Raw genomic sequence first — 144,179 nt, 5'->3', positions numbered from 1 at the left:
AAAATTGAAAAGTACGGCTAAAGTAGCCTTGAAAGCGACGAAGCGGTTGGTGGGTGTAAGAACGACCGGAATTTTTTTGGTAAATGCGTGCTCGTATGTTGATGTTTAAAGAAAAATGAAAACATATTCGAATATTTTGAAACAAAAAATTGCCTAACTTTAATATTTATCATAAGCTCTTCGACATGTATTCGGATTGGGATAATCCGATGTATAAAAAAATAGCAATAGGCGCGCATTTTAATTTAGATTTTTTTTAAATCTTAGGATTATTACAAAATTATATAAAAATGATAGATCTGTATAGTATTTTAAATTCTTCCACTATAGCCGGATTTTTTTTAATTAGAAATATTTACTAATTGATTTCTTTAATTTTATCTTAGACGAATGATTTTATACAACGAAAGGAATATGAAATAAGTTGGGTTATCACTTCGAGTTTTCTTCATCCATGTTGAAAATGCCTTTTTGAATTGTTTTGAAGTGAAATATTGCTAATTTGATAAATTCATGACGTTATTAAAGAATTTTTTATTGGAAAAGTCTACTACCGAGCATGCTTAGAAAATAAAGCAATTGCTAGGAGATTTGTCGAGCAATTGCTTCAGATTTGAGCTTTATTCATAACAAACTAGCTTGTTCTAAAAGTAAAAGCTCCTGACTGAGAAAACAGCTGTCAAAAAAACTTTATTCATAACAACCGAAGCAATTGCTTTAAGCGACTGCTCGACTGCTCGATTTAGTTTAGCAAAAGCAATTACTAGGTTTTTTCATACCACCCAATGTTTACAAATTTTGTAAAAAAAACACACTTCGATAACCGAACACCTGCCATCCGAAGATTGTATGTGTTGTGCAGACTAATCTGGAGCACCGAAACTCGGAAGCATCATCGGAGAGCCCCCAGATCACGAGATGCTGGGGGAACGACAAACATCACTTGATACTGACTGACTGACTGACTGCGTGCACGCTTGTTTTGGAAGACCAAGGGTCGGTTTAATCCATACACACAATTTTAATTTTGCTTTATGGATTCAAACGTTAGTTATTGTTAGAAAAACTGAAAAGAATTTTTTTTTTCGATTGATCGGGTAAAAAATTCTCGTACGGATCGGCAAATTTCACCCATGAAGGCTAATACTGTTCCAGAGAATGTAAAATTCAAACTGACTACCAAGAATCCCCCCACCAGAATTATGGAATTTAGACCGGTTGTTCCGAATAGATTTAAGATGCCTCCTGTTTTCATAAAACCGGGAATTGAAGTTAAAACTGAAGTCTCCACGAATGTTTTTAAGAAAAAGGTGCTTTCGGAGATTCGGCCATACTTCGATGAATCCGAAAATGATAGAGAAGATGGAGCCCATTCCAGAAACCGAAACGAACCCAAACCTGGCTGAAGGAGAATATGAAATTTCTGCCGAAGGTTCTTTGGCTCTTTGGCTATACTCCCAATTCAGGTCTCGCCTGGAGAGAGTAGTTTAGAACGGAAGTGAACTCAAAAAAAGATTGTTTATTAATATGTTTAACTACATGCATGAATATATATGTATATATAATCATTTATAAATCATGTTTATCAAGAAAAGTGTTTCAAACCTTGATGACAGATTTTCGCAATTTTATGGATTAAACTGTACATTAGCTACATATGTATATAGAAGTTGATATAAGCTGAAATTTAACTGATTCCACTAAAAAATATTGATCTGCTTATCAAGATAAAAAATAAGAACTTGAAGATTCTCAAAGGCCTTGAAAAAAACGGAAAAAATCAGAAAAAAATCATGACCAACTCCGGCAACACTGTAATAAATGTAAACTAAAATTATGTTTAGATTTAAAGCCTAGAACCATTTTTTCACAAGACAAAAAGTAGTTTTGGACTAAGCGAAAAAAGTAAAAGTACTTATTGTTTATATTTGTTCATATATTTGGTTGTTGAATTTAATCAAAGTACTCGCCAAAAAACGTCTATAAATTCAACAATTTCGCGACAACTAATCATTATTCTTCCATATATTTTGTATGGAGTTATAAAAGATATCAAAAATAAAACAAAAGTACCATCAAACGGGACATCATGCGAGGTTGGATGCTACATCTGTATACCACAGCACTTATTCAATTAATATTATAATATAATGGTAAAGAGGATGTTTTTTATTTCTTTCAGAAAACGATTTTTTTGCTTGAATAAGAAAACTCCTGAAATGTACCATACCGATGACCATGACATAGTTTCTAACATCTTGAGCTAGTTTCTTGATGATTCTGCTTCTCATAGGATTTTTTTATACAATTCGGGCAATCCCAACCAACCAAGAGTCCCATATCTACTTAAACGCGTGCCTATTTAATTTGAATTTCGTTGAACAAAGTTTCCAAAGGGAATTGGTACCTTATTTTCGAATTCGAGTATGATAGTTACAAAATGTTCATCAAATAGCCTTTCTGTGATACGTCAATCGCATACATTCAGTATAAAAGTTACAAATTGAATCTGAAATAGCCTTCCACGGACTTGAAGTTCCAAAAAATTCCTCAAATAACCTTTTTTGTGACATGTCAATCCAAGGCCGGATTAAGGGTGGGGAGAGGGGTGCATAGGGGCAATTGCCCCGGGCCCCCCAGGTAAGGGGGACTCCTGAGGAAAAAAAAAAGTTTTAACATTTTTTTAATAACACTATGTCAATTTCTACAAATCTATGAAAAGAAATCAAAACTAGAAAATCGGAATGAAAACTTGAAATACAATAACTAATGGAACCCCCGTGAATTTATATCGAGAATAGTTTTTCTCTGAGAATATCAAAATCTTGTGTTTGAATTTCAAATTTTCAACCCAAAATCTTGACAAATAATGTAAATTGAATTCGAAAAAAAAATTCGACATAAATAAAAAGAATGTGAGGCAAACCATCTCAATTTTTTAATTTTTTTTTTCATCGAAACATGGCAGTCAGGATATTCTGTACAGAACAGGTAAAATGAATTTTTTGTTTCGATTATAGTCGTTTTACCAACTTTATGGCATTCGCGACTTTATCAACGTTGCAGTTGGCGGATCGTTATTGAAAAACTATCCGGTACAACTGTGTTCGATGTTTACTCTTGGGCTCGAACTCGCGGACATCGGCTCAGGAGACAACAGACTTGCCAACTGAGCTATATCACAAGCCCTGACAGGTAAAATAAAGAAAAACATTATTAACAAACAACTCTAACATAGCTTTCTTAATACTTGGATTCACAAAACCACACTTTTGTATTTGGGAACACTTTATTCTCACTTAGGACACAAACTTGCGGATGCACTTGTACTCACTGGAGGTTGGAACAATACTCACTCAAATGCAGAATAATACTAACTTACAAATTACTCGACTCTGTATTTATATGCTAATGGAATGTTCTGGAAACTACGGAATAATACCAATAAATTACGTATAGAATATTCTAGATTCTTCTAAGGAATAATAATGAAACTTTCTAGAAACATCGGAAATACAATGATACATAGGAATGGAACATTCTGGAACCTTCAATGGTAGAACATGCTAAATAGTAATGGAATATTCTGGAACTTTCTATAATGGAACATGCTAGTAACTAAACTTTCTGAACATAGAATCTTCTGGAGTATTCTTCAAGCGTATTGGTATACGCTGGACCAATTTCTATGATTTTAATCTTATCTTTTTCCAGAATCCATTAGATTATCAAGTCTTATGTTGTTTTACCGAAAAAAGACTGCCCCCCCTCCCTCTTCCGATGGCTTAATCTGGCTCAGGTGAAAATCTTATGTTTTTAAAAAATTAAAAATTGATTAACTGGTTTAATCGCCGCGATGAATTGTTTGTTGTTTTCATCGACTTTTTTCGGCGAGGAATGAAACAAAATTACTTGCCAGTTGATCCAAACGTTTCGAGCTACTTTTGGCTGTTCGCTCCTCTTCAGTGGATGTTAAATAGAATTTATTTTCAATACAATTTTCCATTTTACTAATTTCCACATTTTATGTAGTAAACCACATTTGTTGTTTTTTCTTTTGGTATTTTATCTTTGGTTTTCGTGAAAATTGTGTTCTTTACTTTGGTTAAGGATTTGAAAGCTACATTGATGTCGTACTGTTTAAAATATTTGGCTAACTTCTCACCTAAACCTGCACAATACGGAATTGTAATGAAACTTTTGGATTGTTCGGATTCCGGTACTCTACAAGAGGTACGTGGATGACTGCCTCTTGTGTGCAAAGGTGGAGGAACAGCAGCTCATTATGGATATGTTCAACAGTATGCATCAACGGTTGAAATTTACTATTGAACATGAAGTAGAAGGTCAAATCAAATTCCTGGATATGATCGTACGACGGGAGCAGCAAAGCTTAACAACGGATTGTTTCCCGATGGACGAGAAAGGCCGATATTTGGATTTTGCATCTGTTAGTCCATTTTCACACAAATTAAACACTATTGTGGCACTAGTTGACAGAGCTTTAAAATTATCGAATGCTAGCTATAGAGAAGGAACTTTGAAAACTGTAGGGGAGAGTGAGGATACTTGATCCCCTTTTCTTATTTTCACCATATCTTTTTGAAAAAAATTAGCAATTCGCTGTCTTTGATATTTTCTGACAGCTTGTAACTTCAAGTTTCTATGCTCCAAAAATAAGAACGATACTTGAAGCCGTTGATGAACCAGAAGCATTTTCGTGGGAGTAAAAAAATTGCGATTTTTCTGAAGTTAGGGGAGACTTGATCCCCTATTGAAGGAGACTTGATCTTTTATTCAGGAAGCCCTAATCCTTGTATAAAAGTCAAACAAAACCCCAAGATAGAATGTTAATTGACTATTTTGGTCATGTTTGTTCTCATTTTACAATTTATAGCAGACATAAGAAGAAAATTCTATAACTTTGTCTCAACGCTAATAACATTGCATACTTAAAGGCGCTATTTTTTATAATTAAGAGAAAATTAATTATTTTTGCTCTTTTCTTCAGACAATTGTTTGATAAATATTAGTTTTTGGATGAACATTAGTAATTTCGTAATTAGTAATCATATCGATCAATTCAGAAGAAGAATATGCCGTTTGGAAGGGGGATCAATTGTACCCAACTCTAGGGGATCAATTGTACCCATAATCAACATTTTAGGAAACTTTTTCTGAAAAAAGTTGAGAGTTCTCCATTACTTTGAAAATATAGCATTATGAAGTTCATTTTACGCACGATCGATTGATACATTGGAACAAATATTTTTTTCGCAATTTTCCCATGTAAGGAACATTTTAAACTGATGAAAAAAGATCTTCAAATTACATTTTGTGAAATTTTTCAAACAAAGTTCAATAACTCAAACAAGTATTATGTTGAAAAATTTTAAACTACAAGCATTGTTATTTTGCTCATTTTGGCACATTTTTCTAGAACATTTGATCTTTGTACGACATTCCAGTTTGGAGATATACAGTACCGTTCATAATTGTATAGAAATTGGAAGCACGCGCACTGTCACTTCGACTTTGAACTTCCATAACTTTTTACTCTGATGATATTTTTTGATCAAATTTTCTGCGTAAGATAGATCAACTATCACACAATCATGTCACAAAATTTGAGCTTTCTAGAGTTTGTGTGGCCTGAGATACATGAATTCTACGAAAATCGGACTTTTTGGACTTTTCTCATTCAAACTGCAATATCTCAGAAACTACGCTACATATTTTGTTCAAATTTTGCAGAGTGATTGTGGAAATGTAAAGCTATCATGTCTTAAGTTTTTGAAAAGTTCGATCGATGGGATCAAAAGTTACTGGAGGTACAATTTTTCAGGCATGAACCTAGAAATGCGATTTCTATAGAATTATGGACGATTGTTTTCATAGGAAAGTCCTATTTTATGTTTAACAACCAGTAGATCTATTTCAACCAAAAACCCAAAACAATATCGCGAGATTCTGATTTCAAAACATAAATAGATCATTTATTCCATTTTTTCTTTTCTTCATTTCTTTTACCAGACATTTTTTGACTGATTTGTGGATGGAAACGATTTTGTTCTCATGAATCGTCCAAAATTCTATAGAAATCGCATTTCTAGGTTCATGCCTGAAAAATTGTACCTCCAGTAACTTTTGATCCCATCGATCGAACTTTTCAAAAACTTCAGACATGATAGCATTACATTTCCACAATCACTCTGCAAAATTTGAACAAAATATGTAGCGTAGTTTCTGAGATATTGCAGTTTGAATGAGAAAAGTCCAAAAAGTCCGATTTTCGTAGAATTCATGTATCTCAGGCCACACAAACTCTAGAAAGCTCAAATTTTGTGACATGATTGTGTGATAGTTGATCTATCTTACGCAGAAAATTTGATCAAAAAATATCATCAGAGTAAAAAGTTATGGAAGTTCAAAGTCGAAGTGACAGTGCGCGTGCTTCCAATTTCTATACAATTATGAACGGTACTGTAGCTAAGGAATCAAGTATCCCCAGGGATCAAGTATCCTCATTCTCCCCTACAGAATATATTAAAGATAAACAACTACCCTCAACAACTAGTAACAAAAATTATTACAGAACGGACTCATAAAATGTACAACACTTTAAGTGATAGTAAAATCGAACAATCCAAAAGTTTCATTACAATTCCGTATTGTGCAGGTTTAGGTGAGAAGTTAGCCAAATATTTTAAACAGTGCGACATCAATGTAGCTTTCAAATCCTTAACCAAAGTAATGAACACAATTTTCACGAAAACCAAAGATAAAATACCAAAAGAAAAAACAACAAATGTGGTTTAAAACATAAAATGTGGAGGTTGTGAAAAATCTTACATTGGTCAAACTAGTCAATTCTTACACAAAAGATTAGAACAGCATAAGAGTGATGTAAAAAACAAAAAAGTTGGAGGCACAGGACTTGCTCAACATAGTATAGAGTACGGTCATGCTTTCGATTTTAAAAATACCACTATTTTAGAAAAAGTCTCAAAGTACAACACTAGAATTTGTGCAGAAATGTTTCACATCAAAATAAGAGGAGACAATGACGTTGTAAACAAACAGAAAGACTCAATCAATTTTATTCTATTCTTTTTTTTTCTTTTTCTTTTTTTATTCTATATTTTTAAAACCAGTACTGGACTCCTATGAACGTAAAAAATGGATGCAGAAAATTATTAGACCTCTTTTAATTTGATTAAAAAATCGTTTTCGTCTCTGTTCAGAATATGATGGTTTGGGGTGACATTGATCAGTCTCTACTCTGACGGTTTTAACGAGTTTTTTAGAACATCAAGGATACAAAACACCTTAATAATTTAGAAATGCTTATTCATCAATTTAACCTTGATTGTTAACGTATTATTTTAAAAATATTTTTAATCAAAAAAAGATCTGTGATGCTGACTACATTTAGGGGCAAAAATAATTATAATTGCTAAATAGTTTGAGTTTCAAAATACAAATGAAATTTTACCTTCACACATTCCCCTAGGCCCTCCCACTATTTCCATTTTCACTTTTTCTTCAAAGTTAACGATTTTAAAGGGTTCCTATCCATTTGTCCAATACGGGCTTACTCTTGGAAAATGTCCTTATTTTTTAAATATCAAAAATTGATCATTAAATTATCATAAAAATAGCACTCTAACTGTTCATAGTGTTCATATACAAAGAAGAACAGTTGTTCTTTCACTTTAAACAACCCGTTTGCTTCTAAATGCATTTTGGTATAGTAAGAAGAGCTCTTTGTTTGCGAGCCTTAGAAAAATAGATATTTTAAGATTTTGAAATAAGATTTTTTACTAACAGAAAAAAAATTTCAAAAACATACCAAATTATGCTTATTTGATACTCAATTCATAGACTTTCAAACGTAGAAAACAGATTTCAAAAATGCAAACTAACGACTGAGTTATTGATGATTATGTGGAAAAGGTTACTGTTGGTCAAATTTACCCCGGTGATCAATGTTACCCCGTTTTACGGTACATATTTTTTTTATTAGCCAATGAAGTTGAAAAGTGTGGCATGTTGCCCTAGTTGGCTGTTTTTGTAACTTATTTTGCTTAATTTAAATATTTTTTTTCGTCGAAAGCTTCCTCCTGAACTTCAAATCTTGAAAATGAAACATTTATTAAGTTTTGAAATTGTTCCCAATAATGTTAAACTGATTTTAGTATGAATTATAATTTAGTTTTTCTAAATTTTGAAAAACTTGCGTAGTTTAAGAATTAATATTCAATATATTCTATTTTAGGCTATTTTTCGGCCAAAAATATAATATTGCACATTAAAACAGTCGATAACATATACCTAACCTCACATTATGGCTTACATACGAAACGGATTCTTGAATTGACTAAGGCTTAATTACAACACAACACAGGCTTACCACAACACACATTTTTTATGATTCATACATAACAAAAAACAGTTTAAAAAAATCCAATTTTTTTTTTTTAATTGATAGCTTAGTTGTTAGGGAACTAAGCAGTTGATTTTGCTCTGAAATTTTTTTGCTATATATACATACATCTGCGCACTATTTTTCCTGAATATCTTTTGAAAAAAAAATTATTTTAATAATTTTTTTTTTAAAGTTCATTGACGCTTTCAACTCAGAAGTCTTTCCTATCCTTCCCTTCCTGAGATAGGTCAAATATTCCATAAAATTATGTAACGTCATAAATGATGTTAATTCGCTGCTCGTTGTCGATGATTCCTCTATAAAGGATTAAGGAAAAATGAGTTTATATTTTTTCAATAACTACTGGACAAAATAACAAAAAATAAAAATTTCACAGCTACTTAAAGTGTTCGGTTTGATTTTGAACTGTATAGCTTCAATTTTAAATTTATTAATTTGAAGTTATTATAATGGGTATAAGAACTAGGCGAATAACTAAAAATGTCAGATATATTGTAAGCCTCAAGTTTATCGTACCAATACCAATAAAAAAATCTTACGTTAACTTTAAGTCCTACCTAGATATGTAATTTTGTCTCACATTGTTGAACATTTTGTTTATCAATAAATACAATTGTGTCAACTAAAACATTGTTTGGTTGGCAAGTCTTGCCGAACTTATCATATCAACTATGATCCATTTCATAGGAGAAAATCTAGCATTTGGAATAACTACCTACTTCTAAAACGATGTATACCTGTAGTGAGGTCTTGTTAAGAGAAAATGGCCAATAAACTAACTTTCCGTTACAATATTCAACGCTATCAAAATTAGCACCCCTTTATATCTTGCCGAAACACGTCCTCAATTTCACGTATCCGACTTTGCGAAGCACATGATGGAACCTCCAGCGAGATCCCTACGTAATTGATATTTGATCTATTCAGTCGCGCCCTGGACATTCCCTCAAAGGGTATTAAACCGACCTCAACAACCGATAGGTTCCAACTCGTCCATCCAACTGATACTACACTGGACATAAATTAGATAATAAATTATGGGGTTCACTTGACAATGAATTAATGACGCTATCCGGTCGATGGAAAAGCATATACACACCCCTTACGAATTGTCAAGTTAACGTGTCTGTAGGTATAGGGGAGGTCCTCATTTCGATGTAATTCGCGTGACACAAAAACAAGCATGTGAACCCACGTCAGCTGGCTAAGGTGGTATGAAATTATGAAAAGTTTTATGGTTTATGAATTTTTCGTATTACAATTTTTAAATACAATGGTAGTTTAAATGGTATTCGAAAAAAATGAACTTATCTTGGAAATTTTTTGAAAAAAAAAATCAACGCAAAAATTATTTTTTTTTATTTTTAGTTTGAACATCCTATAACCAACTACAGAATCGTACGGAGATTCACTCTAGGGCATAGCTAAACATTTTACCATTATTGTTTATAGATGAGTTCATCAGCGAAAAGTCCTTTCCGTAAGTCTCATCTGGAAAACAAGCGGATAGGATGCAGGTATGAATGAGATTCGAATTACTCGGTACAGTATCCGGTCGGATGCTGGATGATTCTGCTGAACCGGAACCCAAACCGTGACGATACTAATTAAAATATACTTCAAATTGATAAATCGAGCCTCCGTCGCTCATCAGTTCGCGAAAGTGTGAAATCAACATTCCTGAATGAGACATTCGTTCGAGTGTCTGTCGCGATGGTCGTCTCAAATAATTATTCCTGCGCAAGCCAACTATAAATAAATTTGATTTATTGGCACAAACAACGACACGAGCCGTGTAATTTTGGGTCGTTTTGGATGAGTTCAGCCATCCAATTAAGGGTCGTTTGGCGGTAGACCGGAGTGACCTAGTTTATTTCATTATTTTAAAAAATGTGTGAGGGCTGTGATAATCAACTGTTTATCATTTTTTACATTGATCAAATAAATTCCCAAAATTCAAACACTTCAAACGAAATTTATTGGTTAACTAATGATTTGTCACGTTAATCTTACGCGTACGAACACAAAGCAAAGTATTCACCTTCGATTTGACTGAATTTAAGTTGAAAAGAATATTCACAAAATTACAGTGATAAATGCTACAATAATTTTTTCGACTATATTCGCCAAAAAAACCATAGATGATACAGATAAGTTTGTTGACAAACCAATTGCCAAACTGTCTTTTTTTGACTTAGTAATACCATTATCGAACATTCGTTGAAGTTTACAAAAATGCTGTTCTATCCAATGGAGATGTTTGTGGAGAGATTATTTGTACAAAGGTGTTCGAAATGGTACACACTCTACAATTTAAAGCCTTTTTAACCTTCAAAAGCTGTTCGCAAAATATCCTTTTCATTCATTTCAAAAATATCTGACATGTAGTTTGCGTGCGTTCGCGTGGCCGCGAATATTGACCAATTTCGATGATTTATAATTCATTGTATAAATAATATATTCAAGTTTCTCAATTAAATCAGTGTCAAAATGTTATACCAGATTACCAGTCGCTGATTCAGAATGAATCACCCCCCAAAGAGCTCTTTTTAAAATGCTTATCACTTTTACAGGCCCCTTTCTTTTTTGGTAACACGCTCGAGAAATTTGTGTTACCAAAATCGAACGGTTTTTTCATCGTAATTATCATTAAAAAGTGAAAAAACGTATTTTCTTGATGTACTCATCATTTAAAACTGTTAAAAATGATTTTTGAGGAAAAATAAAAAATCATGAAATGAAGGGTTAACTCAATTTTTCAATTTTGTTATTTTAAATTTTAAGGCAGTTTTGGTTATTTTTTATCATGTTTGAGGCACATTAAGAATTTTATTGATATGATCAACGTGTTTTTTTTATTTTCATCATATTTATTATTTTTGTCAATTTGCATCTTTTTGAAGATATTTTTTTACATTTCTATTCTTTTGTTTGTAGGTATTTGTTTTAATTTTTTTTATGAAATTTTTATGTTTTTCGACATTTTTGAGTGCTTTTTTGTTATTGTCGTTATATTTGTCTAAATAATATTGGTCCTGTTATAGCGAAAACATTATGGTCATATCGTTCCAAAAACCCGTTCGATTTTGGCACATGTTAGGGTTGCCATATTATGGAGGCAATTCATCCATATGAAAAATTTCATCAAATATGTTTTGAGATCTTCAATTCTCTCTAAAGGTGTTAATTAGAGCTTAATTTCGAAGTTTGAATGATAAAAATCATATATTTATTCTATTTAACCTGTTATTTTGGGAAAGCGGCATTTTACAAACATGATGGGGGCATAAAAAACACTCTCTTATTCCACTTTCTAATCATTATGAAACCATCATAAAAGCTTAAATTTGTTTTACTTTTAAGGTTCATTTGAATAAGAAACAAAAACTAACCAACTTTTTGTTTTGAGCTTCTTTACGTATAATTTTTAAAAGTCAAAATATTACATCAAAAGGTTTCAAAACCTTGTATGAATTTTTAAATTTTTTTGAGTTGGTTTATTCATGAAATTCTGTTTTGCCTTATGTTCAAAGCGTATTACCCTCAAAATGCATTGATTAGATATGTTGTTTTTTCAGCCACTTCGTCAAACGGCCGTTGGGTCATTTAACCCGATAGGTCCATTTCGGAAACCTTTCCCCTACAGTAAATAATCCCATTCAAATTTTTAGAAAGACTAACAATGCTTAAAAAGATTAGGTAAACTTCTGAAAAAGTCAAACCACTAAATTTAATTAATATTTTATATTCTTTTTTTATTCGATTATCGTTGTTATAACATCTTTATGTCATTCGCGACTTTTATTAACGACGCAGATTTGAAGAAATTAAGTCCGTATGATGAAATATTTGAGCCGCTGATCTCAAATGTGTAATCAGTTTTTTAATTGCAGCTCTTGTTTCCTAGTTACATTTGAAGAAAGGTTAAAATTAATTGAATAAGTTTTCGCACTATCCTAGAAAAACTAAACAATCAAAAAATAAATAAACAAGTATTTGAAAAAATTTGGAAATAAACGTTATAAATCAATGACTGACTATCCCAAAGATCGCGAGTTATTTCGATTTTTGAGAAAAAAGGTAAAGAGGATTTTTTGTAGATTTTTTCTTATTCATCAAATTACGAGAAGATAGGTTGAATCCTTGATATTTGGTTATTAAAAATTGATAAATGAGTTTAAAGTTTTAATATTAAATATTAAAAACTTTCTATAATGATATCAGAAATATTTTTTCAAGCGATGCGATCTTAACATCAGGTATCTAGACAAGATCAAAATCCTCAAATTAATAGAGTTAACTGAATCGTATCAAAATTTGTTGAAGTCTTTTTGTAAGTGTATTGCTTTGTACGTCATCAAAGTTCCATTTTGTTCATAACTGATCAATTTAAAAACTTCCATACGTCAAATCAATAAAACAAAAGGTGATATAAAAATACTGTTATACATTAAAATTATTCATCATAAAGCCAAAATTTTTTTTTAAAATTACACAAAAAATGTCCTAAATGTAACACTTAGGATGGGTTGAAAAAAATTTGAAAAGCTTTTCGTGTTTTTATTCATAGACTTTAATCAGCTTATTCAACTAGGATGAATCAGATTATAATAAATGATTAACTGCTCATTTTTTTTAAATCCTTCTTTTTAAAATAGTAGCGCAAAATAAAAAAAATCAATGGAAATAAGACAAAAAAATTGAAAATTTATTGAAATTTGAACCTTAGAGTTCAATCCCATAAAAGAAATAAAATCTGTAGTAATTAAATGTTTTCAAGTAAAGCAAAGCTTTGAGCAGGTATCAAAACTTTATTTTTCCAGCTCCGCACTTAAATATCAATTTTTCAAAATTAACTTTCGCTTAGTTTTTAACGGCTTTAACTTAAGTTTGCCAGATTACCCGGGATTTATCCAGGGTTTCCTGGATATTTGCTTGTACTTATGCTTATACTTCTGTTACATACATAGCCAGATCTTTTCAGCATCCCGGTTAGTAGTAAAATTACATTCATACTCATTTTAGCTCACTGTACAGTATTAGACGCAAAGACAACTGGAACACAGGGAGGAAGAAACGTGGACAACAGTAACATACGTTTCCAAGGTTATAAAATGTTTTAAATATTCACGTTGGAAGCACTTTTTTCAAAAAATCACATTGCTTCTTGATGGAGGCTCTAGAGAATTCGTCATACTGTGGATAGACCTGAGGTTTTCCTGCACAGAAATCTAAAACATTGCGATGTAAATTAAATTATTTGATAAATTTTAATTGTATCATATTTGTATTTAACATTTAATCAAACCACATGTTTTAGATTTTTTATGCACTATCATCTCTGGTCATTGACCTTGGATATAGCGCCTATACTCGCTCTTGAAAATAAATATTTAGAAAAAAAACGGAGAAAAAAACTAGTACCAACAAAAAATCTTTTAAAACTAACTCATCTAAAAGATTTTGCAGTACAAAATTCTGAACATCGACATATTCAATTAACATTTTGTGATTTTAACCACACATCCATGACTGACACAATAACCCGAACAATTCAAATGTGTCGTCAATAACTCGTCATAAATAGCAACGAATTATAACGAGAAAAAAATCCATATAAGTCAAAAACTTACCTCTGATTTACCTTTAGCAATTAATACTTTGGTAAATATTGCAAATTTTAATCCTGGAACATGATTCATAAAACGAACATATGAACAAACAGCCAGGTTCCAAGCGCAATATAGTTTTATTTTTACGACGGTTCCATGCAGATTCTTATGCGCTTCTTATTTCGCTTGCTGCCGCCATTTGTTTTTAAAACATAAAAGTAATTTCAACACATCATTATAAATTCAACCCGGAAAAAATCCCGAGATTTCACTTTTTTCGATGAACGGGTAGGTTGCAGTAGAGAATACTCCCCTGCATTCCCTGCAAAATACTGGAGAACACCTCACGTCTCCTTGTAATTAATTAACGGTATTTAACAATTTTACAATTTTGAGAATTCTCATGTAGATACTTCCAGAATGGAACATCAGTTCAGAATAAATTAATAAGAAGGATCATGGAACGAACAAACCAGTTGTTTAAGTAGAAAGTGAGTTTCTTCTTGCAGCGGGTCATTAAACGATGTCAACTGCAAGAGGTGGATGAAATCAACGGAATATTGGGTGGGCACATGCAATGAAACATTAGACTGAGTCGATTTGGGGTCATTTTGGAATTCCTTAAACCCTGGGGTCTAAAAAGCTTCGTCTTGGTCCAAAACTCATCCATGATTTTTTGCACAATTTTTAAGTAACGTTTACATGAGTAAATTTGAACTTTTAGGTTTGTAAGGGAAAATTTAATATTTTGTACTGAAAAATCAACATCAATTTTGTTTCGTCTGTGGAACCGAGCCAGCTGAAGGTTTTTGTGCCAATTTATAAAATTCCTTAAGGAAATTTTCCGCTGAACAACTTTGTCGAAGACCGTAGCTTCGTATCTTATTAGGAAAAAAAGTTATTAGCTGTTTAACAGGGGTATGTCTTTTCGCATTGATTAAGAATAAATTCAATTGACATCACTGCTTGAGCCTCGCGAAGTGTTGCATGGAAAGTAGTCGCGCAATACCTCGCTAGGCACCCTGCAGGGATGTCAACTGAATTTATTGTTTATCAGTGCGAAAAGACATACCTCTGTTAAACAGCTAATAACTTTTTTTCCTAATAAGATACGAAGTTACGGTCTTCGACAAAGTTGTTCAGCGGAAAATTTCCTTAAGGAATTTTATAAATTGTCACAAAAACCTTCAGCTGGCTCGGTTCCACAGACGAAACAAAAGTGATGTTGATTTTTCAGTACAAAATATTAAATTTTCCCTTACAAACCTAAAAGTTCAAATTTACTCATGTAAACGTTACTTAAAAATTGTGCAAAAAATCATGGATGAGTTTTGGACCAAGACAAAGCTTTTTAGACCACAGGGTTTGAGGAATTCCAAAATGACCCAAAATCGACTCAGTCTAATGAAACATGCAATTATTGATCACTATGCTTTATCCACTAATCCTAAGAAAAGTTAACAATTTCACAATGACAAAGTACTTAAACTTCAAAAAGAGCGCCGATGTGGTCTAGCTGATAGGCTGGCGTGAGTCTGGTTTTTGTATGCCAGGCGTACTTGGTTCGATTTCCGGTATCGACAAGAAAACTTTTGAGTTCGATTCTCATAAGTGGCCGACAGATAAGATGTGTTTCCTCTTATAACTGACTATATAATAAGATTGTTCAATCAGTTGTCAAAAATGTCGAACCTCAAACCGTGCGGGCTAAAAGCGCCTATTTATGTTTTAGGTAAAATTTCTGTTTTTTTGGCAATACTTCCGTATAATTTCATAGCATATGCTAGAAAACTTTATGGAATAAACAAAATTTAGGATTGCCATCATACGAAGGAATTTCATTCCTTAAAACAAATTTTATCAAACCTGTTTTGAGATCTTCGATTTGCTTTTAAGATGTTAATTAGAGCTTAGATTTGAAGTTTTAATGATGAAAATCATGTATATATTATATTTAACCTGTTGTTTTAGGGTAGCGGCATTTTACAAACATGATAGGGGCATACAAAAACACTCTCTAATTCCACTTTCCCATCATTATGAAACCATCATAAAAGCTTAAATTTGTTTTACTTCTAAGGTTCATTACAATAGAAAACAAAAACCACCCAATTTTTTGTTTTGAGCTTCTTTACGTATAATTTTTAAAATTCAAAATATTACTTCAAAAGGTATTAAAACCTTGTATGATTTTTTTTTTTTTGGGTTGGTTTATTCATAAAATTCTTCCTTGCCTTATGTTCAAACGTATCACCTTCAAAATGCATTGATTAGATATGTTGTCTTGTCAGCCATTTCGTCAAACGGACGTAGGCGCATTTAACACGATAGGCCCATTTAGGAAACCTTTACTCTATACGTTGATTTTCTTTTAACAATTATCCGACGAAGTGACGTTTCTTCATAAGAAGCGCAGCTATTTTATGACTTCAAGAGCTGAAATTTGACATAGATGCTCATTTTTACCAGAAATGTTAAAATACGTTTTCCATTTTGAAAGTAATACTTTTTAAAAAAAGATCATCCACATATCATGTACTGCTTTAGCATTATTGATGATATTATTCATAGGATTTTATAGAAATCTAGACACAAACGTTTTCCAGAATTGAAAATTGATTTTTAATTCTATATTTGAGGTCGGTGCAAAAGTGGTGACCATCCAAGACAATTACTATCTCGGCGATATTGTTAATTATCCACCGGCTTGAGATAAAAATCATGGGGTCTCGTGGAACAGTCAATTGATTTTTTTTATTGAAATTTTGGTCAAAGGCCAGCTTTAAGGGTGGTCTATAAAAATTATTTAATTCTTTAATAATTATAATAATAATAAATTCACTAAAAAACATCCGATCAACATTCAAATACACAGTTTTGAATGAAACATTGAACAAAGTTTGATGGAAGTCGACTTACTGGTTTTCGCTCGACAGAATGCGTCTGTAATCCGTTTTTCTGGTTTTTCAAGTAAAATTTTCATGTGAAAGTGAAAAGTTTATATTGTTATTCTTAAATAAGGTTGCTTCGGGAATCAAAATCAAATACATTGTCATAAATTATAGGTTGAAGTCCACATTTGGGAGTCGTCCATATGAAGTATTTTTTTATTCATTGATTTTTTAACTCAGCACTTAGAAAATTTTGGAAAAAATTTGCATAATTTTAAAATTTTAAATAAAAAACGCTCAATGTAACAGATTCTACCGTTATTTTGTATGTCAGTCCCTCCTCCCGATTGAGTTGAGATGGTAAACTTTTTTGTTATAAAAATCATGTCAAAATGAGCATATATTCCAATCTTAAAGAATATATGCAGAAATTGCTCCATAATGTATTTTTCAATAGAGACATCTTAAGATTATGAAAATTTGTCCCGAGGCGTTCAAAATTTTGGTATGATAATGCTTCTTAATAAATTCTACCCGCTCACCATCTTTCATTTCTTCTAACATCTATAAAATTTAATAACCTCACGATGTCTCTACTAGAAAGGACATCACTTTCCACCGATAAAGCCATTAATTTTTTTAAGAATATAACCAAAAAACTTTTTGAGTAACTAGACTCATTCTGTATTTCTTCCATAAATGATTGGATGTACCGTTAATTGGGGAAACATTGATCAATTTTTTAATTCATTTTCAAATATTTTGAAAGTGGTTGCTTTTTTGTAACACTGAAAAGTTTTACTTACTGAAGTAAGAAGTATAAAGTACGATCATAGAATAGCAGAATATACAAACGACGTTTATGGCTATAACTAAATGTTTGTTTTAAAACCATATTTCATATTTCGGAGAAACTTGGATCACTCTGGTTTTAACGTTTCTCAACATTTTTAAAATTTTTGTTTTCATGCCAATTAGCACAGAAGGCTTAAAATCAATAAGAGTATTTTTTTCTTAGGACTCAATTGAATTTTTCAACATTTTCTTTAAAAAAAATACTCAAAAGATGGACACTGTTGCTGCATACATCTAGTGAAAAAATTATAAACATTTCTCAAAAACAAATGAAATTTTACCTTCATGCAATTTCCTAGGTCCTTCCACTGTTCCTTTATTCTTTTATTGTTCAAATTTAACCATTTGATAAGGTTTTTAGCCATTTGTTCTATACAGGCTTTCTCATAGAAAATATACGTTTTTTTTTAAACATCTTAAAATTATCATAGAATGAACATAAAAATGACACTTCAACTATACCCATGCAAAGGAAAATAATTAAACGTTTTTATAAAAAAAAACCCATTTGCTTCAAAATGCTTTCATTTTTTCAGGAGAGTTGTTTGTTTGTGAGTCTTCGAAAAAAAAAAACAGATATTTGTAAACTTTAAAACTACTTTTTAAGTAAAACAAAACAATCTCCAACTACAAACCCAATTTAGCCTACTTGAATCTCAATTTATAGACTCTCAAACGTTGAAAACAGTTTTCAGATATTTTAACTTCAGCCTTAGTTAATGATGATTAACTGCAAAAATTTCAAGTTGATCAAAGTTACCCCGGTGATCAAAGTACTCCCAGTTTACGGTACAACACTTCGGCGTATAAGCAGTAGATTTGCGTTTCGTTTTTCTCAAAAATTTCAAAAACAGTTTGAGATTTTTGACTTATTTGCAAACCATGAAAAAGTTCGTCAAAAACGCATTAGACTAAATCAAAAAGACAAAATCGTCAAAATAAAACTACAATCTATTATTTCCTGTTTTGAAATTTGAATCAGAAGAGTATTGTTTGTTACTCGATGCAAAACTCGATTTATCATTCATTCGCCTTGATTATCCAACTCGACAAACCTCATTGCATAAATGTGCGACTCGTGCTGAAACAATCTACTTCTACTTGTTGCAGAAATAACTATTTCAAAAAATACCACAGGTGAATTTTTATTGATCAACTAAATTTAAAAATCTTTTGACCTTATTTTATTCAATTTAATCTTAAAACATTAATTAACAGATACGTAACATACAAACACATATGTCAAATAGAGAGAAAAATATAAACGATTTTTTCCCGTATCATAAAATAGTTCTTCATAGTGAAGTCAATTCTAATTCATGGTCATTCATAGTAAAGCTCTGTGTTAAAAATGTTTAACAATTGGAATTTGAAACTTATGGAATCTTATGGAATGAATTGCAATTAAAACATATGTTGAGCATAATTTAGATAGGAGCGAGTAAAAATATAAAAACAAAGTGATTAAAAAATTTGCCAAAACTTTCTGAGAGCAGCTATGCCGAAAATTGTCAGCAGGTCTGCCATCTGTGAAGTTGGGTTGGAAGAACTGGTTTGAAAAGCTCACAAAAATGAAAGGGTTTACTGCGCATGTCTGGCAATGACGAAATATCCTTTCTTGAGGATGAAAGTTTCTTTATCTCGATTGCCTATGTGATATGTTACGCCAATAGAGGTCTTCTCGGTTGAGTTTGGATGAAAGTTATAACTAGGATAGAAGCTTCATATCTTCACAAATTTACGCTGATACGAGCATGAACGCTTAAGTAATTTTTTTCCAATTTATGACTTCTAGCTCCCTAAAATCAAGAACTTTCAATAAAAAAAATAAAAAGACGGTTTATCTTTTCATTTACGCATTCGAAATATGTTTTCTACCTTCAGATGTCTTAGATAAAGTTGTTATGCATGCTCTTAGTTTAACGTTAACATCGTTATTTTTCTTAATGGTTTCGTTTATGGAGTTTCACCCTAATCGACAAACCAAATCGACGTTACAGAGAAGAGAAAAAACTTTGATAAACGTTGATCTCCTTTTCATTTTCACATTTTCTTCCAAGGATGTCGGAACATTAAAAGTTCAATTGCTTTCCAATAACTTAATGGAGGTGCTAATTAACCTACAAAAGTGAAGTGCAATCCTTAAGAAACCGTAAAACTGACCCAATGATAGGTGAAGCGCATTGGATGCACTTCCAAAGATCAACATCATCATCAGCACCACCGAAGACAACAAACAACATCAACAACGTGTTCAATTCATGGTTCTACTTAATTCAAAGGAGAGCACTTGAAACCCGATGATGAGCGAACGTGCTCAGGTTGAAAATCATCTACTTATCATATCGGTCGACCTGCTCCTTAGCCTTCCTTCTTCATCGTACTCGTAGCTTCTTGCAATCGAAATGATTAAAGACGCGGTGCCGCGACGACGTGGGAAAAGGAAAGAAAAATCCGGCCCCTGCCACGCGCCTGGAGGACTTTCGAGTGACTTTCGTTAGGTTTGTTTTCATTTTCCATTTCCTTTAGGTAAATTCGCCGGTCTTTGAGCGCGGTTTTTTCTGTTTCTGTTTGTTGGATTTTCCTGATCAATAAACGATTCATCTCTGGTTATTAAAAAAACACTTCAATAATGTCAAATAAAATCAAATTCAATCATATGAAGATTTTTTTTAATATTAATTAAATATAAGTTCAACATCCTCCAGCAAAACAACTCAGGCCAAAGAATTTCCACAAACAAGCTCACCTCAGCCCAGGACTTTAGACACCAACACTGATGCATTCGAACTAATCGAAACAACATCAAAACAACAACTTTTCTATCGCTCTATTCCATAGATCTCTCGTATAACAGAACAACTTGTTTAATTTTTGATTTCCGACTACCCACAAGTCACAATAGCCGGAAAACAAACAATTAAAGTTGGCCATCTACACAACAAGGTTAAAGATCCCAAATTGAAAGGAGAAAACTCGGGGGTCATCTACAAAATCAACTGCAATGATCCGTGTCCCTCGTCATACACAGTGATGTCAATCTTCCAGATTTTTTTTTGAATTTTCCAGACTTCTTGGACTTTGGCCAGACATTTTTTTAGGTTTCCAGACTTTCAGACTTTTGTCATTTCTTCCAGAAATTTCCAGACTTTTGAGTTTCGACATGAATTTTCTGACAAAATAGAAAAAATTAAAAATTTTCGTTGCAAAATGACATCACCAAAATAGTCTCAGGCATTGATAGTGTATAGAATGTATGTATGATAATGATGAAGTAATAAGTGTATGACATCACTGCACAGTGGTCCAGATCAAACATTTAGCGAGACAAAATTAATAACAAAAAATCGGTACGTTTTAGACAAATCATTTGTTCTACAAAGTTACTTTATATAACAAGCGCTTTCTTTTTAAAAGGTAAATTATTAGGACGTGTCAATACCGTGGAAATTCGAGATACTAATTTCTTTCGGTGAATAGATAGAGTATAGAAATGTTCTAGAAAGCTTTAGATTGTATCTTTTGAAGAAACTTTGCAGAACATACCAAAGTTGTTAAATGGAACGGTATCGCTCTATGATTTTTTCAAGATTAAAAAAGTAGGGCGTGTCTAAAAATACGGTTTTTTGCTTATAACTTTTTTTTATACAAGCTCTACAAGTTTGATGTGTTCTAATCACTTTCTCAACACAACAAAACACATATCTTTCTCGAAGACTGTGCATGGCTATCTTATTGTCCTTTGAAGCTAGGAGCATTATTGTGTAAAAAATAATCAATTTTTGAGCTGCTACATCTCGAATTGGGGCAAACAAAAATATCTGGTTTTTGCTGCATAGTAATACAAGTATTAGATACAGAAAAAACTGGAGATGCGTTTTTTGTTAAACTCGAGATTTTTAATTATCAACATTTTTTATTTTTATGCTTTTTCTATCATAATATAAAAATTTCGTGCTTTAATTGTTCATTGAAATTACATTCAGTCGGTCGAATGAGAGTATTTATGCTTTATTTCTTATCATTCTCGAATATTCCTTTTATTAAAATACTGAATCTAAAAATTCTTTTTAAATGAAAAAAATGCATTTACATACAACAATAATGTTAAAAATGTTGAATTCAAATATTTTTAAATATACTGTGCGCAGCTTCAAACAGTTGAATTCCTTTAACCCTGAATTTTAGCTTCTTTCCTGCTACAACTGTTTCTTCTAACGTAAGAAAAGATTATAACAAGAACAAATTTCATTTCCTAAGTCGAATTTTAACTTACGAACACACCTAGAAGGATTTTTCTTTCCTAATATGTAGGAAACTTTTAAAAACATCTCCGTGGATCGCACGTACGCATGTCACGGAGAAAAACCATAACAATATTTATTAGATTTTTTCTCGGCGATTGGTTGCGGTTTGTTCAGCGTTTTGAGAACATGTGTCGGTCAAATCGTTAATTACTTTTGTATCAGCCATGGTAAAGAGAAGTTCGCTTTTGATATTGACAAACAAATTCATGAACAAAAAACATGTTGGACGTAATAATTTCATCTCATCTTCCATTTTCAAACTTCTTTCTTCGTATTTATTTTAAGAAGTTTAATTGTAGTTGAAGAGGGACACTCATTGTTCCCTTTTAAAAAGTTCATTTGACGGTTTTCTATGTACTGAGCTTAGGTTAAGTCACTCCGACAAAGAAACGCCAAACCTTCCTCTGGCGTCTACTAGTCTACTGTAAGTTGTACAGACGCTTGCGAAGATGCGTTTGGCGATTTTGTCAGTGATTTGACTTTCGCCTTACATTTCAGGTAATTTTCTACTAGCAATTAACAGTTAAAAAAACACTGTATGGAACTTCCATTTCGCCAAATAGAATATATCTCTAAATTCAAACTTGTCAAACATAACATACTTAATAGCACACCTGTGCTTTCTGTGACCATTATCTGCACAAAAGCAGAAAATTTTTAATAACTTTGAAATCCGGGAAAATAAAGGATTTTAGAGGAGGATTTGATATTTTTTGTAAGAAAAAACATAAAAATAAAAAATGTTGAAAATTGAAAATCTCGAGTTTAACAAAAAATGCATCTCCTTTTTTTTCTGTATCTGATATTTGTATTACAACCTAGTTAATGCAGCAAAAAGCAGATATTTTCGTTTGCCCCAATTCGAGATATAGCAGCTCATAAATTGATAAATTTTTACACAATCATGCTCCTAGCTTCAAAGGACAATAAGATAGCCATGCACAGTCTTCGAGAAAGATATGTGTTTTGTTGTGTTGAGAAAGTGTTTAGAACACATCAAACTTGTAGAGCTTGTATAAAAAAAGTTATAAGCAAAAAACCGTATTTTAAGACACGCCCTACTTTTTTGATCTTGAAAAAATCATAGAGCGATACCGTTCCATTTAACGACTTTGGTATGTTCTGCAAAGTTTCTTCAAAAGATACAATCTAAAGCTTTCTAGAACATTTCTATACTCTATCTATTCACCGAAAGAAATTAGTATCTCGAATTTCCACGGTATTGACACGTCCTAATAATTTACCTTTTAAAAAGAAAGCGCTGTTATATAAAGTAACTTTGTAGAACAAATGATTTGTCTAAATCGTACCGATTTTTTGTTATTAATTTTGTCTCGCTAAATGTTTGATCTGGACCACTGTGCACTGGTCATACAGAGGTCTGACCAGCGAATGGCAGGGCACAAGAGTAATACGAAAATGATGGAGAAATATAAAAGCAAGATCGACCCGAAAGCATTAGAGGGAACCACAACCTCCAAGCGAACTAGACAGAGTGCTACAGAGAAACCGAAGGAAGATGGAGAAAGATCAAAACAAGATACCACCGCTCTCATAGATCACTGTATCAACACAGGGCATTGTTTTGATTTAGACAACATTGAAACATTGGTCACCACTCTCAACTACCACATTTTTAAGTTCCTTGAAATGTATCACATCTACAACACACCCAACACAGTGAACTACAGAGAAGACATCGCAAATCTCAGTTCAACTTACTCAGCTATTTTTACCTCTCATAAATCTTACAACTACAGGAATATTTCTAGGTCTAAAGAACGAAAGGCACATAATAAGTTACCATAAAAACAACTCCCGTTTGGTAGCCATTCTGGTAGCCATTTGGAATATTATACAGCTCAAATACCATAGACAAACCAACATAAGTGACAAGTTACAATTTTTAAAATCCGAAAAAGCGATAAGTGTAATTAACAAAAAAGAAATCATCGATTTTTTTACTTTAACACTAATTTGTCAAATTTTACTGTGTAAACAAACAGGAAAAAAGGGGAAAAATAGAGAAAAAGGTAGACAGTAAGCTTTTACAGAAAAACACATAAAAACGATTCGATTGTAAGTAGGATAAACCAATTGTTTATGTTTTTTGCATAATTTAGTCACAATAAAATAATTTAAGAATTCCCTGATGATTATGCTAATCAGCATCGAAACGTCGGACTAATCAGAACATCGTTTTTGAATTAATTTTGACTGCTTTGCCGAGGAATAACAGCATATAATATTAATGACATTATTTCTAGCCTTATTACTGAAATTATTATTATTAAGTTTTATTAGTGACACTTTACCATCTTCGTGGCATTCGTGTCATGCTATTACTGAATTGACATTTTATTCTTTATTCTAAAAATATATGAATACTTCATAAAAAAGCCTGCAATTCTGTAAAAGATTGGTTTGAAAAAAAAGTGGAATGGAGTTTAATCACATTATACTTAACACAAAAACTGTGCAGTAAATTTATTCATTGTATAGATTTTCTAAGATTTTTATTCAAAATCTTTCTTCAATCTGGGAGAGTTTGTTTTTCAAGATTCCTCAAAAAGTTTCTTCTTCTACCCGATCAGAAAAGAATAACAAAATTATTTCAAGATGAGGTACTTTGATATTGAAATTTTTCCAATCAATATGATAAATAATTAAAAACTCGTGGGATGTTGAAATATCTCAAATTATATCTATAAAAATAAACAAGCAAGAATAACTATGTATATTATATCCCCCCTTGATAGCAATATAATTAGATTATTACTCATTCAGATAGAATAATGACTACCGAAAAAGCCAAAAATTTTGAGTCTTGCATAAATACAAGCTTTCATGCAATTTAGGATATAAGTTCTTGTATGCAAGGTTGAATTGCCTCCTGCCTTGTACTCAAATTTTCATTTATTGTTTCAAACATGCAATTCTGAGCCACTTCTTTTCTATGTTTCAGAAATTCTTAATTATTAAAGATAAACAGAAAAATAAATGGAAAGGTTTTCTATATAACGCAGTGAAAAATAAGGTAATTTTTATATTTAAAAAAGAATACTTTCCCCAAGTTATGACTGATTAATAAAAAAAAACTTTTTTGTTTTTGAAAAATAGTGGAGAATCGTGGGCCACCAAATTATAATAGACAAGAAAACGTGCAAAGTTTACGAGTTGACTCAAAATTGAAATTTCATAATTTATTCTATCAATTTAAAGCAATTTCAGATAAGAAAATAAAAAAAAATTGTTTATGATCGAATAGTTTCAAAAACCTGGCTCGCGAACGTTTCGGTGAAATTCCTTATATATAGGAAAGCCAATAAGCCAAATCGACAGATGAAACAAGTCAATCTGTAGCTATTATTCAGTTGACTTCATAGAGTCTAATTCAATGCTGGATTTCCCGGTAAAAAACGCTCATCGTGCCCCGATTAATGGTGCTTATACTGCCCAAGGGGGGTTCTGATTATGCCCCTATAGTGACTGGTTTTCAGCTTTCAGAAAAAAAAAATTTTAAATGCATTTTTAAACGTTTTCATCAACTTTTTCAAGTTTCATCCAATTAGGCAATAGACTGTTTGAGTGTCTGAACACGAAACAATGACGTAATTCACATATTATAGCTTTTCTCTATGGTTAAAAAAGCTTAAGGTTTTCCTTAAGGGGGCATCCATAAATTACGTAACGCTCCTAGAGGGGGGAGGGAGTAAGCTCGAGCGTTACGAATTGTGACGAAGGAGAGGGGGGGAGGCATGCTCATCGTTACGTAACGATTTTTTCCTTAAAAATTTCAGTTTACTAATTCGCAGCTATTTCGATGTCATGCAATTTTTGCAGAATTATAAACAAACCAAAATCAGCTTAACATTTGTAAGCTTCAACATGATTTAAACTGGTTTGACTTCTTCCCTCTTTAAAGATTCTGAGATAGGTTCCTTAAAATCTGTATTGAATATCCGTGAAATAACCGTTAGAAAACCGAATATTAGGTACACGAACCTCAATTCAAATTTAAGACGGTAATTAAAATATTTTTTCTCAATTGATTTAAAAACTGTTATATTTATTATTCCCACGAATATTACAAAGTGAAATATATTTTGCATAACAAGTTGCTTCTAAAACAAAATTAAGTAAACAAGATAGATCATCAGTGAATCAGCACAGAGCATCTCGTAATAAAACGATCAATTCATTTTATCAGAGAATTATCATCAATGAGAACTAAGAAGCGATTTTGATAGATATTTATTTCGTTTTGGAGAACGTAAAAAAAAAATTTAAAATCTTTTTTTGATCTTCGATAATCAGTACTTTAAAACATGTGAAGAAAGGGGGGGGGGATAATTATCGGCGTTACGTAATTTTCAAAGGGGGGTTCGTCAAAGGGTTACGATTTGTGACATACGGGGGAGAGGGAGTCAAAAAAGTGCATTTTTTGCGTTACGTAATCTATGGATGGCGCCTAAGGTGGCCATTATGCCCTTATCTCCCTTAATAATTTTTACTGAACGGGTTTGGAATTTATGGTGCAATTTTTTTCTATCTAAAACATAACTAGGATGTTTTCAAATTCTCCCATCTGCAGTTTTCGATACCCCGATCAGAGGAGAAAACTGTTTTATTTTGTTTAGATTATAGTCGTTTTATCATCTTTATGTCATTCGCGACTTATATCAATGATGCCGTTGGTGGACAGTCATTGGAAAACTTATCCGGTACAACTGTATTCGGTGATTTCTCTTGGGCTCGAACTCACGGACATAGGATCAGGAAGCTGCATTGCCAATTGAGCTATATCCCAATCAGGAGGGAAAAACAAAATTATATCAAGTTGTTATATTTTGATACTCATTTATTTCTATCTTAATGAGTTATAATTCAGTACTCGTAGGACGTTATAATATATCAACAAATCTTTATGATCATAGCTAAATTATATCAGCATTTGATATGCTCCTATCAAGATTATATCTCGTTCAGAAAGCATATATTGTGCATAATTATAAAACATCAAGATAAGAATGCTTCGGAAAAATTTCTAGCGGAATGTCAATAAACTACATTCTTTGCAAAAACTTTTCTCCATTTTTGGTTTTCCGAAAATTGGATTCAATTTCATAAATTTGTGAAAAATTAGGAACCTTTGTATATACTGATTTAAGTATACCTGCTGAGAGATTTGTCAGAATAAAAGTGATTTTAGCTGAAATTTAAAAAAAATGTTACCACAGTGCATTTAATTAAGATTTTCATTATTGATTTACAAAGAGTTAAAATCTTGACCCAAACCAAAGGCCAGTGCCTCTAAATCTAATTTCAGACCAAAATACCAAATACCATATATATTAAATGAGATCTATCATATTTCGGATGCCTTGATTCCTTTATCGTTTATCAAAATCAAAGTTCAACTTTTGTGCACATAATTTAGCTTCTCGATCCAGTTTAGAATTCTTGATTTTCAATAAGAATCATCATTAGCACAAGATAATAAATAAAAATTTGTTTGGAAATACCGCTTCGAATTTATTTTGTTTCTTATACTGAAATTAAATTCAAAATTCTCATTCAAATTTCATGTGTTTGATCAATATTTGGATATTTTTTAACGAATAGAAACGAATATGAAATAATATATTATTTTAATATTTTTTTAAGCTCTGTTTCAGAACTCAGAATCAGAAATATGTTCCAGTTCTTATTCGAGTTCTGCTATCAATAAACAGTTAAAATACGCAATTCGACTGAAAATCACAAATTTGGAACAACACTTTAATTATTTTGAATATTTGGTTTAATGATAAATTAAGAAATCAATATAAAAATCTACGTGTGATTTTTCAATTCTTAAAAAGATTAATGACGAAAATCGATTGCTGACAAAAATATGCAAAATTAAGATGAAATATTCTGCTCAGAATCCTTTTTTACTGTGGCTTTTTTTAATAATTTTATGTTCGGATTGTTATGAGAAAATTTATTGATAAAAGGAGCATTTTGAAGAACATCAAGCGTTTATGATCGACCAGAATGATTATTTCGATTATAAAGTACTTACCTCAAGTTTGCCAGAATTTTTTTCAGCACCTATTATAGGGTCGGATAAATCCTGGCAATTTTCTCTGAAAACCTTACAAAATTCGGGCATCTGTTTCGAAATAGTCAACCAAAAATCCGGGCAATATCCGGGCAATTTTGTTCAAAATCTAGAAATATCTCCACAATTTTTTTTTTGCGTTAAACCTCAACAGTTTATTTCATATCGTACAGGCTTCCAAAATATCATTCAAGATTATTTTGATAAAAATTGCTCGGAAAATTCCGATTTGGACGCATAAATAAAATAAAATCCAACATAATCGGCTTTTTGTGGTTGATTTGGAAAATAAGGTGAATAAATCCAGGCTGTTTTCAATGTATTCTGGGCAACCGGGCCGGACAAAACTTTTTCAAAATGTTGTTTTAATTATCCGGCAAAGCCAGATAACACCGAAAAATCTGGCAAACTGAACTGACCTGTAATAATCAACATAGATTTTGCCTCTTGCATTATTTTCGCATGAAATTTTAATGACTTTAAAAATGGCTAATGGCGCTCAGATTAGTTAGGCCAAACCGTAACCATTTCCCAAAACCAAAGTTTCAAACTAAAACTGAAAAATTCAACTGAGCATTCAAGAATAGCAAAAGGGTAAATCATACTTGAAACTCAAAATTTTGATCTCCGATTTGAATTTTTACGTCATAAAACTTTCCCCGATGGTAAAAAATATTTGAATATGTACAATTATTTTGAGACTTTTTTTTTTTATTAATTGCCTTTACTCGTAAAATCAATCAGTTCATCTGTTTACTTGAATCTTCATGCTTATTTTTTTGTTCCTAAATGCTGTTTTATGCAGATTGTGCAAAACATTTCAATCATGAATCGATTTATTTTCGAAAGTTTAAATTTGAAAACCCAGGGCTATAAATGTGAAGAAATCTTTAACATGAATAATCAGAGTACTTCAAATCAAAAATTTTCACAGTTTTTCAAGCATTGCACTAACAAAAAAAAGAAGCCTAAATTCCTACGACCCTGACAAAATATATTTTCTATTCAATTTTTTTTGTTCCTTTATTAAGGACTTTAACCAATTTGGTCATTAGTATGCTAAAATATATTTAAGAATAATTTGCAAAATAAGAAAAAAAAATAAAAAAGTTATTGTTCAATAAAAAAAAACGAAAAACCGAACACACACATATAGGATCTTAGTGAAACTTCATTGTTTTTTTAAAGAGATCTTAATTATACTTAAGACTAAAGCGTGCATCTTTCAAGGAAATATTGGCATCTTACAAATGCTAATACCACCAGCTCACAGAAAGTGTACTATGTATGCCGTGACCGAGACTCGATCTCATGACCCCTGGCTTAGAAGACTGAAACGCTATCCTCTAGGCCATGGTTGGCGACATATTTACAATTTTTAGTATGATATGAATGTGATTCGGTGTTTTAATGTGACCTGGGGGAAATGGTTGCCATCCATGGTCATGGTGTGAGGACAGGGCAACTAACCCCAAAAGGTATTTTCCTGTTTTGTGAATGAGAATAAATGTATCAGAGGAGAATATACTACTTAAATTGTATTTTAGTTGATCCCATAAGCCAAATTTGATCCTCCTTCATTACCAGTCACATTCTATGTTGTATGTATGTTGGTAATCCACCATGGGTGCACGGATTCACCGCAGTTTCTGCCAAAGTATGTGCTCACATGCATTCTTTAGATTATTATGTTCGACAAATCTCCAATGCAGCGCGCCATCATAACCGGACCCCATGGCTTCGTATGAACTGTTATGGATGAATGTATTGTGTTGATGTAGGTATAGAATGGAAGAACGAATCAATCAGGTGGGCTAGTTTACTTACAGGTATTCCGGCATCCGTGTATATACCTGACCAGCTTGCAACTGATTGAACATTCCGATTATATAGTCAGTTATAGAATGAAACACATCTTACCTGTCGGCAACTTAAGGGAATCGAACCCAAAAGTTTTTCTTGCCGATACCGGGAATCGAACCCAGTACGCCTGGCGTACCAATACCAGACTCGCGCCAGCCTATCCGCTAGACCACATCGGCGCTGTTCCTTCATTACCAGTCACATTCTTTAGACAAATCATTTTTCGGTTAAGTATTCGTATGTTAAAAGTACAAACTGGATTAAGGGTGATTATTGATTGCAAATTTTGGATAAAATAGAATATTTATCACCAGATTCTGTAAAATGAGCTTTTTGTTCAATACTTTATTAATCATAGGAAGCTTCGCAAGCAATTTCATATCTATAATAGATGGAATTGGTAAAAAAAAAAATACTAAAACATATAGTTTGTGGCTCCAGAGAGTTGTTTTTCAATTAACGAATAATAAAAATATCGAAATCAAAATTACCAATTCTTCTTGCAATCAACTTTTTTGTCGTAAATACTTCAAATATATTAAATATTTGATCAAATTCTTCAGAAAATATTACGAAACTTTTCCAAGAAACTACTCATTTAAAAGTATTGTAATCAAAAACAAAGTCAAACCTTAATCGCTGGTGGCTCCAGAGAGTTATGTTAATCAAATTAAAATATCTAACATACCAATATTAATCTCTTCTCAATCGACCGAGTAGTTGAAAACTAAACGATTGTTTTGGTTTCCGTGTGACAACCTTCATTATTTTACCGTGAAACTTTTTCCCTGGAAATCGTGTGAGGGTACAATACCATTCAAACTTCTTTCAAAAAGTACACCTCTCTTAGGGCAAACATAATGTTGATAATAGAGATCCATCAAAGCTGATACGACCTATCTTAACTAAAGTATTTCGAAAAGTCTCAAACGAGGAAACTTTCAGTGATATATATTTTGAAAACGTTTCCTGTATCTTTTAGATCAAGAGAACTTCCTTTTGTTAACAAGTTTAGCGTGATTGATGGTGCGACAATTAAACATCAATAAAATTAAACAGTTAACATTTCAAAGCATGTAGAAGAGAACTTTCGGCTTTCAATATTTTTTTTTTACATTTATGAAATAAATTCCAGTGAAGTTAGTGTCAATCTGATTGTATATATTCTTCATATAAGTTTTTCTCGATTAATAAAATTAAGTTCAAAATCAAAGATTTATTATATTTTGCTATTTTAAAAGCTTTTAAAGCCAACTGCGGAAGAATCAAGTTTGATTGAAAGATTTTCCTAACAAGATACATGACGAATAGTTTTGGTAGGTTATTCTTAAAAAAAAACTAAGCTATGTATAGTGATTAAAACTTTTTGTTAAACAAATAAATCTGAGAAACGCAAAAAAAATGGCTCCAGAGAGTGATGCATGTGCGTAATTAAAAATGAAAACTGTAGAATTTCATCAAATCTATCCTCCAACATGTGAAACAAAAAACGAACATGATTCGCTAAAAGTAATTGATTGGATTTTTTTATCTTTGATTTTGGTTTTTTCAAGTCAAAATTTCTGCCTTGAATGAAATATTAAGATATTTTTTATAAACAGAATAAAAATTAAAATGACAAAGGAATGGATCAACGAGCCAATTCGTTCTTAAGCCAATATTCAATTTTATTGGAATTTTTAATTGTTTTTTTTATTAAAAAAAAATAATTGTCAAATTTTTAAAGAAGAAATTATTTTTGAAGAACAAAACAAGCACCTATTTTAAAAAAATCAGGATCTTTAGATAACTACGAACAACACTACTGCAGTAAAATCAGGTGCAAAACAGTTTAAAAAACAGTCATAGGCGTTATCGATGTAAATGGTTTCTTTTAAGTGATATAAGAAATGCTATGAATAAATTTCGGAAACAGTCCTTAGAATGAATAACTGAACTGAACAGAAAATGAAAAAATAAATCAAATGTTTTGGAAATCAAATGTATATAAGCAATATGTTCTTTGGTGATTTTAATTCCAATCCTTCTTATTAAAAACTTCACATTTATAATGAAATTCTAAAAAACTGATTCTTTTTGAAACATTGCTTTCCCAAGTCCTGTGCTTCTTAGCCAAATAAAACAAATAGCTGCAAACTGATTCTCGGAAGTACATTTTTCATTTGTTTCCCAGCCAGCCCGGCGTTTTCCCGAATCATCATGACAACAAAGCAAATATTGGCACAATCGTACAATAACAGCCCTTCTCGCGAAAAACTGTCTGCCGGAAACAAAAAACCCGCCAGGATTATTTCAACGTGCCATTTCCCGAATCAAGTAGACAAAAAAGGAAGTGAAAAATGGACGAACCTGGATGAGTAGGCAAGAAAGGAAACAAACGTAAATGAAAAATTTTTTCCTAAGAACTGCGCCGACGAAGAGACATGATGGAGAGGCTGTTTTGAGGGTTTTGTGCTGCCATTGCTTCAGGGGACCAGAAAGGAAAAAAAAATTCAAAGCAACTTTTCCGACGGCTACTCTCAAGATTGATGTTGACAGCAGCAATGATACTCTCAGTGTTTTTATAGATTTGCTGTACGTCAGCACCTTTGAGCAGATGTTCTTTTGGTGTCACTTTTTATTGTCAGGGTTTTTGTCTGCTCTCTGTTGGACAGGCAGGTAAAATATTTACTTCCCATGATTATGATCACTCTACTTTTAAAGCTATCGAACAATAAAATGTCGACTTCAATTTACTGATGATTAAAATTGAGCTTCGACAATGAAGAACAATGGAGAAAACGACTTGGAACGGAACTTCTCAAAAATAATTTGTCTATATCGATTCAAACATTGCTCTTTGCTTCTTTTCTTTTTTTCCTTCTTTGCTTTCTTGTCTTATCACAATCATAACATACATTTCCTTTTAAATCTATCTTATTTTCCATACCTCTGTTGCCCATTTTCCCTTTTGACCTCTTGCACTTTCGCCCTTTTGCTCTTTTACCCTTTTGCCTTTTTGCCCTTTTGCCCTTTTGTCCTTTTGCCCTTTTACCCTTTTGCCCTTTTGCCCTTTTGCCCTTTTGCCCTTTTGCCCTTTTGCCCTTTTGCCCTTTTGCCCTTTTGCCCTTTTGCCCTTTTGCCCTTTTGCCCTTTTGCCATTTTGCCCTTTTGCCCTTTTACCCTTTTGCCCATTTGCCCATTAGCCCTTCTTTTCTTTTGCCCTTTTGCCCTTTAGCCCTTTTGCCCATTTGCCCTTTTGCCCTTTTGCCCTTTTGCCCTTTTGCCCTTTTGCCCTTTTGCCCTTTTGCCCTTTTGCCCTTTTGCCCTTTTGCCCTTTTGCCCTTTTGCCCTTTTGCCCTTTTGCCCTTTTGCCCTTTTGCCCTTTTGCCCTTTTGCCCTTTTGCCCTTTTGCCCTTTTGCCATTTTGCCATTTTGCCCTTTTGCCCTTTTGCCCTTTAGCCCTTTAGTCCTTTATCCATTTAGCCCTTTAGCCCTTTAGCCCTTTAGCCCTTTTGCCCATTTGCCCATTTGCCCATTTGCCCTTTTTTCATTTATTCCTTTTGCCCTTTTGCTCTTTTGTCTTTTTGCAATTTCGCCCTTTTGCCCTTTTGCCTTTCTGCCCTTCTGCCTTTCTGCCTTTCTACCTTTCTGCCTTTCCGCCTTTCTGCCTTTCTGCCTTTCTGCCTTTCTGCCTTTCTGCCTTTCTGCCTTTCTGCCTTTCTGCCTTTCTGCCTTTCTGCCTTTCTGCCTTTCTGCCTTTCTGCCTTTCTTGCTTTCTGCCTTTCTGCCTTTCTGCCTTTCTGCCTTTCTGCCTTTCTGCCTTTCTGCCTTTCTGCCTTTCTGCCTTTCTGCCTTTCTGCCTTTCTGCCTTTCTGCCTTTCTGCCTTTCTGCCTTTCTGCCTTTCTGCCTTTCTGCCTTTCTGCCTTTCTGCATTTCTGCCTTTCTGCCTTTCTGCCTTTCTGCCTTTCTGCCTTTCTGCCTTTCTGCCTTTCTGCCTTTCTGCCTTTCTGCCTTTCTGCCTTTCTGCCTTTGTGCCTTTCTGCCTTTCTGCCTTTCTGCCTTTCTGCCTTTCTGTCTTTCTGCCTTTCTGCCTTTCTGCCTTTCTGCCTTTCTGCCTTTCTGCCTTTCTGCCTTTCTGCCTTTCTGCCTTTCTTGCTTTCTGCCTTTCTGCCTTTCTGCCTTTCTGCCTTTCTGCCTTTCTGCCTTTCTGCCTTTCTGCCTTTCTGCCTTTCTGCCTTTCTGCCTTTCTGCCTTTCTGCCTTTCTGCCTTTCTGCCTTTGTGCCTTTCTGCCTTTCTGCCTTTCTGCCTTTCTGCCTTTCTGCCTTTCTGCCTTTCTGCCTTTCTGCCTTTCTGCCTTTCTGCCTTTCTGCCTTTCTGCCTTTCTGCCTTTCTGCCTTTCTGCCTTTCTGCCTTTCTGCCTTTCTGCCTTTCTGCCTTTCTGCCTTTCTGCCTTTCTGCCTTTCTGCCTTTCTGCCTTTCTGCCTTTCTGCCTTTCTGCCTTTCTGCCTTTCTGCCTTTCTGCCTTTCTGCCTTTCTGCCTTTCTGCCTTTCTGCCTTTCTGCCTTTCTGCCTTTCTGCCTTTCTGCCTTTCTGCCTTTCTGCCTTTCTGCCTTTCTGCCTTTCTGCCTTTCTGCCTTTCTTCTTTCTTCTTTCTTCTTTCTTCTTTCTTCTTTCTTTTTTCTTCTTTCTTCTTTCTTCTTTCTTCTTTCTTCTTTCCTCGTGTACTTTTTCTTTTTCATTTCAATAAAACTCTATTCATACTTTTAAACTATTGATTCGTGGCCTTCAACCAACTCAGTTTTAAACATTCATCCTATCTCAATTTCAAAGAATGTTGCTGAAGACTTCCGTCTCAATCGAGTGGCTCAGTGCACCATGGAATAGAAACAGGTCCATTTTGAGAGGTCAACCTCCTTATAGCAAGCAGATCGTATATTTTATCATGCATTACCATGGGCAGGACACGTGTTTCAATTTTTTTTTGCCATCCTCATCGCCCTACACTGGGGAAAGAGGTCGGAAAAAGGGTTACCGAGTATTTGACCCCAACTTCTGTATCCCTTTTTGTTCTGTTCGAGTGAACTTCTACGTGCGACGACTATCTTGACTTGACTCACTTTGTGAGTGATCCTGCTATTGTTGCTACTATCGCAGAGCAGAATTGTATCAGTTAATCAGTGATGGCAAACTGGGAAATGTATGTCATAAAACTGACGTCACAATGCTGTAGAATCCGGCATCGGGAACTCACTCTCCCAGACGGTTCCAGATGTTTCGTGTCAGCTCACGCGGGAGAATTTCCGGTACCGAATTCCGAAACACGCTGCTCCCCGAGAGTTTGTCCTACATTTGGTTCATTTGTACAATCTAACTATGTCTGCCGGTATGTGCCTACTTCCTCCTCTCCAGAAGAAGAGAATTGCCGTTTACCACTCTTCAAGCGGTTCTTTAGTGGATAGGTAGGCACCTTTTCGTTATAATTCCCTAGGCAGACCGGGAGGAGTTTCCTTCAGTCGAGTACTTGATAAGGGTGGTGTTGCATTTGATCCCTAAACAATTTGTCTTGTTTAATAAACACTTTTTTTGTTTGTATAGACTATCGTACGATTAGAAGCTTTGAAGAAAAAAATTTGTAACAAAAATCTGTAATAAATAAAAGAACTAACATTACGCTATGTTAACGGGTTTTAGGCAACAGAAATTGATTTTAACTACTAACATCGATTATTGAGTCATTGTTCGATTCTGTTGCCCGTGTCCCTTCTGTTGCTTGTAAACCCATGATAAATTGGTCAATTTTGAATGAAAAACTTGCCAGCAAACATTTTTGAAGTTATATTCCTATGCTATTCTGATATAGTTTTCATATACATTATAAAATTATCGTACACTAAGGTTTTTTTACGCGGTATGAATTCCATCGTTAACGTATAGGACTTGGAATATTTTCGCTCAAAAAACTTGTTGATTCGCAAAAGCCGTGTAGAAGAATCATATGCATGGCAAAAAACCGCGTAAAAAGAAGCCGTGTTAGTGAAACTGAGCAAAATCAAATCGCGAAAAAAGACCTTAGTGTATGTTAGTTACAAAACAGCGTTATCTTGTCAAAGTGGAGAATATATACATAGATCAATTACACTAATTAACAAAATTTAAAAAAAAAAATCGTGAACTTTATTGGCTGACCTAAGTTTTTAATGTCAAATTGGGCGCAGTATAGGAAGAATTAAACGTGGGAAATCTCACTCGCTCCAAAATAATTATTATCTTACAAAAGGTTACATGCCAAATTTCAGAACGATTTGACCATGGGGAGGGGACGCTTGAGTCTCAAACGTTTATAAGATTGTAAGGTATTTTCTTCGGGAGGAATAAAAATACTGGTTTTTCATTAATAACACGTACTTTTTTTTTATCAAAATATCATATTTGAAGCATAACTCCAAATCAATAAAGATTTTTTGAATTTCATTTTCGAATTCAGCGCCCGATTTCACATTTAAAGTGATCTTCTGTTTACTTATTTAAAAAATGATTTAAACTAGTATAATTTTTCATTGAAACAAAATCAAATAAAAACTCGAATCCACTAAAAACAAACAGAAATAATAAATCAAGGTAACAATCGGAAACATATTCCAAATGTGTTACGTTGCTAGTATTCGTTGTTGATTTTCAATTCCATAGCAGTATTCAATGAGAAAGCCAAATTACCATGTAATTATAATTGCAATACTTGGTGTTTCGTAGTCTTTATCAAGATTATCGGAAAAAATATGAGCTGCTTAAGCTACAGTTTTGTGATTTGACTTACTAGTTCTGTTCCAGTTTTCTTTAATAATTTTATCATGAATTTCATTTAAATCAATATCAATCTCACTCAAATTTGCCCAAGACATAAAAAAAATTTATTGTTAGAATATCTTATTATTTCCATTAAGCAGTGTGAAAAATTCACGCTGAATAATTTTATTTAAAAAATATATGTAATAGATATCTATTTATTTCGTTTTATCATCATTGGTGTAGATATGAGACTAAGGATGTGCAGAATATAAATAAAATTTAACATTCCAAAGCTGTTCGCAAAATATCTGTTTCGGGGAAATTTAACTTGAAGTCTATTCCCATGGCCGTAAATGTTCACCGATTTCGATTCATTGTATAGGTGATTTATGCAAGTTACTTGTGTAAAAAGTTCGGTGCTGTGGAAAACTAATCCCAAAAACACAAGACAAACGGATTTTTATCTGCAAACATCTTTACGCAGTAAATCGATACACTACACCTTATATCAAAAATAAGGTTGCCAGATTTCCGGGTATTATCCGGGTTTACCTGGTTTTTTAATACAAATTTTGGGAACACCTCGGCCCGGTTGCCCCGATTTTGCTCAGATTTATTCTCTTTGTTTTGTAAATCAAACAAAAAAAAACAGACGAACGCATCCAAAACGAAATTTTTAGAGCAAGTTTTGTAAAAATAAAAAAAAATCTGATGATGGCCGAATGCAAGTAGGCCGAAAACGTTGAAAAAAACAGCCTAATTTTCCTCTACAAAATCACCGAGAAACATCAATCGATAAAGATCATGAGTAGATGCGGTGATCGAAATCAAATAAGTAAAAAAACAAGTAGGCCGAAAACGTTGAAAAAAACGGCCTAATTTTCCTCTACAAAATCACCGAGACACATCAATCGATAAAGATCATGAGTAGATGCGGTGATCGAAATCAAATAAGTAAAAAAAACATGGAAGGTTTTTTAAAAGCCCTAATTACGGTTAAAAATCCGTCGATAAGTTTTGATGATTTTTTTTTCTTGACTTTTGTTGAGTAATTTGTGGGCTTGGAGATAATTTGCCCGAATATTGCCCGGGATTATGGTGTGAAAAGGTTGATAAAAAACGAACTATAAAAGAAAATTAATTCTTCGACACCAGGAACAGTTTGTCTGTTGATAGCACAAAATTTCTCTTACAAAAAGTTAGATGTTTATGTTACGGCTTTACCACACCAGTTGGTTAAAAAGTGAATTCGAACTTATTGAACACCCTGTAAAAGTGCCCAGTTTGTCCGGCCCGGATACGTGTTGAAAAAATTCTGGAAACCTTAATCAAAAAACACGAATTAAATTAAAATATTCTGAAAACAGATCAAAAGACAGCTATACACGACCAGCCGAGTCGACACTCACAAGAAAACGGCATTTTTTTTGGGAATAAAACCTAAATTATGATCAGCAGAACTAGCTAAATATACTCAATTTTTAGTCCCTGATAAAGATTCTAAAGATCGAAACGTTGGAAACGTTAATCAATACGTAGTTTTTGCTTAGACTCTAAGCCGAAACAACTTCAAAAAAAAGGAAGTATTACCAGGTAGTATTACCAGTCCGAAAAAACAATTTTATTTACAAAATACTTATAATTTCTGATAGCGTTGCTGTATTTAAGTGTATGATTGATTTTTGAAATTGTCAAGAATATATCTATCCGCTGATGTCTGAATATTTCGGAGTCCAAAGAAAATTTCGACTGCTATCTCGGATCTTCCGGTAGACACAAAAATCCAGCTTTTAAAAATTAAATCCAACTTTGGCCTTGGTTTGCTGTATCTAATTTCCCAACTATCCGATTTTTTTTAACCCAAACTATATTTTTTTGTGATTAATTTGATTATCATTTTCATAGAACATACTTGGTCTCTCATAAATCCCAGTTCTTCAAGAATGATGATAAGAATATTTGGAATGTGCGCTTTGGGTCATATTGACTCGAACATCTTTGGAGGATTAATAAAAAAAAAAGTTATATTGGACAACACAGAAGATAAATGAAATAAAATAATTGTCAACGTTTGTTGCAAAACATACGAAATAAAGTCAAACATTGATCTATTCTTGTGAGCGATAGACATGTCTGAGTGAATCCCTGAATTGAGATTCGTATGGCTCAAAAAGTGCAAGACTGCTGCTGCTGATTGTTTGTTTTGATTTGGCTTTCCGATGGAAAAAGAATGATTCGCTTAGGAAGCACAGATTTTACGGAGTGCTGTTCTGGATTATTTGTTATGATTTGGCTTTCCGATAGAAAATATTTGGCTTAGGAAGCGCAGATTTTTAAGGATGATGCTGATTGATTGATTTGATTTTGCCCTCCGGTGAAAAAGACAGCATTGGCTTAGAAAGCGCAGATTTTAACGGCTGCTGCTACTGCTTAGGAAACATCCACAAATGACGTAGCTTATTTTGAGTTTTTATACACCCCCCTCCCACTTCGTAGCATTTCATCACAAAATCATAGACCCCCTCCCCCTAGATAATAACGTAGCTTTAATAAACGCATTTTTAAAAATCGGTTTTTAATTTTTACTTTTATTATCAGCATTTTGCAAGAATAATAGAAAAAATAACCAAAAAATGGAAAGAAGTTGTAAATGAAAGTTTAAAAATGCATATCAATCAGTAAAAAAAAATCCAGCTACCTTTCAACAAACAGGATAGCTAGTAAGTATTCAATCAGTTGCGTTGGTCCAAATTATCTCCATTCTGGATTCCAATGGAATCGTTGGGCAGCTTTCCTCCATCGTCTGTTCGGCTGGAATAATTGCATCTGCGATGTCAGTTGTCTCCACCAACTCTCTATCGTCCTCCGAAGTGATGACCAGCACTTCGTGTCCTCTTTTGCCTACAATTCGCTTTGGACGAATCACACGAATCTTTCTATCCGAGGCTGAGGTCTTGTGGATTTTGCTATGCTCCTTTTGGAGAACATTTGAAGCAAAATATAAATTGCATTTCTTGTATGTACGCTCCTTGATACGCTTGAAAACAGTCGGGCAGTATGAGTCAAAAGCTACATGTTCAGACTGGAATGAATTAGGCATAATTTTGCTCAATTTTGTTTTTTTTTTTTTGATATTTAATTAAAGCTACGTAGCTTTACTTGAACCCCTACTCCCCCTCTTGTCACACATCGTCACACAAAGTCAACCTCCCCCCTCCCCCCCAAATGCTACGTCATTTATAGATGTTTCCTTATGTGATTTGGTCTTTCGGTGGAAAAAGATGGATAGGCTCAAAAAGTGCAAGACTGCTGCTGCTGATTGTTTGTTTTGATTCAGCTTGGAATGTTGAATTGAGATGAAGCATATTTGAAAATAAAATTTTGTTATAGAAAGTCAAAGTTTATTTTGAGAATAGAGTTGGTTATGAATGAGAAGATGTGATTAAAGATATTCAGAAAATAGAGAAAATTTTAAAATTTTGAAAAGCCTGTGCGAGGCTACCACCGGACCCTAATGGAAACTGATATTGGAGAATAACCCCAAAAAACCCCTTCCTTTTCCCTTGTTTAAAGTATTTTTTAACTGTTGAGTCGCCGCGACTATTACGGGCCCCTTCCCTACTAACCTTGTTAAACGAATACACTCGGCACATTGAAACTTTGAAAAAGTAAGAGGCCTTTAATAAACTAGTTTTAAATTAAATAAAAGCCCGTGCGAAGATTGGATTGAAGAATAAAGAAGATGGATATTAGGAAAATTAAACTACAGCTTTTATTAAGAATTTAGAAAGTAAAATAAAGATGATGGATGTTTGGTAAATATTATCGAGTTTAAAAAAAAAAACAAAAGTCGATAAATAAAAAGTTTTAATTGAGAATAGATGATAGAAGGAAAGTTGAGATGAGATTAAGGATATGCAGAAAATAAATCAAATTCAATAAAAAATTACGACATCACTGAAGATATAAAATTTGTTATTTTGGCAACACTAGGCAAAACATTTAGAACAAAGTCAGTCATTTATCGATTCTAGTGCGTGACAGACATGTTCAAGTGAATCTCTGAATATCTGAATTCAAATTCGTAAAAATCATAAAATAACAACAATCGGTTACCCAGCGAAGTGATGATTATGATTATAATGATCAATTTTCGGCAAATAAAAAGCTCGAAAGACACTTGTGCATTAGGCTGCTGCAAGCTTTGTATGGAAAGTTCAAATTCTTAAATTTATAAACCTTCCTTAACTTTTTTTGGTTGTTTTTGCTGCCAATAAAGTAATAAAAATTTTGGAAGCGATGCATCCTGTCCTGATGCAACGCAGCGAGTTTAAATTTTGTCTGAAAATGAAGACAAGATTTTTCATCCAAAAATTACCAGAGATATACTGAAAGTTTGAAAAAATATAACTTTGGATGAAAAATGTTCCTTGATTCTTGCAGTAAAATTCATATGAACAAATCAAAGAACAAACCTAACTTAAACCTTAGAAAAGATCTTCGATGTTAATAAAATTTTTAGCGTTTTAACTGCTTATTTGAAAGCTGTTGAAACGAAGAGAATAAAAATCTAAAAAAAAAACTGCTTTGCATAGCCAAGGAATTTATTGATTTGGCTTTGCAAAAACATTTCATTTTTAACCTTCCAAAGCCGTTCGCTAAATATCCGTTTCGGGGAAATATGCGTTGTAATTTGATTTCGTTCTCCTGGCTGTAAATGTTAACCGATTTTGATGATATTATATTCATTGTGTAGGTAATTTATTCTAATTACTCAACATTTCAAAATAAAGTCGATATGTATTACCAGGATTTCAGAAACTGGTTCAGAAAGTTAAAAGTCCGAAAAATCAATTTTATTTTTAAAATACTCATAACTTCTGACAGCTTTTCGGTATTTAATTATTTCATTGATGTTTGAAATTGTCAAGAATCCATCTATCCGACAATGTATAAATATGTTGGGGTCCAATGAAAGTTTTTACCGCTATGACAGATCTTCCGGTAGAAAAAAGTCTTACTTTAAAAAAACGACATCCAGTTGTTGCTTTGTTTAGCTGTATTTCATTTCTCAATGAACCGATTTTAAAAACTCAAATTTTAGTTTTTTGGCGTTAACCTTCCAAAGTCGTTCGGGTCAATATGACCCGAAGCGCACATTCAAATCATCATAACTCTTCGAGAAAAAATCGAAAAAATTTGATTTTAAAAACCTCCCTGGGGAATCACGAAATACACAATCTGTAGTACCAGGCAACTTCCTGTGACCACCGGAAGTGCTCCCTCAAAAAAATCCGTAATTAGGCTGTTCGGGTCTATATGACCCGAGAGTTTGCGTAAGTTCCCCTGGCCGCAAATATTGACCGATTTCGATGAATTTTAATTCATTGTATAGATAATTTATTCTAGTTTCTAAATATTGAAAAATAAAGTCGAAATATTCTACTAAATCACCAGTAGCTGATTCCGAATGAAAAAAGTCCCGAAAAAGAGCTCTTTTTAGAATGCCTATAACTTGAGACAGGTTCCAAATATTGCGTTGATTTCATAATATTTGGAATTGTCAAGAATAAATCTATCCATAGATGTATAAAATTTTGGTGGTCCAAAGGAAGTTTTGGCCGCTATCCCGGAACTTCCGATAGAAAAAATTCTTACTTCAAAAAAGTCACCCAATTTTGGCTTTGCATTGCTGTATCTCGGTTACCAATGGATCGATTCTCTAAACTCAAATTTTAGTTTTTTTTCGTTAACTTTATTACTATTTTCGTAGAACATAGTTGATTCCTCAAAAATCTCAGTTGTTCAGTATATGGTAATGAAAATCACATCTTTTTTGTCATTTTTCAAACTCCTCCTCATGTCCGTGGGTTTACGGGATTTTGTTAGCGTGATTTCTCTAAAATTTGAACTCAAATTGGTCACTTTTTATATACCTAGAGATTCATTAGAATCTCCTCTTTCGATTGACATACATTTTGTGTGGTGTTTTGAAAATTTGTAGCAACGTTTTTCGAATTTACTGAAAGCTGCCAGATTTCAACCAGTTTGGTCCACGTTTTCAACAGGTTGGTGTACAAATCTCGCACCCCTCACGTAGCTGCGGGAGAAACAAATCCTGTAGCTCTCTTTTTGTCGCTCACCAAATCTACCACCCAACCCAGCAGCAGGAGGAACTACCGTCTCGCCGCGTGGTTTGTTGATTGATTGTGCTGATGCTGATAACGAAATGAATGCTTTATTGTTGTAGGAATTGCTTGAATCTTTTTTGATTTAATATTTTAATGGATAGGCAACATTTCTAAAGTTCACGTCCATGATTTCAGATTCAGATTACAGATTTCAGATTGCAGATTTCAGATTTCAGATTCAGATATCAGATTTAAATTTCAAGATCCGATTTCAGATTCAGATTTCAGATTCAGATTCAGATCTCAAATTCAGATTTCAGATTCAGATTTCAGATTCAGATTTCAGATTCAGATTTCAGATTCAGATTTCAGATTCAGATTTCAGATTCAGATTTCAGATTCAGATTTCAGATTCAGATTTCAGATTCGGATTTCAGATTCAGATTTCAGATTCAGATTTCAGATTCAGATTTCAGATTCAGATTTCAGATTCAGATTTCAGATTCAGATTTCAGATTCAGATTTCAGATTCAGATTCAGATTTCAGATTCAGATTTCAGATTCAGATTTCAGATTCAGATTTCAGATTCAGATTTCAGATTCAGATTTCAGATTCAGATTTCAGATTCAGATTTCAGATTCAGATTTCAGATTCAGATTTCAGATTCAGATTTCAGATTCAGATTTCAGATTCAGATTTCAGATTCAGATTTCAGATTCAGATTTCAGATTCAGATTTCAGATTCAGATTTCAGATTCAGATTTCAGATTCAGATTTCAGATTCAGATTTCAGATTCAGATTTCAGATTCAGATTTCAGATTCAGATTTCAGATTCAGATTTCAGATTCAGATTTCAGATTCAGATTTCAGATTCAGATTTCAGATTCAGATTTCAGATTCAGATTTCAGATTCAGATTTCAGATTCAGATTTCAGATTCAGATTTCAGATTCAGATTTCAGATTCAGATTTCAGATTCAGATTTCAGATTCAGATTTCAGATTCAGATTTCAGATTCAGATTTCAGATTCAGATTTCAGATTCAGATTTCAGATTCAGATTTCAGATTCGGATTTCAGATTCAGATTTCAGATTCAGATTTCAGATTCAGATTTCAGATTCAGATTTCAGATTCAGATTTCAGATTCAGATTTCAGATTCAGATTTCAGATTCGGATTTCAGATTCAGATTTCAGATTCAGATTTCAGATTCAGATTTCAGATTCAGATTTCAGATTCAGATTTCAGATTCAGATTTCAGATTCAGATTTCAGATTCAGATTTCAGATTCAGATTTCAGATTCAGATTTCAGATTCAGATTTCAGATTCAGATATCAGATTCAGATTTCAGATTCAGATTTCAGATTCAGATTTCAGATTCAGATTTCAGATTCAGATTTCAGATTCAGATTTCAGATTCAGATTTCAGATTCAGGTTTCAGATTCAGATTTCAGATTCAGATTTCAGATTCAGATTTCAGATTCAGATTTCAGATTCAGATTTCAGATTCAGATTTCAGATTCAGATTTCAGATTCAGATTTCAGATTCAGATTTCAGATTCAGATTTCAGATTCAGATTTCAGATTCAGATTTCAGATTCAGATTTCAGATTCAGATTTCAGATTCAGATTTCAGATTCAGATTTCAGATTCAGATTTCAGATTCAGATTTCAGATTCAGATTTCAGATTCAGATTTCAGATTCAGATTTCAGATTCAGATTTCGATTTCAGATTCAGAATCAATTTCCAATTTCAGATTCGAATTTCAGATTCCGATTCAAATTCCGATTTCTGATTAAAGTTTCTGATAAAAATTTCAGAATATTTGTTACTTGAATCATAGATTTTGTGTCTCCTGCAGTAGACACTGCTTGAAATAAAAGAAAAGAATCATGATAACATTCAAAACAAATGTATCACTGAAGAATTCTAAAATTCAGAATATTCAGAAAAGAATCATGATAACATTCAAAACAAATGTATCACTGAAGAATTCTAATGGTAAAATATCTAAAAAGATTCAAGAAGCTTATTTCAATTTGGAAAAATAATCTTTCTCTATTTTAAAATCAAAGCATTTACTACGCAAAGAGGCATCAGCATCAGCACAATCAATCAACAAACCACGCGGCGAGACGGCAGTTCCTCCTGCTGCTGGGTTGGATGTTAGATTTGGTGAGCGACAAAAAGAGAGCTAAAGGATTTGTTTCTCCCGCGGCTACGTGAGGGGTGCGAGATTTGTACACCAACCTGTTGAAAACGTGGACCAAACTGGTTGAAATCTGGCAGCTTTCAGTAAATTCGAAAAACGTTGCTACAAATTTTCAAAACACCTCACAAAATGTATGTCAATCGAAAGAGGAGATTCTAATGAATCTCTAGGTATATAAAAAGTGACCAATTTGAGTTCAAATTTTAGAGAAATCACGCTAACAAAATCCCGTAAACCCACGGACATGAGGGGGAGTTTGAAAAATGACAAAAAAGATGTGAGTTTCATTACCATATACTGAACAACTGAGATTTTTGAGGAACCAACTATGTTCTACGAAAAAAATAATAAAGTTAACGAAAAAAAACTAAAATTTGAATTCAGAGAATCGATCCATTGGTAACCGAAATACAGCAATGCAAAGCCAAAATTGGGTGACTTTTTTGAAGTAAGAATTTTTTTCTACCGGAAGTTCCGGGATAGCGGCCAAAACTTCCTTTGAACCACCAAAATTTTATACATCTATGGATAGATTTATTCTTGACAATTCCAAATATTATGAAATCAGCGCAATATTTGGAACCTGTCTCAAGTTATAGGCATTCTAAAAAGAGCTCTTTTTCGGGACTTTTTTCATTCGGAATCAGCTACTGGTGATTTAGTAGAATATTTCGACTTTATTTTTCAATATTTAGAAACTAGAATAAATTATCTATACAATGAATTAAAATTCATCGAAATCGGTCAATATTTGCGGCCAGGGGAACGTACGTAAACTTCAGGTCAAATTTATCAAAAATTGATTTGTACGGAAATTTTGCGAACGGCTTTGGAAGGTTAATTTGATCATTATTTTCATAGAACATACTTGGTCTGCCAAAACTACCAGTTCATCAGTATATTGGAATGATGATAAAGATGTTTGAAATGTGCGCTTCGGGTCATATTGACCCGAACGGATTTGGAGGGTTAAATACGTTTCAATGCGTTCAGTTTTTTTTTATTTTGAAATGTTTATAACTTTTTACATGAAATGCTTAGCTGCTTGTCATATAAGCAAAAAATTCAGCTTAAGAGTATTCAATACCAAAAATCAAAGACAAACTTCATTTCCAGCTGATTTGAGTTTTCTGGATGCTTTAATGTGCAAAAATTTCTTCTTACATACAAATTTCCTTACAAAATTGAAACGCGTTGTGCTAACTCAGAAATAAATCAAATTATCTAAAATTTACACTGATACTTTGCGACCTAAAAGGCATCAGAAAAACATTCAAGGTCAAATAGTCATGTTTTGCAGTGATTTAATGTGCATCCTTCTCGGATAAACAATACAGGGTGACAAAAAAGTCCTGTCACACTTTTTTAATGGGGTCGCCTGTAGCCTATTCGTTGCATCCCTCTGGTGCCATCTATATGTCAAATGAAAGGACTAACTTTGCTGCCCATAGTGGCAGAGTTTCGTTTCTGTGCAGTTTGTGTACATGAAGTTGTGAGTGGCAGAGTTGAGAGCAGCTGTTATCGCTGAATATGTGAGAGGGTACAAACCCGGACACATATTCAACATATTCAAACACCTAAAACCGCTCGTAATCAACCGGAAAGTCCATAAATCGATACCTAGAGACCAAAGGCACCGAGGAGACACAATCTGGAGACACGATCTGGACGACCAAGGTCTGTGAGAACTCCAAGGTTGAAAAAGATTATACGAGACCGGACGTGCGCGCCGCTTGCGACGTCTTTCCGAGACGTCTGAAGCTGGTTCGAACAGAGAAAGGTGGTGTAATTCCGAGATATCGTCTGTGAAGTATTTTGATTAGTTACTGAATAAAGCTATGAAGTCAGATTCTGATATTCTTCTTATTCTTTGAAATATTGAGATTTTTCTATGTGACCGGACTTTTTTGTCACCCTGTAAATTATATTGGTAAAATTGTGATTTTTGGATAGTTGTTTCAAATACTCGGTCCATGGTGATGTAAAACAACCCCGACAAAAGGAAAAAATCGGTAGCAAAATATGTGCTATAATTTTATGATCATGGGAAAAAACACGGGAGTTGTATGGGAGAATCCCTTTTCAGGTGGGAGGGGCTTCTAGCTAATATAAAAATATTTCTTAGGTTACACCACTTTGCCCAAGCAGACTCGGCAAAAATGTATAAAATTGGTTTTCTTCTGTTCACGTATGTGCAATATACGATTCGAAAGATCTTGGCGGAATAAGTTCTCTGATGTGTAAAACTGTGTGGATTTGGATAAGGTTCATAAAAGTATTTTAACAAACAAACATATGAACTTTTTAACTCATCTTTTTATTTATGATTTTTCCATTTATTTATTAATACAGTTTGAATGGTTACAGTCTATCTTCCTTGAAAAGTGTAAGTGCATATTTTAACGAATTTTTTTTGCAAATGATAAAATTTTAATATGCATCTTTACCATTTTTCCCGGAAATATCATAAACCAGGTACAACGATGTCGGAAAGCGCTAGCAATGCAATGACTCACACCTACACCTACACATGCATCCTTTCTTGTTGCATTTCCTTTGCTTCCTTTCGAGCTTCCGTTCATCCGTGCCACTGAAGACAGACAATGCTGGGCTCAAGAAACAAACAAGTCACATTATACGGGCCAGCTTTTCAGGTTCTCTATAGATATAGTAGAAAGGTGTCACCGTATGGCAACAGCGAAACCGGTCGGTTGTCAAGCTCCCGGTAAACTTGGACCGGGCCAAGGAATGCAGCAGCAGTGACATGTTCCAGCAATATGAGCTTGCAGCCAGCCAGCCAGGGAAATGCAGACAGGAATGGTCTTTTCATTCATGATTCAATGTGTTGCAGCATATTGAATGTATACACAGTGCATTCTAGAACTTATGTACCTTTGGCACAAATTTCTAAGCCAGGATCTGAACTGGAACAAATCTTTGGAATCGAAAGGTAGTTCCTGGTGAAGCATTCTGATGCTTCACCCGAACGAATAAGCTTCAGGAAAATGGATACTTCCTTGTTGATTTTTAGTCTGAGTTAAATCAATTCGGAGAAATACCTTATCTGGTAAAAAACTATTTCTGATTATTTCACGTAACTTTATTGTAACATTTTTCCAGGAATCAAAATTCTGAGTATTTGATTGAAACTGTCTTCTTTACCATGAATGCATAGATAGTTTTCGATTTCTTTGCTTTAATTCGATCTGTCTTTTCTTAAATTTATAAGGGACCAACGAAAAAAGACTTGGCATTCGATCAGAAATTCCAACGGAGGAATTCCAAATGCCTTAAGCCAATTTCCTTCCGATGCAGGTTGAACAATTTTCTAGCTAAATATGAAAAAGTGGCATAGCTTCACGTTTTTTATCAGAGCTGAATTCACTGTGCATCGCTCTTCAAAAAGTAATTTAGCTTCAGGATGCTTCGGGAAGAGCTTTGCGAGTAATGCTACTCACTTCTTGCATTAACAAGGTTGATACGGCTATGCCGGACAATTTGCTAATCGGTTGGAAATTTATGTATGAGATGGGAGGTTGGAATGAAGCTCTTAGCTTCATCCTTCCAGCGGATAATTGAAGAATGAAGAATGCTTTGTTCCGGCAATATTCTAACAACGATTCTTTCATCTCGGATGAGTGGAAGAATTTCTCGGCTGTTTTCACCTTTGATGGATTGTATCAAAGAGATAGAGATAGATAGTTGGAATATTTTTAAATACAGGATTATCGTTACAACACAACACACCTACTATCTTGATTTTTTTTGTTGAAAAACCCACGAATTTCTGTGCATAATAAATCTACTTTTTGTTTCATAACGAATCACAGTTGTGACAGAAAATGGATGAAGAATATAAAATTATTAATTGAAAAAAACTTGATGTACATGAAGATAACAGTAAATATAGCCATGTCGAGTTTTAAAACTATATCATAAGCATTTTGTGAATAGACAAAAAAAACTGCAAAATTTCGGTTCCATCGAACTTGATTGAGAGGTTCCTCAAAGTGTTCAAAGTTCCTGTTTTGAACCCCAAAACCATCTTAGGTGGAACCAAAAGAAATCGGGAAAAATGAATTTTATGTTGATGCTAATTGATTTGAAAATGCATTATTTATTTGTCGTGAACTTGTGCACTAGAATAAAAATTAGCCCGAAAATAGACTTTGTGGAACTTTTTGGAACTCCGATAGCTTTAGACGTAATATGAATTGGCTTGTAACATGCATCATTCAAATGTTTGTAAAGCACTTTAAATATGATATTTTATTAAGGTTGACGCATTACTTTTCACAGACTAGTTCCTAGCCCTAAAGAGTAGATCTAAGGAGTGTATTCGAAAAAAATCAACCTTTTATTTTGTGAATAATTTTTGAATGAATAAAAATAGATCAATTTTTGTGACGTTCTGTCAAAAGGTTTTTGAAATAGCGTCCATTGAAGAACGTGTTCGATTTTAATTTTTGATCGTCACTTGCGCCATCTAAAATGTAAACTTTGTACCACCTTTTACCTAATCAAGGCAATTTTTGATCACTATTTTGGTTTCTTGGAACATTTTTGACTATTTTTGTTTCCAAAATTTCTCATAATTTTAAGTTTGGAACAAGTTCTTAAAAATTTAGCCGTTTGCCACATATATGAACATATATGAACAGTTCAGCAACCCTGTCTATTGATGCATTTTGCTATCGTTTGACGGTTTTAAAATTACTAGTTTTAATGTGTTTTTCGTTCGTTTAAATATCGAAGCCTAACGCTTCTCTTAGAGAAATCTCTACAGATCTCGGATATAATCGAATGCTCGTGTTTAACAAAAAGAACAAAGTGATAATTCGTGTTGAAGTTACGAGTGCTATCAGTTCGTTTTGTTTACACTGAGACGCTTAAGTAAACACCCGGCTCGATTTTTTTTTCTACAGTTGCGACATCTCACATAAAAAATTGGAACCTATCATCGCATCCGTATAAAGTTTTGGTCAACAATTTTTCATTCGCTGTAGGCGCAATGGAACCTAACTGCTCGAAATGCAACGAAGGAATCACTGGAATCAACCACATCGCTTGCATTGGCGTCTGCAATAAGCGATTCCATATTGCGTGTACGGGCTTAACAAAAAGCATGGCTAGGCAAATAGACACGTTTTCCAAAAATTGCTTTGTTATATGATTTTAATCGCCGTAATTTGTATGATTATAATTTTAATGGCATGTGCGGCGGAATATAAAACTAGAGAGAATTTATTTTTATAGAATTTGAAAGAAAGGTGGATAGTTGTTGATGAAAAGCTCCCATGAATTGCTCCCGCCTTTGCTCTGCATTAGCTAACTATACATGAGAAACCCAAAAAGAGAATTCCCATGTATAGCGAGCCCAATGGTTTGAGAGCGTGTTTTTACGCACACTTCAAACGAGCAAAAACGTAGCAACCCATGGGCCTACTGAGCTTTCCTTATGCGAGAACAGTTCTATCGACGTTGCCATTTTTTCAGATTCGCTGCGAATAGTTGCTACTTGTCGATTTTTTCGCATTTCCCATTTTATCTGAAATGCGAAAAAATCGACAAGTAGCAACTATTCGCAGCGAATCTGAAAAAATGGCAACGTCGATAGAACTGTTCTCGCATAAGGAAAGCTCAGTAGGCCCATGGGTTGCTCAGATACCTGCAACGTTATACGATTTGTCTATGTATCGTGTGACCAACATCTTTTGAATAAGTGGTCGTGAATCTCGTTTTTAAGCTTTTTTTCCTCAGATTTAAGCTTTTTTTGCCTTGAGAGCATTGGAGGCGAAAGCTCAAATCTGAGGAAAAAAGCTTAAATCTGTCAAAACGAGGGGAAACAAAGGGGAAATCTGAGAGATGTGCTCCATACGGTTTGAATAGCGTTGCCGCCGTCTGGGGTTGCTACGTTTTTGCTCGTTTGAAGTGTGCGTAAAAACACGCTCTCAAACCATTGGGCTCGCTATACATGGGAATTCTCTTTTTGGGTTTCTCATGTGTAGTTAGCTAATGCAGAGCAAAGGCGGGAGCAATTCATGGGAGCTTTTCATCAACATGCCCTCTAGCCTAAAATTTCAACACCTATCAAGCTTTCTCCTATTGGCGCACTAATGCCTGTCTATCCACCTTTCTTTCAAATTCTATAAAAATAAATACTCTCTAGTTTTCATTCCGCCGCACATGCCCTTAAAATTATAATCATAAAAATTGCTTTTGGTTTTGCGATGACAGTGCTGCATTGGTTTCGAATGCTAGCTATCGTTCGATGGCATTTGGCGCTCCGCCAGCAAATAACGCTCTTTGCTGCTTACAAATGCGATCACGGAACTAAGATCTGACATTCAACAGATAGCCCGTAAACCGATTCGTGCCCCATTGTGGGACAAATCGACGCCTACGCCTGAGCTGAGACGCCCTTTGAAGCGTACTCGGATCCCTAGTGCAGCATCCACCGAACCTTGCAAATTGGGTTCCAAACATGCTTCAGAAAACAGCGTATCCATCCCACTCTGCGACGACGATAACCCTAAATTGTTTTGGATTTATCTGTCGCGGATTAAACCTGACGTCTCCGAGGACGCCGTTCGGGCCATGGTTCAAACCAACCTTGGAATTGAAGAGGCCATCGTCGTGAAACTGGTTCCCAGAGGAAGTGGTATAAGTTCCTACCGGTTTATATCATTTAAAGTTGGGATTTCGCAAGACGCCAAGCAACAAGCGTTAGATCTTGAATCGTGGCCAAAGGGAATGTACTTCCGTGAGTTTACGGATTATAATTCCAGACAATTTCGTGGCCCTCAATAGTGACCAATTTCAACCACCTTATTATTGGACATCGGGACGCACCAACCATGCCAGTTCGGAAGTTCTCTTCTCTGACCACCAACGACCGTTCGTTCCTGCCGCAAGTCGTCCCGTTTATCGGTTGGGTGGTTCAGAGGGAGACTTCCAACTGCCATGCCATGGCAAGTATTCTGCTGTTTATTGTTTTTCCCCGAGTCATGCACCTCTGCCTTCCAGCCCCGCATTATGCGCCTCAACTCAGCCTTATTTTACCAGTTATGTTGCACATTTCATCACGGATGTCAACTCTGCCACTGCCTGCTGCTAACGATGCTTTGAACACTGAAACCAATCTGGCGAAACTCTTCTGGATGTCGGGACGCACCAATCAAGGCAATTTGGAAGTTCTTTTTCCTGACCACCAACGACCGTTCGTTCCTGCTTCAAGTCGTCCCGTGTATCGGTCAGGTGGTCTAGGGGAAAGCTTTCAATTGCCATTCTATGGCAAGTATTCTCCTGTGTTTTGTTTTTCTCCGAGTCACGCATTCCAGCACCCAATCGGATACGTCGAATCAGTTTTATGCTGCACATATTATATCTCAAATCTACCCGGATGTCAGCTTGATGCCACAGCCAAGGATGCCGAAATCACAGAAAAATCTGTAATTTCACAGAATTTTGAGCAAATTTTCATCACAGAATCTGTGTCACAGAACACAGAACTTTGAAATATTCACAGATTTCACAGAATTTCTAAACTTTGAATGGATTTCCGAAATAATATTTTTTTTCGACAGTATCAAATTTAGATTCCTGACTTTGAATCAGAAAAGTATGATAAGATTAGTAATGGTATTTGATTTTGCCCAACTCAAATGGGAAAAAGATCCTATTTTTCATGATTTTTATATGATATTCAAGGAAATAGCGTCACAGAAATTCATCACAAATTTTTGGATAAAATCACAGAAAGTCAGAATTATTTTTCTCAAAACACAGAATTTATTTCGGCAACCTTGGCCACAGCCTGCTACTATAGATGGCCTCGATATAGACTCTGTTCCTGCGAATCTCTATAGAACCTCGGGACGCACCTCTCTAAGCAATCTGGAAGTTCTTTTCCATGGCCACCAACGACTGTTCGTTCCTGCTCCAAGTTGTCCCGTGTATCCATATCCATTCCATATCCCTTTACTACCAGAATGTCGGTGGTATAAAATTATTCAGTGTTTCGCTGCAACCGTAGTGCCCGTAACAGCAAAAAGTCTAGTGGAGGCGGAGTGCTAATTGCCGTCAAGTCGAATCTCTCAGCGCAGCTTATCGACGATAATTCCAGGTGCGTTTTGGAACTTTTGTGGACTCGCATCGATCTTGGGGTTGAAAACTGTACGTTTGCGTACTGTATTTGCCGCCCGACCGCTCTAGAGATGTTGCCCTAGCAGAGTCGTTTTCACGCTGCATCTCAAAAGTAAGCTCTTCTCTTCTTGAAAATTTTCAAATATCTTCACTACAGCTTCCACATCCCCAGAGCATTTGGCTAGTGCTATCAGGAACATCTCGCCACCAATCGTGGATGCAATCATCTCAAAGGCAGCGTCGAAGCTCAAGAATTCCTTTTCTACGGGTCCGGACGGGATACCAGCTTCGTTTTTAAAAAGTTTCATGCCTGTTTTGTTGACTCCTATTCGTCTTATTTTTCAAGCTTCGCATGACAGAGCTACCTTTCCACTACTGTGGAAAGAAGTTTATATGTTCCCGGTCCACAAAAAAGGTGATAGACGAGATTTCAACAACTACTGTGGAATCTCCGCCTTATGTTCGATAGCCAAACTATTCGAATTGGTGTTCTTGGATCCCATCTCCTCGTTTTGTAAGAATTACAAACAGCACGGATTCATGCCTAAACGCTCTACGACAAGCAACTTGTTGACGTTCACTTCTTTTGTGCACGAAAGCTTTGCTGCAAAATCTCAAACTGATACCATATACACCGATCTGTCAGCTGCATTCGACAAAGTGAACCATGAAATTGCCATAGGAGAACTTGGACGCTTAGGGTTCGGTGGTACTTTACTTGGCTGGATTTGCAATTATTTGACTGGGCGCAAACTGACTGTTCGGACTGGTGATAGTTTTCTGCCTCCTCCGGTGTGCCACAAGGAAGCCATTTAGGACCGATTATTTTCCTAATATATTTTAACGATGTGCTTTCACTCCTTGACAGCCCAAAACTTTGCTATGCTGATGACCTAACACTGTTTTACACCGTAAACGACTACGACGATATTAATTTTCTGCAAAATCAGTTCAATCTCTTCGCTAATTGGTGCGACATCAATTGCTTGCCATTGAATCGTAACAAATGCGCAGTTATCAGTTTTTCCCGTAAGCGGCAGCCTTTGATTGCGGAATACTACCTTGGAGAACATCCCATCGCACGCGTGGACTACGTAGTCAACAAAGCATCCAGAAGTCTTGGTTTCATTTTTAAAGTAGCGAAGGACTTCAAGGACGTGTATTGCCTGAAAAGCCTATATTGCAGCATTGTTCGTTCCATTCTTGAATACGCATCTGCCGTCTGGTGCCTCTACTACCAGAACGGCGCTGAACGTCTCGAGGCTATCCAGCGGCGCTTTTTAAGATACGCCCTTAGGCATCTGAACTGGCAAGACCCTTTCCGCTTACCAAGCTACGAAAATCGATGCCGCCTTATAGACATTGACACTCTGCAAGCCCGTAGACATGCAACCCGTGCATCTTTCTTTGCTGATCTCTTGACATCGCGAATCGACCGTCCCACTCTACTGGAAGCTATTCCACTAAGTGTGCGACCCGGTGGTCTTAGAAATCAGGATTTTCAATTGTATGTTCCCATCCGAATGAACAATTATGGAGCAAACAGCGCCCGCATCGGTGCAATGAAATCTTTCAACCGTTTTTTCGAGCATTTTGACTTCGACGTTTCGAGGGATATTTTCCGAAGAAAAGTTCTAAGTGCGTTGAGGAGCCCGTAGCTAGACCTAAGTGTTTTGTTTTAATTTAATTTTAAGTCATCATTTTGATCTACATGTGATCTGTTGATCAGAATAAATAAATAAATGACTTTCTATAACCCCACTCCAGTTTTTGGGTAATGACACGCTTTCGGAATTAACCGAAACAAAGTATAAAGTTTGTGTAACCTATTTTAATACAATGCAGGAAAACGGCTGCATTTGGAGGTAGTTTTTTTTCGTATATTTTGTCTTTCATCGTGTCAATCATTTTGAAACATCAACTGAATTGTAGCTTCAACAGATCATCATGCTGTATCAAGTTCTAGAAATCAATTTTTTTATGTTTTTCTCCTTGTTTATCTCCGGATCATTCAGGTGAGATTTGCTAATAAAAAGTTTTTGGTTGAAATCCTACCAGGTGCCCGCTAAAGTGTTTGTTTTGCTGTGAGAAATTTTACAGAGTTACTTCCCGCAAACGGTCCAAATATTTTGCGCACGATTTTACCGTCGTATTTTGTTTATTTTACCAGCAGTCTTTTCACCTTGTAGAAGTTAGGTCAGGCCTGATCATTAGTCAGTAAGACGAACCAGTCTGAAAAAATCATTTCCTTCCTGCAATGAGTTATTTTAATTTTTATTCAAATCTCAGCTCACTTTTACATCCTCTAGGGGTCCTAGATTTATCAGATGAATTTTGGTCGCTTAGTTAATTTAAAGCTGGTTTTAGGTTCCCACTGGTACTTTCCTGGATTTTTCTCGATTCTACCCAAAAATTTTGTCAATGAGCTTCTGTATTGGACAATATCTAAAAACAGCTTGACAGATTGCCACCAACTTTATCCACGTATACATTACATTACTAGGTAGTTTCGCTGAAAATGTTATCAATTTCCATCCACGTATTCAAAAATTATTCTTAAAACAAAGTGTTGCATTTTTGTCGAATACACTCCTTAATATAACTCCTTCAAATCATGCCTTTTTTTTCTTCCAAAGTAGACTTTTTGGCCCCATAGCGACTATTAAACCGTATATTGCACACCAGAAAACCAAAATTTTGTTCAGTTTCCTTTCCAGATATTTACACAACCTATATTGAAAAAATGGGCCAGATCCAGCAAGGAAATGATTGTTCTATCTTGATGCATATTTGGATAAGGATTTAGATTTTTTTCTGAATATGATTTACACGTTAATATAGAACAAATAGTTTTGTTCTCCCGAAAACCTAGTATAAGAAGTGAAAAACGATAATTGATTTCAAATCAAAATAAACAATGAGAAGAATTCGTCCAAAATTATGGGAAAAAAAATTGTAATAAATGTGCAGTTACCTGAGCAGGGATCTAAGTTGGTCTTGTTCGAGTTCGGTCGCATTTTTGTGCCGCGGTCACGTTTTGCTTCGTGATTTCAAAAAATTTTGGTTTTCCTTCGCCGAAAATGGCCAAGTTTGAATTAGATTGACAGTGCGACAGTTTTTTTTTAATTTTGATTGTTTCTGTCAAAATTGAGTAGATTATAGATTTTGAATCTCAAGTGGACTGGAAAATATGCACATGGTCCTAATGGTTTGTGAAGTTGTTGCAAGTGACCGAATCGGAGGTAATGGTACTACGCCTCCAGATCGGTCCAGGACCATTGTGATCCTAGAAAACTGTTGAATTTCAAGTGTGTCTAGACTGACTCGGACCTTCAAGTTCAGAAGGGCTAAGTGGGGTAATTATGAACACGGGGTTATTCCGAACAAATGCCATACGCGCTGCTGTGAGGGATGAATCAAGACAAAAAGTTCCGAAAGTGGTATTTTGACAACCGATTAGCAGTTACCTATAAGCTGTTTCCGATCGATTTTCAAACCATAATAATATTATTTCAATTATTTTAAAAAGCATTATCCCGTAAATCGAAAATAGTTTTGGACAGTGTTCAATTTTTTGAATATCTGATCATAGGAAATCCTGCTGAGATTTTGTTATCAACTGTTTTACATCCAGTTTACGATGCTTTGTCTGGATTTGAAATAAACTTTGCAAAATGTTATCCGCACTGATTCGCAGATGAGTGTTCATATTTACCCCAAAGTTTTCGTCCTATGAACACATGTTGCTATGCATTCCCTGACATTTTTAATGCTTCTTTACGATCAAATATTATTTTCATCGACTTAGAAACCGTTCACTAATTTTACTCGAATTTGGAATTTACAGACCCTTCAACCTCGTAAAAAGTAAGATTTCCTACAAACCTCCTTCTCCTCCTTGTAAGATCTTAAGTTTAAAATTTTTGAGAAATTTATTTTTTTCATGATCCCCTCCCCTTGCCCCTCTTTTAAAAAATCGTATGCAAACATGTATCACAGAAATAGTTTTTAAATACAGAATATCTTTTGTTCGTCTTTCAAAACCGATATTTTTGGTATTGATAAATAACAGAGTTATAAGCTCAACTTGAAGTAATGTATAATTTTTAAAACTATTATACATTTTTAACAAATGGTTTGCAGCTCGAGCTTCAATTCATAACCACATAAAATCGAATATTATCCTTTAGCTCAAATCTTCGTGTTTAACTGTGAAATTTATTGAAACTATTCTAAATTTAATAGGTGAATAACTTCATAAGGCAGAAATTAAAGAAAAACGATTTTGCTGTATGTTTGGGGAACGTGTTGCTACGACATCCCTATTCTCAGAAGGATCTTGAAGTCGTTTTTGTGAACGACAATTTTGTAAGTCTTTTCTTTGAAAGCTATTAAAATTAGAGTAAATAACAAATGTTAATGTGATACATTAGGACAACAAAGTTCCACAATCTATTTTCTTGCATTTTTATTTTCATATTCACTTTTTTTTTCAATGTTAACTTGTTTGACTCCATATTTTTAAAATTAGGGTAAACATGTATTACGTTCGGTTGAAACAAATAAACATACACCTTTCAGTGAAGATTTTTCTCAGTTTGGTGAGGAAAACTCTTGCAGTACTAAAATTTTTTTTTGAGAATTGAGCTAATAGTGTGAAATTTCGTACAGGTGACATAAAATTGATAAAGTGAAAGTTTTTTTTTTAACCAGCCTATTATAAATAATTGACAAGCCTTGTAACAAATGACATCTCACTGATCCAAGAAGATTTTAATAATTTTTTTTTTATTGAAACAACCATTTTATGAATTTTTTCGAACCTTCTGTAAATATGTGTAGTCTTCAATTTCATGAACCCTCGGAAGTACGTGAAGTGAAGCCCAACCCACGATATCCAGGTGGAAACGAGATGGCCGCTGTGCTGAACATTTAAAACGCATATAAAAGCTATCGAGCACCCTGATTTACCTATAATTTCATACGTATGGAGAGTAGGGTGTCCCAAAATTGCATAATGACTGGAAATCTGGGGGCTCACCCTTCTAATGGTAGATTAGGATGTGAAGAACGAACTTTTCTATGGGGAAAATTAAAAAAAGTCATGTTTAGAGGTTCTGCAAACGCGATCTTTGAAAAAAGTCAACTTTCTTGAGGTTTGATTTTAAACAAATTCTGGGTTCAAAAATTTTCAAAAAATTTATAAATTTTTTATATTTTTTTAAATTTTGTTTTGTTTAAATACGAAGCATAAAAAACTAGTTTTTTATACTTTTATACTTTTTTCTTTACAAATCTATGCTTATTTATGATGGTTTTATAATCACAGTCTTTGAATCGCCATAATTTTTTTTGTCTTTAGATGAAATGTAAGTCTTAGTTAAACTTTTAATTAAATCAACAAAAATAAGCAATCGATAGGTAAAGATATGGTATTTGATGAAAAACTAGTTTTTCATGCTTGTTCAATGTCTCTAAAACCCTTTCATTCTTGAGATTCAGTGCAAACCCCTTCACGTCATCAGATTTAGCTCAATCTTTGACTATGGCCTTCTTTTAAAGCTTAGTGCATTTTGAAATGGGACAGTTACGAATGCGTATATCTTAAAAACTCGTTTGTTCAAAATACTTCCTATGAAGGAAATGAAGGAAATCTTATTATAATTCTTGAAAAAATTTGAAAAAAAAATTTATCATTTGTTGTAAGAAAAATTTCTACTTTATTCGTGGTACCTCCCATCGCCCGGCGCACACTTTTTTCAGTCATGATATTAATCAGTTTTTCCAACTTTTACTTCGTCTAATCTGTGTTTTAGGTCGCTACATCCTCCTCCTTATATTCAGCAACTTTTTATCCACTTACTTTTTTTTAAAAGAAAATGAGGGCAATTTAGAGGATACAGCTGTTTCGAAATTAACAAAACCTGATTATTTTTGAGCTACTTAAATGCGTTTTTTTAATGGGATTTCTGCTGGCAAAATCTGACAATAACGAAGTAAAACTTTAATGGGATTGAACTTAAAGTATAATCGTTTGGTAAAGATATGGCGGAGGGTAGGGGAGATAAGGGCATAATGGCCTCCTTAAGAAAAACGCTTATTTAATCATAGAAAAAAGCTTTAATATGAGAATTACATCATTGTTTCGTGCTTAGACACAAAAATAGTCTATTTCCTAATTGGCTGCAACATGAAAAAGTAGATAAAAACGTTTAAAAATACATTTTAAAAATTTTTGCCGAAAGCTGAAAACCGGTCACTGTAGAGGCATAATAAGAAACCCCCTGGGGCAAAATAAGCACCATGAATTGGGGCACGATGAGCGTTTTCTGCCGGAACACGATTTCTCATGCGTTAAACAGAGAAAGCAATAGCCTTCACTCCAATTTCACTCCGATTAGCTGTCAATCTTATGGAAATCTGTGTAAGAGTAAAGATCAAGCTTTTTTCTCTTTTGCAGGCCCAAGCCCAATTGGAAGGTGTCGGAGAGTTTTTAAATTGAGTCCAGTCATGTTCCTAAGCCCCTGTGGTTATGCAATTTATTTAAATTGTCAAGCATTTTTCCGCCCTTACTTCTCTCTGAACTATCAAGTGAATATCACCCAAACTCAAATATTAGAAAAACATTATAAAGTGCAATCGAGCGCAACAACAATGGTTACAATCGGTCATTATTTGAAGAAACGGCATGCATTTCACATTGAGTGTTCTGGTCGGACTTTATTCGCCTCATTAAAAAAGTGATGAATATCACCCTTAAAAAAGTTAACCCATTTTTTAAGCTTAATAACTTTTTTGTCTTAACTTTAATTGAAATGAAACCTTCAGATGAAATATTTGTCATAGTTTCGGCTTTTAGAAAACCCGTTTTTGAAAGAAATCGGTCGAGGGAGACAAAAGTTATTGACGAAAAACTGGTTTTTCATGTTCCTCTCGAACAAAATGTCTCAAAATCCCATACAAACTTCAGGCTCGTTGAGCGACCCCTTCCCGTGGTCCGATCGGGCCCAAATTTGGCATGAGATCTTGTACTAGGCCCAGGATCAATTTTAGCCTGCAGTGTATAACATTTTACAGGTTTTAAATTTCCCATACAAATTTGGGGCAGTCTAGTGTACATTATAGATTAAGATGATTTTAATGTCATAAAAGCTTATTTCGCAGTGCCCCAAAATTATAATATTTTCGTCACTTGAGAACTTAGCTGGTTTTTTTTAAATATTTCTGTAAAGATGATAAGAAGATTTCTTTTTTGGTGAAAATTAAATACTTTATGAAGTTCGAAACAAATCCTTATAAAAATTTATTTCAGAAAAAAAGTACTTTTGGGTGATTCATAACTACGCCACACTTTCAGCTTATGGAAGAAAAAAATTTCGGACATTTCAGCGATCTGCACTTGTTATTCGCTTATTAAAAATTATGGTATGAAACTTGACTTCCCCGAAACCCTTGATCATGTGCTTTACTCCAATGCTTGATTTGAACCCTGTGGACATTTTGACTGTGCTTGCATACTTTCTCACCACTCACACACGGTAATTCATTTTATAATCAACGGTAGCTGACAAGCAATCAATTTGATAATTTCGGATTTTTAAGGAAACTGCTAAATAAGTTTTTTTCTTTTACTCTTTCATTTTAAATATCTTTAAAACGCGTTAATTTTGAATTTTGAAAAAAATTGTTTGGATAGTTCTTTTTATTGGCAGTAAGTGCTGCCAAAATTTTGAATGTCAGATTGCTAGTAAACGAGCTATAAGTAAAAGAAAGTGTCCCATTTCTAGAAGAACTAAGCTTTACTTTATGAACTACCTTTCACGCCCTGGCGATAAAAATAAGCCATCAAAAAGTTTTCTTACGAAAAATAACTCCAGAACAAAAACAGCTCACATCACTCTAATCCTCTAATTTCGGAACCCGTGAAAACCATCAACACCAGCACGAGATTCCATCACTTCATTTCGAGTACATGCTTCATTGGAAAACTAATTGACTCTCCCGGACTTCTAATCGGATTTGGGTTTCCTCCTAAGCCCCCTTAGTAATTACGTTATCAAAGAAAAGATGCTTTATTCATCGGTTAAATTAGTGCCTCCCCTGACTGACTGGCTGTTAGATGGAATTTCGTCTTCTGAGTTAGGATACTGTGTTTGGCTTTTTTTCCCATTAAATTGTTCTGATGGATGTTGGAAAAGTGGTTAATTAACTTCGAGTTGATGAGGAAAAATTTGTATGTTTTTGGAATCGGTTATTCAAGAAAAAGACTTATTTCGAGAGTGTTAATTGTTTAGTCAAATAAAACTTTATATTAAATTTAAAATGAAAAAACATTAATATTTGCAAACCCTCTCTGCACATATTATTAAACCGAAACTTGATGCCATGTGCTCGAAGTTAGTCCAGTTCATTACAAAGTTCAATCAATAACCACTCCAATAGGTACATACTTTGTGTGCCAAAATAAACAATCTGGAGCAGTCAATTTAAAGCCCAAAAAGTTTCCATCAATAGACTTGCAGCAGCAAAGTTAACCAATTTCACCACAACCCATGATGCAAATTAGTGATTTTCTCCGGTGTGCAAACAAAGCAAAACCAACTGACCGTTCTCGTTTTTTTTTCTCGGCTCGAGTCCAAGTTTTGCGTTAGTTAGTCACTTTTTCGTTCGTCCTGGCTGGCATCATTTGCTCTTCCAGCTCTGACGAAATAAGGGAGTTTTTCATATCTCAAACTCCCAGTTTGCTATCAAAACATCGGACGCTGCGACGACGCTTTTCATCCGACGAAAGCGACTGTGGTGAGTGTTTATGACCAAACCGGCATGGGAAAACATATAATTTTCCCGCATCGGTGACCAGCAAAAACGGATGGCTGCAAAAACTGCTGAACGGAGAAAAATAGCATGCAGCCGTTAAGCAACGCTTACAGTTTGGGAGCGAGTGGCTCCAGAGACTCTCCGAGCAAGAAAATTTAAAAGGGAAGAAACTGAGCGGCTACACTCACGAAAACAAGATGAGTACGGGTTTTCCCTTTTATTTAACACTGCAAACAAACACTCATGGGTTGCAATCCTATGATGAATCCTAAAAATAGGATTCAGAAGCGATAGAGAAAGAGTGTATCTATTAAACTACATTGTTTTTCGCTGAATTTCCTATATGTTTTTTTCTTTTTCTGAGTAACCTTGCTGAGAAAACGTTGTTGACAAAAACGGCGAGAACATCTTTGGACAGCTGCCAGCAAATACAATTCATTATCTGTCCTATCATGCACAACGCTGCTGTCATTGGAAAAGGTCGTAAAAATTATGCCCAAAAAGGTGTGAGTTTTTATTTCATTCAATTATTCAATCAAACTTGTTACACAATACTTCGATACTTATTTTACTCAACAAGATTTTTTTTTACTTTATAACAACTTTTCGTTGAGATCAACAAAAGCAGATATGGCAATATTTATTTTTCGACTTCAACATGTAAAAATTTCACTCAACGCTTCATAAGGAAAAAGTTTACTATCGCTGGAAGCTGAAAATAAAGTCAACTTAAGGGGACAATGAAGATACTTGATTCCTTCGCTATATCTCGAAAAAGGAATGTATTACAAATATCAATTTTGTTAGAAAAATGTGCTAAATAGAACAAAACAACAATGCTGTTATCTCAACAAATTTGAAAAAAAAAATTCACGTGTTATTGAACTTTGTTTGAAAAATTTAACAAATTGTCATTTTAAGATCTTTTTTTATCACTTTTAAATTATTCTCTCAAGAAAAAAATTAAATAAAAATATTTTCTCCAATATGTTAATCATATGAATATAAATTGAATTTCATAATAACATTTTTTCATTTTTTCAACATAATAACATTTTTTTCAATAATAACATTTTTTCAATATTTTTCTTCAAAATGGATTGTGATCATTGATTATCATAGAATCACTAATATCTGTCTAACAACTTACGCACCCACTAATTATCTGTACAAAACGACTAAAAACTGTATTTATTAGAAAACTAGAAAATTGCGCGTTAATGTATGCAGGGTAGTAGACAAATTTTGGGAAAATTCCTCTTTGTCTGATACTTACAGACTAATATGCCACCTTTAATCTTCGAATTTAACTAGACATTCGCTTAGAGTCAGGGCACCCTGAATTAAGGATCAAGACACTTTTAATAAAAAAAAACGAACACACACATATATGATCTCAGTGAAACTTCATGTTTCTTTGAAGAGATCTAAATTCTACTTAAGACTAAAGCGTACATCTTTCAAGGATATAATGGCTAGCATCTTACTAATGCTAACACCACTAGCCCACAGAAAGTGTACTATGTATGCCGTGACCGAGACTCGATCTCATGACCTCTGGCTTAGAAGACTGGAATGATATCCTCTAGGCCACGGTAGGCGGCGGAATCAAGACTCCTGTTACTTAAATAATAAAACAAATTTTTTGTCTTACGAAAATGCTTTTAGTTCATCAACGGGTTCATGTATTATTCTTAGTTTTAAAGCATATAAACTTAAAATAATATGCTGTCAGAAAATGCAGTAGCAAAATTTTCTATAAAAGATATGATGAAAATAAGAAAAATGGATCAAGTATTCCCAATACTTAATAAATTTAAGGTATGTGATAAAAATTCGGATTCTGTATCCAGTTTATTTTCACGAAACTTCAATTTCAACCATTTTTCAACCTTATTCGAATCTTAGTTTTGCATTTAAACTACTTTATAAGAAACTCACCATTTCGGAATATGAAAAGAAAATATTAAATATTACAGACCATTTTGAACATTTGAAATTTGTACTTTCAATTCGTATGCAGAATTGGAACTAAAGAAAGCTTCATAATAGTGATCAAGAATTGTAAAATCAGAAACAGTTTCATCATTCCCAATTTTCATTCAGATTTACAAGTTGAAGTTCCATCAAGTTTGATCCAATTTTTTGAGCTCATAATAAGCAAGAATTATTATTTGGAATTTAGTTCCAGAAATCATTTCAAATTCGGAATCCAAATTTCGAACTCAGGTTCAAAAGGCAGTACTCAGATTCGGTATCAAAATTAAAAATTCAAATTCAGCTTGAAGTTAAGTTTTATACCTAATCAAGATTAAAAAATCTATGTGAGAATTTCATAAAGGATCCAAATTATAGGTGATTGCAGTTTCATAGTTTTGATTCTGGATTTAAAATTTAAATATTATTTTTGATCAGAGTTAGTTTTCAAGACAAATAAAAATAAGTCACACATATAAATTAAATCATGAAATAGATTATTAATCATAACTTTTTATGGCCAAATTTGTATTTCATTTTCAATATAAAAGTCAACTGAGAACATATTTAACTGGTTATTCGATTAACATAATTTATATAGCATGTAAATAAAATAAATTATATTGCAGATTCTTATTGAACAAAGCTTCAAACTAAACTAACTAAGTTTTCAATTTAACAGGAGTAGAAAATAAGTTAGATGTGAATTGCAAATTTAACCTCTCACATTTATGTCTAAATATTTCATTAATTTTTACCAATGCCTCAAAAGGTCATGCTTGTGAAAAAATATGCTTATTGCTATCTAATATAAGTAAATATAAAACAAAAATCTATGAAATGAAATCTTCAAATACCTAATTTATTTATAAAAAAATCTTGAAAAAAATTGACAACTGCTATAATTATTATCGAAAGACAGAAATTAAAATAAATACCTTATCACAGATAAACAGACGGGACACTCCATTTTCATTCTTCGCAAAACGTAAAACAAGAGCCGAGTGAGAGGCAATGTCGCCACCAAATAGCACTACTTTACCACTTTTCGAAAATCAAAATTTTAATCAGGGAAGTCGTTAGCTTTGTTCATCTATCCGTGACAACCAGAGACTCTTTCGAAAATAAAATAACACTTGAAACGTAAGTTGATTCATCTTTACTTCGAAATATTTCAAAAAGTTAGTTATAGTTTTATGAAGGATTAATCACCGTAATTTATATTTGTAGATTTAATTTATCAGGCCAGCGGTGAAAAGTGAAGTCCTTTTTAGTAGGGACATCTAAAGATTATGCATTTTTTTATATAGGTGGATAGAAGGTTAGATGAAATGAAAGATGTTGAAAATGAGCGGGTAGAATTTGTTTAGAAGCATATCATCACATATCAAATTTTTGTTCAGTAGGCCCGTGAGGATATCGTTAGATGTCCCTATTAAAAAGGACATCACTTTTCACCGCAAGGCCGATAAATTAAATTTAGTTATTTATAGTTTTACAGTTTATGTTTCAGCAGAAATTTATATAAATAGCCGATAATCAATACCTTTCAGTACCTGATTGAAAAGAAAGTGATGTATTGAACTGTGATATTCAGCTTGTGTTGTTACGATTGTATCCTGATGTGATCGAAAAGCAACGTTTTGCAAAAAGTAGTGTTCATCCACGGAATGCCAAGCCATGTTGGAAATATTTTTTGAAGATATGATAACGTCTTTTCAATATTGAATATTTAAAATTAATCCAGAAATAGGTTCTTAAGGTGGCTCTAAAAAGATTCATTTTTTTCTGCACTTACAGCAAACGCTCGTAAAATATGCGAACATATCGATCATTTGAAAAATTGAAAACCTGTGACCTGGTATTCGATTTAACTGTAAACAAATAACAGAAATCATGAGAAAAATAAATTGATTTTTCACATATGTAATTTTTGAAAATCTGAGAACATATCCTCTTGTGACGAGTTTCACATATGATTGGCGGTTTATACATTTTTAATACAATTTACTTCACAACCTGACACAATATTAGATACCGACAACTGGAGCAACATGTATAAAATTTCAACGTCAATGGCTTCTTAAAAACTTATGTTCACAGTTAATCCTACCCCTTATGCATCCAAAGTTTTAAGGACGATGGAACATCAAATTGGCGAAGTTAAAAAAATTATTGGGTTCTTTACTTATTTTCAATTTTCTAAAATCATGCTATTTTCACCCTCCTTAGAAAATAGGGTAACTTGCAACAAACTTGGTTTATAATGAAAAATATTATGAACACGTATGAAAATTTCTAGTTTTAAATATATTTGCGATGCCATTACGCTTGAAAACACCAATTGCAGTAATTTTTTGGTCTGTTAAAAATTAATTTTTACATTTTTTCCGAAAATAAGGGTGCTGTATACATTTAGGGGTTGAATAATACTACAAAAAATTTTACAGGCTGAAATCATAAAAAATAAATGTTTGGATGATTAAAACTACAATGTTTACAAACGCGTGATACAAATCATTCATATTTCAGCACAGAAACGAGATTTACAAGGTGTTTCTTCTAATTACATTTTGTTGCATTTTACCCCAGACACCTAACTAAATAATAAAAATATTTATTTAAAAAATTGGGTGATTGTTCGAAAATAATTTTTACACCAACAGTGTTGGTATAGCATGAGAAAACCAGTAAAAAGTTTGTAGGTAATATTATAAAGCCAATCCGTCATACTGGGTAAAGTTTTTCACGGCATCGAAAAATGTAAAAAAAAATTGTTCATTTTTTGCTCGGTTTTTCAAATTTTATCTATATCTATATATATATAAAAATGAATGTTTGTCTGTCTGTCTGTTCCCTATAGACTCGGAAATTACTGAACCGATCATCGTAAAACTTGGCATCTGAGGGTTTTTGGGGCCGAGGATGGTTTCTATAATAGTAACAAACCTCTCCGACTTAAGGAAAGGGGGGCTCCCATACAAAGTTTGTAGTTTTTCGAAACAAATCAAAGTCATGACATCCATTTTCTCGAGATTATTTTCCTTTGGGCGGTTTGTTTTTCGTCTCCATGGTCGAGGCGTCGGTCGCGAGCCAACGTCGCGAGAGGATAGTAACAATGGCATAGCATACTGATCAGTGGGAACATTTTGGCGCGTATTTCTCAACCAAGCATATTTTCAATGAACGTGGTGGCGATATGAAGCCCCTATGTGATTTTTTTCTACTTGATTCCTAGCTAATTTTTACAGCACATGGTTATGAATGATGCCTAGATGTGACCCAGATTGACATTTTTCCGACCGAATAAACATATAGATACAATTTTTTTTTGCAAAAATCGGAAATTGAAAAGGCACGGCATTCATTTTCAGAGATTTTCTTTTCTTTGAGGGGGTTGTTTTTCGTCTCTATGGTCAAGCAAACGTTCGTCGCAAGTGGATAGTAACCAAAACATACTGTTCATTGATTGCTTTCATGTAATCTCGAGACGGGTAAATCAGCCTATCTTCTTCAAGCAGTGGGGAAAAAATTGGAAAAGATGGGGGAGCTCCCATGTAAGTTTAAGATAAAGAGCTTTTCAAAGAAGGGATCATATTTTCTAAGAGAGTTTTTTTGCGTACGGATATTTAGCATAACTCAAAAAAAGATGTTACAAATGTTTTTATGGAAGTTCGTAACTTCCCACTTTGAAGAAAAAAAAGGTGGAAAATCCATAAATTTTGACATTATTTAAGTCATTATGAAGCTTTAAAAACAAAGTATAAATTTCAGATCTTGAAAAACAAATTTAGAGATCAAGTTTCAGTAAATAATATATGCCATCTTTGAATTGCAATTCGGAACTCCAACTGCAGCTCTCATTTCAAAGTTGTTGGATCTGAACTATGATGATTTGACTTAAAAAAGTGCTAACAAAAATCCAAATTTGAAGGAATTTTTACTAATTACATTTATTTTTGGAATGTGTAGCAAAGCACACCGGGTCAGCTGACCCGTTGTGCTTTGCTACACCTTCCGAAAATAAGTGAAATTGGTAAAAATTTATCCAAATTAAGATTTTAGAAAGCATTTGGGGTATTTTATGGAGTTAAAAATATAAGCTATAGAAATTTGAAAATAAACGATAAAGAGGATTTTTAATAACCATTTTCAAACAGCTTTTTTCTCCATCCTCGCCTACGAAGCAGTTTGAATATCTATCCTTTTCGCGCCAAAATTAATTTAAAAAAATGTTTTGCCATATTCCAAACTCGTGGACTTGAGACATTATAGCTTGAAGTTTTCCAAAACAGCACTTATCATGGTAATGAAAAATATTTTAAATTAGTTATGTACTAAATACAGTGCAAATTTCTTTTTTTTAATAAATTTACTACGGCAAAAAATATAAATATTAAAAAAATATCAAATGCAGAAAGTCAAATATTCAAAAATGCTGGCAAAAACAATTTATTAAGTTTACATTCGTCCCGTATATTTGGGAAAGTGTCAATGCAAAGCTTATTTACAGATGCGTCAGAGTAATGGCTTTAAAATGGATTTAATACGTATTCCTGTTTTTTGTTCTATCAAGTTTCACTGATATATCTGCAGTATTCCTGCAGTATAAATTTATGTTTTTACTCCACTTTTAACGAATGCCGTTCAAAGGGAAAGACAAAGGTCATTTACAAATACATTTAAGAATACTCGTTCTGGTCTTCCCAGATTTTGAAGATGAATTTCTTAAAAGTTCGACGTTTGCTCTTGCCCCACCGTGTAAGTTGAAAATTTCTTATAAATATTTTGCGTCCAGTTAAATATCAGTTCTAAAGTCTCGCTTTTCAAAAACGAAGCGGATGAAAAGTCTCTTTTATGCAGCCATGTAACACAAAAACACTTTTCATGTTAAGTACGTACTTGAATAGGTATGTAATAAAAAAGTTCTATAGTTTGTTCAGAATTATTCAAAATAAAAAACTCCCATTTTCATTTCTAAATTCGTTTCATTTGTATTTTTGGGCTGAAGTAACAATTTCTAGAAAAAAACATAATTTTTAATTTTTTTTAACAGAAAAAGTTGAACGTTTGAACATGTTCTAATGTTCCTTGAAAGAAAAGTCGAATGGTTATGATTCGATTGATAAAATACCAATCCGTGCCACATCTAGGCGTCATTTATTACCACGTGCAAAGCAAGAAAAAAAACACATCTAGGTTGCATATCGCCCCCACGTGCATAAGCAACATATGTACTTGGTTGATAAACAGGCGCCTGATTGTTAAATTTTTCCAGCGATCAATGTACAGTATGCTTTAGTTACTATCCACTTGCGACGACGTTTGCTTGACCATAGAGACGAAAAACAAACCCCTCAAATAAAAGAAAATCTCTAAAAATGGAAGCCATGACTTTTTAATTTCAGATTATGGCAAAAAAAATGTATGTTTAATTCGATCGACGAAATGTCAATCTGGGTCTCATCTAGGCGTCATTTATAACCATGTGCTGTACAAATGAGCTGGGAATAAAGTAGAAAAAAAATCACATCAAGGCTTCATAACGCCACCCTCGCATTGAAAATATGCTTGGTTGAGAAATACGCGCCAAAATATTCCTACTGATCAGTGTGCTATGCCTGGGTTACTTTCCTTTTGCGACGCTGGTTCGCGACGCCTCGACCATAGATACGGAAAACAAACCACCCAAAGGAAAAAAAAATCTCAAGAAAATGGATGTCATGACTTTAATTTGTTTCGAAAAACTACAAATTTTGTATGGAAGCCTCTCCTTCCTCAAGTCGGATGAAGTTTTCACTATTACAGAAACCATCCCCGGCCTCAAAAACCCTCAGATGCCAGTTTTGACGATGATCGGTTCAGTAGTTTCCGAGTCTATAGGGAACAGACAGACAGACAAACATTCATTTTTAACTAAATAATACAAATATTTATTTAAAAAATTGGGTGATTGTTCGAAAATAATTTTTACACCAACAGTGTTGGTATAGCATGAGAAAACCAGTAAAAAGTTTGTAGGTAATATTATAAAGCCAATCCGTCATACTGGGTAAAGTTTTTCACGGCATCGAAAAATGTAAAAAAAAATTGTTCATTTTTTGCTCGGTTTTTCAAATTTTATCTATATACTAGCTGACCCGGTGTGCTTTGCTACACCTTTCAAAATAAAATGATATTTTCAGAATTTATTCAAATTTTTATAGATTGGTTGGCATTATTTTAATTCAAAATATAACATGATTCATAAGCAACCGCTACATCTTGATTTGTGTTAAAGATCTGGTAATTTAAATCTGTTTCTTTAAGCTCCGCCCTAAAAAAGGAGGGTTCCAAATAAATCGTACGCAAACAGTCCAACTGATAAAATCTGGTTGGTTTTGCTTAATATGTTCTGAATTTATGCTAAAAAACTGATAAGAGAGCCCACTCCGCCCCCTGTCCTTCCCTTCCCCCTGCTGAATGGAGATCGTGATTTTTAATAATCGTACCCATTTTTTTTTGTTCTCAAAAATCTTCTTGTATAGAATATTGTTCCATTGGTTGATAATTTTATAAGCTTTACAACAAAATTTCTATGGAACCCTCTCCTTTCTTTTCCTCTCTACATTGTAAAGCGTAAGGGTCTAAAACAATCGTAGAAACATATCTCGTAACCAAGTACCTTTCCATGCCATATTTGTTTCCATTTGTTGGCTTCGTTAGCAAAAATTGAGAACTAATGCTAACAAAATTGTATGGGCTCATCTCCCTCCTCCCATGTGTACCTACTCACTGAAAGGAGGATGGTGTGTCAGATAATCATAGAATCATACCAAAATGATTTTCCATGTTAAGTTTTGTCCATTTCTCGGATTTTGTAAAAAAAAGGTTAAATGTAGGCTTTCCTCTTCCCTTCCTTTATTTCCAATTCTAATCTTTCTTCCCACTGCCAGAAAGGAATTGTTTGACATAAAAAAATTCTCGTATTGAAATACCATCCCATGCCAAATTTGGTTTTATATACGATGTAAATTTTTGAGTTATGCATAAATTTGAAAGGATGTACCAACCCCCCCCCCCCCCTTCCATTCGCCCCGTTGAATGGAGGGGTGAGAACTTAGTATTCATAAAAAATTTTTGATACCAAATTTTATTTCATTTACTCTATTAATTCTCAAGTTATGCAAAAAAAAGGTATGGTAGCCCCCCTTTCCCCTTTATATCTTTTCGCTGAAAAAGAATGGGGCTTCAATTTATAATAGAAACATTTCTCGTATCCAAATACCCTCACATGCCAAATATGGTTCAAATTTGCTCGATCAGATCTCTAGTTATACTGAAAATTGTAAGGGAGACCTCTTCTCCCCCTTTTCATCCACCTTTTTGAAGGATTGAGGGATACGAAATATTCAAAGAAGCATTTCTCGTACCCAAATATCGTTCCTTGCCAAATTTGGTTTCATTTGCTGTTGTAGTTCTTGAGTTATGCAATAAAAATTGTGTGGAACTTCCCTCTCTCCTTTCTCCCCGCTGGAAGAAGGAAGGGGTCTCAAACAATCATTAGAACATATCACGTTCCCAAATATCCACCCATGCCAAATTTGGTTCCATTTGCTTGATTAGTATTTGAGTTATGTAAAAATAATAAAGAGGGCCCCTCCCCCCTTTATATCTCCCTACTGTAAAGAGGGAGGGGTCTCAAATAATCATAGAAATATTTTTCGTATCCAAATACCTTCCCATGCCTAATTTGGTTCCATTTGCTTTATAAGTTTTTGAGTTATGTAAAAAATATGAAAGAGGCCCCTCCCCCTTTCAACTGCAAAAAGGGAGGGGTCTCAAAAAATAGTTGAAATATTTTTTGTATCAAAATACCTTCCCATGCCAAATTTGGTTCCAATATCTTGAATAGTTTTCGAGTTATATGAAAAATTGTAAGGTAGCCCCCCTCCCCCCTTCCTATCACCCCGCTGAGAGGAGGGAGGGGTACCTCACATTCATTGAAATATTCTCCGTTCCCAAATACCACCCCATGTCAAGTTTGATACCATTTGCTTGATTGGTGCTCGAGTTATGCAAAAAATTGTCTTTTGTTTGGGAGGCCCCTCCCCCCCTTCCTGTTAGGGGGTGATGTCCCAAACCATAATAGGAACCTTCCCCGGCCTCCAATACCCCCACCTGCCAAGTTTCACGTAACTCTGTTCAGTAGTTTCTGAGTCTATAGGGAACAGACAGACAGACAGACAGACTGACAGACAGACAGAAATTCATTTTTATATATATAGATATATATATAAAAATGAATGTTTGTCTGTCTGTCTGTTCCCTGTAGACTCGGAAACTACTGAACCGATCATCGTCAAAATTGGCATCTGAGGGTTTTTGTGGCCGGAGATGGTTTCTATAATAGTTAAAACCCCATCCGACTTAAAGGAGGGGGGGCTTCCATACAAAATTTGTAGTTTTTTGAAGCAAATTAAAGTCATGACATCCATTTTCTCGAGATTTTTTTTACCTTTGGGCGGTTTGTTTTTCATCTCCATGGTCGAGGCGTCGCGAGCCAACGTCGAGACAGGATAGTAACCATGACATAGCATACTGATCAGTGGGAATATTTTGGCGCGTATTTCTCAACCAAGCATGTTTTCAATGCGAGGGGTGGCGATATGAAGCCTTGATGTGATTTTTTTTCTACTTGATTCCTAGCTCATTTGTACAGCACATGGTTATTAATGACGCCTAGATGTGACCCAGATTGATATTTTGCCGATCGAGTAAAACATATACATTATTTTTAACAAAATCTGAAATTGAAAAGTCCTAAGAATCCATTTTGAGAGATTTTCTTTTCTTTGAGGGGTTTGTTTTCCGTCTCTATGGTCAAGAAAACGTAGTCGCAAGTGGATAGTAACCAAAGCATTCTGTTCTTTGATCACTGGAAAAAATTAACAATTAGGCGCCTGTTTCTCAACCAAGTACCTATATTTCTTATGCACGTGGGGGCGATATGCAACCTAGATATGTTTTTTCTTGCTTAATTGTACACAGCACGTTGAAATAAATGACGCCTTGATATGACACGGATTGGTAAAAATACTTCCATATTTGTTGTCCATACAGCATTTGTTGTCTAAAAAATATAAATTTAGTCCTGATGCTAATGAAATAATGGTATGACACTTTACGGACAATTGAAAAAAAAAATACTGAGAGTAAAGAATTTACATACAATTTTTTAACCCATTTTGCCTACAAGGTTATTTTTGAATCATATTGATAACAGAAGTATGAATAAGATGTTTTCTGCAGAGGTAGATCGGAAACATTTTGTTGAACATTTAAAAATGTACTTAACTGAAAAAGAAGATCAAAAAATCCGATCCAACACATGAACTGATCAAGAGCCTTTTCTTTAAATTAGATAAGATAGGACAAACGTGTTCATTAGTGAAAGATATCAGGGAAACGAACTGATTTTTGATGAAAGATATCAGGGAAACAAACTTGATTTTTAACTGATCAAAAGCGAGGGAGTTCATTTTCCGAAAGAATTTGCCTTCAAGGAACACTAGAGCATGTTCAAACGTTCAAATTTTCTCTGTTACCAAAAAATATGTTTTCTTCTAAAAATTATTACTTCGGCCCAAAAACACAACTGAAACAAATTTATAAATGTAAATAATTCTAAAAAACATCGTACTTTTTGCTTACATACCAATTCAAGTACGTACTTAACATAAAAGTGTTTTTGTTAAAAATCTTTCATCGTTTTTTTTTCAAATTTCGATAGCTTATTTTTTTAACTCCAAAAAATACATCATCTAAAGCTAATCAGGGGCTGGAAGTGCTCATAATACAGAATTTTAGAAATACACTCAAAAAACTGTCCCGACTCACGCTATTGATCGGTTTTAAAAATTCTATTTCCATAAAGTACAATGTGCAATAAATTCCAATATGCGAATCTTTTCTTTCAATTAGAAATTTATGTAAACTCGAGCCAGGTAAATGAGCCTACCTTCTTCAAGCAGTATGGGACAAAATTGGAAAAGATGGAGGAACTCCCATGTAAGTTTAAGATAAAGAGCTTTTTAAAGAAGGGATCATATTTTAAAAGAGGATTTTTTGTGTACGGATATTTGGCATAACTTAAAAATAGATATGACAAATCTTTTTTATGGAAGTTCGTTACTTCCCACTTTGGGAAAAAAGGTGGAAAATCCATAAATATTGACATTATTTGAGTCATTATGTAGCTTTAAAAACAGAGTAAAAATTTCAAATCTTGAAAATCAAGTTTAGAGATCAAGCTTCAGTAAATAATATATACCATCTTTGAATTGCAATTCGGAACTCCAGCTGCAGCTCTCATTTCAAAGTTGTTGGTTCTAAACCATGATGAGGTTTGATTTTTAAAACTCTTACAAAAATCTAAATTTGAATAAATTTTTCAAATAACATTTATTTTTGCAAGGTGTAGCAATGCACACCGGGTCAGCTAGTATAAAAATAAAAATCTTTGAAAAACTTGCTTAAGTTGCGAGAAATTATGTCATCATCATTTTTAATCATTAAATGATAACTTTATTACAATCCATTAAGTTAAAAATTCATTCAGTGTGGTGTCATATAAATGTTGCATCTTACCCCGGTGTTGCATGATGCCCCGTTTGCCAGTATTTAAAACGACCGTTTGTTCTTATTTCGTGGGGTAAAATCAGTTATTAAAGTCGAATGAGTTTGGTGTATAGATATAATTGTTACTTGTTTATTGGTTTGGTGTATCTTCATATATTCATTTTGGTGTCTCACAGGAAGCCAGATGTTTGTTTTAGTTCAGTGACGTTTTTCCTTTGAGGACTTCGATAAGATGTTTTTTGTTGGTAAGTACCGTAAAACGGGGTAACTTTGATCACCGGGGTAAATTTGACCATCAATAAACTTATCCACATTATCATCAATAACTCAGTCTCTAGTTTGAATTTTTGAAAACTGTTTTCTACGTTTAAAAGCCTATTAAATGAGTATCAAATAGGCAAAATTTGGTTGGATTATGATTTTTTTTACGGTTAGTAAAAAATCTTATTTCAAAATCTTAAAATATTTTTTTTCCAAGGCTCACAAACAAACAGCTCTCCTGATGATATCAAAAAGCATTTAGAAGCATATGGGTTGTTGTATGTGAATAAACAATTGTTTTTCTTTGCATATGAACAGTTAAAGTGCTATTTTTTATTGTCATTTAATGATAAATTTTTGATATTTAAAAAACAAGGACATTTTCTAAGAGTAAGCCCGTATTGAACTAATGAATAGGAACCCTATCTAATCGTGACTTTGAAGAAGAAATGAAAATGAAAATAGTGGGAGGGCCTAGGGGAATGTGTAAAGGTAAAATTTCATTTGTATTTTGAAGCTTAAACTATTTAACAATTATATTTATTTTTGCCCCTAAATGTAGGCGGCATCATAGATCTTTTTTCGATTATAAATATTTTTGAAATAAAACGTCTAAAATCAAGCTTCAATTGATAAACTAGCATTTGTAAATATTATGAAGGTGTTTTGTATCCTTTATGATCAAGAAAACTCGTTAAAAACGTCAGAATAGAGACTGATCATTGTCACCCCAAAGCATCAAATTCTGAACAGAAACAAAAACGATTTTTAAATCAAATTTAAAGAGGTGTAATAAATTTCTGCATCCATGTTTTACATTTATAGGAGTGCAGTACTGGTTTTAAAAATTTAACACATGCCACATTCCCCTTAACAGAAAAAATAATCGAAATATATTGAAAAAAGTGATCAATATTACCCCGGATTACGGTATATCATATTTAGATCTTAATTGATTTAAATTGATGCATTAGAAAAGTATGTGATCAACGCTTTCAATTGTTTGACAGGTTTCGCATAAGTTAGACCCAACCAAATTCCATTTGGCGAGTCTTTCTTTAGTCGCTGTGTGTCCTGATTTAAGTCTGTTAAGGATGATAACATCTAATGTACTGAAATCTGTGTTCTTAAGCCATGGGCCTAGGTTTACTGTAGGTGTGTGATTAAAATGAAATATTCCCTTTTCTCATGAGATATTGTTGCACGTATTTTGCCATTATTTGACTATATTTCTCTTAAATGTTATAAGTAAATCGTTCTTTGTTAGGTGATGATGTTCTATTTGTGTACGTGTTGTTCCTAGCTTGGCTGCATAATCTGCTCGTTTGTTTCCAATGTGTCCTGAGCGACCAGAAATCCATTGTATTATTAATTTCGATATATTACTATCTTCCACTGTGTTTTTGATAGTTGCTGCTATATGGTTGTCCGTAAAATCCCTTTTTAAAAGTGAACAAGCACTTTGGGAGTCAGTTTGAATTAAAATTTCTTGTTGATATTTCAATATTGTATTTTCTATTGCTTGTTTAATGGCAGTAAATCCAGCATTCATAATCGTATATTCTCCCGATCAAAAGAGAAAAACAAAATTATATCAAGATGAGATATTTTGATATTCAATTTTCTCCTATCAAAATGAGATATAATTTAGTACTCGTAGCCGTAGGATGTTAAAATATCTCAAATTATAACAAAAATTCCATGCAGGCATAACTAAATTATATCACCCCTTATTAGCATTATATCAAGATTATATCTCAATCAGATAGGATGTAGACCATTAAAATGCAAAAATATGAGTCTTGCATACAATCATGTATGCTATTTTTGACTCACACGCATTACTTTTATTCAATGGACTACCTCCTCTGACTTGTACTCAAACTTTCATGCATTGTTTCCAAATGTTCGGGCATCAGCCAGGAGATTCGAACCTCGACCTGCAGGTTGAGAGGCTCGCACGCTACCACAGAACCATGCCTGGTGCATTGGAATGATATCTTCAAACTTCCAATAAAATATTTCGAAGCATTTGCTCACCCGGCAGAAAAAAAACTGATTATATCAAAAGAGATATAATCTTTTTTTTTTTTTGAAACGACTAAAACGAAGATTATGATCAAAGCTATATCTGAATAAATTAATAATATCTCGTTGAGATGGGTTTGTGTAACAATTTTGATATGCTCTCCTGATCGGGAGAGCTTCAGAGTTCCAATAAAAGGTTTCCAAGTGAGCAAACATAGGCAGGAAAAATTTCTGTTTGTATCAAATGAGATATAAATGGTTTTTTTTAAACGATTATAAAGAAGATTTTGATATCAAAGCTATATCTGAATAAGTTAATAATATCTCATTGAGATAGGTAATTTTGATATGCTCTTCTGATCGGGCTTCCTTAAGTCTTCCACTGTAGGACATTAGTCCTTGCGGAACATAGTATCCGTATCCTACTTTACCATTAATCAATGATCCATCCGTGTAAATTTTATAAACAAATTAATAGTTATTATTCAACAGTTCATTAATGATGATTTTTTATTTTTCTTTTGAAGTTACTTTCTTGTTAACATTAAAGGACTATTTCTGTTGTATACGGTTTTTGAAACTTCCTTTATAGTCCTCTTAGAATAAGAGGAATTTCAACAGATTGAGCAAGTACTACTTGGATTGGGGTTGAGGTCAATAGTCTCATTGATTATCTTAAAGCCTGTAAGTAGGCTGGTTCTAGTTTCTGAAAAGTTTTTTTTGCAGCCGCAGCTTATACAGTTATTCCGTATTTGGAGCATTTGTTTCGGATGGGCTCCGTTCTGTTTCCTGTTTATCATTTTAAGGATGTTTGTTTTTCGTTTGACTTTTTTATTGTATCTTGTGTATGAGTTTTGTCATTTAGTTTATGATCTATGATAACTCCTAAAAACCTATGTTTTTCTACTATTTCAATCGTTCGATTATCTATTTTTAGGTCTATTGATCGGGGGATTTTATTTGTAAAAATGATCGATGCTGTTTTGAATGGATTTTTAATTTTAGGTTTTCAAATATGATGGCTAATCTATTCAACATGTTGTTAGTTATTCTACTTGCTGTGGTTGCATTGATTGATTTTACTAGAAGTATAAATTCATCTGCTAACTGTATCAAATGTCCTTGTTGTGTCAATTCATGTAGTTGCTTTGTGTAGATATTAATTACTGGACTTATAATAAATATTAGACTTAAAGGGCACCCTTGTGGTAATCCCTTATTTGTAATATTAACTATCTGTTAACCGAAAAGACTTAGCCCTCGCACTAAGTGTAACTTGTAAATGACGCTCATTAGACCGGTTGTTCTCTACGGGCACGAGACATGGATATTGCTCGAGGAGGACCTGCGTACACTCGCAGTATTCGAGTGACGAGTGTTAAGAACCATCTTTGGCGGCATACAGGAGGACGGATTGTGGAGGCGAAGGATGAACCACGAGCTCGCGCGACTCTACGGCGAACCCAGTATCCAGAATGTAATTAAGGCGGGACATGTTGCGAGAATGCCGGACAACTGTCCTGCAAAAAAGGTGTCCGCTACGAATCCGGTTGGAACAAGACGAGCGGGAGCGCAACGAGCGAGGTGGTTAGACCAAGTGGAGCGTGATCTGGCGAACGTGGGGTGCCCGAGAAATTGGAGAACGGTTGCCATGGACCGAGTGAATTATAGGAATTACGTTCGTCAAGCTATGTCGTGAGACGGTATACAATGTAAAAAAAAATAAATAAATAACTGTTAACCGTTTCTCAAAGTTAATATTGTAGTTCTCTCTTTCAAGTTGAAATATATCCAGTTCGTGTTTTCCTGTGGGATATTTTCTTTCTCTAATGTTATAAAAAGAATTCCAATGTCGACATTGTCGAACGCTTAAGTAAGGTCAAAGAAAGTAGCAATAATAACTACCCCGTCCCGTTTTGATTCTTTTAATTCCGAAACTAGTATTAACACGTTCGTCGCCACGTCACCCATATTTGGCAGACGGGTGTATTTCCTGGGGGGCCCCGTCACATCAAAAAGCAGGTGACGCTCTCTTACTGGAGTTTACCGCTCAGCTTCGCCACACGTTTCAAATATGGGAGTTCTCCCTCTTTGCTTTCTCTCTCTGAAAATTTCTTCGGGCCCGGCTAGCAAAACTACCAAAATGAGCGTGGCGACGAACGTGTTAAAGCAATTTTTTTTAACTCACACATACATATAGGATCTCAGTGAAACTTCACATTTCTTTGAAGAGATCTAAATTCTACTTAAGACTAAAGCGTACATCTTTCAAAGATATAATGGCTAGAATTTTACTAATGCTAATACCACCAACCCACAGTAAGAGAACTATGTATGCCGTGACCGAGACTCGATCTCATGACCTCTGGATTAGAAGACTTGAACGCTATCCTCTAGAACACGGGCAGCGGCTGCTGACCGTTTGCTTTTTAAATCCAAACAATGATCTAGGTATAATGTTATGTTTGTCAATATATTCTGTTAGTCTATTTTTTACTATAAAGTTGTTCATTATAAGTAGAACCGAAATCATGGATAGCGGACGATATGAGTTCACCTGGTTAGGATCTTTATGAGGTTTTAGTATTGGGATCATCTTTATTTTTCTCCAGTGTCTAGTACATTTGATAGCAATTCTATAAGTTTTAGCTGTAGTTCAATTTAAATATTTTTCAAGATATAGAACAAGATATTGTCGATTCCTGGAATTTAGTGTTCTTTTAACTCATCAAAGTTTATTTTCCGTCTCCTTCATTATGTACAAAGTCGGATTATTTAAAACTTGGAAGTATTGATCTATAAAATCTTTCGCTAGCTGTTCGTAATTCCAAAGCCAATTATTGTTCTTGGCTGGTTTACCTCCTCCTATTATTTTCATAGTATTCCTAAGATTTGTACTAGTTTTATTCCACGTTTTCCTTTTTTCTGTTCTTATTTGTCGTTTAAGAAGTGCGTTTGCTTTTTTTATATTCAATGTAGTTACTATAGTTTTGATTTCTGAGATACATTTTGTGTTTGTTATTCATTCTTGCAAGTAGAATTTTAATTTCCTGCGTCCACCACTTTTTTAAAATTAGTTTCTTTAGAGTTTTATGTTAAGATTGACATAAACTATTTTTTTTTTTAAGAAATCAAGAATGTGCTTTTAATCAGGTTTCTTTTAAGTTTTTTTTGAATTATCAAACAGGTAGGTACACCATCCTGAGAGGAATTAAACATGCACTTCCTATGTTTAGCACTGTTGTCTTATGTTTACCATTCCCGTTCCCGTAAACCGTGGGAATTCCCCGCCGCCCCTTCTTCCTTTATCACCACATCCCATCGAGTGGTGGAGCACACACCCACCCGGTTTTCCCGGTCATCAGGTTGTGACTTCATTTTCCCTACACATTCACCCGACATAACAACATAAGTAGCTCGTCTATCAGCTGTTCTGTTTGGTATCCAAAAAAATGAACGGTGACCCAATCTCTGAGCAACCTGCGCTGAGTCACTCTTGTTTTGTGTGCTGCGGCGGGAAAATGAGTTCCGTCTGCGGGCTCCGTTTTCTCGCTCTCACTTTTCAGCTGTGCGGAAAATCCGAAGATGACGACGACGTCGACGTCGACTTAACATAGAACGGGGACAACCTGACAAATCGACGACGCACGAGGAGACGTTGCAGTATTTTGAAAGTCAGTTGCAGACTTTTACCCGAACCGTTCGGATGGTGAGTTTCTGAATTTCGGGTTGCCGTGTCGCGACGCTTTGAAGTGTGGCCTACGCATTGGGTCTGCTGCTGCTGCTGCTGCTTCGGAAGCAATCTAGAGCTAGAGGTTGGATTGCGGGGGGGAAAGGATTAGGCAGGACCATTGCTGGTCCGGTTTCTGCTTCTGTCCTTCTGCAAGGGTATTTGGTTCGGGGTTTATTGTTGGGTATTGTTGTTTCTGTTTATTGTGGTTTTGCACCAAAAACGACCAAAGTCCCGATTTTAATGCGGCTGATGAAAGTGTGGTTTTGCCTGTATTGAGTGGGGCAGCTAAGCGGAAGTGTGTAAAGTTTTCGTTTTGCTGCCGAGTTCACCTGATAAACCTGTTCCAGCAGGTAAGGAGGAGATAACTCACGTGTGCGTGGCAGCAAAAGTTTGTTTTAGGGGGGTTTCTTCTGCTCTTTCCGGTGGGAAAGGAGTTGTGTGTGTCACTCAGCAGAAGGGAACGTCGAAGTGAAACAACCGCAGCAGCAGAGTGGCACAAGCAAAGAAAAAAAAAGAAGCGAAGTAATCGACTTCCTGTATTCTAGGTGTTTTCCCTTGAACACGTCTGCGGATGCTGGTGCGTGATGCTCTAGGTGAAGCGTCGTCGTCGTCCGTCTACTACTAAGAGGCATCGCGTCGTGCTGTTGTCGAGAGCGTCGTTATGGTCAACGGAATATGCTAGCAGTGATGAAAATTTAATCAGAAGTGCTATAAATATCGTGAAGAGCCGTGTGTCCGTGATTTGTGTTGGCAAACATACGACAGCACATCGTATCGTAGTTGTAAGAAGAAAGAGGCGCTCCTCTGCAAGATCTTTCGCCTTTTGGTACGGGGTTTTTTTCTGGTGCTTTCTTCTCTTCTCGGAGTATGGGGAAAGGAAGTGGTACTTTGCTACGCTCGCTCAATGTTTAAAAGTAGTTTATTTTTGCAGTACGTGTGTTTTGTTTTGATGATCCCGTAAAAAGGCGGAGCAAACGCAGTAAAAGTTCCTACGTGTAAAAAGCACCCCGTTTTAGTTTGTACTCGTATTCAAACTCCCTTCATCTGCAATGGGAGAGATTGTTTTTCAGTAAAAGCACATATCCGGTTAACGAGCAGTGAAGGCCACCCCGCCATAAAAGTGTACCGCAGTGATTTTTGCGGGTCTTATGTCACGAAGCTACCTATAGGTATATGTATCGCCTGGCAGTCGACCGACACAAGCGCAACATCCGAAGAGGATCACACTACACTGACGCCACTAAGTCCCCTTCAAATCGTGCGGGAATGGAAATTCGTCTTTGCTTTTTTGGCAACCGACAGCGACCACTGCTTTAGTAAGTGTGTGCCGGAATACTGCAGATGGGTTGTGGGTAGAAACCATCCAAGTTTAGTGTAGTCGGCGGTTTCAACGGCAAACTAGCTGAGCAGCGAACGAGAGTAAGTGCCAAGACCAGCCGGTCCAATTATTCATATACGTTCATCTATACACATCTATGTATCTATATCCCAACCAACCGAAAAACAACAAGGTCAAAACGGCTGAGGAAAAAAAAACCGTTAAAACAATCACTAGTGCTGTCCGCAGCCGTCGTCCGGCGGCTTTAGATGCTTCAGTGTTAAAAAACTATATTCAAGTTTTTACTGCAGCAAGAGCCTTGGTTGCATTTTTTTTGTGGTTTTCAAAAGGTCAACACAATGTTGCCAGGAAAATATTGGATCACTTCCATTTCAGAAACCGAAATGATTCATGAAACGCTAGAATGCAGAATTATACGATCCATTATTATATGATACGTCAGGGAGAACCCATGAGTGCATAAATTTATTTGCAAAAAACCCGATTCAATAAACTTGGCAGTGGATTTTAGCCGAAAAATCCGTAATGACTAAATTGACAAGATGTCAAAAAGAAAATAATATTGATAGGGGAGAGTGGGGTTTCATGGACCTTTGCTTCATAGCTTCTTTAGTATAAAAGATAGAAAGAAAAAAAATAAATGGAAAGGTTTTCTACATTTTGAAGGTATCATTAGGCATTTTTCATTATTTTTCAAATAAATTAATTTCCCGAGTTCTGATTGTTTTAAAAAAAGTTTCTTTTTGGATTTTAAAAAACTGTGGGAAAACGGGAGCCACCAAATCTTAATTGACTAGATAACGTGCAAAGTTTATAAGTTGACCTAAAGCTGAAATTTCATAATTTATTTAGTTGTTTCAAAGCGATTTCAGATGGAGAAATAAAAAAGAGAGTTGTGTGTGATCGGATAGTTCCTAAGGCTTGGCCTGCGAACGTTTCGGCAAAATTCCTTATAAAGGATATACGTTCGTCGCTATCGCATAGGAAAAAATGGACAAAATATTTTTCACAACTCTTTATATGGCATAAGAAAACATTGCTGGTAGGAAAAACGTATTTTAAGTTCTGAATGTGTATAAAAACGCCAAAATAAAGGTGGCCCAAGGTACTCCACAAAATGTGGCCGACGATTCCCCACAAGCAATGATTTGCAAATTTTATGCGTTTGTGTGACTCATAGATGTTTCATCAAAAATTCTTTTTCTACGTGAAAGAACATGACAAAACTAAGATCATACGCGTATGAGCAAATTTTTGTTATGTACTTTAGGTCTCACATGTATTCAATTTTTCGGATGCTTGTTTAATTTTGTTAGTACATTTTTAAAGAGTAGTTAAATAAAAGAAGCCTTTGATACGTACATAAGTCTATAACATATTGAAAAACATGCTTACGAAAAGCGACGACGATGACAGTTGGATTGAGATTTTTATCTCAACACACAGCTGAGATATTTACAGTGGCCCACGTTACCCCACTCTCCCTCGCCTATTTCTTGTCATATGAAGAAAAATTGAGCAAACTGACAAAATTGGTCAAAATGACAAAATATAAAAAAAAATTGCCATATATAACCAAATTAACCAAATAGACAAAGTTGACAAAAATGACAAACTTTACCAAACTGCCATTAATGTTGACAAATGGCAAAATAAATAAAATTGAAAAATGGCAAAAATAACAAATAAAAAATGGTAAAAATTTTACTAAATTGATGGAATTGACAAAAGTGGTGAAATTGACTAAACAAGCTGCATTGAAATACTTAACAAAACTGACATAATTGACCAAATGGACAGAATTGAAAAATTTGATAAAATTGGCCAAATTGACAAAACAAACTACATTCAAAACATTAATGGACAAAATGGACAAAACTTACTTGAAAAAAAATTAATTGAAATTGTTCATTTTGTCAAATTTGTCAATTTTGTCCATTCAGTCACACTTGCAAAAGTTGTCATTTTGACAATTTTGGTAATTTTATCAATTTTGATGATGGCATCAATTATGTCAGTTTTGTCAATTAAATTTATTTAATTAATATCATCAATTTTGTCCATTTAGACAATAATACCAATTTTGTTTATTTTGTCAGTTTTTCGTACCGTTATCGGGGGTAAGATTAATCACTTTTTTCAATATTTTTCTTTTTTTTTCCTGCAAAGGAGAATGTGAAATGTTTCATATTTTTAAAACCAGTACTGGCCCAAGCAACCAAAAGTCGCATTTTTACTTAAAGATGGAACTCCGAAGTTCACATTTGGCTGAAAAAATGTTTTACGGGAACTTCAGGTGACTCTTGTCGCGTTAAAGTGACTCAGGAACTTCCATCGCCCTTTGAAAGGTTATACTATCGATAACGGAACTTCGCTTTTAATGGAAATTCTTTCAAGAAGGTCGACAACGTTCGCGAATCATTCTAAAACGCACCATTAAGATACTTGAAGGTGTTTTAAAGAACCTTTATGGGAATTCTAAGTGACATTTCAAAAATTTCTGTCAATTTCTTGTCATGGTATTTGTTTTGTTATTATCTGTACTGATATTTACAAATGGAATTCATGATTTTTTGGAATTTTTCTCATAAATGTTAAGATATTCGAATAAATTTTAAATGATGCGAATTTTTGTTTTTATTCATATTCTGTACTGATAGTCCTTTAAACGAAATAAGGTACAATCTATTGACTAACCTATTCAATCATCTCAAATGACATTAAGTTTAAATACTAATTATTACAGTGGCAATGAACTATTGCTGGGTTGGTCGAGAGGCTGGTGAGTTTCATTGCAACCATTGAGAGCAGCGGTTCAATTCTATAGGCGTAAGTTGCTTTTGTAATCAAAACAATATAATTAAAACCAATGAGATAGACCATGATAGACCGGCAACCTAAGAATTTGACATCTGGTTGTCAGAGTAATCTGTCAATCGTATTTTTTTTTCCGGCGCGCAGAAGTTTTTTGTCATTCTCTTAGAAGCTGAATAGCGATCTCTACAGCCACCTAAACGAACTTGAAAGAAGCTTTAACAACTTAAATTTTCGGCTGATTAGCATTCTCTTCAGATACAAACGAGAGCTGATTAAGCTTCTATGGAACCTTTTTTAAGAGAATTCTGGTTGCTTGGGGGACTCCAATGAACTTTAAACATGGTTGCCGAAATTCATTAGACTACTTTAAATTTGATTAAAACAGCTTCTGAAATTCTGTATTTCTTTGTTAAGATTTCTTCGCGGGCCGAATAAAAAAATTTTTGGAGTCCTTAATATGTTAAATTTTTCAACATAACTACGGGCTGTCCCAACGGTGTATGCAAAACACGGTTTTCGATCACGCTAAAACAGTCCGTCTGGCACCGGTGGCGTAAATTGCTGTTTTAGCACAGTTATCGATTTCAAAATTCCCAACAGCTATACGCCTTTGTTCCAAATTCATGCAAATTTGGAACAGGATTTCAAAATATACGACAGACCGATTTAGACGTTTGGGGTTCACGGTGAGAAAATTTTAGTCAATGATGATTATTTTCACACATGTTTGGGTAGCATTGCGTGTAATTATTGTTCCATTTTGAGAAATTATTTGCATGTTTTTCCCGCCAAAATCAGTCAATACGTAACATAAATTGAGAAAACATGTTAACAAAAACCGTATCATGTATAAAAAAATTATGTCACACTATTCTTGACTTCATATTTTAATAAATAGCTTTTGGCCTCAACGAATTAGTGAGCCCAGTCAGCGTTTCTCGAGTTCAAACGTTATATAAATAAGAAAAGGAAAATAACAGGAGCATCCAAATGAAATTAACGTAAAACAACAATAAATTTTTAAATAATTTAAAAAATATGAATATCAGTGTAATGACCGATCTTTGTCAGAAGTTGTTAACAATATTTATAATCCACACGAACAATATTTCAAGGCTTTAAAATACAAACCGTGAAATATGATATATTGTTCGATAACATTGACTAAACTGACATGATTCTTAGAAAAAAATATTTTCAATTTCTGGCTAAAAAAGCCGTCTGCTACATTACAAACTACTGATAATCATGAACATTTTACTAAAGAATACATAAAAGGAGCATGTTTGCCAATCTGTTTAGTTTGCCCAAACAAAAGCACAAATAAATATTTGGCAAATCAAACAAAAAAAAATATTGTGTTGTTATTTTTTTTTTTTTTTCATTTAGCCACAGAAACAAAAATTTTTTTAGCATATTCTGCAGAAATAATCATAAAAAGGGTTTTCAAAGCCTTAAATACGATTTTGAATCTGTTAATGAATTTTCTTGAAAAAAAAAATTTTTTTCAATATTTCTATCTTGATTTTTTTTAGTAGTTTCTGAGTTTTGACAAAAAATTATGTAATTGATGGAAGAAAGGTCTGAAAAAATACCTGACCTGTCTACCTGAGGTCATCTTGGAATCCAAGATGGCGACTTCCACTGAACTTTAAATGCTTATCTAAAAATCACATAAAACCCCCACAATATGGGTACTGGGTGAGAGGGCTTAACTGGAAGAAGTAGAATTTCGCTTTCTGACGCCATATTGAAATTCAAGATGGCAGCTTTCGCTAAAGCTCAAAATCTGTAAATCACTGAAAATCGCATAAAGCCTCTACAATATGGGTATTAAGTGAAAGGGCTAAACTAGAAGAAGTCGAATTTCGCGTCCTGAGTCCTGACCCAATCTTGAAATCCAAGATGGCGGATTCCGATTCACTTTCAAACGCTGTTACCGGCTAAAATCCGTTTAAAACTCCCACAATTTGGGTATTGGGTGAAAGCTTTAGAGGTCAAATTTTTCTTTCAAACGCTACCCAAATGATGCTTCCGCTGATCTTTAAAATGCTTTTAAAGGTTGAAAATCTCATTTAATTCAAATCAATTGTTCATTCATTTTGAATGTAAAATATGAAAATTATTGTAAAATGAAATTGGGAAAATGGGGAACAACCAATTTAAAAAATATTTGTTTGTTAGTTTTCAATGTAAATTATAAAAATAATTTAAAATGGAATTTGGTAAAAGGGGGAGCAACCAATTTTTTAAAAAAATTAACGAGTCAAAGTTAGAACCAAAAACAAATAAAAATGAATGAGCTGGATAAAACAAGACTCATCATGATAAATCAAATCAAAACATGATAAGTCAGTATCAAATAATATGAAAAAAAAAAAGATAAAAAAATACAAAATAAGACGTACCAAAAAAAATAAGGTAGAGTAAGACAAAATTTATATGACACAAAATAAAAAACACAAAAGAAATGCAAAAAGGTGATGGAGGTTTAACAAGACAAGAGTAAACAAAATTAAATTTTTGAAGATTAACCAGAAAACAACAAGATACATTAGATATACTAAAACCAGGTTAAAGAAAATAAAACCAGATAGAATAAAACAAAGGACGATGAGAAAAAAATAAAACATTATAAAACAATTCAAAACAATAGAAAACAACATGACACAAAATAAAACAGGATTTTTCAAAATAAAACAAAATGAAACAAGATAAAACAAAAAAGATTAATAAAACACAAAGTAAAATAAAACAAGCAATACGAATGAACAAGACAAAAGTAGATAGAACAAATGATATTTATTTAAACAATATCAAACTATTCAAAAAAAGTTCAATTATTGTTTTAAAACGTAGAAGATAAAATAATACAATTTAAGATAAATCAAAGTCAACAAGACTCATCTAGGAAAAACCAAAATTTAATTAAAGAAAAGGTTGAATAAATTAAAACTAGATGAAAACAAAACAAAATTAAAGGTGAAAATGACAATAACACAGGACAATTTAAAGAAGAGTCATCCGTTAACTTCTTGATGCTAATTTTATCAATAATTTTTTCATGTGTATATTTTTTATGTCTTAAATGTTGTAATCTATCTTGTTTCAAATATTTAATTTAGTTATTATCTATCAATATTTATTAGTCATTTTTTTTCTTATAAAACCGTGTTTCAACTCGTTTAATATGTTTTTATCTTATTACATATTTCTTGTTTGCTCTTGTTCTGTCCAGTTTTTTTTAATCATCTAGTTTTTTATCTTGTTTAAATTTGCCTCATATTGAAGATGCTTCATAAAGTTTGATCTTGTTGTATCTAATTTAAACTAGTTTTGTCAAGCTTTGCATTTTTTTTGTCTTTTATCTTGTTGCATAAGTTTTGTTTGGTTAAGCTATTTATAGTCGTTGGGCCTTTTCATCATAAGTTGTGGTAGTTTCATTCAATTTTAAGTGATTTTCAGCATTTTCAAGTTCAGCAGAATCCGCCATATTGGAGCTCAAGATTGCGTCAGAAAGCAAAATTCGACTTTTACTCGTTAAATCATTTCCCGCAATATTAATTTTGTGTGAGTTTCATGCGAATTTAAGTCATTTACAGCATTTGAAGTTCAACGAAAGCCATCATTGATTTCAAGATGGCTTTAGATAGACAAATTCGGTTTATTCTAGTTAAGCCCTTTCAACTCATATCCATTAGGGTGTCCCAAAATTGCATAACTTCTGGGAATCTGGGGGCTCACCCTCAAAATGGTAGATTAGGATGTGCAGAACAAGCTTTTGTATGGAGCTGACAAAAAAAAATGTTTAGAGGTTCCGCAAGCGCGGTCTTTGAAAAAAGTCCACTTTCAAAAGATTTGATTTTAAATAAATTCTGGGTCCAAAAATTTTCATGAAATTTATATATTTTATATTTTTTTAATTTTTTCCGAGTTAAATACTACACGTAAAAAATGAAAAATGAACCAAATTTGTATCAAAATGTAAAACAAGCAAGCTATTTCCAAGAAAAAAAATTTTTTGGTCCAAAAATTTTGAATTCAACTGATCAAAATGTGTACCAAGCGTAAAATATTTTTAATACCAATGCCATCAAAAGATGCGGATTTTTGTGCACTTAAACTTTACAGAACAAAGCATGTTGTTTGTATCATCGTGTGAAGAGCTATTTACGGTTCAATGCTTAGTAAAAATCACAATTTAGGATACTTTTTATTTAATTTATCAAATTAAGACATCATAAATACCTACTTTAAAATCAAAATACTTGCAAAAAAAGACTTGTATGGTTTAAGAAAGTCATCAGAAGGCCATATGCCAAATTTGAGAGGAATCGGACAACAGGAAGGGGTTGCACTGAATCTCAAGTGTGAAAGGGATTCTGAGACATAGTGTTCTAAAGAAGCATAAAAAACTGGTTTTTCATCATACATTTCCGTCTTTACCAATCGATTGCTGGATTATGTAAATTTTATTAAAATTTCAATTAAGACTAACATTTCACCTGAAGACTGCAACTCGATTGGACTTAAAACAAAAAAGTTATGGCTGTTCAAAGATTGTATTTTGGTTACAAATTGTCCTGTAAAACGCAATGAGTAAAATGTACTCATTGAGTGTTAAACGACAATTTGCCACAAAATTACAATCTTGGAACAGTCATAACTTTTTTGCTTTAAGTCCAATCGAGTTGCAGTCTTCAGGTAAAATGTTAGTCTTAATTGAAATTTTAATAAAATCTACATAATTAAGCAATCGATTAGTAAAGACAAAAATTTATGATGAAAAACCAGTTTTTTATGCTTCTTTAGAACACTATGTCTCAGAATTCCTTTCACACTTGAAATTCAGTGCAACCCCTTCCTGTTGTCCGATTCCACTGAAATTTGGCATATGGCCTTCTGATGACTTTCTTAAACCATCTAAGTCTTTTTTTGCAAGTATTTTGATTTTAAAGTAGGTATTTGTTATGACAATTTGATAAATTAAATTAAAAAATATCCTAAATTGTGATTTTTACTAAGCATTAAACCGTGAATAGCTTTCACACGATGATACAAACAACATGCTTTGTTCTGTAAAGTTTAAGTGCACAAAAATCCGCATCTTTTGATGGCATTGGTATCAAAAATATTTCACGCTTGGTACACATTTTGGTCAGTTGAATTCAAAATTTTTGGACCAAAAAATTTTTTTTCTTGGAAATAGCTAGCTTGTTTTACATTTTGATACAAATTTGGTTCATTTTTCATTTTTTACGTGTAGTATTTAACTCGAACAAAATTAAAAAAAATTTAAAATATATAAATTTTATGAAAATTTTTGGACTCAGAATTTATTTAAAATCAAATCTTTTGAAAGTGGACTTTTTTCAAAGATCGCGCTTGCGGAACCTCTAAACATAATTTTTTTCAGTCGGTCCGATACAAAAGTTTGTTCTGCACATCCTAATCTACCATTTGGAGGGTGAGCCCCCAGATTCCCAGAAGTTCTGCAACTTTGGGACACCCTAATATCCATGTTACGGGAATTTCATGCGTTTTTCATTTATTTACAGCATTTCTCGCGTGAGCTTTCAGTACGTCGTATGAAACATCTTAAGAATTCACAGAAAACTGCTGCAAAAGTTATCAAAACCACTTTAAAATTTGTATTTCGCATATAGAATATGTTGTCCAGGCTACAAATATTCTAAATGGAAAGAAGTTGCGACTAGTTTATGTAATTTTTTGTACGTTTTCGTAATAAAACTATTTATTTATTTTTGTTTCATACGACGTAATGAAAGCTCACGCGAGATTTTTCAGTTGATCAGATGCCTCTTCCTTGGATTTCAAGACAAAAAAAATCAACTTCTACTCGTTGAGCCCTTTTACCCAATATCCATATTCCGGGGGCTCAATGCAATTTCAAGTATTTACAGCAATTTCAAATTGAGCGAATACCACCATCTTGGATTTCAAGATGGCGTCAGACAGCAAAAATTGATTTCTACTCTTTTAGTCCTTTCAACCAATACCGATATTGTGGATGATTGATGAGATTTTAAGTAATTTATAGCTTTGAAAAGAAAAGCAGAACTCGCCATCTTGTATTAATGATGTTGTCAAGCAACAAATTTTTCCTCCTACAAGTTGAGCCCTTTCATTAAATACTCATATTGTAGAGGTATTCATACCTCTTCATGTAATTTAAAGTATTTCGAAGATTTTTATATACAGCAGGTTTTCGATTTTATTACGCTCAGTTCACCGTGATTATGGCAAAACCGTGAATTTGGCGAAACTTGAAATAAAAATGGAAGTATGGCAAATGATTTTTGTATGATTTTCAAAAACAACGTGATAAAACCGCAACAATCACCGTGATCAAATCGAGCGTGAATTTAGCGCGTATTTAAAAATCGATCAATGATAAAATCGAAAAACTATTCTTTTATTTAATTAAAAAATAACACACATGTCTTATAAAGAGATGTTAGAATGGGAATTCCAATACAAATATGTGCAATCTAGCTTGAGCGTGTCCTGTTTTTACATCTTGATCAAGAACTGTCACCTTATTTTATTACGGTTCTTAAATCAAGCACTGCCTTTACAAAACATGCAAAAAAGCTTGAAATATTTGAATCAAGAATCTAAGTACTTGTCATGTCCATAAGAAAACAATTATAAAACTAGCTACATGTAAAATGCTATAATAAAACCATCATAAAACTTTCTAATGCTAGTTGACTTAATATGTGTTACTTGGGATACTCATTTAACAAAAATGACAGGTATAAAACCAATTACATCCAAATAATACGGAACGGAATTTCATCATCTCCTTTTTCATAATTGAATGGTATCATATAAAGAGTCATTGAAGCTCATCAAGTTATCGTTAAGTTTAATCAGCTATGTAACGAGCATTTATTTGTTTTCAGTTTCATTGCTTTTTATTACCCCTGTTTGAGTTGAAAAAAAGAATAAACCCATTATCATGATGATTTTCTACAAAATTATCTCAATTGAAGTATCACGAAGATTTTCTCTTACTCTTGTACAGTTCTTAGATACTGTTTTGAAAATTTCTGTCAGGAAACATTTTTATCATATGCTTACATATTAGATTTTGAAACTTTTGGCACTGCAGAGCCATAAACAATTTTCTGTCACCGACGGAACCGAATCATCCTGTGCCTGTCTTTGGCTTCCGCTATCGGCTAACCCAAGCCACGTTTCGCTGAATAACACCCCGGTTCGGAAAAAACTGTCCCGGAGCAACTAAGAAACAACATTTGCTCGCCGGAAAAATCAATAGAGTGAAAAAGCCCCAGCACCAGCCAAAGCAAGGAAACAGCAGGACTTGGCCGTAGTCGCTTTCGACGGTTCAAAACATAACACGGATCGGTGCCATGTCACACTAGCGCTACTGTTGGTATATGTTCCTTTAAGCTTATTGATGAAGCTGCAGTGGCGTGAATTAGAAAGTTTTTCGTTATTTTTTTCCTTCATTTGGTTCAGTCGACCAAACGACACGCTCTGGCAACTGACAACCCTTAGCAGATTTGACCCCATTGGCCCCTTCCTTAGAGGGGCTTCAGGGAGAAAGGTGCAGAGGGACCAAAATGAACCCTCATAACAGTAGTGAGTGCGCGACGTTTTGCTTTGCGGAGATCTGCCAGAGTGAATCTCGCTGAATTTTCGCTCTCCCTCCAAAAAGGACGACGCTTTTCCGCGAGCTGGCTGCCGGCATTCGTTGGATGACTTGGGGCCACCCAGAGTGCAGTGGGTTGGAAAAGACGATTGAGTCAGGTCAAGCAAACAACACGAAACGGCAATCGAATTAACTGGGAAGGTGGGTGGGAGAAATTTTTCGTGGAAGGAGTATTGTCGTTGCGTGACGCGGCTGCCTGGGAGGAAATCGGTAAATAGAGGTTGTATTTTTTACCCTACGATTCAGAGTAATATGCGCTATTTTCTTTTAATGCACTTTATGCTACGGAAATCTCGTAAAATTATGGAATTGCGCGCATTATAAATAGATACGCAAAATGTAAGCCTCTTGTTTGTCTGTTGCCTGTATAAATTTTCTCATCCAGCTTAGAAACGGATCCAAACTGGGTAGCTCCAGAAGGAATTTGAAATACATGTTTTGTACGTTATTTTGTAGCTTTGAAAAACATCACGAAGTTTTCATAACATGATCGTTAAAAAGCGGTTAAACATACGAAACATAAGTTGGAAGAAAAATGAAACTTTATTCAACTATACAAATACTTACTTTTACGCAAAGAGTATCGTGAGTACTGAAACACTGTTATTATAGTTCAATAACAAGGTTTATATAATTCGATTTATAGGAAGAAATAAATGCTTCCATTTTCTGCCCATTAATAAACCCAGCCCCAAATCAAATTGGGTACAGTTAAATGTGGTGAATCGGGATACAAATGGGAAAAATTGCTGTGATCCAAATATCAAGCAAACAACATATTTTTTTTCTCCTTCTAGGAACAAATCGTTAACCAATTTATTGCTCAATTTACTTTATGTTTGTACATTTAAAAAATAGTTATGAATTTTATGTTTAAAAAAAATCGCCAAACTTCAAACCCTAACAAATATGATTTGGTATCACTTCCTTGGTGTGGGAGAAAAATTTATTTTTCGATAAGTAGCACCGCTAATTTTAGCAGCATTCGAAAACTAGGACTTTTTACGCTTACATCGAGGGGTCTACAACCTGGTCGGCAACCAGTGGCTCGCGAGCCGCATGCGGCCTTTTGGATGTAAAGCTGCGACTCTTACTTTAAATATTAATTGTAGCCTAAATCAAGAATTTTATTTCACAAATTTTTATAGGTAAGACAAACTTTCAGGATTGATATAGTTTTAGCCGAGCCGAAGCGCCTAAAAAGCAAATATAGCAGATTTCATCGAAGCTTTATTAAGAAAATCTTTTATTTAGTTTGACAGTGTTTTCGCATAGGAATAAATATCAAGATTGTTATAAGTCACGGATGACAAAAAGATGTCAAAACAATTGTAATCGAAACAAAACAAAAATGATTGAAATTTTCATGAGGCTTTTAAATTCGTAGAATTTGGCCCAGTAGTTTCTTAGATATAGAAGGCCGAATTTCGGTGTTCCCTTGCTTAAACTTTAGCAGATTCAGCAATTCCGATCGGTACTAAAAGATTTAAATCGTTGAGGAATAAATCAATAGATTCATTCTTTTTTTTCATTTTGGATCAGAAATGACTTTGAAAATGGAAAAAGTTACCTCAATCTTATTCTATTGTGTTATCCGGATCAATAAAATCAATTCTTTACAACTTTATGCAACGATTTTAATTCAACATGCGTTTTATGTATGTACTAGCTGATCTCGTACGAACTTTGTTTCGCTTTAAATCATTGGAACGTCAAAATGAGTTTAAAAAATGAATTCGAAACATTCGTTCGACAATTTCGGGGGGAAAAATCAACAGTGTTTAAAGTCGCTACTATTACTATTACTTGAAATTCAAATTAAACGGTTGATTGCCTTTTTATCAAAATTTATGTGAGAGTGTTTTCTTCTCGATCGGTTGCAAAATCTAGACATTATGGCAGAAACATGTACTATTTGTTTGTGTGCACGACTCTTTTGCTTGACCTTCACACTTAAATGGGTATCAAAATTATTGCACAAAACACTGAACTTTCAATGAAACCCTCTTTTTCTGTCCCATGGCTCGAAAATAGATAATTGAAACCAATTTTACGTTCCTCAAAACTCCCTTGTGCCATTTTTTCTTTTCAAATTATACAATCAACCGAAAAAGGAACGTTAAATTTACCTGGATTTTCACGTAGCCACTCGTTACGTGAATTTTTGCTTGGTTTACGTGAAGCACCTAGGAGTTAATAAAAAATCACTTGATCCTTACGTGAAATTCATATAGTTGAATGCTGTCAAAATAAAGACACATTCGATTTACGTGAGAATCCAGTGATCCGTCAAGTACAGAGAGATTTTGTGTATTCTATGTGATGTTCACGTAAGCCTGAATGGCTCATTCACGTAAAACCTGTGTGAAGGAATACAGTTCTCAATATGGCGCGGATCCGACAGTTGGTGCATGAAGACAAAAAAATCTGAGTGATGGAAAAGCTGATATTTATTTCGTAAGTAATAATATTTTGTTGTGTGGTAGCGTATTTACATTTTTGATATTTTTTTAACAGGATTAAAAATTGAGGCAGCTGACAAGGCTAAGCACTCGTCGAAGCGGCGAAACAAATGCCAAATTTTGTGTTTAATAATTTGAATGAAGTGAATAGTGAAAAGTGCCTGAAAATGGAAAATGCACATGTTAGCGCAATTTTGCCGAACAATAAATATGACTTATTTCAAAATCAAAACATATTAGTTAAAATATCCGAAAAAACTCCCTACGTTAATGTGACAATGAAATCTACGTGATTTACATGTAGCAGAACGAATTGACCTACGTTGATTTCATATACAACTCATATGAAAATTACGTGAAATCTGCTTGCTGCGCGAGCTCTGTTTGCTACCTGAAATTCACGTAAGTTTCACGTGATTTTCATGGTGGCAAAAATCCATGTACATTTCACGTAGCGTTCATGTGAAAAGTTTTTTCGGTGTATGTAAAATAACGTCAGGAACCTGAAAACAGTGAACAGTGAATACAAACGCCCCTTTCGCCGACCCTTGACACGGAACATGCTACCTGAAGTCAATTGCTCATAGTTTATAACCCTCATCTGAACATTTTCATTTCAATCCGATGCATGATCACGACAATATCACGAAAACAGTGAGCAACTAACATGGACGGCCTTTTTTTGACCACGATTCAAAACTTGACACCTGAAATCAATGATCTTTTCTGTTAACCTCCCATGTGTCAATTTTCATTAAAATTCTATGCTCAATCAAGAGAATATCGTAGAATCAGTGAACAGATAATAACCCCTTTGGCCGACCCCTGACCCTAAATTTGATAACTGTAATCGATTGCTCGTCTCTTAAAACACTCATGTGGAAATTTTCATAACAACCGATGTATAATAAAGCCAATATCGCAAAAACAATATTTGTCTTGTATGGACGACCACCTTCAGAAGGGGTCGTCCAAAAATCTAAAAACATTTTTCATCATTCCTCGTCCTAATGAGCATCCAAGCCAAATCTCAGATCTCTAGCTCTTAAGACGGCTCAGTCTATAGAGGACAAACAAACAAACAAACAAACAAACAAACAAACAAACAAACAAACAAACAAACAAACAAACAAACAAACAAACATTCAGATAATTGCTTTTTATATATATAGATGTATGTATGTATGTAGTTAAACCCACCAGCGGCTGATAGGTCTTTCGACCCGAGGGGGTACGGGAAATCTCGATCGCACATTCAAATATTGTTCATGTTTAACTCATCAACAATAAGTGCAGCACAACCAAGGGGTCCGTTACCACTGGCTTGGGACAGGTTTGACTCATCTTACTCCCTTCCAACTGTTCGAAACAAATAAAGAATCCTGAAAAGGTACCTAAGTAACCTACTCATGATTCGATTTGCCAAGATACTCCGGCTGGCTTGAACCCACAATCCATTGTATATCAGTCTTCCGATCTTTTGATGTCCTGTCCAATCCCCCCCCCCCCCCCCCACTGAACCCCATAATAGAGTTAAGCTATTAATATACAATCAATATACAATCAAAAAAATATTTACATATCTTTACTCATGTTGTATCTCTTACCTTGTTACAATTTACCATTCCCTTTCATCGTTGTACTTACCCCTGTACCCCTATAATAGAAGCATTCTTATTATTAAATCAAAAAACAAATTTTTACGCTGCTTCTAAAATCACAGTGCTTCAAAACTATTCATCGCAGCATGCCGAATTTTCTATAACTGTTGTGAGATCCGAAAAATTCACTTTCCCACCCCAGCATAACATAACATTGCTTTGAAAAATCATATTAATGCCGAATTCAATAGTCATGCACTGCATCCCAACAAATTTTGACATCATTATCTGCAGATTTCAGAATTCACGGACCATTATTGAAACACACAACCTCCTACAAAAAAAACAACTTTTTTTAACAAAAAAATTTCCTTATTTTATGGAAAAAAAACTCCATTATTAAACGGAAAAAAGTCCAAACCCCTTTTTCTCAGAAGTTTGAATAACTCGCGGTTTTCAGGAAAGTTGGTCATTGAGTTAAAATCTTTGGTTTTAAAATGTTGATGATATTCGATAGTTTGCCAAAATAAGGGCTCACATTTTTTTTTTGTGAATTTTTCCCTTTTTTTCAAAATTTATCTAAAAAAATAGAGCTGAAAGCCCGAAAATTGTACAAGATTAGCTCATAGCATCATAGTTCCATTCCCGGGAATCATAGTTTCATTCCTGGGAGTTCCCGACATGTATGAAATTATTCCTCCGGAAAAGCATGAAGCCTCCAGAACCATTCTTATAGTTCTTTTTAAAAATGTATTCATACAAAACTCATTGAAAATATGCCAATTCCTGTGGCAGTAGACATTTTGCAGCCATTCGGTTCATGTTTTTATTCTAATAGATAAGTTGGAATGTTTATAATGCACCGTTTTCATTGAACTAAAACCCACAACACTTCTTAAGGCATATGAAAAATCGTGCGGCAGGCAGAATATGTTTTCTCGAAGGTAACATTTGTGCACTTGTATCCATCTTGGAAAGTCAGGTGAATTTAAAAACTTCAAAATGAAGAAACCATCGTTTTTTTTTTTCATATGAAGAGCAAATATGTAAAGAAAAGACGAAAAAAAAAGTTGGATTAATCAAACAAATAAATTTTTTTTTTATCAAGCCCTGATTGCATTTAACTTATTTAGGTTATTTTAAAGTTCGTTTGAACGCTTTGAAAACTGTTTGATTCATATGCGTAAAAATAGGTTTAAAAATATTATGAAGAGTACATTTTGAACAAATTATGGGCTAGTATGTACGAATGGTTCGATAAGCTTTGTTTGAATCGAAATGCATATATTTTACATGTTTTTTAATATTTCCTGGGATCCCGGGAATTCCCGGGAAACAGGCCACCAGATTTCTCGATTCCCGGGAACGGGAAAATGGCTGAGAAATGGACACTCTAGTATAAATGGTGCAGGCAAATTTGCTTGAAGTTCATTCTTATAGTTGTTAACAAGTTCACTGCGCATAATTTAAGAAGATGAAATAGATATACGTAGATTACAAATTATTAGTTTAAATTAAGGGAATGTTATATTTAATTACTTTAGTGCTGTTGTTAAAAATGTATTTTAAATGATGTTCTTGTCTTGCTCGTTTCAAAAAAAATAATTTTCTACTACGGCCAAACTAAGAATTCTTCCTTATACTCTTCTTACATACATATATTGACATAGGTATTGTCAATCCATATATTCCACTTGTACTAACCAAGTTAAATAAAAGAATATAAAAACTAGTTCTAATTTTAACCCGGCTTGGCTCGAGTTTACAAAAAGAAAATAATAATAAAACAAAATGAGTCGTTTGACTTTTTGAAGTTTTTTTACTTTTTATTTATCATTAAAACCAATTTGACTAGTTTTGCCATGAAAGCTTTGTAAGTTTTGTTAGTCTTCTCAAAGTTTTGGTTAAAAAAAAAAACAACAATTTTAAATCTGCTGATATGGTTTGATGAAAAAAAAAGAGTATTCTTCTTGATTTTTTTAAATATTTCCGTGATTTTGACCTAATTTGCCCGGATATTGGAATGAACAGTTTGCCTGAATTTTGCCAGGTTTTTTGGATGAAATTGAGAAACGTCAGGAATAAGTTCTGGCAACATTTGTTTATGCCCTCTATTTTTTAAGAAGCTTGAGTAGATTTACCCTTTTCACCATCAAATGATAACTATGTATTTTTATCTTTTCCATGTGTTATCTTGTGAAAATCCAGTATAAAGGTCGGTCTACTAATGGGTCAACGGAAGGAACACGGAACCAAATTTTACGGATTAAGCTGTGGAGTTTCTTGCCAAACTAAAAAGTTTACTTTAAAAGCAAAAATTGAGTATTTATTGACTTGAAATTCGATGGTTTTATTGATGGAAAAAAGTGTGGCTGTGAGTGAGTTTAGTGTGGTCAGGGGCACTTCAAATCAACTTTACAGGAAGTAAATTCCGTCGACGGATTTAATGCAAACGTTGGCGCGCTTTCGGGTTGCTGATACTGGTCTGCTGCTGCTGGTTGCTGGTTTAATAAAACGTGGCTTGCGTATGTGGCTAAAAATTGCGCATTAGGGCCTCGGAAATAGTTGGCAATGGCGTCTTTCCTCTTTGACGCAATCGCCGGACAATAACAAGGCCGTATTGGTTGCGCCGATAGCTGAGTCCTTTACGGTTAAGGCGTAGGCAGTCTTGGACTACCTACCCAACCCAAAATTAAAAGGTCCTGTTGATTAACCAGCGCTTAATGTGGGGCCTCATTTTTTGAAACTATCACTCATTTACCTGAATGATCAGATTGTCCTATTCAACTCCCGCTACGAATGTTACACAATTTAATAAATCACGCTCACAACTCGCCCATACAAACGCCAAGATAGAAATGAACTATGACGGAAGCTAGGCCTTCTTCCTCTTTGCCTTCATACAATTTCCATCTTTCGCTACGCCATCCAAAATGGAGGAACATCCCTTCATAGTACCATGATCATACACCCTTGTAGAAGCCCGCCTGACCAATACTATCAATTTGTGTTCTTGTAAATATGAAAGTTAAATGAAAACTATCTAATAGAAATATCGTACCCTATCTAAATTTAACATCCACAAAACCTTTGGAAACATTAAAAAAATACCTAAAACATTTTGTAACAACGGTTAAACAGTGTTACTATAAGGGGTAAAAATTTTTGGGACGGATAAGGGTTAAAACACATGAACGTGATGCTAAATCCAAGCTTTAACAGAACTTTAACTACATACATACATCTTTTAAAAAACCATTTGATTTAAATATTTCAAGAATTTTAAAGAGTGATAAACTTTGAAACATTGAATGAAAAATTGATCAAACAATGAAAAAATTGATAAAGACAAATGGTTTAACGTGTGTTGTTGTGATGTAAAGGATCAATCCGAAAAGTCATGTGAAACTCTTGGAGAATACGTTGGAGAATACGTTGGAGTGGTTGGAGAACTATTCTGAGAACTTGCTAAATGTGAATCGATAAAGAAACTCGAGAGTTGATACATTTTAGTGAACGTATTCCCTTTATAAGGCGAATTTGTGTAATTGTTAGTCCCAAAATAATGAAAGTGTCCGTTTTACCCTGCTGGCCCCTACTGTTAATACTACAGTTCAACCAATTGCTTAGAGCCTCAGAGAGTCAATTTATGCGGTGAAGTATATGAATGATCGATGGAAATTTTTTTCAATTCGTTTCGTTTCGCTCGAATCATGAGTTTTAAAGAATCAAATTTTTAAACACGTAACACTTTTATGTTAATCTGTTGAAAGTATGACAAAACCTTATTTTTGCTGTGTTAACAAATAATCTTAAAATACTCTTCGTAAATTCATATGAAGTTATATTTCATATCCGATGCTGATAGAAGGGGAGATAAGGGCATTCAAAACACCCGGAGCGAAATTATTTTATTATTTTTGTTGTTATTGCTTTGCTTAATGGACGTACGCCTCACCGTTTAGTGCAAAATACAGCGATCATTAATGGAAAATGAAAAAAAATCACCTCGATCAGGAATCGAGCTCGAGTCTATTGATGACCTCTCCGAAACCTTACCAATAGGCCAAATCGTCAGATGAAACAAAAAAATGCGTTTGAAAATGCGTTTTAAATTTTTTTGCCGAAAGCTAAAAATAGAAAAAAAAATCTCCTTGAACAGGAATCGAATTCGCGCCTACTGATTATATCTCCGACATCTAACCAATAGGCCAAATCGTCAGATGAAACAAGTCAAGCTGTAGCTCTATCATTCAGTTGACCACATCGAGTTGAATTCGCTGCTAGATGCTACGCAGAAAACGCCTATCGTGCCCCGATTAATTGTGCTCTGTTCGCCCCGATTCAACAAATTAAAGTTGAAACGCGTTTTAAAATTGATATGAGTGAAAAGTCAAAAAAATTAATGATTTTGAAAATTGAGAAACAATGTGTATATCATGTTGCAGTGCGAACATTATAGATCAAGAAGATTCAAAGATCATAAAAGCTTATTTCCTGGTGCTTGAAAATAAGAATATTTTCGTCACTTGAGAACCTAGATGTTTTTGTTTAAATATTTCTGTGAAGATATTAGGGAGATTTCTTTTTTGGTGAAAAATTAATGCTATTGGAAGTACGAAACTATTCCTCGTGAAAATTTATTTAAGAAAATGCGTACTTTTGTAGAAAAGAGATGGCTTACTCAGCCCCGGGTGCTCGTTATGGCCTTATCTCCCCTTAAGTTAAATACTAATTTTCCTATATTCCAATAGAAAGACTCTGAAAGCTACCGAATTTACCGTTTTGGACAAAATTGTTCAGCGGAAAATTTCCTCAAGAGAATTTATAAATTGGCACCAAAACCATAAGCATTAGGCTCAGTAGGCACAGAAAAAACAAAAATGATTCTGATTTTTCAGTACAAAATATTCAATTTTCCCATACAATCATAAAAATAAGTTCAAATTTACTCATAAAAACGTAACTTAAAAATTCTGTAAAAAATTATGGTTGAGTTTTGAACCGATACGAAGCTTTGTAGGCCCCAGGGTTTGAGAAATTTAAAAAATGACCCCAAATCGATCCAGTCTAATGTGCATATTAATTATCCTATATGCGTATTTAGGAACCTTTCCCCCTACAGTTAGCTAAGCACACTTACAAGTGAAGGCGATTGAACATCACGTGCTAATGTAGGATAACGAGAAGCGGTTTGACTTCGCGTTCGAATGAATCAAACCGTGAACTAATTAGAAAACGACACATTCCAATATTTGCCAAACATAGCGTTCGAGTAAACACCCCACGTCGTCGTCAGAGTGAAATGGGTGAGCGCATGAATCATGGATCTAATGAACAGTTGCAACTGTCGATCTGACCGATGAAGCCGACGACGGAACAGACAGACCATCGAAGGACGAAGTAAGTTAACTTGGGAGTCCCGATAGTTCCATGCCAAAGTCGATTATTTATTCAGCAGTTGCCGACTTTAAATTATGCATGGCTGTTTATACCGGCAAAGTGGCGAAAGTTGGTCGATATTGATCAATCGCTTCTCTCTAACCGGGCTGTGACTTTCCAACTAGCTGGCTAGAGGCCAGTGACGGACGACCCAGATGAGGTTATGTGTGCTAGTGGGGCTTGAATTTAAGCTTGGAAAAAGTGCAATTATCGTAGATAATGAAAAATATCGATACAGAATTTAATAATCACAAAGTCGTTGAAACCTTGTTGCGATATAAACATTCGTACAATAAATCAAAAAAATTAATAACATTTTTACAACTATCATTTTTTTTCCATTTTTATATTTCTTTTATTATACAAATGTTATACTTCTGAACATTTTTTAACTGTTTCAAATGAATTTAAATGAAAAAACTAAAATAATGGAATTAAATCTGTGAGGGAAGATTAATGTAGCGTATTACAAAGTGCAACACTAAAATTCAAAACACCCGCACTCTTCGCTAGTTTTGAAGTACATATAAAATTAATTATCTCTCCAGACGATGTTTTCTCATCTAATTAAATAGTTAGTAAACGTCATTTATTCACAATAGTTTATTTATTTCGATATTTCATTAAACAGGTTGATTTTCTATTCGACGACTTTTAAAAGCAGTGCATTTCCTTCTAAATTTGACTGATCTAGTTAGGTCGCCTATACATTTACTAAAATTCTCAATAAAAGCCGCACTAGCCATACCGGCCGCCTCACGGATATTTGAACGAAAGTAAACATCCCTAATCCTCGATTGGTTGACTTTGCCACGGGATATTTGGTGTGGTTGATGTGCCCGGTCGACATGAATGGTGGCTCGAAAGTTTGACAGTTTTGTAGGAGGGCTCTTGGTCCTAGACTGGGACATCGAGAGACCGGAGGGGGTCACCTAATGCTCATGAAAGAGGAATTTCCCGTTAGAAGTTCTGCCTCAGAGTGATTTCACACTGCAACCGACACAGTTTTCTCGGCGAGTTTAAATTATGTTGAAATTATTCTTAGAAATCCCTTTGCAGCAAACATTTTAGAAAAAAATCAGACGATTATAAGTTTAGTCAAAAAATACTTATTGTGTAACCTACTAAGCCTAACTTCACACGTGAACTTTTCAAAATAAACTAGAACTGCCTTTTTGAGCTTGAAGTGCACTGTGGAGAACGATAAATAGTACAGTTTCCCTTTAAAGTGCTTCTTAATGTTTTGCTCTGCTCAAACTAGTCCCAACCGGAGAAAACTTGCCTTCACTTCTAAGGTTTGGTCTTATTTACATAATACCGATGCCATCAAACGAAAAGCCATTCAACTCTGTTGATTTGTATCCATTAACGAAGTTGATTGCAGCTTTTCTGCTCCGGAACGATACTAGTTGAAGTCGGTTCAATCATCCTGTTGAAGGGGATTTTTTCTCTTTTTTCTTTCAAATCGAGAAGCCTTCTGCAAAGGTAAAGACTCAGGGAAAAAAGAGATCTTATACTTCGATTAGCCGTGGTTCGATTGCTTTTTTTTCTGTTGCTCCACTCTGCTACTCCTTCGGGGGAATTCAACCAGCCAACCATAACCATCACCATTGAACTCAAAAGGAAAAACAGCCAATGGCAAACAACGCACGTAAATCGGATTTGGGAGGTCTTTTCCTCCATAAGTTTGTCTTGTTGGGGAGGGCCCAGGTTTGTTGGAACGATGGAGCGATCGAGTTTTATCGCCAAAGTTAGGCAGAGGCTGATACAACCAAGTTGAGACGATGAAATAATTCCCGCCCACATCTGAGCCCAATTTATCAACCCTTCGGCAGGCACAGACACTGAAAAAAGCCACATCGTCGAACGACTTCGATGGAACTTGAGTCTCATATTATTTGCTGGCTCGTCTTAAGTTTCACAAAAGTTCCATTAATAGGTTTTCTAAAATTAGAGAAAACCTTTTATTAGTATCTCATATAGCTAGCAGTAAGGAATATCAGAGAGTTTGACTGGGAAGCTTTTTCAGAAAAGCTATCGCGACTGGTGATTTTTTATAGTTCATTGACAAATCTTCGGCGAAACAAATTGACGTCATAATATGGACATGACCTTCTAAAAAGGGATTGACAAATTTTGGAAATAAACATAAATAATAAATAAAAAAAAGGATTAAGAAGATTTGTTAAAGTAATAAAAAGAATTTTTTTAAAAAACACCGAACAAAAAAATCTAAAATAACTAGCCAAACGAAACTGATTCAGTAAACAAAAACAGAAACCAATCGTAAAGGATTATGTCTAACAGTGTTGAAAAAACACTCTCTAAAAAACATGGGATTAACATACGCTTGCCAGATGGTTTTCGAAAAAAGCGGAACATTTTAAGCAAAAAATGCGGGACACAGCCGAAAAAAGCGGGACATTTAAAGTATATTAGGAAAAGTCATAATATGTATGTTGTATGTTTTTTTTTTGTAGATACTCTAGGTATAAAAGTGCGGTGCTTTTATATTGAGTATACAATTTTATGGCTCAGTTGATAGAACATATAGAAGAGATAAGGGCATAATGGCCTCCTTAAGGAAGACGCTTATTTAACCATAGAAAACAGCTATGATATGTGACTTACATCATTGTTTCGTGTTCAAACACTAAAAAAGTCTATTTCCTAACTGGATGATACTTGAAAAATGAGATAAAAACGTTTAAAAATGCATTTTAAAAATTTTTGCAGAAAGCTGAAAATCATTCCTTACAGAGGCATAATGGGAAAACCCACAGGGGTAGTATGAGCAACATTAACCGAAGCACGATGAGCGTTTTCTGTCGTGGAATCTAGCAGAAAATTTCACTCGATTAAGTCAACTTTGGCTACATCGAGTTGAATTCGCTGCTAGATGCTACGGCAGAAAACGCTCATCGTGCCCCGATTAATTGTGCTCTGTTCGCCCCGAGTCAGAAACAGAATGTATGAGTGTGTGTGAATTATTTGTATTCTACAAACAGTCACACATTATTTATGTACTCCTTTGATTGATGGATCGCCTGATCGTTTAGATACATTATACACAAAACGATGAGACCTGATCGATGAACACCTTATCGTTTTGTGTATAATGTAGCGATCATGAATGGTAAATGAAAAAAAAATCACGTTGAACAGGAATCCAACTCGAGCCTACTGATTACATCTCCGATATCTAACCAATAGGCCAAATCGTCAGATGATACAAGTCAAGCTGTAGTTCTATTATTCAGTTGACTTCATCGAGTGAAATTCGCTGCTTGATTTCACGGCAGAAAATGCTCATCTTGCCCTCATTAATGGTGCTTATACTGCCCCATGGGGGGGTCTCATTATGCTTAAGTGACTGATTTTCAAGTATCAGCAAAAATTTTCAAAACGCATTTTAAAACATTTTTATCTACTTTTACAAGAACCAGCCAGTTAGTAAAAAGACTTTTTCAGTGTCTAAACACGAAACAATAATGTAAGTCACATATCATAGCTATTTCTATGGTTAAATAAGCGTCTTCCTTAAGGTGGCCATGGTAGTATAAACCAGTGATTGAAATCCTCACCAATTTTCTCATCAGAGGCATTCAAAATACACACTTTGAGGCCTCGCATAGCTATACAGGAGACGATACATATACATTCATTCAAACCTCCCCCCATGAGGAGGATCTGCTCTGAGAGACACTATCCGTTTGCTGCCCCGAACCAACTCTCTCAACGTTCGGTTGCTACATGATGCATGAAGAAGACGAGGCACACATACTCATTTACGTTGTTGAATTTGAATAACTCCAGCCTCTTCAACCTCGCCGCAAAGGTTGAGGCAACAACAAAAACAACCGAACTTATTGCGTTGCGGGCCCGCAACGTATAGTGCAAAGAGGGGGGAGGAAAAAGAAACGAAAAAACTAGCTGCCTGCGTGCTGTTGCTGTGCAATAATAGCAATAGCAGAAAAACGTCGGGTATTCGATCCAGGCACAAACGAGGAGACTCGGGTTTGCTCTGCCTTTTGAATTCGGTTCCCTCAAGAATGTAACAGGAGATGAGTGAGAGCCATTCGTTTGGTTTTTTGGATTCGCTGCCTCGAATGTATATTGCTTCTTGAAGGCGGGCCATGTGAGAGCGTATGCATCATCGGTTTTGTCGTTTTCGCTGCCTCAAAGCAACCTTTGCTTCCGAGTAAAGCAGTGAGCGAGAGAAGGTTGTTCAATTCATGCTCAGCAAAATTCAATCACTGGTATAAACCGATTCAAGGCCACATTGATTGAATTTGAGTGAGTGAGTGAGTGATTTGCTTTTCGAATTGCATCATGTACACTGATGCTACATTTAAATCGGTATTTTGAAACTTAAAGAAATATTTTATCGGTATGGAAATCCAATAAATCTGTCTAAAATTCAGTATTTTGAGGTGGGTATATGAAACAGAATACACTGTATTTGGTTATTCAATAATTCATCGATTCAACTAGAAGAATTCCAGGAAAATAAAAGATCGCAGCATCGTATTCAATGCCGAATAAACAAACAATTATGTGATACCTTGAAAACTCTTAATATATGCATTTGTAACATAAATTTCATAAACATTCAGTCAAACAAATAAAAATGTCACCAATTCAACCTCTTCGCTGAGTGGTGCGACATTAACTGCCTGCCATTAAACCGCAGCAAATGTGCAGTCATCAGCTTTTCTCGTAAGCGGCAGCCTTTAATTGCGGAGTACTTCCTTCTTGGCGTAATCTTAGATCAGCAGCTGGAATTCAAGGCACACACCAACTACGTGATTGACAAAGCATCCAGAAGTCTCGGCTTCATTTTTAGAGTGGCGAAGGACTTCAAAGACGTGTATTGCCTGAAAAGCTTATACTGCAGCATTGTTCGTTCCATCCATGAATACGTTTCAGCTGTTTGGTATCCCTACTACCAGTACGGTGTCGATCGGCTCGAAGCCATTCAGCGGCGATTCTTGCGATATGCCCTTAGACACCTGTACTGGCAAGACCCTTTTCGCTTGCCCAGCTACGAAAATCGATGCCGCCTCATAGATATCGACACCCTTCAAGTCCGCAGACAAGCAACACGTGCCTCATTTGTCGCCGACCTCCTGACATCGCGAATCGACTGTCCCACGCTACTGGAGGCTATTCCGCTTAGTGTACGACCCCGTGGATTTAGGAATCAGGATCTTCAATTGTACATTCCCTTTCGAATGAACAATTACGGAGCTAACAGCGCCCTAATCGGTGCAATGAAATCGTTCAACCGTTTTCCGGAGCATTTTGACTTCGACATTTCGAGGGATGTCTTTCGAAGAAAAGTGATTAGGGCCTTGAGAACCCCATAGTTAGATTGAAATGTTTTGTTTTTAACTTTTATTTTAAGATATCATTTGGATCAACATGTGATCCGTTGATCAGAAATAAATAAATAAAATTTTTAATGACAAATGAGTGAAAGGACTTTAATATACGGTCAAAATTTAGTCAATATCAACTTGACGTATTTCTTTCAATTTTGCATTTAAAAACCTGAACACTCCTCATTTTGAAGGTGTGTGTGTGTGTGTGTGTGTGTGTGTGTGAGTGTGTGTGTGTGTGTGTGTGTGTGTGTGTGTGTGTGTGTGTGTGTGTGTGTGTGTGTGTGTGTGTGTGTGTGTGTGTGTGTGTGTGTGTGTGTGTGTGTGTGTGTGTGTGTGTGTGTGTGTGTGTGTGTGTGTGTGTGTGTGTGTGTGTGTGTGTGTGTGTGTGTGTGTGTGTGTGTGTGTGTGTGTGTGTGTGTGTGTGTGTGTGTGTGTGTGTGTGTGTGTGTGTGTGTGTGTGTGTGTGTGTGTGTCTGTGTGTGTGTGTGTGTGTGTGTGTGTGTGTGTGTGTGTGTGTGTGTGTGTGTGTGTGTGTGTGTGTGTGTGTGTGTGTGTGTGTGTGTGTGTGTGTGTGTGTGTGTGTGTGTGTGTGTGTGTGTGTGTGTGTGTGTGTGTGTGTGTGTGTGTGTGTGTGTGTGTGTGTGTGTGTGTGTGTGTGTGTGTGTGTGTGTGTGTGTGTGTGTGTGTGTGTGTGTGTGTGTGTGTGTGTGTGTGTGTGTGTGTGTGTGTGTGTGTGTGTGTGTGTGTGTGTGTGTGTGTGTGTGTGTGTGTGTGTGTGTGTGTGTGTGTGTGTGTGTGTGTGTGTGTGTGTGTGTGTGTGTGTGTGTGTGTGTGTGTGTGTGTGTGTGTGTGTGTGTGTGTGTGTGTGTGTGTGTGTGTGTGTGTGTGTGTGTGTGTGTGTGTGTGTGTGTGTGTGTGTGTGTGTGTGTGTAGAATGTTGCAGCGTATCAAAATTTTGCTCGCGCATCGCGAAAATCCGAGCTACTCGCACGAAAAGCTGGCAAAACCACTATAAGTTGCCAAATCGACCGTAACAAATGTAATTAAAGTGTTTGGGATACGTTTGTCGACCGCCAGGAATTCTGGATCGGGAGGGAATCGAAAACCGGAAGCCGCTGAGACGACAAAGAGAGTTGCCGGTAGTTTCAAGCGAAATCCTAACCTTTCTCTCCGAGATGCCGCAAATAAGCTGGGTTTATCGTCTGCAACCGTGCATCGAGCCAAAAAACGAGACGGACTATCGACTTACAAGAAGGTAGTGACTCCAAATCGCGATGATAAACAAACTACGACGGCCAAAGCGCGATCCCGGAGGCTGTACACGACGATGCTGACGAAGTTTGACTGCGTGGTAATGGACAACGAAACCTACGTCAAAGCCGACTACAAGCAGCTTCCAGGACAGGAGTTTTATACGGCAAAAGGAAGGGGAAAGGTAGCAGATGTTTTCAAGCACATGAAACTGTCAAAGTTCGCGAAGAAATATTTGGTTTTGCAAGCCATCTGTACCTGTGGCTTGAAAAGCAGATGGTTCCCAAGGACAAGAACCCTCCCAACACGCCAGAGCTCCGCTCAATTGAGAAATAAAGTCTGCTTCATTTAATATTGGAACAAATTCTTTTGCTCATTGTGGCGCTCCTAGTGGACAGATTTGGAATCTTTTTTCACCCATGTGTCGGGAAATTCATTACCTTTCACCATGTATTTATGTCATAACACCAAACGATAGCATTTTGTAAACAACCGGCATGGAAGCCGAACGGAGAGATCAAATTGTGTACAGTTTTCTTGAAAATCCATTGTTGTCGGCATCGAAGCTAGCTGAACAGCATAAAATGCCCAGAAATACCGTATGACGTGTTATCAAGCAGTACAAGGAAACATTGACGACGGCTCGGAAGCCGCATGCGAAGCGTCGGAGTGGAACTGTCGACCGGAAACTGCGTGGGAAAGTCATCAAGGCCGTCAAGAGGAATCCCAATCTTTCAGACCGCGATTTGGCCAATAAGTTCCAGGCCGCTCACAGTACGGTGCGACGAATTCGTCTCCGGGAAGGAATAAGGTCATTCCGAGCCAGCAAACAGCCAAATCGGACGCTGAAGCAGAACAATGTGGCCAGAATCCGTGCTCGAAAGCTGTACGACCAAGTGCTGACCAAGTTCGACGGATGTAAAGTCTGCTTCATTTAATATTGGAACACAAACAATTGCGTGTAGTTCAGTCATTTATTAACGAATTCATAATTTGTTTTTCATACAAATGTAGCATTTTCTTTACTCTTTCATAAAAAAAAATTAAAAAAATTATTCATTGCTGTTTCGAAGAAATTCTCGTACTCGTACTCGTAAGAAAACTGTGCACAATTTGATCTCTCCGTTCGGCTTCCATGGCGGTTGTTTACAAAAAGCTATCGTTTGGTGTTATGACAAAAATACATGGTGAAAGGTAATGAATTTCCCGACACGTGGGTGAAAAAAGTTTCCAAATCCGTCAACTAGGAGCGCCACAATGAGCAAAAGAATTTGTTCCAATATTAAATGAAGCAGACTTTACTAGGCTATTATCTAGCGGAACCTAAAGAAGACCCAAAAAACTGCTAAGGACGAGCAGCAGTTCAAGGCAAACTGGCATTCTGCGGCGAAGAAGGTGGACAAGGTGGCTGTACAAAATCTGATGGCAGGGGTTAAGCGTAAGGCCCGGCAATTCGGATTTGGAAAAGTGGAAGCCTAACTGAATATTTTTCCTGAATTATATCCTAATTAAACTTGAAAAAGAAATTTAATTTGATTTTTTAAATAAACGATTTCACCGATTTACACGCGTTTTCCCTTGACCAAATTTTGACCGTATCACTTTTTACACTGTAAAGCATAAATTGAGAACTTTTGCTAACAAAATTGTATTCGGCTCACCTCCCTCCTCCTTTTTTCTCTTTTTACTTACTGAAAGGAAGATGGTGTGTCGGATAATCATAGAAGCATACCAAAATGATTTTCCATGTTAAATTTTGTCCATTTCTCGGATTTCGTAAAATCCGTAAAATTCCTATATTCCAATTCTATCATCCTACTACAAGAATGGAATTGTTTCACATAGAAAAAGTATTTTTCGTACTCAAATACTTTTTGATGCCAAATGGTTTCATTTGCTCGATTAATTCTCGAGTTATACAAAACAGTTGTATGGAAGCCCCCCTTTCCCCTTTTATATATTTTCGCTGAAATAGGTGGGGCTTCAATTTATAATAGAAATATTTATCGTATTCAAATACCCTCACATGTCAAATACGGTTCAATTTGCTCGATCAACTGTCCAGTTATACTGAAAATTGTAAGGGAGATCTCTCCTCCTCCTTTTCATCCACCTCTTTGAAGGAGTGAGGGATACCAAATATTCATAGAAGCATTTCTCATACCCAAATATCGTTTCATGCAAAATTTGGTTCCATTTGCTTTTTTAGTACTTGAGTCTAGCAGTAAAAATTGAATAAAACTCCCCTCCCTCTCCCCAGAGCGGAGAGAAACGCTGGAAGACGGAAGGGGTCTCAAACAATCATTAGAACATGTCTCGTTCCCAAAAACCCGACCATGCCAAATTTGGTTCCATTTGCGTAATTAATTTTTGATTTATATAAAAAATTATTAAAGAGGCAACCTCCCCTCTTTATATCTCCCTAATGTAAAGAGGGAGGGGTCTTAAATGCACATAGAGATATTTTTCGTATCCATATTCCCTCCCATGCCGAATTTGGTTCCATTTGCTTTATTAGTTTTTGATTTATGTGAAAAAATATGAAAGAGGCCCCCTCCCCCTTTCTATTGGAAAGAGGGAGGGGTCTCAAATAATCATTGAAATATTTTTTGTATCCAAATACCTTCCCGGGCCAAATTTGGTTCCAATATCTTGATTAGTTTTCGAGTTATTTGAAAAATTGTAAGGTAGCCCCCCTCTCCCCGTCCTATCACCCCACTGAGAGAAAGGAGGTTTTCCAAATATCTATTCATAGAAATATTCCTCGTTCCCAAACACCACTCCATGCCAAATTTGATATCATTTTCTTGATGGGTTCTCGAGTTATGCAAAAAATTGTCTTTTGTTTGGGAGGCCCTTCCTATCCTTCATGAGAGAGGGAGGGGTTTCAAACCATAATAGGAACCTTTCCCTGCCTCCAATACCCCCACCTGCCAAGTTTCACGCAAATTGGTTTAGTAGTTTTCGAGTCTACGGGGAACAGACAGACAGACAGAAATTCATTTTTTTTGTTAAAAAATGAAGACCCTTAATTTATTCAGCATCATTGTCCATCTTTTGATTTTTTTAACTATTGTTAAGCCTTAACAAACGAACTGCCTTAGTTTATCAATCATTAGCATTTGTAAACATTATAAAGATGTTTTGTAGAGATGTACCGAATAGTGGTATTCGGCGAACGGGCGAATACCGAATATTGACCTTTTCAACATTTCAGCCGAATATTCAGTCGAAAAATCTGTTGAGTTTATAATAGAAATTGAAAAGTGACAATTTCATTTTTCTTCTAGTTCTTCCATCTTAGTACTCCTTATGTTTTTGAATCGATTATTTTCAACCAGATGTGTAAAACATCAGATCTTCTTTAAATTTGATTTTCAAAATTTCACCAATACTTAGATGGACATCAGATGAATTGTCGCTTCTAGGACGTTTATCACCGAAGAGATTGGGTTCTTGTGAAATCTGTGTCAAAATGTTTCAAAACAGGTGTCAAGCTATGTGAAACTGCTTGTTTTATATTGAATCAGATGAATGTCGAATTTAAGTTAGATGTCTTCCAAAAAGTTGCCAAAAAATAAAGATGATCTTTAACTTTAGGAATAGGTACCATATTTTCTACCAATCGAATCCACACAGCCGGGTCTGGACAATTTTTTGAAATATTTGTAAAAAAAACATATCTCAACAGAACCTAGGCATTATTCTCAAACATACACGGGGAAAAAGAAAAAAAGTTACTTAAAATGTAATGATTTCATCTAATCAGCAGCATTGTTGAAATCGTACCTAAGGGTTAAAGAAAATGTATGTTAATATTTAAATTTAGCCTAACGAATCGTTTATGAACGCAAAATCTAAAAATTATTAAAGAGAAATTTGGGTATTTATGTGATTTAGCAAATGAACCCGGGTAAAATTCCCCGTCAGATTTGACTTTTCTCGAATTTTTTGTTGGATTTATTGACAAACCTGGATGTATTAAAAAAATCTGGAATAAACGATCATCAAAGCTATCTACAGTGAAATATACACGGATACACCCAAAATCTTTTATTGAAACCATTAGTGTTTGATGATTTTGTAGCATTTTGAACATTACTTTTGGATATTTTATAAATTATCCAACATAAGTTGAAAATTTGACAAGTCTGTAAGAGTATAAAATTTGAATAATAAGTATTCGGCCTATTGCGCCGAATATTCTGCCGACCAAACATTCGGTACATCTCTAGTGATTAGTATCCTTTCTGATCAAGAAAACTCGTTAAAACCGTCATCGTATTTGATATTTTTGTGATATTACTACGCATTAAGCACCAATTTCAGTTATTTTTGGTTTTGTTTCAATTTAATTTTACATTTTTTCTGAAAAAAGTGCTTTTACAGAAAAAGCATAAGGATACTGCGTATGTTAGAGGTTAAAAATACTACAATAAATGCGGGATGCAAAAAATCTAATTCCTGAATATGGAAACGAGATTTGAAAGGTGAATCTTTGATTTGTATTTTGATGCTCTTTTGCCCAGATTGATAACTGAGTTATAAAAATATTTATTTAAAAAAATTTGAAGATTTTCCGAAATATATTTGTATACTAACATTGTTGGTAAAAGATTATAAAAGCAATGTTAAGCTTGTAGCTGATATCATTTAGTCAATCCGTCATACTGGGTAAAGTATTTCAACGACATAGAAAAATATTTAAAATTGTACATCTATTGCTCGGTTTTTCAAAATTTTCTATGAGAATGAAAATTTTTAAAAACTTATCTCACGATTTGAGAAACTATGTCATGATAATGTTGTTATCATCAAATGATAACTTTATAACATTAAATGTAAAAAAGATCGAAAATGTTTAGTGGTATACAAATGTTGCATCTAACCCTGCTGTTGCATAATGCCCCCGTTTGCAAAATATGAAAAAAAAAATTTAATCAGAACCCCAATCTTCCATGAACATTCCGAAAATCAACGCACCATTAGATTAATCATGCAAACATGCGAACAAAACGACGAAAAAGCAAGGAGACAAACTTCTTCGAAGAGAATCGCTGCTGGGCTAGACATGACATTTATTTGCAGCAAAACATCGTGAAACATTAATTACGCTTTCACTGTCCTTCACCTGGCACGAACATGCATTAGTGCTAGCGAATCGGAGTGACATTTGTTAATGCTTGCTTCATTGTGACCAAATTTGGTGAGAAAATTTTAATAAATAACCGAAAGAAGAATTGTTTAAAATTTCATTTTAAAAGACACCTACTTTAATCAACCAGAACACTTAGGTCCAATAAACATTTTCCAACAAATTCAAATGTAATTTGAAATTCTGAATAGATATAAATTAGAAATTTGAGTCGGCTTCTTTAGAAAAAAAAACTCAACAAAATGAAGCTCATTCTAGAAGTAGCTTTGTTCATTTAGCATCTTCCTCAGTCGCAAGCGCCACGCACCGTCTTCAGATAGTGCTAGAAAGTCCTACCGCGGTAAAATGAAACCAAACCGCTTCTTCGCCAACTGTAAACCTCTTCTCGGGAAAGCAAACAAATCTGAGCCTGGAAGAGGAATAATTACGGCTAATTTATTGTAGCGCTTCTCTCTGAAATGTGAAGCCTCCCTACCGAAAGAATGGAAGATTGCCGAGCATTTCCTTCGTCAGTTGTCTGTTGCCGGGAAAATGAAATTTGATGTTTGAAAAACTTGGGACAAATTCAAACCGAGCCTGAACATTTTTTTTAGATTATTCGAGTCTGTTATTTAAGGCTTAGTTTTCGGATTCAACCAAATAACGTTTTTACATACTCAAAAGCGTTAGAAGTATCTAAAACATCTTAAGCATAATATTTATAGTATACCTTCAGGCGCTTCACACCCTATTCAAAGGAAAAACAAGTGCCAAACCCTGTTGATGAACTTTACAACCATGTTCAAAGTAGTTGATTGGGTAATTTTCGGCAGTTCAAATTTCACAATTCAATTAAATAAAGATAGTTTCTGCAACGAATTGAACCTTAAAAATTGAAAATCAATTATTAACCGAAAACCATTCTCATCAACAACAAAACCAAAAACCAGGTAGGGTTTTAATCCTCGGACCCAAAAAGGTTCCATGAATAATGTGCTCCCATCCACTATTTAAAGAACCCCGGCGTACGGGTTTTTGGCCGTTAATAATGAAACCTTTCGAGCCTTGGTTCAAGCGAATAAGCATCTATATGTGCTTCGTGGATGTGCCCCCCCTGAAGCCAAAATCGAATTGGTGTCGGATGACTGAAATAAATTACCGGTTGGAAAACTTTTCAATCCACCTCATGCGCAACGCCCCGCGATGCGTTTCCCAGTTCCCAGAATTCCTACTTCAATTCTAGCATCCCTCCCCCCACAAAATATTTCAGAAATGGGTTAATTTGGACGTTTGGCTGATGAGCTTGTTGTGCCGGGAACGTGCCAGGGGAGACAAATGGATGAAATGTGAGTGTGCTGTTCCGTGCCGGATAGTGATAAGCTGTAATTTCCCATCGATGAACCGATTTATTCTTAACTTGTCATTGCGACAGCGAGAGAGAAAGTGAAGAGGTAATGAATGTGTGTTCCTAGATAGGAGTGAAATTTAAGGTTTTAATCTATGGAATTATCAATTTCCACCCAGTTGTTCGGGAACGGGACTTTTATAATTCAGAAAAAAAATTCATAACAATTAAAAGTAATAAAATAATGAAAATTATAGAATAAAAATAACTTAACTCCGACTATACTTCGTCGTGTACGTATAGGGGAACTGGGGGTATAATGCCCAGTGTGGGCAAAACGCCCCACTGCAATATCTAGCTTGAAATACACTTGTTTGAAAAATCCGGTACGTCATTCCCTTCTAACTAACAGTAGAAACCTTTTGTACAAAAAATTAGCATCAAATATGCGATAAATCCATGCAAAAATCCAAAAATATTTTTCAAGCCGTATTCCTTGCAATTTTTGCCTAGGCTTCCGTAAGGAATTACGGCATCTATCGGCAAAAAAAATTACCTGATATCTGTTATAATGATGAACATTGGTCTCGAAAATCATCACAAAACGAAAAAATTTCTTATTCAATTATTTTTTCTGTTTTTTTGAACGTTTTTTATTGAACATGTCTAGGGAGGGCAAAACGCGCCATGTCCGTTTATCTTTAAGCATGTTTCATATTGGTTTAAATTATATGCAGTTTTTTCACAACAATCTTATAGATATTTATATGTTGTATTGGAAAACATAACTTGAATATAAACGAATGTATTCTAAATTCCTAAATTTAATATAGATTTAATTAACTATTCACAAGAATTTCAATATATCTGGCAGCACTGCGCGTAGCAATACATTTTTCCATCTGTGAAGTAGAATAGAAGTGTTTTTACCTGGCAAACACTTTTGGAGGCACTTGAATCAATAAACACTTATTAAACGTTAAACGGCGCGATTGGGTACACACATATGCGCATTATGCCCCTACTGAATCTGAAATCCAATTTTCAACCTACTATTTAAACTTCATAAAATTTGTGGCCTTTTTTGACCTTTCAGTTTTTCTAACTATCAGATTCTGACAATAAATAAACCAAACTTCCAAACACAATCGATAATTAAAGTTAATCTTTTCAAATGTTCTCTAAAACAAGGCTTTCTTCTTAACGTGGGCATTATGCCCCCTCTTCCCCTACATCATCATTCGATCCATTCTGCTTCACGTTTCAGCTTGCGCTAGATTCGCTCGTAGATGATCTGCCGACTATATCAATGTCGTCGGCAAAGCAGATAAGTTGACTGGATCTTTTGAAAATCGTGCCCCGCATTTCGCCCACCGCTGTCGAATTCAACCTTCTAGCCCCACGTTGAACATCATGCAGGATAGACCATCGCCTTGTCAGAGCCCCCCAGCGTGATTCGAATGAACTCGAGATTTCATCCGAAATCCGCACACAGCACTGCGTTCCATCTATCGTCGCCTTGTTCGGTCTGGTCAGCTTTCTGGAAAAGCCGTTCTCGTCCATGATTTTCCATAGCTCTTCACGGTCGACCGTGTCGTATGCGGCTCTGTAGTCGATGAATACATGGTGTGTAGGGACTTTGTATTCACGGCATTTTTGGGGGATTTGCCGTAATGTGTAGATCTGGTCCGTCGTAGACCGTCCCTCCATGAAGCCTGTTAGCTTGTGGTGTTAGGCGGTGTAGGATTAGGAACAGCACTTTGTTGGCGGCAATCAGGGCAGTGATCCCTTAGTAGTTCTCACAGGCCTATTTGTCGCCCTTCTTGTAGGTGGGGCATATTATTTCCTCCTTTCAATCCTTCGGTAGCTGTTCTTTGTCCCAGATCAGAACCATAAACCGATGTAAGCAATGGGCCAACTTGTCCAGGCTCATTTTGATGAGTTCAGCTGCGATACGATCCTTCCTAACCGACTTGTGGCTATTAGCTGGTGAATGACTTCCTTTACTTCACTCATCGTTGGAAGTGGCTCTACTTCGTCGTGCTTTCTTTGCACTACTGCTACTCGCGTTATGTTTTCTTCCTCCATCACCCTCCGATCATACTCCTCGTCGAACCAGTTGTTCCGTCGAGTTCATTGCACATGCCCGATGACGTTCCTCGCAGCGCTGTTGATGGCAGTCTTGATGGTATCCCAACAGTCCTCGAGAGGGGCTTCGCCCAGCTCGTCCTCTACCGACAACACTGCTTCGAGCGATTGCGCGTTGTCTTCTGCGACCTCGGGTTGCTTCAGTCGTGCGATATTTCACTGAGGCGGGCGTCAGTTTCGTATGTTGTTCACTACGAAGAGTGATAGGCGCATCTTCACCATCCGCCCTCTCGACCCCATTCAAGACGAGAACAACTCGCCTCTCCTCGTGTTTTGACGGTCCTTTTTCGTTCCGTCTCTTGACCCAATTGAAGACGTGCAGCAACTCGACTCTCTTCGAGTCTGGACTCTTCACTTAACTTGTTTTCCGTCTCGACTCTTCGAGACTCAATCTGTGGCACGGCCTCTCCTTGTAAGACTTGAGATTCGGGCACCACATGTTCCGGCACAAGGCCCTCTTCTCTGCCCGTCGAACGCCAATCATATCCGCTAATCGGGGCCAGGAACCTCCCTAAAAAGCAGACCGATCAACACCTGGTCGAACACTTTTGGTCGCCCGCATATCGGTTCGAGACTTCCCGATAAACGTGACTGGCCACTGAGCACTGGAACCAAGACACTCAGTTACACAACGTTGGTGCTACATTCGGTACGCAGACTGTCATCGAAACTAGACAGCAGGTACCAAGTGCGATGTGTAGTTTTCTTGGCCGTACGCCTGCATGTGGCAAGTCTGCAGACACGTTTCCACTCTGCACCACGGGGAGATGGAACTACTTCACAGAGACGTTCGTGCCGGGGAGCCGTTCCAGCATACCTCCTGCAGCGTTACGATGTCACATTGGCGGCTCTTCAATTCGTTGGAGAGCATGTGAGTACTGCCCATGAAATTTAGAGATCGGCAGTGGTCCCTTTCTGTCGCGTGAATCTTTCCGATTTCCATCCAGATTTTCTTGTTCATTGTTTGTTGCTTGTATTTTTTTGGAGTTATGGGCTCATAAGGCCCGCAGCTAACCCCACCCGGATAACCGTCGAGGTATTGCTGTTTTAGGTCTCGAACACCTCCAGGACTTTGTTGCTTTCCGCACGGAGCCCCCTATTTCAGTTCACATGCAACCAAAGCATTTGGATTAGCAGTACATACACAATACACAAAAGTCATGCTCTCCCTTTGAAAAAGATCAATAACGGCGCCGGCCACTTCCTAGTAGTCAATAAGGGAAATATGAAGGAATAATAGTAGGGTACTTTTTAGGTTCAATCAACAACGTTTAGCCCCTTTATATTCCGAAGCCTTGTTTTGAAAATTTAGAAACAAATGCAAGTCAATATCACCAACTATAGAAACCGTCTATCAGAGGTCGGCAACCGCGGCAATGCTGCCCTTTGGGTTTTAACTGCGGCTCTTCAGCTCAGTGCATAACAATTTTAAAATTTCCAGGACTTTCAAAGTAGAGTAAGAAGACTCAGTTAAGTTTTCCTTCTTGTCAGATGAATTGTTAGAAGAAAAAGAAAGGTTTACATTGATCACATGAATAGCATCTTGTCAAGACCACTCCACGATCGCCAGTTTGAAAATATGTTGAAATTTAGCAAAAAGTTAACGTTCTACACTAAAAAGTGTTATTTCGGGAAAATTGTTTGTGAACTTTGTTTTCTTAGTTCTATTCCAATAAAAGCTCTCCTTTCTGCTTATATAGAAGATGCCTCCAGGAAAGTTGAGCACACAATCCGCATTATTCGATAACTGAAGATTCATAAATAAATCAAACTAAATTAGCTTGAACTTCTTTCTAAAGACATTTATGTTTTGAAAAAACATTTGGTTGTCTACCAAAAGCTAAATGCGGAATCTGATTTTGCAATTTCATATGCCGTTTGAATATTAACATAGATGCACTGCAACTAAGATGCATTTTTTTTTGTGTAAATGTGCATTTTATTCCATGTGGTTCGACATGATTACAAAACTATTTCATATTTTGATTCTGACTTTGTGTTTTTTTATCATGTTTCTACTAAATATCTATTTGATTGCTGTTTACAATTATGATTCTAATTTCTCAATCTTTGTTTGAAATTTGGTTTATGGAATTTCAAAAGTCTAACTAAATATTCCAAACAAATGAGAATCCATTGAAATATATATAAAAACAGCAGCTTATTATTCACATAGTATGTAAGCAAAACTAAGGATGCATTCTCCAAATTCAAATATCAAATTTATAAAATCAAATTCATGACAACTTTCTGTATAAAAAAAGGTTAAGAATTTGAGATTAAAATTCAAAATCATTCTTCAATGGAATTCGAAAAACTTTTGAGACTTCGAAATTTAGATTTTATTTGGAAGGTTCAATGAGTATCAACAAGCAACAACTCGGTTTGGTGACCTATTTTTGTCTTTGATATTTTTGCTCAAACAATGCATGAATATAAAAAAAAGATGTATTTATTAAGGCATTTGATTATTCAGTTTTAAATAATGTGACAATAATCGTTTTTCAAATTAGAAATTATTTAAAAAATCTGTATTCAAAAATGGTAAACTAGAATTATGTAAGAAAGCCTTTGACAGCAAAAAAGGTATCTTGTTTTAATCGATGGTTGAAATCGCCTTAAATTTAGGGAATTTAGCTTATTTAACTTGAACATTGAATAAGTATTCTTTATTAAAAAAGCCTAATATTTTTCAAAAAAATCTATGTGCAAATAAATAAGCTTAATCACACAAACTCTTGAACAAAATAAAATTTAAGGTTTAAGTTTAAAATTTGGCTTAGCAATATCCATAATGTTAAACAATAGACAAAAAAAATATAAAATTCCCGGCAATTTTGTTAAACAATAGACCAAAAAAATATAAAATTCCCGGCAATTTTCTTACGGGAAGATAACATATTTACCAGCATAAATTTTAAATTTATATTTTATTTAACAATTTAAATGATGAAAGGTTTTTTTTTAAACAAAACAAGGTTTTCAAAATAACAAACAAAATTTGCAAAATTTACTTCAATTCTACATTAAATTTATGATTATTAGTTGAATGGAACATTGCATACAACCTGACTTTGGTAAAAAAAAAATAAAAATTGAACCAACCAATTTAAATTTCTCAACAAAATAGTTATCTTGATGATTTTATCTTGATTGTGAAACGAGCTAAATCTGAATCAGCATTTCAAATCTAAACCTGAAGGTGGAAGTTTGAATTTTGAATCTTTTTCTGTGTTTCAAAGAAATTTCCGAAATGTCAAATAACCGATTTTTGAATTTAGATTTCAGATCAGAAATCCAAAAATGAGGCCAGAATTGAATTTTGTGTCATTGCCATCATCTTGAATCTATATTTTTTATTCTGACGTTTTCGGGTTTAATCTGAATTGAATTTTAATTTCGAATGATGAAACTGATTCGGAGTTTTCACTTAGGGACCACCATTTTTAAGAAATGTTGTTTTTGAATTCTGCATAAGAATTAAGTTCGAGAACTTCGTATCTGAATATGAGCTTGAGCTTGAGCTATCAACTACGGTCCACCTGCGGCCCCATGGCCAATGGCATAATGGTTGCACTCCGTGATTGGTTCGAGATAATAAATATTGCACAATCAACCAAATGAAACGTGCTGGGAACAAGCATCACAATCTCACTGTACACTTTTGATGATCTCCTACTTTAAAATGAACCAATAACGACGCCGGCCAAGTCCATGTAGTCGATAGGAGGAAGGGAAGTGCAGCACATGTGGAGATATGTTTGACGGAGACCGGCTGTACGCCATCCCTCCACAAATCTCCACGCTGAATGTTTGGGGAAAAGGTAGTGTGGCATGGAAAACCACCTTGGTAGGCGATTAAGCTACTCAAGACCTAAGCTCCTGATATCTTAAAAAACCTACGTTTCCTATTGAATTTCCTGTTTGAACCTAGAGGCCTTTTTTATTTTACAAATTGGCGTGCTACTTTGTTATTGTACAAGATATGCCTAGAAACTAAATAGTTGAAACTTATGAGAAAATTAAATTATTTTTTTAATGTGTCCCTAGCTACACTTGGCCTCATATAATTGAATGTCCAAATTTAGAATTGTAGACAATTATATAAATTTGAAATTCATATAAAATGGTGTTATGACAACACGAGGGCTCGAAATTTTTCAAAATATCTACAAAAATCAATTGAAACTGCTTGGCAAATTTAAAGTTTAATTAAGCTTGGAACTAAATACTTTCCTAGTTTCACTGTTTTTTGGTCCAAATTTTTACCACTATATTATTTCGATTGATGAAACTTTGAAAACAAATCTATTCCATCTCCATACTAACCGGTTTTATTAGAATTTTTTTAAACAATCCCTAAAATGATCAGCATTTCTCAAACTGTTATTTAAAGCCATCAGTATCAGAGGAATACAAGTGGTAAAATCATCAAATCATGAATTAAATTTACCAATCAATTTTTCATATCTCAATCTAAATGACAAATTATGAAACTTAAAGCAAAATAATATCCACTAAAAAATGCTTAGGTACAAAAAATCAACAAAACTTACACAAGAACACAAGAAATACGGAAAGATGTTTTATATTCCCTAGTTTTTCGTAAACAAAATCTTACAAATAACACGATATCAGTATTGTTACTTAAGGGCTCACTGATAGTTTATTTAAATTTGATATATTATTCAATTGAAAAAATTAAAAAATAATAAAACTCTAAATGTGTTGCTAAAAGGAAAGTAGAAAAACAAAATTGTAGGTTGATTTTATGACCTTCGTGGTACTAACTTTCTGCTCTATGTGTGACAAAAAACGCCTTCATGTATACTACATTAACTTTCGTTGGAATGAAAAATTTCAAAAACGTCAAAGCTTTTCAGGAATTTTGCTTGAAACTTAAGTTGTACGCAAGCTTTGATGAATTTGAAATAATTCACGTCTCGTTGTCGTATTGTCAAAATTTTTCCAGCCTGATTATTAAAAATTTTAACATTTAAGCTTTTTATAATTGAAACATGTATGTAATTATAACAAAAAAGGAGTAATGAAAAAGGTGTACTCATCTTAATATCATCTAGGAGCTTTCTCTGCCAGTTCAACTCCAGCAATTGCAAAATAATCCAACGTTAGTCCGAAGGGCGTACTTCTAGCCCCTCCAATTCGGCTACATCGAATAATTTTCTATTTGTTCAAATTTGGACACCTAATTTTCACTAAACACTTTCACTTTCACTTTCACAGATTCAAGAATAAACAACAATTAACTTTTATAACTTTTGGCAAAATAACATTCTTTTTCAAGTATTAATCGCAGCGCACTAAATTGGACTGCGCACTCATTACTGCGACATTTGTGCGAACTTGTACATTCGTGCGACCTGTCAAATCAGTGTAAAATCTTTCGGAGTTCTATACGCTAACCTCTTTTCAGTCAACCTTTGTATGGATAACTGCGACTGTAAAACATTGCACGAAATCCAATTTTCAATGAAAGAGATAATAAAATTTTCAAATTTTGGAGCCGGTAAAAATAACGTCAATCAATCGTACCCGATTGCTTCGATCTCCTCGAGAACTTCGTATCTTAATATGAAACAAAAACTCAGAACGTTTTATTATTTTATTTATTTCATATTCGGAATCTAAAAATTGAAATTCAAACATGAAAAAACAAAAATTCGAACGAAGAATTCAAAACATCCTTTCATTTCTTTCAACTGATGATGATTTTAACACAAATTGGAATGGATACAGAATCAGAAATATGAAAACAGGAAAACATATTTGATTTTGATAATATGGAACCAATACTTCCAAAATCAGTTTAATTTATTTTAGAATAAAATATTTAGAAATAAATTTCAATCATGAGAAAATTTTGAAAAATTGAAGCAGAGTTCTAAACCTGGGATTAGTTTTTGAGGTTTTGAGGTCCTGAACTAAGTTTGTTATTCCTTATTTATCTTACTAAATTGTTGAGTTTTTGTTGTAGAGTTGAGATTTGTTGAGTTTGAAATTTCGGAGGTCATATATTGATTATTAGTAATGTGAATTAAGTTCAAAACCACGTTTTGATTTATTTATAGTACTTTAAAGGGCCGTAAGAAGAACCGACTCATGGGGGGGGGGGGGGGGGGTTTGGTGACTGATTTTTACCTATGATTTTTTCCCAACAATTCACGAATACAAAAAAAAATAAACAAATTATGTTTGTATCTATTTGATGATTAATGTTTATGTACTCATTAATAAATTTCATATTAAACGTAACTTTGGAAAAGTGATCCTTAGCCTAAAAGGTGAGCTAAATTTTTATAATGAAAACCTTTGAAACAAAATATGCAATTTGCTTTCGACGATAGTTGAACTTTTTTTAACTTGTTTAAGGGTCTGGTAGATCAAAGTTTTTTAATTTGAGCATAAAATATTTTTTTTGGGAAGTTTTCAATTTCTTAAAAGAAAACTTATTCTACACTCAAATCAAGCAAGCCCAATCTTCCAAACTCTTTTGCAAGTTCCAAGTTTCTAACCTTTGATGAAAATAAATAAAATTTTCTCAAGAGACAGTAACAGATAAACAAATTTCGGATCAAATTTGCTTGATGTTAACTTGAACTAAAATTATGATATTAATTTGGCTTAAAAAAACTGCAATATTAAAAATGTTAAACAATTCACCGAGAAAATGTAGGATTTTGTATAGATACTTTAGGTGAAGATCAAGTACATTTTTGTTTAACAGCAAATATTTTTCATTAAGAATCAATTCCATAATGAAAATCGTGTGAATGATTTTAAAAAAAATAATTTTGGATATTTTGCATTTAACAAAACTAAGAAAATTAACTCAAACTCTACTTTACATTTATGATCTTTTCGATTGATTTTTCTCGGTGATCATTAATGATTAATGGTTTAATGATTAATCATTAATGGTGATCAGATTAAAAAAAAACTTTATATAGGTGATTTTATGATGATTAAAACACTCATTCACGAGCTCAATCTTTTTATTAATTTTAAAACTGAATTCTGAGCCTGATTTCAAAAATTCAACTTTGAATCTGTTTCCGAATTTCAATACGATTTCTGAAATGTACAAAAAATACGTTTTCCGAATCTTAATTTCAGATCAGAATTTTATGAGCTTAGTTTTAGAGCTCTTATTCATGAATCTTTTATTTCAATTCTGTAGAGTTGGTTTAATCTTAATTCATTATTTTAATTATTTATTTTTAATCTTCTTTTAGTAATTCTGAATCTTAGTTTTCTTTTTTGGATCGCCACTTAAGAGCTTTTAATGTTTAAATCATGTGTTAGAATAAAGTTAAAAAACTTTGAATTGGAATATTATACGAGAGCATAGTTGGCGTTGCTCGAATGCGGTCGTTTTTTTTCGCGGTCGCGTTTTTCGTCGTGATTCATCGAAATTTATTTGATCAAGTTTAGATAAGTTTTACAACAGTGCAGTGAATTCTTTTATCTCAATCGAGTTATAATCGGAATATTTATTTAATTTCGATATTCTTTGATGGTTCACGGCTATGACGGTCAACACTGGATTCCCGCTTACATTCGTGTAGATTCGAGAAGAAAATGCACGTGCCCCAAATGTGAAAAATAAAGAAATTTCGGTTGATTTGAATCTACGGATCCAGTTATATTTCTTTTGTGATAGTGATGAAAAGGGAAGAACTTTCAATTATTTTTCCAATGTTCCACGATTCGGGTTTTGTGACTGGAAGAAACTTGTTGAGGTAGACGAAAAAATACAAATTCCAGTGCTGGGGAGGAGTGATTTTTTCGGTGGCCTGCTTAGGTTTACATAGTTACAAAGGCAAAGTGCAGAAAACAGAAGTTGAGAAATCAAGGTGGAATATGCTTGGTTTCTGCTTGGAGCTGGGTTTCAAAGAAAGTGTTTCGGTTCATGTGATAGTAAAATAACATGATTTCCACAATGTGATGTGGTTTCTTAATATTTTGCATGTGCGATCACCGGATAAGAGAAAATACTATGAGAAATCGTGGTTTTTGGAAGTATGGTTTCAAATCGGCGAAGAGTGTGTGCTGTCGATCTATTTGGTGAGATCCAACCTTTTTACGATTTTAATCTTCTGCATTGTATGATTTTTATATAGTTATTAAGCCATATGTAGCATTTGGTGGAATTGGTGAGCCCGATCTATGCCTACTTTATGTACAAGAAGATTGCATTATAATGTTTAAATTTCCAATATTTATAAGGCATGCGGTGCACATTTCCAAGATTTTTAACTTTTATGAAAGAAACCTTTCGAGCTCTAAACAGACCTCGAAAGGTTTCATGATGTACTAATATTTTCCGTTTCTCTTTTTTATTTTATTTTCAAGAGCGAGTAAAGGCGCTTTATCCTTGGTCGATGACCAGAAATGATTGTACACTGAAATCCTCAACAGTTCATCAATGAAAGTAAAAGTTTAGACTTAGGAATCTTTTTATTTATAATATTGAAAATCTTCAAAATTCTTTCAATCTAAGGTTTAGGATTTCTGTGTCCAAAATAAATCTTTTCCAGCCCTTCTAGGATGGTCAAATACGAGTTTCTTCACATTACGCCTGGTTACTTCATCAAGGAGCATTTTTCTTAGCATGCTTCCAACGATACTGTCCATTTGAAACGTATGGTACTGGTGGTCCACGTTTCTTCCTGTTCCTGTGTTCCAGATGTCTCTGCGTTCTCTGCTCCATGGTAGGCCCAACCACTTTGTGTTTTTGATCATTTTAATATTTTTATGTTAAAATAATCAAAGACATGAACAAAGACAAGAAGAATAATAAGACAATTTTATTATTCTTTGGGACTCAGACATAAGTTCTGGCTATGGAAGTACGATTAGTGATTAGTGATTAGTGAAAACTTTGAATTGGAATATTATACAAAATTCTTTTTTTTTTTTCATATTCGGAAAAGTATTATCAAAACAATGAATATGCATACGATTTTCAAAAAACATGATTCTTATTTGATATAAAATGCATAACCGGATTTGAACCAGGATTTCGAAACAGCTTTTCATTCCTAATTTCTTATGATTATTCGATTAGAAAATCAAGAATCCTAAACTTGATACAGAATCAAAAATAAAAAACATGTAGAAATATAATTTTAGTTATGGTAATATGGAACCAGAACCTCCAGAATGGGTTTAATTTAAAATTTAATATTCAAACCTGAACTTATATGATAAGGTTGCCAGATTGGCCGGTTTTAACCGGGTTGGCCTGGATAATTAATATAAAATTTGGGAAAAGTCCGGTTCGATCCGATTGCCCGGATTTCATTGAAAAAGCCCGTTTTTTTCTCGAGTTTATTCTCATTCTCATTCTTAAATCAATTTAAAAAAAAAAATGTTTTAAAGTTTTTAGAGCAAGTTTAAAAAAAGATTCATGAAAGTTTTTTTTAAATTTTTTTTTCGTGATTTTTGATAAGTATGTAATTCCTAGGTTTTGACCAAAATTGCTCAGATATTCCTCGATTTTGGTCGACAATTTTGAAATCCAATAATCGGATTTTGCAAGGTTTTGATACAAAACAGCCCGGATTTTCCTGGCCCGTATAACTTAGCGCTATTATTATAATTTGATAATGAATTTACAAATTTGAGTGTGAAGTGTTTTGGACACTCATGGGGGGGGGGGTTTAACCCCCAAAACCCCGCCCCCGTTCCTACGGCCATGGTACTGTATCATTTGTGTTTCCCAATGTTATTAAAACGCATTGACATGAAAATTTTAAATTTTTCAACACATCGAACGGCTAATTTATACCTGAGAATAGGTTTTCATTAAGAATTGCTGCAAGTTTCAAAATGTTACATTCTGTCATGTCACAGTAGTAAATATCCAAAAACTCAACGTAACTTGCCTACACTGAATTTTCAAAATATTTTCATTCGCGATCTTTTGCTATTAGAACATTGAAAATCTTTGGAATTTAATGTAAGGAAGGATAATAAAAAAAATGGGTCTTAGCGAATGGATTATTATAATAAGAGCATAAATAAAGTGTGGCTCTTTTTATGTTGGAAATTTCTTGGATTAACTATTTTTGGCTCTTCTGTCTCAAAAGGTTGCCGACAACAGGTCTATACGTCTGCGATATTAAAATATTCAAGGAAAAGTTTGTGTTAATAGGGGGGTGTGTGGTGGTGTGGAAATTATAAATCAAGATCAATTTCAGTAAATGGTGCAATTGTGATTTCATATACCTTCTTTGCTCCTAGGTTTTGTTAAGGAAACTCCTGTTGCTATCTATGAGGCAGTGATAAAAGCTCTCAAGCTGTTGGAAAGAGAGAAGTACTTTTACAATCATGTAGTTATCAAAAACATTTTTTTGAAAAACTTCTCCAAGCTCACTTTTTTTCTAACTGTTATTTCTGTTATATTGATATTTTTTCAAAAACGACTTTTTAGAATGAATAACAGATAATACTTTCAAGTTTAATTGAAACTAAATATTTAATATCTAAAGGTTCTGTCAATGAACAAAATATTATTGCTCTTTTTTTTTTTTGGTAGTACAGTATTAATTAGTTTTCAGTAATAAAAATTGGGAAGAGTCGTTTTTTTTGGAAATTTATCAATGTGATCCTAGTCTTTGCCTCATCTTGATTTCGCTTTTATGGAGAAGGAACTAAATGAACCAATCCAGAAATTTATTAATTCATATTAACGCTCAAACAGTGGCTTGAAGTTGACTTTTAACATCAGTCATGATACTTTGAGTTTAAAAGCTACATAAAATTTAAAAACAGATTCCTAATTCAGAATTCTCAGCTCTATAAATTCTAGACTTGAAAAATTTGAACTGAAATGTGTTTATTGCAAGCTCAAGATGATTATAAAAAAGGATTAACAATTCCAAATGTAAAAGTTTGATTTTTTTGAATCTTCCATTCCAAGCATTTTTAAATGACCGTTATGGGTTAAATTCATAAAATAGGAGAAAAATATATTTTAATAAACTTCAATGGCTACAGTTATCCAAAAACTGATAAATGTTTAAATTTATTGCATTTTTTGACGATTGACTGAAAAAGCTATTCAATCATTTCGAATTTTATGTGGAAAACAAATCCTACAATTTCTAATATTCATCAAAATGAATAACGGGTTGAATGATTTTGGTGGTAATGCAGTATTTAAGTCATTTCAAACGAACTCGTCCAATATTTTGTCGATTTTATTCATACAAGTTTGGTCAATAAGATCCAAAAGTTCAGGTGTTCAAAATAAGTGAAATAAAAATATAAAAAAAAATTAAAACAGGTTGTCAGCGCCTAATAGTTGCATAGGCAAATTTTAAGTCGTGCTTTATGGTTTCCGTTTTTTTCAATGGTTGCACATCTTAAAAGTCTTCTAAAGACTCAACATGTGGTTTAAGAATCTGATATTTGGTACGGAAGCTTATTATAAGAACTTCCAGTTCCAATGGAACCCAATTTGGAGACGGGTCCCTTTGAAGGAGGTCATCCAAATGAACCGTCCAATGCACAAGGAGAAAATTATGGTCCTTAAATCTCAACAACGAAAATTAAAGCGGTAGGTTTGAGTTCCAGGAATATTACTTATATTACGTAAAATTTTCTCAGAAACTCAAATCTGTCGTTTGATTTGACCATGGCCATTGGAGTGGCGTGCTATTTACCCAGTAAAGAGCTTTTTTTCTTTATATGTCCTTGCAACATAAAATTTCAAGTCATGGAAATTCCATAAAACGTATTAAACGGTTCTCAAACACTTCAAATATTTTAAAAGGGACGAGTTACAGGTGAAAAGATAGTAGTATGCGATCGGTCCCCCTTTTTCATGCAAGTGGAAATATTTGTAATGAATGGTATTCCAGTAGCATTTCATCAATTTCCATGAAGCATGCATATAACATTGAAAGGTTTTCCAACAATATTTCAGTAAAAAATCTATTTTAATCCAAATCAGTACAAATCAATACAGTACGATACAATGTATGTAGATCCATTTCTCTTCAAAAGCAATCAAGATACGGACAATTTGCAAAACTGAATTTTAATTGAAAGCTGTTCACTCCCAAATCTTTTTGAGAGGAACAATTTAGGTCATTCCACAAATCCGACTGGGATAGAAATAAATTAATGTCATACAATCCATCCATTGACGCTTCCCATCCAAATATTGATGACATTTTCAGTCGTTTAATATTTCTGCATACGACAAAATCCACACGCCTCCGAAAAGCAATTACCAGCCATCTTCAGCTCACTCTACCATTCCAATCTCCGGGCGTCTCGAATTTTCATCCCGAGTTTCACATTTCGTCCCCCACCTCATACGGACTATACACATACAATGAGGTCCCGCAAAAATCGATAATAATCATCGGCACTCACTTCAAGTGCTCGTATTTCACACCGATGTGTAAACTACATACGGCTAACTAGGAGTACAATTCATGATTCGTCTCCCAGATCACCCATTAGACCACCCCCGCCCACCAGTTCCCAACTTCCGTTAATAACAGTCAGTTTGACGACACGTTCCGATACACCCCGGAAACGAGCAGAGTGTGTCCTTTCGATATTACGATGATGATTTGAATCCGTCGTCGTTGGATTGCCGTGTGAAGAGTATTCGATGAATGGTTGGCCTGATTGGCTTCCTAGAGGAGGTGCTGCTGGTTAATGAAGGCACTGTGGAGGCAAATGATTTGATGATGATTTTCTTTGGTTTGTTCCTCGCTTTCGATGTCACTCGCAGTTGTTGTTGTTGATCGGACTTCGAATTCCGGGGCATCGTTAGCGTGTTTGTCCTTCCACATCGACCGTTCGGTAAGATTGTTATTAGTCAATGTTAGCTTATTTGCTAGCCATTCACGGTGCCTTGCCTACTGATATAGTTTTACTGGATTTTTCACTCGAAAAAATAGCGACTATTTGTGTTTCATTTATTTTAAAATCCATACATTTATTAGGCAAAACTGTTTTTGAAACATGCCCTTAGAAGCCTGACGAGCTTTTCCCAAGCAGCTTAAAGCATGCTACATAGTTGATAATTTCAGCTCAGATTGTTACTTCTTAGCCCGAAGCTGGAAAGCTGAATTCAGTTTATGTGTAAGATTGATGACTGCATTTTTACAGACTGGGCAGCATTTTAGTACCATCTTCCTCTACTTTTCTTTCTCACACTCGATAGTAGTATTTCAAAATCTTTTTGTAGTGAACTGTAAATGAATCATCAGCAAGCTTTAAACCGTAATCGTATAGGACCTTCAAACTTTCATAAAATAATTTTCAATACCATGTCACCATCATATCTTATGTCTCACATTTTCCGTCTAAATTCGCGAATTTCACGCCTTATTAGTAACGTCTAACTTTTCATGTTTGATCTTTTCTAGGTTTAACATTTCACGATTTATCTCATTTGACCACGTATCTCGTCTCACATCTCACGTCTAAGGTCTTACGTTCCCACACATGTCATGTATATCTCACGGATCAAGTCACACTCTCTCACATCACGCTTCTAACGTTTTATATATCCATTTGGAAGCCAAATCAAACCAAAAAACTGCAGCAGCATCCTTGAAAACTGGGCTACCCAATCCAATTCCGTCTTTTTCCACCGGAAGGCTAAACCAAAACAAACAATCAGCAGCAGCCGCCTCATAAATTTACGTTTCCTAAGCCAATTCCGTCTTTTCCCACTGGAAGACAAATCACAACAATCAACAGCAGCCTTAGAAATCTGCACGTTCGTCTTTTTCCACCGGACGGTCAAATCAAAACAAACATTCAGCAGCAGCAGCCATAAAAATCTGCGCTTTCTCAACCAACTCTGTCTTATTCCATCCAAAGGCCAAATCAAAACACACAATCAGCAGCTTCAACAGCCTTAAAAATATGCGCTTCGTAGGCCAATTCCGTCTTTTTCCGCCAATCCGTCTTTTTCACCGGAAGACCAAATCAAAACAAACAATCAGCTGCCGCAACCTTAAAAATCTACAATTTCTAAACCAATTCCGTCTGATTCCATCGGAAGGCCAAATCAAAACACACAATCAGCAACAGCAGCAGCAGCAGCCATGAAAATCTGCGCTGCCTAAGCCAATTCCGTCTTTTTCCACCGGAAGGCCAAATCAAAACAAACAATCAGCAGCAGCAGCCTTGAAAATCTGCGCTTCCTAGGCTAATTCCGTCTTTTTCCACCGGAAGGCTAAATCACAACCAAAAGGAGCAGGCTTACAAATCTGCGCTTACTAAGCCAATACCTTCTTTTTCCACCGGAAGGCTATATCACAACAAAGAGCAGCAGCCTTCAAAATCTGCACTTTCTAAGCCAATTCCGTTTATTTCCGCCGGAAGAAAAATAAATAAAACAATCATTAGCAACAGCCTTTGAAATCTGCACTTCCTAAGCAAATTTCGTCTTTTCCTACAGGAAGGCCTAATCAAAACAAACAATCAGCAGCAGCAGCCTAAAAAATCTGTGCTTCCAAAGCCAATTCCATCTTTTTCCACCGAAAACCAAATCACAACAATCTTCAGCAGCAGCCTTAAGACCTGGAGGCCAAATTCCAACAATTAGAAGTAGCCTTAAAATCTGCGCTTCCTAAGCCAATTCCGTCTTTATTTACTGAAAGCTCAAGTCAAAACAATCAGCAGCAGCAGCCTTAAAAATCTGCTCTTCCTAAGCCAAATCCGTCATTTTTCCACCGAAAGGTCAAATCAAAACAATCAGCAGCAGCAGCAGCCCTTAAAATCTACGCCTCCTATGCCAATTCCGTCATTTTCCACTGAACGGCCGAATCAAAACAAACAATCAGCAGCCATAAAAATCTGCGCTTCCTAAGCCAAATTCGTCTTTTTCCTCCAGAAGACCAAATAACAACAAACAATCCGCAGCAGCAGCCTTAAAACTCTGCGCTTCCAAAGCCAATACTTTTTTTTTTTCAAAACAATCATCAGCAGCAGCCTTAAAAATCTGCATTTCCTAATCCAATTCCGTATTATTCCACCGGAAGGCCACATCCCAACAATCAACAGCAGTAGTCTTAAAAATCTGCGCTTCTAAAGCCAATTCCAGCTTATTCTACCGAAAGGCCAAATCAAAACAAACGATCAGCCGCAGCAGCCTTTAAAATCTGCGCTTCGTAAACCAATCCACCCTTCACCGGAAGGCCAAATCAAAACCATCAGCAGCAGCACCATAAAAATTTTCGCTTCGTAAGGCAATTCTAAGCCTTAGAAATTCTACGCTTCCTAAGCCAATTCCTTCTTTTTCTACCGGAAGACCAAATCAAAACAATCAGCAGCAGTAGTCTTAAAACTCAACGCTTCCTAAGCCAATCTTTTCTTTTTTCTGCCGGAAGGCTCAACCAAAACAAACAATCAGCAGCAGCAGCCTTAAAAATTTTCGCTTCCTAAGCCAATTTCGACTTATTCCGTCTTTTTCCACCGGACGGCCAAATCAAAGCAAACAATCAGCTGCAGCAGCCATAAAAATCTGCGCTTCTAAAGCCAATCCGTCTTTTTCCAAAGGAAGGCCAAATCAAATCATACAATCAGCTGCAGCAGGCTTAAAAATCTGCGCTTTCTAAATCAATTCCGTCTTATTCCAGCGAAAGGCAAAATCAACATACACAATCAGCTGCATCAACAGCCTTAAAAAGCTGCGCATCATAGGCCAATTCCGTCTTATTCCACCGGAAGGCCAAATCAAAACAAACAACCAGCAACAGCAGCCATAAAAATCTGCGCTTCTAAAGCCAATCCGTCTTTTTTCACCGGAAGGCCAAATCGAAACATACAATCAACTGCAGCAGCCTTAAAAATCTACACTTTTTAAGCCAATTTTGTGTTATTCCATCGGAAGGCGAAATCAAAACATACAGTCAGCTGCAGCAACTTAAAAAATCTACGCTTTCAAAGCCAATTCCGTCTGATTCCATCGGAAGGCCAAATCAAAACACACAATCAGCAGCAGCAGCCTTGTAAATCTGTGCTTACTCAGACTATTCTGACTTATTTAACCGGAAAGCCAAACAAAACCAACAATCAGCAGTAGCAGCCTTAAAAATCTGCGCATCCTCAGCCAATTCCAAATCATAACAATCTGCGTCAGCCTTGAAAATCTGCGCTTCCTAAGTCAATATGGTTTTTTTTTCATCGGAAGGCCAAATCAAAACAATCAGCAGCAGCAGTCCTAAAAAATCTGCGCTTCCTAAGCCAATTCCATCTTTTCCACCGGAAGACAAAATCAAAACATTCAATCAGCAGAAGCCATAAAAATCTGCGCTTCCGTCTTTTTCCACCGAAGAACCAAATCATATTAAACATTCAGCAGCAGAGGTCTTGAAATTCTGCGCTTCCTTAGCCAATTCCGTCTTTTCAACCGGAAGGCCAAATCGAAATAACCAATCAGCAGCAGCAGCCTTAAAAATTTGCGCTTCCTAAGCCAATACCATCTTTTCCACCGGAAGGCCAACTCGAAAAAACAGTAGCAGAAGCGTTAAAAATCTGCGCTTTCAAAGCCAACTCTGACTTGTTTCACCTGAAGGCCAAATCAAAACAATCAGCAGCAGTAGTCTTAAAAATCTGCGCTTCCTAAGCCAATGGCGTCTTTCTCCACCGGAAGGTCAAATAAAAGTAATCAGCATCAGTAGTATTAAAACTCTGCGCTTTCTAAGCCAATTCCGACTTATTCCACCGGAATGCCAAAGCAAAACAATCAGCAGCAACTGCCTTGAAAATCTGAGCTTCGTAAGCTCATCCGTCTTATTCCACCGGAAGGACAAATCAAAACAATAATCAGCAGCAGCTTTTAAAATCTGCGCTTACTAAGCCAATCCACCTTTCTCACGAGAAGGCCAAATCAAAACAATCAGCAGTAGCCGCCTCAAAAATCTGCGCTTCCTAAGCCAATTCCGCCTTATTCCACCGTAAGGCCAAATCAAAACAAACAATCAGCAGCCTTGAAAATCTGCACTTCCTAAGCCAATTCCGACTTTTTCCACTGGAAGACCAAATCCCAACAATCAGCAGCAATAATTTTAAAATCTGCGCTTCCTAAGCCAATTCCGTCTTTTCCACAGGAAGACGAAATCAAATCAATCAATCAGCAGCAGCCTTTTTCAGGCTTGAAAATACCAATTTCAATGTAGCATCACTGCTCTACTGGTATAAAACTAACAATTAGCTGAGAAACATTTTCTTGGACTTGCTTCAACCTATCAGTTCCTGGCTGACTAAACGTCATATTGAAGGTCGAATGAAATCGAAATATCAAAATGATACCATCTTGCTTAGTTCACAACTTTGATAGCTGAAAAGTATTTATATTCATTAAATATCTCAATATTTGCCATGCCATTTTTTGTACCAATATCAATTCTTTGAAAAAAATAGATAATTCACGCCTAAAAGTTTTAATTTGAATTTTTTTCAACGGGCGCCTTATTTTTCATATTTTATATAAAGATAATATGCATGAGATATGAAAATAGAGAATTTTATTTCAGTTTATTTATAAAAACATTTCGATGCACTCTTCAAGGATCAACAATTGCTTGGGAGATTAATTACTCGGGAACAACATCACGAATCAAAAAGTTTACAAAAGTCCACATCTGATTAAGTTTTAAGCAAGCTTGGAGGGCTAGTCTTAAGGAAATTTTATAAGCTAATAGAAAGTTAAAATTGTTACTTGGGTTACGAATCTGGGAAATCCCAGTTGACGGTATGTTATCAGATGTTCGATTTTTGTGAGCAAAAGTATCGCAACCACTACAACTTCGAGAAATCGAGTTTATTGTAGACAACAATATAAAATAAAAGAACTTGAAATTCTAGAAATTTTTAAAACATTTCTCGAGTAACTTTTAACATATTAATCGATTCACATTTTCCTCTCTTTCCAGAAACCGTCACTTGAACGAAAGTCACAGCTCCAAAAACTCTCCATTTGTTCTCCAACTTCAACCGTCCAGGTTCAACCTGTCTATCAAGTGTTAACCGTTTGGAACAAATGCATATTCACTCACACAGAAGGAAAGAAAATCAAACCGTCTAGACCGCCATGGTGGTTTTCCTAACGCCAATGGAGTAAAACGAAAATCAAGTTCCTTCGCCATAAATAGAAGCAGAAAAATTGTACCGATACCGTGCTAGGAATCTAAATTATGTTGGTAAGGTAGACAACCATAGTCAAGTCAGTCGTCGTCGGTGGAAAATAGATAAGAAAATTCATTCAGCTGATTGTTGTTGTGGGCGTACCGGGTTCGGGTCGTTCGTGTAAATAGGCTCAATTGCATAGTTAGATAGGTCCTGGTTTAACAAGTTTACCTGCCAAGAGAGCAATCAATTTCAACCCTATAAGCTCTCCATATTATGACCATGGACTGATCCCGCAGAGAAAGGAAAACAGTGCCCAGTGATATACTTAGTTTGTATCAACATATGGAATCGTTCGGATAAAGCATAGAAGGGGAAAATAATTTCCATAGCTTTAACTAAGCCCCAGAAAAAGGGAAAAATAACCACAACACTACACCCCCAAGTTCGGAGTTTGGGGCAAAGGGATTTGGGTTCGCTGGATAACAAATCAACAATTTAAGTCGCCTGTTGCTGAAATACCCGGAGGAAAAACAACAACACCGAAAATGATCTACCGGTGCTGCTTGGTCGTACCCTTGTTGGGGCTGCTCGCTGGATACGTGGGTGAGTACCATATTCAACATACCTTTGGCTAATTAAGAAACCTTTTCTCGATACTTGATTACTTAATAAATCATGACACATTATAATCTGTGTGGGAGTTAAGTTGAATTAATGCTGAAGCTTCGATAATGTTTTGATTAAGAGTCGTCTCAGTTAGTAGTATTCGGTCAAAGGTCCAAAGCCAAATTTTTACCTTTTTTACTACCCGTTGAAACGGGTATTCTGCATAATGTTTTATCTAACATTTAATATAAAATTTCAATTTCTTTCCATTTATTTCATCCGCCTTTCCATTTATTTCATCGCCTTTCAACGCTCAAGATAAGACCAGTGTTAACAGTGAACAGTATGAATTTGCTTTTGAATAAACCATTAAAAAGGTATAGAAAATATGCAGAACAATGAAATGCCCTAGAACCCCCGATGGTTTATCTAAAATTTGGGCTCAAATGAAAGTGGGAAGTCCCTGCTTTCGAATGGTGCAAAAATTAGGGATGCTTATTTTCGATTAATAAAATAATTCAATCATCGAGACACCGTGATTAAGCATCAAAACTAGAATTTAGATTTTTCAGATTTCCTTTGGTCTCCCCTTTGGTGGTTTTAGAGAGGGTGAAAACCGAAACTTTTGAACGCTTAAGGGGGGTGGGGAGTGTAGGGTCTAACACTTTAAAAAAATCGATTTTTTTATTTTTTTATTTTCTTATTGTAAAACATTTCAAGAATGTTGTGTCAAATTTTCAAGTCAATTGGAGCAAAACTGTAGAAATTATAGGCCTTTATCTCCTCCTAACTAATACTGCAAGAAAGCAAGAGCAGAAACTTCAAACGCGTTTTTCTCGAAAGCACATTTTTAAAGTCCGTGGACATCGTCATTTGAAAACTACTTATCCGTTTTTTTTCAAATTTGGAACATATTTTCTACAAATAAAATACCAGACCCCAACGTTTTTCTTTTTTGTTTTTTTTTACTTTGGGGAGATTTTACAGGTGAAAAATGGCGGATTTTTTCGTGAAAAATCGTAGTTTTTACTTGAAACAGCCACAAAAATTTCATAAATTTTTTTTTTTAAGTTAAATAGAAACGTTGGGGTCCAGAAAAACATCTATTAAAAATATTTTGCGCTGATTTTTTGACCTCAGATGATTCTGTGCTGAGATACAGTGTCCACCGCAAATCCTGTTTTCTAAAAGGCATCCTCGAAAGTGCTCCGTCACCGGCTCATTTTTCAATATTTTTCTACGAAAAAATTACTAAATGTTCTTTTAACAATGCTTTATATAATTATATAATGCAAAAAATTCGAATACATTTGTTTGAACGATAGCTCTAGAAAAAAATCGTGAAAATGGTGTTTTTTTTATACCCGTTAGGAGTTCGATGAAGATACGAACAGTTTTCTACCTTTGAACGCATCATCCGAGCAGGAGCAAGTCCTAATAGAAGCTATGTTGTCTTTTGGTATGCGACAAATAAACCATCTAGCAAATGAAAATTCTAGACTGCTCGATCTTGTTTTCATCAACAACGATGATTCGGCCGAGACTCTGGATCCACCGTTACCGCTCCTTCCAACCGATCGTCACCACAGACCGCTCGTCGTTCAACTCGTCACGGAAGTTGAGCTTCTCTCTGACGTTAATCATCGTGAATTCGACTATAATCGTTGTGACTTAGACGCTATGAACACTGCCATCTCGAACATCGATTGGAACGACCGTATAGCTACTGAGAGTTTCGAGGGTCAGTTTCCTCATTTTATTCTGAACTTTCTAATCTAATTGAAACCCACGTTCCATTAAAGAGACAAAACAGAACGAACAACAATCGACAACCATGGTGGAATCCTGCGCTGCGTAATTTGAGGAACCGTGTTCGTAGAGCCCGAAAAGGTTTTCTGAAGCATAAAGATGACACCAGAAAAGAAATTCTTCGCGACTTATAAGCTGAGTACAACGCCGTAAATAGCCAGTGCTTCAGGAGTTACATCAGCAGAGTTGAAGAACAGGTAAAAAGTGATCCAAAAAATTTCTGGAAATTTATGAAAGATCGTAAGAAATTGAACGGGGTTCCCAAACAGGTTCAACTAGATGGAAATTTTGCAAAGTCTCCCCGAGAATCTGCGAACTTGTTTGCTAATTTTTTTTTGAAAAAGCTATGGGAACTTGTTCACCTCCCATAGACCATGAATATTTGAACAGTTTGTCTGGTTATGAAATATTCATGCCAATGATGAATTTCTCGGAAAATGAGGTCTACATGAAATTACGTTCCATCGATTCATTCAAAAGAGCAGATCCAGACGATATTCCGCCTTCGCTGTTGAAGAACTGTGCAATTTCACTTGCCTTGCCCATCATCAATGAAGGTACATTTCCGTCTATATGGAAATCAGCTTGCGTCACACCGATGCACAAATCAGGAAACTTTCCAAATGTCGAGAACTTCAGAGGTATATCTATACTGAGTTGTATTCCGAAATTAATGGAAAGTTTGATGCACGAGAGAATTTATCAAAGTGTTCAACATGTTTTATCACCTGATCAGCACGGTTTGTAAAAAAACGATCAATTTTGAGTAACCTTATGTGTTATGCTTCAACGTTGATAAATAAAATAGAGAAACGACAACAGGTTGATGCTGTCTACATCGATTTCACAAAAGCGTTCGATAGAGTTCCACATGAACTGTTAGTAGAAAAATTGAAGAAGATGGGTCTTCCTACTTGGCTCACAAAATGGATAAGATCATACTTAGTGAATAGAACAGCTTACGTTAAAATATGCACCGTTGTGTTACTTCCGAAACTTTTCTGATATCCTCAGGTGTGCAACAAGGAAGTCATCTTGGCTCTTATTGTTCGTTCTCTTTATGAACGACTTATGCTCTCTAATACACTCATCGAAACTGCTATACGCTGACGACCTGAAAATATTCAGAACGATAACATGTCCGTTAGACTGTTATGTTCTTCAATAAGATATCGACACTTTGTTGAAATGGTGCAACACAAACGAAATGCAAGCAAATGCAGGGAAATGCAGTACTGTGTCATTTACTAGAGCACGAAATCCAATCTTATTCGACAATCTTAGAATGGATCAAACTACGCTTCAACGAAAGAGCGAGATAAAGGATTTTGGAGTCGTTTTTTGACTGTAAGCTGAAGTTCACAACGCACATTGGAGCGATCACAGCAAAGGCGTTCGCTACTCTAGGATTGATACGTCGTAATACGAAAGATTTTACGAATATCTACTGTTTGAAAACGCTGTTCAATTCTCTTGTCCGGACCGTGTTAGAATACTGTGTTCAAGTCTGGGCCCCCTACCATGACGTCCATGCTAACCGTATCGAGCGAGTCCAGAAAAGCTTTTTACGTTATGCACTTCGAACGCTACGTTGGAACGATCCTGTCAACTTACCACCATACGAGCAGCAGTGCAGGCTCATTGGACTGCCGACACTCGCTAAAAGGAGAATTCTTCTACAACGTTTGTTCATTTATGATCTTCTGATGAGCAACATAGATAGCAGGGAGTTGCTCGAGAAACTATAGATCAGTGCGCCGTCTAGAACATTACGCCTTTACTATTTCCTAAGACTCCCAACTCATCGTACACAATATGGCCTTAATAACCATTCAATTCATGTCGCCATTTTAATAATGTTTACTACCTTTTTGACTTTAATTTCAGCAAGTGTTCTTTTAGATTAAGGATTAGTTAATAAGTACACATCTGTGCGACATAGTCGAAGGTGAAATAATCTATATATATAAAAATGAATTTCTGTCTGTCTGTCTGTCTGTCTGTCTGTCTGTCTGTCTGTCTGTCTGTCTGTCTGTCTGTCTGTCTGTCTGTCTTTCTGTCTGTCTGTCTGTCTGTCTGTCTGTCTGTCTGTCTGTCTGCTCCCTATAGACTCGAAAACTACTGAACCGATTTGCGTGAAACTTGGCAGATGGGGGTATTGAAGGCCGGGGAAGGTTCCTATAATAGTTTGGGACCCCTCCCTATTCCTGGAAGGGGGGAGGGGGTCTTTCATTGAATAGTAATAAGTCGTCATAACTCGAGAATTGATCAAGCAAATCAAACCAAACTCGGCATGTGTGGAAACTTGGGTACGAGGAATATTTCTAAAAATATTTGGTACCCCTCCCTCCTTCGAGTGAGGAGATAGAAAGGTGGGAGGGGGCCTACCTTACAATTTTTTACAGAACTGGAGAACTGATCAAGCTAATGGAACCAAATTTAGCATGGGAGGGTAGTGGAATACGAGAAATGGTTCTATAATTAGTTCAGACCCCTCCCTCCTTCCAGTTACAGGAAGAAGGGGGGGGGGGGGCTTTCATACCTTTTCTATTGGATAACTTGAAAACTATTTGAGCAAATGAAACCAAATTTGGCTTGGAAGGGTGTTAGGGTACGATAAATAGTTCTATGAATATTTGGTACCCCTTCTTCTTTCCATTGAGGAAAAAAAAGTGGGGGGGAAGCTCCTTGACAATTTTCAGTATAACTGGAATACTAATCAAGTTAATTGAACCAAATTTGGCGTGGGAAGGTATTTGATTACGAGAAATGTGTGTATAGTAGTTTGAGAACTCTTCGTTCTTACAGTCGGAAAATCTTAAGAGTGGAGGGTGCTCCCATACAATTTGTATCATCACACGGGAACTTACCCAGCAAATGGAACGAAATTTGGCTTGGGAGGGAATTTGAACAGAAGGAATGTTTCTATGAATATTCGGTACTACTGCTTCCTTCCAGTGGGGTGATTGGAAATAGAGGGGGGGAGGATCCTTTAAATTTATTCACATAGCTTGAGAATTAATCGAGCAAATGAAAACAAATTTGGCATGGGAAAGCATTTGGATACGAAAAATGGTTATTTCCTTTTTTGAGACTTCTTTCTCCTTAAATTGGGGATACAGTTAGGGAAGACGGGAGTACACATACGATTGTTTTGCATCTAACTTATCTAACAAATGGAACCAAATATGACTTGGGAACAATCATACAATCGAGCAAACGGAATAGAATTTAGCATGGGAGTGTATTTAAATACACGAAATGTTTGATCTTGATCCCCACCTTCCAGGTAGAAGATAGGTTGGAAGAGGGGCTCTGATATTAATTTAATAGCATAACTTGACAACTAATAAAGCAAACGAAACCAAATTTGGCATAAGAAGGTATCCAAGCACAAGAAATGTTTTTCCGGTGGTTTGACACTCCTCCTAAGTGGAACGATAAAAAGTGGGGAGAGGGTCACTCATACTTTTTTTTCAATATTTCGATAATTAATCGAGAAATAGAACCAAATATACATGGGAGCATATTTGTGTATGTTTCTTCGATGGTTTTAGGCCCCCTTATCTTATATACATACATATACATATACATATCTTATATACATATATAAAATGGAGAGAGGGTCATCCACTTTTTGAATAGCTCGAGAATTTATAGCGAAGGAAGCCATATATGATATGGGATCGTATTTGTATACAAGAATTATTTTTCTGATGTTATGAGACCCCCCTTTTTCCATTAGGGATATAGGATTGGGTAAAAGGGTCACTCTCACAATTTAATTCGAGAACGAATGGGTGAAATAAATGTCCCTTGACGATATTTTGATTCATAAAATGTTCTATGAAAGCTTGAGACCCACTCCATATTAAAAAAGGGACAGCGAAGATCCATATATAAACAAAATATTTTGGCATAAGTTATAAACTAATAAAGCAAAGAGATCCAGAGTCATCAAAAGGATTAAAACACGGATTTAAAAAAAATATTATTAAGTTTTTAAAATACAAAATTTGCAATTTTATTTCGATGAAACATTTAAATAATTTTTTAAATGAATTTAAAATTTTGAGCAAAAAAATTAAAAATTGAATAACTAGGAACCACAAATTTCAATAAATTTTGGAAAGTGTAGCAAAGCACACCGGGTCAGCTAGTAAATAAATAAATAAATAAATAAATAGTGTTTTTCTATTTTTTTTTAATCCAGTTATATTGGGGGTCCCACAAAAGCGGAACATGTCCCTCTTTTTTTTAAGATCCTACCTTCCTGCTTTTTCTCAAAATGTCCCACTTTCTTTAAAATAAAACTTTTTCCATGTTTCTCTTTGATGACACTGATAGTATTGAAAATCAGCCTTTTTTATTTCAGTTTCAATTTTAAAACATTTAAATTTGTGATTTTGATCAACTCTTGATAAAAATTCCCAGCATTTTTTCAAAGCTTATACAAAATGATATGAGATAATTTGACGAATAAGACGTCTAAATCTAATAAGTGATTGAACAATTTGGGGGAATCAAGGGTATAATCAACCATAACTCGCTTTTCTGAAGCGTGCGGTGGCTCAAAGAGCCTTCACCTAATACCTCAGAAAAAATTACATTGGATAAGTCTCATTTGGTATAAAACTTAAAATTCCGAATATATTTTTTTCTGAAATATTTGAAAAACTGTACGGGAATTGAGGTTTCATTCTTCGAAAAAAAAACACTCAAGAAAAGTCTCATTTGACCCAAAATGTAGGGAAATTGAGGGTAAAGCGGCCATAGCTCCAATTACCGATGCTTTCGGTGGCTCAAATAGCCTTCATTCGATTTCCAGGAAAAATACACTAGATAGGTCTTATTAGGTTAGCTATTTTACAGTCTAAACATGTTTTTATTCTTAATTAATTTTAAAATGTAGGGAAATTGAAGGTAAAATCAGCCCAATTCATTTTTTCTATTTTCGGAAGCGTGCGGTGGCTTAAACAGCCTTCATTTAATTTTTTGGAAAAATCACAAAGGATAGGTCATTTTTTTCATAATTTTCTAGCCCAAATTTATTTTTTCCTGGATTGTAGATAAGGGGAAATTCCTAAGCTCGTGGGGTGGCGTCTCAAACTATGTCTAATCGATTTTCACTATAGGAAAGAATATTTTCATAGATTTGGTATGATAGGAGGGAAGATATAGAAATCTTTCGCAGTTTATACACGATTTTCCCCATTGTGCAATGTTTAAGACTAGAGTTTAGAAATGTGATTTATATCGAATTTTGGACGGTTTATGGGAACAATAAATTACTGTCAAAAGTAATACGGAAAGAAAAGAAGAATAATAAATTCATTTGAGTTTTTAAATTTAAATCTCACATTTAAAAAAAATATTGAAATTGTAGCGACAGCTAATTGTCACTTTCCACTTCTTATATTCCCTTACCGGGAAAGTTCTCATTTCTCAATGAGTACTTTGATATTGTTACCCAGAATATCTGTGTACACTGTTGTGATACCACAAACCCAATTTGAGTTGTCTCGCTTGATCGTGTGATGATGTAAACATTTATACCGCGTTTATCATCATCACCTGTCATCAGCAATCATTGATCTATTGTTCTCGATTGCGAATTGGAATCATAACAAGAGGAACCAAAACAAACAATGTTTTGGTTCTGCTCGCAGCAGAAATCGGTTGCTGCTGTTTAGGTCGCCGGAAGGAAAACATAAGTTTCAACAGAAATTCAGCTGTAAGTTAAAAAATATAATTTTATATGGAATCATTCGTCCTAAATTAAAAAAGAATCCTTTTTTTTATTCAAGCTTATAATATGGGAAGTAGCAAACCTTTTCTTTTATCGATACTTTTCAAAAACTGAGCAAATGATAGTTTCATTTTTCATAGATCATCCTGAAAACTTTCAAGAATAAGCTTTGCGTAATTTCTGTGATAGTTCGATTTGATTGGTAAAAATCTGACACAAATATAGAAGCTTCAAATTCCGTGAGATAAAAGTATAGTTGATCTTCCGTAAATAGAAAAATTGAAACGAATTTTAAATCATAGAAAAAAAGTTAAGGTAATTTAAAATTAAAGCTACAGTGCGAATGCATCTTTTTCCTCCAGAATTAAGATCGGTTTTTAAAAGTTTCTAAAATGTCTCACTTTTTCGGCTGCGTTCCACTTTTATTTTCGAAAGAATCTGGAAAGCCTCTTCAAATCCATTTTCATCTCATCTGT

General features: G+C 34.9%; 1 long non-coding RNA gene across 4 annotated transcripts; it reads left to right on the top strand.

Annotated features, from left to right (window-relative positions):
- The first annotated feature begins 80,676 nt into the window (after window positions 1-80,676).
- On the top strand, window positions 80,677-136,136 carry LOC129754763 (uncharacterized). 4 transcript variants are annotated; one of them, XR_008739089.1, is made up of 4 exons: window positions 80,736-80,864; window positions 81,328-81,608; window positions 81,714-82,201; window positions 135,344-136,136. It is a non-coding gene; the product is annotated as an uncharacterized LOC129754763 (long non-coding RNA). The 4 variants fall into 4 exon arrangements; XR_008739088.1 differs by having other exon boundaries at window positions 80,677-80,758; window positions 81,328-82,201; XR_008739087.1 differs by having other exon boundaries at window positions 81,328-82,201.
- Window positions 136,137-144,179: the final 8,043 nt, after the last annotated feature.

Source organism: Uranotaenia lowii, chromosome 3 (genome assembly GCF_029784155.1).
Source record: "Uranotaenia lowii strain MFRU-FL chromosome 3, ASM2978415v1, whole genome shotgun sequence".
NCBI classification, from domain to species: domain Eukaryota; kingdom Metazoa; phylum Arthropoda; class Insecta; order Diptera; family Culicidae; genus Uranotaenia; species Uranotaenia lowii.
Note: the sequence above shows the minus strand (reverse complement) of the source record. Positions and strands in the feature narration are given on the sequence as shown.